General features: G+C 36.3%; 15 protein-coding genes and 1 non-coding gene across 30 annotated transcripts; 10 read left to right on the forward strand and 6 right to left on the reverse strand.

Annotated features, from left to right (window-relative positions):
• Positions 1-839: 839 nt before the first annotated feature.
• Positions 840-15,240, reverse strand: LOC130746816 (phospholipid-transporting ATPase 2). Of its 3 annotated transcripts, none has more exons than XM_057599548.1 (25): positions 15,092-15,240; positions 13,521-13,743; positions 12,792-13,005; positions 11,595-11,711; positions 11,353-11,445; positions 11,071-11,245; positions 10,814-10,980; positions 10,250-10,354; positions 9,849-9,946; positions 9,611-9,753; positions 8,632-8,728; positions 8,377-8,486; positions 8,144-8,308; positions 6,434-6,588; positions 6,276-6,356; positions 5,968-6,088; positions 5,262-5,368; positions 4,654-4,785; positions 4,214-4,367; positions 3,764-3,881; positions 3,291-3,464; positions 3,009-3,060; positions 2,664-2,791; positions 1,772-1,922; positions 840-1,357 (listed from the first exon to the last, which is right to left on the reverse strand). In XM_057599548.1, exons 2-25 carry the CDS (start codon positions 13,643-13,645, stop codon positions 1,016-1,018), a joined length of 3,324 nt encoding a protein of 1,107 aa, XP_057455531.1. In that variant the 5' UTR covers positions 13,646-13,743; positions 15,092-15,240; the 3' UTR covers positions 840-1,015. The 3 variants fall into 3 exon arrangements, with proteins under 3 accessions (XP_057455531.1, XP_057455533.1, XP_057455532.1); XM_057599550.1 differs by lacking the exon at positions 15,092-15,240 and adding an exon at positions 14,979-15,090; XM_057599549.1 differs by lacking the exon at positions 15,092-15,240 and adding an exon at positions 14,883-15,019.
• Positions 15,241-16,696: 1,456 nt separating this feature from the next.
• LOC130746818 (probable aminotransferase TAT2) lies at positions 16,697-20,740 on the forward strand. Its single transcript, XM_057599551.1, has 7 exons — positions 16,697-17,194; positions 17,987-18,326; positions 18,542-18,760; positions 18,922-18,981; positions 19,238-19,393; positions 19,496-19,589; positions 19,671-20,740. The coding sequence occupies exons 1-7, from the start codon at positions 16,920-16,922 to the stop codon at positions 19,787-19,789; spliced, it is 1,263 nt and encodes a 420-aa protein (XP_057455534.1). The 5' UTR covers positions 16,697-16,919; the 3' UTR covers positions 19,790-20,740.
• Positions 20,741-21,942: 1,202 nt separating this feature from the next.
• On the forward strand, positions 21,943-24,963 carry LOC130746819 (probable aminotransferase TAT2). Its single transcript, XM_057599552.1, has 7 exons — positions 21,943-22,309; positions 22,976-23,315; positions 23,529-23,747; positions 23,913-23,972; positions 24,139-24,294; positions 24,397-24,490; positions 24,572-24,963. Exons 1-7 carry the CDS (start codon positions 22,035-22,037, stop codon positions 24,688-24,690), a joined length of 1,263 nt encoding a protein of 420 aa, XP_057455535.1. The 5' UTR covers positions 21,943-22,034; the 3' UTR covers positions 24,691-24,963.
• A 152-nt stretch (positions 24,964-25,115) lies between these two features.
• On the forward strand, positions 25,116-28,887 carry LOC130746820 (probable aminotransferase TAT2). The gene is made up of 7 exons (XM_057599554.1): positions 25,116-26,088; positions 26,774-27,113; positions 27,318-27,536; positions 27,699-27,758; positions 28,069-28,224; positions 28,340-28,433; positions 28,540-28,887. Exons 1-7 carry the CDS (start codon positions 25,814-25,816, stop codon positions 28,656-28,658), a joined length of 1,263 nt encoding a protein of 420 aa, XP_057455537.1. The 5' UTR covers positions 25,116-25,813; the 3' UTR covers positions 28,659-28,887.
• A 1,819-nt stretch (positions 28,888-30,706) lies between these two features.
• LOC130746823 (NAC domain-containing protein 83-like) lies at positions 30,707-32,708 on the forward strand. The gene is made up of 4 exons (XM_057599558.1): positions 30,707-31,225; positions 31,394-31,555; positions 31,784-31,873; positions 32,198-32,708. The coding sequence occupies exons 1-4, from the start codon at positions 30,782-30,784 to the stop codon at positions 32,462-32,464; spliced, it is 963 nt and encodes a 320-aa protein (XP_057455541.1). The 5' UTR covers positions 30,707-30,781; the 3' UTR covers positions 32,465-32,708.
• Positions 32,709-32,789: 81 nt separating this feature from the next.
• LOC130746821 (probable aminotransferase TAT2) lies at positions 32,790-36,781 on the forward strand. Of its 3 annotated transcripts, none has more exons than XR_009022227.1 (7): positions 32,790-33,409; positions 34,703-35,042; positions 35,307-35,525; positions 35,686-35,745; positions 35,942-36,097; positions 36,179-36,289; positions 36,371-36,388. XR_009022227.1 is itself a non-coding variant. In XM_057599555.1 (7 exons), the coding sequence occupies exons 1-7, from the start codon at positions 33,138-33,140 to the stop codon at positions 36,487-36,489; spliced, it is 1,260 nt and encodes a 419-aa protein (XP_057455538.1). In that variant the 5' UTR covers positions 32,799-33,137; the 3' UTR covers positions 36,490-36,780. The 3 variants fall into 3 exon arrangements, 2 of the variants coding, with proteins under 2 accessions (XP_057455538.1, XP_057455539.1); XM_057599555.1 differs by having other exon boundaries at positions 32,799-33,409; positions 36,196-36,289; positions 36,371-36,780; XM_057599556.1 differs by having other exon boundaries at positions 33,185-33,409; positions 34,729-35,042; positions 36,196-36,289; positions 36,371-36,781.
• A 501-nt stretch (positions 36,782-37,282) lies between these two features.
• LOC130746822 (reticulon-like protein B18) lies at positions 37,283-41,643 on the forward strand. Its single transcript, XM_057599557.1, has 8 exons — positions 37,283-39,433; positions 39,530-39,683; positions 39,775-39,849; positions 39,973-40,114; positions 40,211-40,280; positions 40,465-40,530; positions 40,613-40,735; positions 41,259-41,643. Exons 1-8 carry the CDS (start codon positions 39,028-39,030, stop codon positions 41,414-41,416), a joined length of 1,194 nt encoding a protein of 397 aa, XP_057455540.1. The 5' UTR covers positions 37,283-39,027; the 3' UTR covers positions 41,417-41,643.
• Positions 41,644-55,226: 13,583 nt separating this feature from the next.
• Positions 55,227-56,928, forward strand: LOC130746824 (uncharacterized protein At4g28440-like). The gene is made up of 2 exons (XM_057599559.1): positions 55,227-55,561; positions 56,582-56,928. The coding sequence occupies exons 1-2, from the start codon at positions 55,330-55,332 to the stop codon at positions 56,770-56,772; spliced, it is 423 nt and encodes a 140-aa protein (XP_057455542.1). The 5' UTR covers positions 55,227-55,329; the 3' UTR covers positions 56,773-56,928.
• A 2,169-nt stretch (positions 56,929-59,097) lies between these two features.
• On the reverse strand, positions 59,098-61,786 carry LOC130746825 (protein NUCLEAR FUSION DEFECTIVE 6, mitochondrial-like). Of its 7 annotated transcripts, none has more exons than XM_057599565.1 (4): positions 61,573-61,785; positions 61,270-61,391; positions 60,826-60,863; positions 59,098-59,409 (listed from the first exon to the last, which is right to left on the reverse strand). In XM_057599565.1, the coding sequence occupies exons 1-3, from the start codon at positions 61,710-61,712 to the stop codon at positions 60,856-60,858; spliced, it is 270 nt and encodes an 89-aa protein (XP_057455548.1). In that variant the 5' UTR covers positions 61,713-61,785; the 3' UTR covers positions 59,098-59,409; positions 60,826-60,855. The 7 variants fall into 7 exon arrangements, with proteins under 7 accessions (XP_057455548.1, XP_057455545.1, XP_057455549.1 ...); XM_057599566.1 differs by lacking the exon at positions 59,098-59,409 and adding an exon at positions 59,595-59,988; XM_057599564.1 differs by lacking the exon at positions 59,098-59,409 and adding an exon at positions 60,284-60,559.
• Positions 61,787-62,826: 1,040 nt separating this feature from the next.
• On the forward strand, positions 62,827-66,574 carry LOC130746827 (nuclear cap-binding protein subunit 2). Its single transcript, XM_057599567.1, has 8 exons — positions 62,827-62,986; positions 63,089-63,312; positions 63,459-63,597; positions 63,960-63,993; positions 64,875-64,985; positions 65,731-65,784; positions 65,918-66,024; positions 66,285-66,574. The coding sequence occupies exons 1-8, from the start codon at positions 62,969-62,971 to the stop codon at positions 66,357-66,359; spliced, it is 762 nt and encodes a 253-aa protein (XP_057455550.1). The 5' UTR covers positions 62,827-62,968; the 3' UTR covers positions 66,360-66,574.
• A 1,407-nt stretch (positions 66,575-67,981) lies between these two features.
• On the reverse strand, positions 67,982-74,367 carry LOC130746828 (uncharacterized). Of its 2 annotated transcripts, none has more exons than XM_057599568.1 (18): positions 74,209-74,367; positions 74,020-74,088; positions 73,812-73,901; positions 73,586-73,697; positions 72,018-72,045; positions 71,361-71,459; positions 71,191-71,260; positions 71,059-71,093; positions 70,890-70,964; positions 70,697-70,792; positions 70,415-70,484; positions 70,104-70,157; positions 69,853-69,938; positions 69,706-69,766; positions 69,553-69,617; positions 69,258-69,363; positions 68,598-68,686; positions 67,982-68,493 (listed from the first exon to the last, which is right to left on the reverse strand). In XM_057599568.1, the coding sequence occupies exons 2-18, from the start codon at positions 74,083-74,085 to the stop codon at positions 68,331-68,333; spliced, it is 1,365 nt and encodes a 454-aa protein (XP_057455551.1). In that variant the 5' UTR covers positions 74,086-74,088; positions 74,209-74,367; the 3' UTR covers positions 67,982-68,330. The 2 variants fall into 2 exon arrangements, with proteins under 2 accessions (XP_057455551.1, XP_057455552.1); XM_057599569.1 differs by having other exon boundaries at positions 74,180-74,351.
• Positions 74,368-75,769: 1,402 nt separating this feature from the next.
• Positions 75,770-76,846, reverse strand: LOC130746830 (protein E6-like). The gene has a single exon (XM_057599570.1). The coding sequence runs from the start codon at positions 76,798-76,800 to the stop codon at positions 76,015-76,017; it is 786 nt and encodes a 261-aa protein (XP_057455553.1). The 5' UTR covers positions 76,801-76,846; the 3' UTR covers positions 75,770-76,014.
• Positions 76,847-81,021: 4,175 nt separating this feature from the next.
• Positions 81,022-85,646, reverse strand: LOC130746831 (transcription activator GLK1). Of its 3 annotated transcripts, none has more exons than XM_057599572.1 (6): positions 84,603-85,630; positions 83,998-84,138; positions 82,908-83,198; positions 82,645-82,701; positions 82,345-82,455; positions 81,022-81,531 (listed from the first exon to the last, which is right to left on the reverse strand). In XM_057599572.1, exons 1-6 carry the CDS (start codon positions 85,071-85,073, stop codon positions 81,382-81,384), a joined length of 1,221 nt encoding a protein of 406 aa, XP_057455555.1. In that variant the 5' UTR covers positions 85,074-85,630; the 3' UTR covers positions 81,022-81,381. The 3 variants fall into 3 exon arrangements, with proteins under 3 accessions (XP_057455555.1, XP_057455554.1, XP_057455556.1); XM_057599571.1 differs by having other exon boundaries at positions 84,597-85,628; XM_057599573.1 differs by lacking the exon at positions 81,022-81,531 and having other exon boundaries at positions 82,611-82,701; positions 84,597-85,646.
• Positions 85,647-90,905: 5,259 nt separating this feature from the next.
• On the reverse strand, positions 90,906-100,918 carry LOC130746832 (uncharacterized). 2 transcript variants are annotated; one of them, XR_009022229.1, is made up of 6 exons: positions 100,389-100,912; positions 96,629-96,722; positions 94,275-96,332; positions 93,979-94,103; positions 93,712-93,870; positions 90,906-91,512 (listed from the first exon to the last, which is right to left on the reverse strand). XR_009022229.1 is itself a non-coding variant. In XM_057599574.1 (2 exons), the coding sequence occupies exon 2, from the start codon at positions 99,915-99,917 to the stop codon at positions 98,595-98,597; it is 1,323 nt and encodes a 440-aa protein (XP_057455557.1). In that variant the 5' UTR covers positions 99,918-99,920; positions 100,389-100,918; the 3' UTR covers positions 98,417-98,594. The 2 variants fall into 2 exon arrangements, 1 of the variants encoding a protein (XP_057455557.1); XM_057599574.1 differs by lacking the exons at positions 90,906-91,512; positions 93,712-93,870; positions 93,979-94,103; positions 94,275-96,332; positions 96,629-96,722 and adding an exon at positions 98,417-99,920 and having other exon boundaries at positions 100,389-100,918.
• Positions 100,919-112,542: 11,624 nt separating this feature from the next.
• On the forward strand, positions 112,543-112,649 carry LOC130709626 (small nucleolar RNA R71). The gene has a single exon (XR_009010105.1). It is a non-coding gene; the product is annotated as a small nucleolar RNA R71 (small nucleolar RNA).
• A 25,320-nt stretch (positions 112,650-137,969) lies between these two features.
• LOC130742904 (signaling peptide TAXIMIN 2-like) lies at positions 137,970-138,606 on the forward strand. The gene is made up of 2 exons (XM_057595006.1): positions 137,970-138,189; positions 138,307-138,606. Exons 1-2 carry the CDS (start codon positions 138,080-138,082, stop codon positions 138,428-138,430), a joined length of 234 nt encoding a protein of 77 aa, XP_057450989.1. The 5' UTR covers positions 137,970-138,079; the 3' UTR covers positions 138,431-138,606.
• Positions 138,607-140,401: the final 1,795 nt, after the last annotated feature.

The raw sequence follows: 140,401 nt of genomic DNA on the forward strand, positions 1-140,401 counted from the left end.
AATCAGCAATTTCATCAATATTTTTCCTGAGATAGAAGATGAAATATTGGTCACTCATTGCTTATACTTGATTGCTTGGGGAAAATCTATTGAAATGCAAACCGCTAGTAAAAGTGTGGTATGAAAAAAATGCAAAATGCACATCGCAATTTAAAGTGCGCTATGCATTTTTTTCATACCGCAATTTTAAAAGCGGTATGTTGATGAAATGAATAGGTGTGGGCATGACATCAATAGATTTTCCCATTGCTTGGTTGCAGATTATAACAGCCATCTCAAACTCCATTGTTTGTTTATACTCATTGTTCAATTTTCTCCTTTAGGACAGTGGCTGTGCTGCCCATGCAGCAGCAAGGTGTCCCTTAGTGTGTTTGGGTTTCCATTGAATTCAACGTGACAAAATTATGCCTTTTCAATAAATCCAACGTGACAAATTCTAATTTCTCTATTGATGCATTGAGATACGTGAAATCACATTTGCATTTGCATCAACGTCAAAACAAACATACATAATAATAGGTTCAATCGATGCTACCTTGCGATGCAATTTGCAGTTTAGTTTTAAAGATGGTTGGTGGAGAGCTGTATATATGTGACGGAGCTGAAGATTTGTTCCAAAGGCCCTAAGTTCTAATACTCTTCCATAAAAGTAACGTAACCCCTGTAGGAGATTATAAGCTAATAATTACTTGTATTGCAGAAAAGAAATCAAATTTTCCAGACATAAGGAGGAAGAATTTCACCTATTCATTAGGAGGCCTAGAACAATTAATGTCTCCCGTTGGAAATTGGAAAGCAAAAACAAATAATATCAAGCCAATCAGATAATAATCTAAAGATTTCGGAGAACTCATTTCCTTTTAACCTATAATGGCTCTTTCGAGGTGTCAATTTTACAAAATAATTAGTATACAAGGAACCATTTCAGTGTTTGAATATCCGTTAGCAATGATCAAAAACATCTTTTACAAAATTCATATCTCGCATCTAGAGCTCTTCCAACTGCTTATTGATTTCAGTTGTCCTTGCAATTTCTTGTGTAGCTACTAGAAAGTGATAATCTTGACTGAGACTGAAAAAAATCAAATGGTGTCGCTGCTCCAAAAGATCTTCTGGTGGAATTTGGAGAATCTGATAAAAGAGGTTCATAAACAGGATTTCTGATTTTGGGTTGTGTTATTGACAAGGTAGAAACATCTTTCTCTATAGATCTGGGCTGAGGCTCAATGGTGCCAAGAGACAAAATTGGTCCCCCTTGGCGTTCAGCCTGCTGAAGTGCATTGATTTTGCTTGACCTATATGTATATCGAAAGTACTTGATGGCTAGAATTGGACCCATTCCGGCTGCAGTCATGAGCTGTATGAAAATATAGTTCCAATCAGAGAATAATCAATGCAATTCAATAGATACAATGTTTAACCCAAAAATAAAGTGTGTATGAATTTGGCTCCTCGCTAGATCCTTACGATCAATGTTAATTTATTCAGGCAAAGAAATAAATATTTGAATTCTACCAGGGAAAGAGGAATGTGGGATTAAGTACAAAGCTTTAGGGCAACATTTGAATGTGATTCTCATGAACTAAAACAGTAAAGGCAAACGCGGAAAGTTTCGGTTGTTCTTTTTCCTGTTTTCAAGATTTCATAAAAGAAAATAGTAAATAAACAAAATCTTGTATACATCCCTCGCTTGGGAGGAAGGGGCGGGACAGTAATAGATGAAAAGTGAAAAATTTCCCATCAAGTAAAAAAGATGTACAAAGATACTTACAAAAATTGTTATCCAATATGATGGTTGTCGACACAACCGAAACATGATTGTATACATCCCTGATGAAGGAAGAGCACTGAACATCCAGTTGATGACATAAAACCCAACCAAGTTACCCCATATAGCAGCATGTTGCAATATTGTAAAGGAACTGCAGGCACCAAACGTAAGTCAGACAATCTAACCAGAATTTTTTTTGGAGCAGTTTGAAGCAAGTACTTTCAAACAAATGATTCTTTTCCCAATTTCCTCACCAATTAAATTAGTCAACTAAAAAAGAAAATAGTTAAGTGTACTACCCTCTCTTAAGAAGTTTAAACTACACTGCCTCTCCCCTCTAAGAGTAAATGTATAACACAAATCATTTTAATATAAATGAACCTCTTAGCAGATGTAAGTGATAGTGGACTCTCTCAGAAATATTTTATTCTCTCTGCAACTTCTAGTGTTCGTACTAGCTAGTTTTGAACATCTTATTGGTTTTAGAACTTTAGAAGATGACATGAAGTTCTAAACACCCCTAATAGCAGCATTCAAATTTCACCCAAAATCCTTATTTTATCTGTCTCAAAGATGATAGTGGGAGTTTCGAACTAATTGCCTGTGATGTTGAGAATCATATGAGAAAAATATTCCTAAGAAACTTGTAACATAGACTGAAGTATACGTATTCATCTTTCAAGGAACGAGAGTGTGATCAAAATAAGAGGAGAGCTCAGGGAGGGGATTGTAATTTACCTAAAAAACACCAAAATAATCTTTTTCATTAACAATGGAAATTGGAAACTATACACACTAGTTAGTTCTTTTAATTCATTACTAACAGCTAAGCACCCAAAGTTGAAGAATCAAAGATCTTGTGTTATGATAAGCAATTGCATTAATAGCTTACTTGGTCTCCATTGTTACCACAAAAGCTTGCAACCATATACAACCGGAAAGTGCCACCATTGAAATCTCCTCCATTTCACTTTTATCATAAGCATAGGCATGTATGCTTATTACAAACACAACTATTGCCTGCAAATGACGATCAATACCAATGAGAAACTAACAGGCATAAAGTGTTCATAAAACTAAATAATTGTTTTAGAAAACAATTTAAGATGCACTTTTTTATGGAAGAAAACATCGGAGCTCAAGATTATAAGCTTCCTATGAACTCATCATCTAGTAATTTATAAATAATTGGTTATGCTCAATGTAAATATCAAAACAGCTAACAAACAACACTTACATGGAAGAGAGATCGGCCAAACCATCCAGCAAATGTACTAGGATTTAGAAGCCTGTCCAATATTTATAGTCAATTTATGATTACAATACAAATGAAGTGACTATTCAGAGCAAATTAAAAAGTTTTTCCACTTCTGTTTTTCAGTTGCTGCTATAAAAAAGTGGCAATATGAGAAGGGGGAAATTGTGTTCGTTTACACCAAACGGGAAATTCAAAAAAAAAAAAAAGAGAAGACTTGGTTGTGTGTAAAACAGAAAGGAAAATTGCAGCATAATGGCAAACCTTCCCGCTTGGCAATAAAATAAAATTTGAGGATGCTGCAACACAGTTTCCTCACTGAGATCTTTGTCAAGTACACTGACAAGAACAGGAATACTAGTGTAGAAAACATTATAAGCCATCAAGCTAACAGAATTGAAGAGGCTAGTTCCAGAGACACCTGAAATAAATGAAAAACTGAAGTGCGATTGTTAGTACATTAAGATTTCAGAATAGAATGAAATTAGAACGCCCCTTAATGCATGGCAAGTTGGCAACATTTGAATTCATTAACAATGACCACAAAAGGATAAAGAGAAATGAAAAACAATGCATAATTTTTCCCTTTTTTTTTCTGGGCCACTTGTGGGTGTTTCTGGTGTACTTCATTGTATTTAGCTACCTCAGTCTTTCATGTTAGGACACCTATTTTAAAAAATAATTGACTGCTTCATGAAGAAAAGAAAATAGGAAGGCCATTGTTGGAAGAAACTCACAAGATTTGGATGAAGCATATTAGTAGGGACTTGTAGAATGAATATTGAGAAAGAAATGCTGTACGGTTGTAAGAATACCGGCCATGGACCAGAATTAATCTCTTCAGGAATCTAAACTCTGCAAATTAACAGAAGAATCATAACATCAGGAATGGAATCTGGTAGTCATGGAAATAATAGTAGAATGAGAAGCAGCAATCTGCCACACAATTTCCAATAACTGAAAACCATAAACATTGAAAAGTGTTGGATCAAATTAAGGTTGCAATAAAATGAAAAAGTTATTGATAGAAGTTCTGAGACAGAACAGCAACAGAAGTTGAACCATTGGTGCGAAATATCTGACTGAATTGTAAATGGGAAAAAGAAAAAGATACTGGGCAAACTGTATTGAAAGTTGAAACTAGTATACATCATGACTGCACATGTGAAAAACAAAACAAGACTTACTTCCAATACTGTAATCAGCCGCTCTTGCTGCCTGCAATCCTTCTCTGCCACTGATGCCCACACCAATATCAGCTTGTTGAATCATCCTTACATCATTCCCACCATCGCCAATTGCCAAGGTTCTATAATCACATGATTTTAAGATCTGAACAAGCTGCAACAAGTAGTGGTATACAGGAACCAGTGCCATTACTTTCTGATAAATTAAGCAGAAACAACACTAACAACAGTATTATGATTCTCTTGAAGGAAAGCATAAGAAATTGGTCTCATTGTCCCCTTCTTCTGATAAGTTCACTCAAAAGAACAAAGATAGCACAAGTCTAGTATATAACAAGGAGAAAGGAGCAAAAAAAAAAAAGAAACGTAAAGCACAGTATCTTAAACAACACAAGGCAACATATTCTTATATGCAGAAAAAATTGTCAATAAAAAAATACCTGTGCTTTTTGTGATGGGGTCACACGACAACATATAGCTGTCCTTGACAATACAGCCAGCTCAGTGAAAGCTTTACGGTAGTGGTTAAGTGCAATCTCAAGTGCCCAGCCATCAATAACAAAAGCCACATCCTGTTTAAGGGAGCAGAACAATAAACGGATAAATTTTTAAAACCTTTTAAATTATCTTGATCTGCATATGTATATGTTAGCTCAAAGGAAGCCCATCGGCAGATTTGTTTATCTAGATAGGAAAAGAAATCAGTAGTGCGATATGGCACGACATTAGTCACGCAGAAGGGGATAATTTTTTTTATCACTTGGATTGTTTGACAGAATTCAAATGGGAAGTGGTCACTATTTGGGGACGTTTACTGTTAGCCAATTACAATTTACCAACTATACTGTATGGCTCTCGTTTTGTGCCAGATAGCATTTTCCAAGAGAAATTTATTAGGTAAGAGAAAGAAAAAAGTACAAGAGCATATAAAAAGATATCCTCCAAAGGAAACCACATAAATACAAAAATCAGAATGAACAAGAAACAATATCATATAAGCAAAGCTTCCCAATGACTAGAAGTTGATACAGACAAGTATAACCAGTACCTTGGGTTCAGAGGTAGTTATCCGCATTGTACGAAGCACTCTCTCTAAGCTTCTGCAAACTTCATCCTCTGTTTTCCCATCAATTAATAGAAGCTGTCCCTTCGGTTCTGTTTTTTGTGTGTGGGGAGATTTGAGAGAATGAAAGCTTTTCAGTATTCAGTATGACCACCATAAATTAAAAACCTTCCACAGAAGGGTGCATAAAACTAATCAAACATTCAAACATCAAACTTTAAGCAAATTGTGAATATATACACGTAGCCAAGCTCTTAAAAATATGGACTACAAGCACAATAACAACAACCAAGCCTTTCCCCACAAGGCAGAGTCAGCTACAGTAAATGCTATTTCATTTAATCCCTTTATCAATGGTATTTTTCCTATTTGGCTATCCAATTTAAACAATTTAGTTCTGCTCTTAATATCCGTACAGTTGAGCCTTGCGAACAGCCATCTGAATTATCCTTCAGACTTCAGAGCAATTGGTACAGTTCTCACCATTTATTCACTTACTCCCCAAATAAATGAGGCATACAGAAGAGAAACGGGGGATAAACACTACATAAACAGAGAAAATGGGAAAATAACCATGGATCATATTGAGACTCTAATTGATTCTTTGGACAGACTCAAACACAATAAGTTTACAATTTACAAGACGGATAAGACAACTCTAATACTCTATATTATCTCAAATCTGAACTACCTGGAGAGATAAAATTACATGACAGGGCAATTTGTATTGCAGTATTCTGCTTGTCTCCTGTTAGCATCCAAAAATTTATTCCAGCTTTTCTTAGTGTTTCTATTGTTTCAGGAACTCCATCCTGAAAGATATCAAATAAAAAAGATATGATGAGACTCTTCATATAGAAACACAAGTAAACTTTCTGCTTCAATTTTCCCCCCTTTATCTCTTTAATCATCTAAGTAGACAGAAATTCAGAATTTTTTTAAGGTTTTATAAATAATATCTAAGAATTAGATCCTTTTCTGCAAATACAGCATATTCACCTGTAAACGATCCTCTATTGCTGTTACACCAAGAATTTCAAAGTCATGTTCTAATCGTTGGCATGCCTCAGCTACTCTCCACTGTGAAAGAAATTAAACTGAGAAAGCAAGTTCTTATAGTTACAGTATATAAAATCAGTAACAAGTGTTCTCTTTACCTCCCTATCAACTAAAGTGCTACTAGCCTCTTTAAACATCAAAGACCATTCTCGATACTCGTCTTTACTTAACTCACGCCAAGCAATACATAGCGTCCGTAGACCCAAGTGAGAATATTGCTCCACAGCTTCAATAAAATGCCGGGTTTGCTGCCCTGCAGTAAGCAATTGTGTAAATTGTAAAAATAAACTGTCCAACAAATGTAGGCATCAAAACAATGTTTTATGACAAAACCCAATAATATAAGCCAACCTTAATAATAATTGGTTTGAATTGGATTTATAGCTTGCTTTTTTTCCTGTAATGGACTTGTAGATTGCTTTTTGAAACTTCTTTGGTGATACTTTTTTACATTACATATTATCTAACATATCAACTAAAATATTCATAGATTTAAATCCTTAATCACAGCTATTTTGGGGATTCATTTAATGCTAGACATTTTGTTAGCCTTTTAGGGTGGGGCCATGCGAAAAATCATAAATTTGTGGCTGAACCCAAGCCGTATGACCAGTAGTTTTGAAACAATCCAAGTCATCTAAATCATATGATCAATTTTGGTTGGAATTGGATAGACTGTATTGGTTTGTTCAGCCATGTAAAATAAGTCAGTAAATGAACAGGATCCAAAAAAAAAGGAGAGGACAATTAAGATACATCACTATAGCATAAAGGCTGAGCCACCACGTAATATAGGTCAAAAGGAAACGATTAAAAGAATTTAGGAAACAATTCAGCATCTACATTTGGCAAGTATATCATGAAGTTGTTCCAACAACAACACATGAACATTAAAACTTGATACCTCACTCTTAGTAACAGACCCCCAACTTGGAAGGTGTATAAAAGAAGAAATGATGGGCCCTATGGTCCAGCTGGTTATATATAGTGACGAGGCCAGAACATTTTTATTAAATATATTATATAGTAATTGGGAGAGAATGTATTTTATATTTCTGTAACTAAGAAAAAATATTTTATTAAGTCAGATAGAATATTTGTATTAAATATAGTAATTAAGAAAGTATAACTTAGGGGAGAATATATTTGGAGATTAGGGAAGAATATGGGGGCAGGGAAACAGTAGTGTAAGGGTTAGGACTTAGGAGACAACAGTATTTTCGAATTCCTGGGCTCTGATACCAAATGATAAAAACCTCAGGAAGAACCACACCACAAAAAGCTAGTTGTAGTTGGAGAGTCTAATAAACTCCACACCAGAATCTCACTTCCAATGTGGGACTTAATGTCTCATACCTTGCAATTGGATCCTATCACTCACTCCCTACTCATCTGAAATCACATTACCCTCTGATTCAAGGCTAGCAGCAGACCATATTCATATGTAAAGAACAACTAGTTTTTGGAGGAAAATAATAAGCAATCTGAAACAAAAGACATAAATTGAAAGAAATACATAAATAATATTTAATTATCCTAAGTTACTGTTGAGATATTACAGAGATATCGTTGAGATATATTGAAATATTGTTAAGATATTGCATATTTATTCTGATATTATTAGGGATGTGATTGTGTATGATTTGTATCAATATTTCCTTTTTTAGAATAGATAGCTTCTTCCTTATTTGGATTTATTGTTATCCCTAAACCTGTGGGATTACTTTTGTATATATTGTCCTGATTATTATGGAATAAGATAACCAGAATATTTTACTCAAGTCTTACAGATAAACAACAAGTCTTACCAGAACGAGCATATGGAAGCAAAGCCTCATCTGCTCCTTTTGATAGGAGAAGGATCTTCCCATTTTGGCAATCTTGCAATACTACTGACATTCTTTTCCTATCAGAGGTAAACTCCAAGGTTTCCAGGACTTCATACTGAAGTACAGAAGAGTTGAAGTTGACTTCTGTAATATTAAAGTAAATGATTACGAACCTAATCAGTCGAGCTTCCAAAAGGAAAAGTAACATGTACCGAGAATGTTTCCACTCTTGTTGAAGAAAACCATATGCAGCTGAGCAGCAGCATGAACCAGAGCCTCTTCATCCTGAGACTGTGCCTTATACAAGATGTCTCCAGTTTTGCTATATTGACAGTATTAGAAACAAGTAGGGAATTAAAAACTTTTACTCTTTAGGCCTACCAAAAAGATCTTAACTAAGAAAATGCCACTCTTAACAGTTTTCATATCTGTCAATCTGTGCCTGTCAAGGATGAGGGTAGAATCACCTTCGCACAGGTATGACAGTATTACATATTGCCATAACTGTAAGAAATCGTGCAACATCAGAAGAACCGCTGGAAACAGCATTAAGAAGCTCTGCATCTGCACAAGACACTATGTAATTAATCAGGAGGGAAAACTTGCAATCTAAAACAAATACAAAAGAAAATATACCTTCACATAACCTTCAGTGATTAAACAAAAAAAGTCAATGAATGTACACATAACCAGTAAAAGGTGAAAATAAGGAACAAACGTGAACTCCAATGTTCAAATAGATATGAATCATTTCAACATCCTGATGAAATAATTCAGACAATCTTTAAATTTTAGACTTTCCTGTATGAATTATGTATCATAGACGTATTACTTACAGTAGAAAGAAATGTCCCATCTTTGATCAATGTAAAATAATACATGCTTACTAGTTGAGAAATTCAATCTTGTATTTCAATTAAATTATCAGACACCTTGAAAAAGAAAACTAAGACTTGGACCTTTTAATGCTAGAGTCCTCCTGAATACCTCGAGTATGTGAACAGATCAGGCTGCATTAAGGTTTTTAGATAAGCCATTGAACACAATTATGTTATGCCCGTGCAGTTGCTTAATTATATATATAAATACATAATAGTAGAGCGTAAGCTCAAGCATTTCTTTTCCATTTCAATTTATTTAGAATGTAACTCCACACTTTAGTTTAGTTGTTGAAGGAAACAAAATATATAACCTTTCTTTTAGATGGGAACATCACAATTCTGTTTAGATTTCTGAGATCATAAAGGTCACTAGACCAAAGTGCCTAAGATATGATACAACATACTCTAAACCAACTCATTCATTCAGGAAATGATCAACATATCAAGCCAGAAAATTGATATCCAGATGTGATGTCTATTCGAGCACACTTTCCAGTTAAGAAAATTTTTAATACAGCTATTACATGACAACAATAAAAGAAAGAGTTACGCCAACCAACCAGACCTTTCAATGCATCTCCATTATCATTTCCATAGAAAATGCCATTAATACAACATCTTCTAAATATCATCTTATTCTCAGTCAGGGTGCCTGTTTTGTCAGTTAAAATGTACTCGACTTGTCCCAGGTCTTCACTTATCGCTGTACTGCCACATATGACAAACATAATTTATGAAAAAAAATGTCTTAGTCCTAATAATCCCTTAAAGTAGTTAGTAAACAGGATCCTTCAATCACTAACTTTGTTGCATGGGATGGAATACTGGTCTCTACGTCAATCATTTGATGGTCCCAGTCAATAAACTTTGCATATAAGCTCTTCACCAAATCCAGAGATACCTGCCAGAGATGGAACAGTTGGCTGCATCAACTTTAGAAGTGGTTTCTCTCAAAATATTCACACAAACTTGAAATAATCCGAAATTAAATAATAATTGGCATTATACTTATAGGCATTAATCCAAGATCATAACTTTGTAAGAACTTCAGTTTGAATAATAACATTTCACTGAGTTCGATGTTCTTCCCTCACAAGAGTACCACTCTATTTCTTATAATATGGCTCTTTTTAAAATGACAATAGAAATGACAAACACGTTGAAACATATAATGTAATATACAAAACCAATACCAACAGCTCACCTTAATTGAAATGGGTATCATAATAGAACAAAGAAGCTCGAAACGCAAAGGGATTACCAACAGTTCATACCAAGGGCCTTCGTGAGGGTATAGAACATACCATTGCTAAGTAAAAAAAACAGAGAGAGAGAGTCAACCTATATGCATCTTAAGCATAACATTATAAAACATGGAAACTTCAAGAGACTGATTACAGATAAGGCGAAACAGAAGATTAAAAATAAAAAAGAAATCCTTGAAGGATAGAATAGCAATGACACAAAGGACTACAAGAACTATATCCTAAAATTAACCGAAGACCTTCTTCATTGAGGGTACAATTTTCACTTTGCGCAAATAGCCTACATGAAATACAAAGGAAGCAAGAAACCAAGAAGACTTACTCATATTAGAAACAAAATCAAAATTGCAAAGATGCAAGCTCCCAATATGAAAACACTAATGCATGAAAGGACAAAAATGGCAATAAACAGATAAAAAATACGGGTTAACATTGCCCAACAGGTATACCATTTGAGACATTTATATTTGCATATGAAACAAAGTTCAGAAATTGTGACATACTTTCATTGCTTCTGTATTCTTCCAAACGTTACCAGCTATGCCAAGAACCATAACAACAACAATTTGGAATACAAATATAGCACCGGTCAACTTGTCGATCATGGCATCCATAGCAGTGAGTTTTGGTTCTGGGATACCTCTACTCATGCCCAGTTTGGTTTCGTTGCCTAAAGAAACATAATGTGCAGGATACAAAATTCAAACTTCTGAAAAAGATATGGTTCCAAGATTTGAATACGAGTTATATATGAACTTGCCTGTATAAACAGCCACTCCACATGCCCACTCAGTATTTCTCAAGTAACATGACTGAAGAATTGTGTTTTTAATCGTTAAAGGGCATATATCATTGTCAATAAACGGGGGGTACAACCGCATGTTTGCATCAAATCTTCTGATGTCTTTATCTGGATTGGGACACTCAATAACACCCTAGACACACATAAAGAATGAGAGTAATTAAGGTGTCTGATATAATTACTTTACACAGAAACTTATAATAATTCTACCAATTATAGCTATTCTAGATCAAATCTTGCCTTAATTTTGTGCAATAGTTCAACATCAATTCCCATGCAAGCAGAAGGTATGAGCCGTGTCTTCAGATCAGTTTCACCATCCATAGCAGAAGTCTGTATAAAACCCCATGTAATGTATAAGATTAATTATGTTGTTCTTTCCCCAAAAAGAGCAAATATTAAAAAGGAGAATAGTGAAATCATGTTCCTTGCAATGACTCCAGAGAAAGGATCAACTTTAGCATGTTTCATGACATAATTACCTCTACATAGCAAACTCCTTGAGGATCAGAGGTTCCGATCAAAACAAGGTCACAGGGCACTTCATCATTTTCGCGTAGCCATACAATATTACCTACATGAATATCCTGGGCTTGTATCTGCAACACCATCAATGCAAACAGCGCACTAAATAAAAAAGTTAACTTACAGATAAAAAGGTGCATACTGGATAAATGTAAATGATAAAGGTTATGTAACTTTTACGATATACAGCATGGAACGCAGACCAAATTGCATGTGAGCTAGGAAGTAAAAACTTGAAGTCTAACCAGTTTATTGAAGCTTTAGAAGAAGTCCTTTTATGACATAGCTTTATTTTTTCAGATACTCTTTCCAGAGGTTATTTCTTTCAGCTTCTAAGAAAAACACTAAACAGCTATTTTAATATTTTTTATTTTATCTGAAAAAAATATCTATTTATTAGATTTTTTTAGATTTTTTTTTACTAAATAAGCATTCTTCTCTAAAATGCCTAGACAAATGGAACCTAAATTATTTGACTGGTACAAGCAGGTATTTAGTCATATACTACTTAGAATCACAATATCATACAAATCAATGCTTCAAGCATGAGAATGTGCTCATGTACTCCGTTAGGTTTAGCTTGTGGATTAATGGATAAGGCATGTTGCCTATAAATAGGACGCGAGGATGAGTTGGGAGAGCAATCTATTGATCAATTAGTCACTAAAGAAAGGACCTGAATGTTCTGGGAAACTTGTAATATGGCAGAGTTCTTTGTTTTCTTCAATAAAATTAGTGATTCTTGAACCAATTATATCAACTGGTATCAAAACTCCAAATTCCAGGGAGCTACACAAATTTCAATCAAGAAAGAAGCTGTGGATGGGCAGCTAATGCTATGGGCATCACATATGGTTTGAGGAGTATACTCCATACAGGTATACATAAAACTGCTAACTCACAGGCATATTTATAAGCGAAAAAATTAGAAACAATTTCCCAATATTTCAAATTTTCAAAAACCCTAACAGTTACCTTGTGTCTGGGATTTTGATTAAAGTGAAACTCATCTACTCAAATGAAAGAGTAACAGTATCTTTGAAAAAACAGTAAGCTAAGTCCCATCTTACTTTTTCTTACTGATTGTTGTTCTGTTCTCAACTCCTAACACAGTATAAAAATATATTTAAGAAAATCAAATATGAAGTTCGTACAAGTTTCTTGATGCTCTTCTTGACAACCCATACTTCCTTCTCATTTGCCTTTTTGTCTGAAAGATTTCTATTGTAATCATCCCATGCCTCTTTTGATGCAGAGACTGCAAAAATAAAGATAAGTGGACCCCACGTACTGGCAGGATTTACTGGAGTAATGAGAGGCCATAGCTGCAGGCAAGCTATCAGCAAAAAGTACTGATTCATGAACCGGCTGAAAAAAGAGGGAAACCAGTTAGAGTAAAGGTATTTATATTTCATTAGCAATTTAATACAAAAAATTTCCACCAAAGAAAAAATCATTTTGGTTTGCAAAGCATATGTGCCTTAGTCATTCATAACAAGCTTGAACAATATACAAAAAAGAACAAGGTTGAATCTGTAGAATCTTGGATGAGTTAAGTGAATGTCAAATTAAAACTATTTACATCCTCCACATCAATATTTGGTTGCTAATTTTTTTGCTTGACATTCATTTCCTATACTCTTCAGGCTCTCCCCCCCCCTCCCCTAATGGAAATTATATGATTCATGTCCACAAAGAGGATTTGATGAAATGAATTTTCCCTCCTTACAATCAGACCTTTATTATTCAGTATCAAAGATAAGGAAGGAGTTCATACTGGATAACCTTTAAGGTGCGCAAAAATGCATGTGTCTGCATCAATGTAATCATACATTCACACTTGCAATGTAATGAGTGATAAGAAGCATCAGTTGAAAGATTACCTGAACTGTTCCCATAAATTTTTTGGAAGAAAGTTCAATAGAGTATATTTTTTGTTTGATATGCGATTATCACAGTGAACATTATGAGGTGATTCATCATCATTGATGTAAACATAACGCTTCATTGTTGAATTCTGGGCATCAGATTGCGTATTGATATCCACTAGACCTTCATTGCAATGCTCAGAGAGAACAGTTCTGAAAAATCTCAAATAGCCATATTCTACAAGCAATAAGGAGAGGGAAAAAAAAATCAGATTCGTACATAAATCTTGTTATCATGAAAAAATAGAAGAAGGGAAGGATATAACCAAACAGAAGATTCCAAGACTAAAGGATTTAACTCAATAGCAAAAACACTTTTCTATAACCCTCAAAAATACACTGAGCATCTCAATAAGCAGGCCATGTTACCATATTAAGCATCATTCTATTCTTGACATATTTAAATGCAAAATGTTATACGGGTATTCAGCAAGCAATTTATGATGTGCTGTGTATAACACCTATACCTTATGCTAATTAGACCCATCCCTGGTGAGTGATGAGATTCATTGAAAGTCACAAGGCAACTATTTAACATACAAAAAGTACTGAATAATCTTATAACTAGCTAAATATCAGGAAAATATTTCACAGTGAATAACCAAAGACAAACTTAGTCTAATGCATGTATGCATCAATGCACGCACAAAAGCATGGCAGAGGAAAAGGAAAACCACATTAATTTCACCTATAAATCCATCATATGACTTATAACAGAAAGTATATGATATCTTTTTTCAGAAGAAACAAAACCAAACAAATCACTTATAGAAGAACCACCCTATTTTACATGCCAACATTTGGTGCTGCGACATCTAGTTGCCATGTAAGCACACTCTATTTTACAACTTGACAATAAAAAAATAGAAAATCTTTTCAAAAAAAAATTCATCATGTCAATGCTAGTGCACATAAGGAGTAAACTTTCACATGGCCGAAAATTTGTATACTCGTGGAACTCAAACTATAAAAGTCACCACTCAAATTCGAAGATCAAACGCACCCTAGGAATCAGCTAAACTAGGATAACATTTGGTAGACAGATTAGAACAGGATAAGTTATGTTACATCATACATGGTTGATACATGATGAAGGTAAAAATTAAATATAGGTAAAAAAAAAGTTATACATTATGGTAGTGGACAAAACAGAATACATGAGTTTCATTAAATGTCTGATGCATATTAAAAGTAGAACAGAACATGACAATAGACAGAACAAAAAAAAGACAACAGAATCTGTTGTCTCCGATACCGTTTTGTTAGTTCCAAGAGCTGTGTCTACAATTACAGCAGTAACATGACATAAACTGTTACCTTGTTCACCTAAAGACCTGAACTAAATCCTAAATGGAAGGAAATGAAATGAAATGAACAACATGTGTGAATGAATGAAATTCGAAGGAAGCACACCAATTAGCTGAGAATCAATGACAATCGAGTGCGATTGAAGTTGGATTTCAACACTGTAGCATCAAATTTATGCGTTCGATTTGGATGCAGAGAATAGATATAGAAGAATATACCTGTGAAATGTTCTTTCTTCCCTTCCGCACCGAAATACGAAATACGCGTGTTTCTTACTACATGAAGAAAAAGTATTTGACAATACGATCTGATACAATAAGGCAAATGGCTTTCAGATTTTTTTTTTTCTGACGTCGTAAAGATTCATATTTTGTTCATGGGCTGTTTTTTTTTCTGTTAGATCGGAGCATTCATCTTTCTGGACTTTCCCTTTGGGCTTCACATTTATATTTTTTCGATTAAAAGGGTGCAATTTATGTTTCCGATGTGCCAAAATATATTAATTTAATTGATAGAAAATTATTTTAATAATAACTTAAAAAACATATCACTATTTTTGTTATTGATTGAAGGAATTTTAAGTGTTGATTAAAGAAATTAAAAATCTCCGTTTGTTAAATAATTATATTATATTCAAGAAGCAATTAATATTTATTTATGAATGAAATTGAATACTAATTTTTAATATATAGAGTTAGATGGAAGAGTGCATCTTTAATTTTTTTTTAAATGAATTGCATTATTAAGAATAATAAAGCATAGAAGTAAACACATCAAAAGTAATAAACAAAACAAGTTTCAAGGGAACTTCCTCCATCTAAATACAGTTAGGATAAGAGAAAGTTTCCTTAATTAGCCAAAAAATCTGCAACACTATAACCACCCCTACAAACAAAAGTAAACTCAGAATGAGGACATAAGATTTTATCTTCTCTGATGATGTGTAGGGCAGTTTGTGCAAAAACAGTGGTTTCTGGGAGCTCTACCATTTTATAATTGATTTTAAAACCAAAATTAATTACCTAAAAAAGCTTATGTGAGTAGAATTTTAAGGCCAAAATTGATTATGAGGAAATAGAAGTTTATGCAAATATGTTATTAAGGTACCAAAACTTCCATGTACATTACCTATTGAAAAATTCTTTGAATAACTCAAGTATTAGTCGAGTGGAGTATCATAGAGTCTCGTATTTAATAGGTTGAAAGGTTTAAACTTCAACTCACCTCAGTAGAGTGAAGTAAATATAAGTCTACTGTAAATGTTTTTGAGTTCGACAATTTTTCGCTACTTTGGAATAGAGCACCATCTTCTCTCTCCATATTTTTTTTTGGAAAATAAATAACGAAAATAGTATTGCAATGAATAATCATATATATATAGACTGATGTCAATGGACAATACTATGACGAATGGTTGAATGTATAAGTCCTTTTATCTTATCCAATTCTTTTGTTTTTTTTTAAATGTGTTCTTTATTGGAATGTAGGTTAATATGGGTTTCTTTTTTAACTTTACGTGTGCTAACATGAGTTTTAAAGTATATCAAAACACATTACATCTCTAACATTTTTTATGTGCACCACCAACAAGTTTAAAAGTATATAGATAACCAAATTGAGTTTTGTCTACCAACAAGTTTATTTTCCATACACATAACTGACATTTGAATCTTTTGACAATATGATTAAGAAAGTCAGCTATGAGAACAATTGCACTCGGTATTGCGTGTCTAACTAAATCACAGACTGTCAGACTGATGTAATGCCATATAACTAAATATAACTAATGCATATTAAAACAACAGAAATGGAATCCACAACGTGCTGGGGACATTTTCTGATTACATTTAAGGACAAATAAGTTTATGTTCAGACATTAATCCCACCCACTCTCAAAGATAAATGGATTCAAACCCTTCCAGACATTGATATAACACAAGTAGGATTTATTTTCCACGATCGGCATTTTCTTATTTGGATCATAGCTCCTCTCCTTCAGTTCATATTACTTGTATTGGTTGACCAATCTCAGATAGAACTAAGCAAATGGAGAGCGGAAGTGAGAAGTGGAATTTCAAAGGGAACAAAGGGCTCAATGCTTCAGCCATCTCTGTGAGAAGGGTGTATAACATGATCAGGAATAGCATCAACAACAATGAAAACAACAACTACAAACATGTGGTTGGTCTCTGTCGTGTAGATCCCACTGATAATCCATTGTTTCGGACTGCCCCTGTTGCTCCTGATGCTGTTGCAACTGCTGCTCACTCCTTCAACTTCAACGGTTACCCTCCCACTGCTGGCTTACCTGATGCAAAGAGGTTTGTTTCCCTCTCAAGTCTCAACTAGATAAAAATGCTATTCATTTATCAAGTTGTAATACTAATTGGTAATAAAATGATGGTAATTAGTAAGAGCAGATGCGACGAGAGAATTAGTTACGGCTGTCTGTCATGGATACACTGGTTAAAAAAATGTAGTCATAGTCATAGGTGGAAAGAGGAAGGTGATTTTAATAATCCATTATTGACATTGGTAATTTGGTAATCTTAAACACATGGGTTCTTTCTGAAATGAGATTGCTCGGATTGGACATCTATAATTTGGTACTCTTATAACACATTTGGGTTCTTCCTGAAATGAAATTGCTTGGATCTTCGTACTTCTGGTGGTGGTGCACGACCTTGACTGACTTAGCTTGCACGCAAGAGTGTACTTGTAGAAGACACTCTGTCACGCAAGTTAGTGAGAGAGTAAAGAGAGAATCTTAGAGTCTAAGAAAAACTCAGAGTTTTGCATAAGACTGTCGTAACTATCTCTCCAAGTCATTAGGAAACCTTATGGAGGGATTCCCAAGGTCATAGCCGCCTCTAGACAACTTTGTGTGATTGTCGGTAAATATGTCGCCACGAGGCCGATCGACATAAGTTGGGACATGACATTTCTTCACTGAGTCATCTCATCCGCCCTTATAGTACTCACTTAGTTGCTAGACTTTATGGGCTTGGTCGGAACAACGTAAATATGCATGCATTTGTAATTTCTGGAGCTAAAAATCAATTTAACATGTTTATACATGATGATTTGGTAATGTGTTACTATTTCCTAAACAGGGCTATTGCAAATTATCTCTCATCTGATCTTCCATACCAGTTATCACCAGACAATGTTTCTCTCACCCTTGGTGGCACACAAGCTATAGATATAATCTTACCTGCCCTTGCACGTCCTGGTGCCAACATTCTCCTTCCAAGACCAGGGTACCCTCAATATGATGCTTGTGCCGCTTGTTGTCTCCTTGAGGTTCGGTACTTTGATCTCTTGCCTGAGAGAGGATGGGAGGTAGACCTTAATTCCCTTGAAGCTCTAGCAGATGAGAATACTGTGGCCATGGTCATCATCAATCCTAGCAATCCATGTGGGAATGTGTACACGTCCCAACATTTAAATAAGGTACATATCACATGTTTGGATGAGCTTAAATTTCCTAGTAACCGATTATGATATTCAGAAACTACTTACTTTAGAAGCTTCCTCAGTTCCTCCTATAATTCTTTCTGATTTTAAAATTAATTTAAGAACCATTTCCGAACTTGCTAATAATAGTCTTAAACTTCATTGTTTCAGAGTAAGAAACAAAATGTGACAATTTTTTAGGACTCTTGTAGGTTGCTGAGACTGCAAGGAAACTTGGAATCTGTGTGATTTCTGATGAAGTTTATGGCTATGTAGCTTATGGAAACAATCCATTTGTTCCAATGGGAGTGTTTGCTCCAACAGTACCAGTTATCACAATTGGGTCCTTATCAAAAAGATGGTTGGTTCCTGGTTGGAGAATTGGTTGGATAGCCACAATGGACCCCCACGGAATTCTTCAAAAAACTGGGGTTAATGTTTTTTACCTTTTGTTTTTTCAACCTTTTGTACTTGATAGTTATATCAGTCTAAGAGATTTCTCTTTTATCAAGATCAATTGGAATACAGATTTTTGTTAGCATAGATATCTTTATATTTGAATGATTATGCAATTGTTTTCTTTCTTTATCAGATCAAGACAAATATTATCAGCTATTTGGAGATCACTTCTCACCCTCCAACCATCATGCAGGTAACAAATGGAATCTATGCATAAACAAAACACAAGTATTATATTGTTAAACTATTTTGTTTTCTTCAGCTGAACAGATCAATAAGCATACATTCAGAACTTAATAGTAATACATGTTTTATAGGAAAATTTGAATAGAGATATAGTTTCTCTTATACCCAGACTCTCCTATATGTTGGTTTGTAGATGCCCGTATCTTTTTTTATCATGTTGTTTTCTATTATAAAACAAAAATTACAGCAAGTTAGGCTTGCAGGCAGCAATACCTCAAATCCTTGAGAGAACAGATGGTGATTTTCATTTAAAAAATCTTAATATAATGAGAGAGGCTGCAAACAAATTCTATGATGTATGCAAGGGGATCCCTTGCTTGACATGCCCTCACAAACCTGAAGGAGCCATGGCTGCGATGGTAAGTTGGACAAAAAGTTATGAGGTTTTCATCATGTTATAAATTTAGCATGGAGTCATCTTATTACACATAAAACAATTAACAGTATATTGAATGAATCAGGTGAAGATTAACTTCTCACAAGTTAAGGACATTGTTGATGATATGGATTTCTGTGTCAAGCTGGCCAAAGAGGAATCTGTACTTCTTCTTCCTGGTAAGAATTCAATTGGTAAATAGAATAAAGTCATGTATGATGAGAGTTTCTCTTTATTGATCTTATTATACTTGCTTGCAGGTGTTACTGTTGGACTCAAGAATTGGGTTCGTATTAGTCTTGCTGTTGACCCTTCTGAACTTGAAGAGGGTCTTAGCAGGATAAAAGCATTCAGCCTTCGGTATGCCAAGATGTCATAAATAGTGTAACATGGGAGGCTGTGTTGAATACTAGGTCTCTATATCCAATTTAGTTAAGGACTTATGGCAATAAGTTCTTATCACAAAAGGATCTGTTAATAAGCAAATTTGAGAAACACAACTTAATTAAGCACTTATGGTCATAAGCGCTTATAATAATACGCGCTTATTCATAAGCTATTTTAAAATATTTATTGAAATAAATAAAAAATAAGCTATATATAAGCATAAGCTCTTTTCCATGAGCTATCCTGAGGCCCAGTTTGGAAGAGCTTATTTGAGCTTATCTGATAGCATAAGCTCTTATGCCAGTGTTTGGAAGGGCTTATGCAAACAGCTTATGGCCTGCCATAAGCTCTTTTCAGCTTATTTTCATAAGCTACTCAGGATAGCTTATGAAAAACAGCTTATGCTTATATACAGCTTATTTTTAATTTAATTTAATAAATTTTTAAAAATAGCTTATGAATAAGCGCTTATGTCATAAGCGCTTATGACCATAAGCGCTTAATTAAGCTGTTTTTCCAAACGGGGCCTGAATAACTTATGAAAATAAGCTCAAAGTAGCTTATGGTAGGCCATAAGCTGTTTGCATAAGCTCTCTCAAACACTGGCATAAGAGCTTATGCTATCAAATAAGCTCAAATATGTTCTTCCAAACGGGACCTATGGGTAAACATAAACTCTTATTAATAAGCTAATTCGAATAATTTATGAAAAATAAGTTCAAACATGTATGTGAATGAAATTCGAAGGAAGCACACCAATTAGCTGAGGATCATCGACAATCGAGTGCGATTGAAGTTGGATTTCAACACTGCAGCATGAAATGTATGCGTTCGATTTGAATGCAGAGAATACGAAATGGCTTCTTTTATTTTTTTTGGTCAAACGAAAATGGCTTCATATTCATATTTTGTTAATGGCTATGTTACACTGGAGCATTCATCATTCTTGACTTTCCTTTTGGGCTTCTGATTCATTTTTTCCATGATAAAAAAAGGATAAATATGTTTTTTATCCTCCTAAAAATAGTGAATTATTAATTTTAGTCTCCTTTTAATTTTTTTCATTAATATTGATTCCCTAAAATAGTAAATTATTGAATTTGGTCCCTCCGTTCATCTCGATGGCATTCTGTGGCGGTTTAAACCACCACTAACACATTTTATAGCGGTTTAAAAAACTGTCACTAATACACTAAAACTACCACAAAATGTGTTAATGACAGTTTAAACGACTACAAAATTGAATGGAGGGACTAAATTCAATAATTTGCTAATTTTTTTATGGAAATAATTTGCTACTTTACGAGGACTAAATAAAAAATTAAAAGTGACTACAACCAATAATTCGCTATTTTAGGAGGGCCAAAAATATATTTAACCCTAAAAAAATTAAACGGGGGTTGGTTTTGGCAACCAAGCACCTCAAATCCCACCTTATTTTCTAAAATGACCTTTGTTTTATTGTTTATTGGGTTTCCAGTATTGTATTATAAAATTTTAACATACTGAAATCTAAAATCCGATAGTGTTTTTAAAAAACATTTTATCTTTCCGATGTAAAAAAAATTACTTAAAAATTTGGTAGTGCATTTTTAAGAAATGTGTTTTTTAGCCACCGTTTTTTTCTTAATTGCTTTTACTGAGATAAAGTCGTCCTAATGAGTTTGCAACCGTGGCTCAACGCCCTCAACCCGTCAAACTAGGATCTTAAATCCATCAAGAAAACGAGTGAGTGGAGGGCCCTGTGGAAAAAATTTCATGGAAATAATACTACAATTATAAGGGATTAGATTTTCCACCCTACTACTAGATTTCACACCCCCATTATGTGATTTTTAAATTCCGAATTATTTCATAATTTTATATTCCAAAATTAATTCGGGATTTACATTACCGGCTGTGTAAAATAGTAACACTCCACTTTTACGTGAGAAAATACTTCAGATTTTTAAGTTTTAAATTAAGTTCTCAAAAATGTTTTAAGTGGGGTGACATTTCTAATGAGTGGAGTTTCAAATTCAATCCACCAATTATAATCATATGACATCATTAGAATTGTAAAAAGCATATAAAAACAAGAGAATGGAACCAACCACACAGTGATTATACACAAGTGGGGTTTGTCTTTCACGATTGCCATTTCTTTCTTTTTCTTTGGTACATATATAGGATATAGCTCCTCTCCTTCAGTTCATAACACTTATATTGGTTGACCAATCTCAGATAGAATAGAGCAAATGGAGAACGGAAGTGAGAAATGGAATTTCCAAGGGAACAAAGGGCTCAATGCTTCAGCCATTTCAGTGAGAGGGGTCTATAACATGCTCATGGATAGCATCAGTAACAATGAAAACAACAACAACAAACCTCTGGTTCGTCTCTGTCGTGTTGATCCAACTGATAATCCACTGTTTCGGACTGCCCCTGTTGCTCCTGATGCTATTGCAACTGCTGCTCACTCCTTCAACTTCAACTGTTATCCTCCCACCGTTGGCTTACCTGATGCAAAAAGGTATGTTTCCCTCATCAACTAGATAAAAAGGCTATTAATTTATCATGATGTTAAAAAGAAAGTAATAGAAATAGGTAGAAAGGGAAATATGATTTCTATAATCCATTGTTGACATTGGTATTTGGTAATCTTATAACCATTAAACCATGTGTTCTTCGTGAATGAAATTGCTCGAATGTCCATGCTTTTAGTGGTGGTGCACGACCTTGACTGACTTAGTTTGCACGGCAAGAGTGTACGTGTAAAAGATACTCCGATGCTCAAGTCAGTGAGAGAGCAAAGAGAAAATCTCGGAGCCTAAGAAGAACTCAAAGTTTTGCATAAAGTTCAACGTGTCTTGTAAATGAATGATTATACCGAGATTTATAGACTCGGAGTCCGTCGTAACTGTCTCTGCAAGTTGTCAGGTAGTCTTAAGGAAGGATTCCCGAAATTTTGCTGCCCCTGGTCAGCCTTATGTAATCGTTAGTAAATATGTCGCCGTGAGGCCGACCCACCCTTATGCTGCTCTCTTAGTTGCGAGATTTTTTGGCCGAATGTGATGCTATTGAGCTTTTCGGTCTGGCCAGAACAATATGAATATGCATTTGTAATTTCTGGAGCCAAAAATCAATTTAACATGTTTATACATGATGATTTGGTAACATATTGCTATTTCCTAAACAGGGCTGTTGCAAATTATCTCTCTTCTGATATTCCATACCAGTTATCACCAGACAATGTTTTTCTCACCGTTGGGGGCACACAAGCTATAGATATAATCTTACCTGCCCTTGCACGTTCTGGTACCAACATTCTCCTTCCAAGACCAGGGTACCCTCAGTATGATGCTCGCGCCGCTTGTTGTCTCCTTGAGGTTCGGTACTTTGATCTCTTGCCTGAGAGAGGATGGGAGGTTGATCTTGATTCCCTTGAAGCTCTAGCAGATGAGAACACTGTGGCCATGGTCATCATCAATCCTAGCAATCCATGTGGGAATGTGTTCACATCCCAGCATTTAAAAAAGGTACATATAACATGTTTGGATGAACTTCTATTTCCTCATAACCGATTCTGATATTCAGAAACTACTTAAGTACTTATAGAAAACTTTGTCTGATAATTCATTCTCATTTTAGAATCAATTAAAGAAAGATTTCCAAACATGCTAATTATAGTCTTAAACTTCATTGTTTCGGAGTAGGAAACAATATGTGACCATTTTTCAGGACTCTTGTAGGTTGCTGAGACTGCAAGGAAACTTGGAATCTGTGTAATTTCTGATGAAGTTTATGGCCACGTAGCTTTTGGAAACAATCCATTTGTGCCAATGGGAGTGTTTGCACAAATAGTGCCAGTTATCACAATTGGGTCCTTATCAAAAAGATGGTTAGTTCCTGGTTGGAGAATTGGTTGGATAGCCACATGTGACCCCCAAGGAATTTTTGAAAAAACCGGGGTTAGTGCTTTTTTACCTGTTGTTTTCCATCTTTTTGTCCTTATAGTTATTACTAGTATATAAGGATTTTATATTTTCAAGATCAATTGCAGTAAAGATTTTTCTTAATTAACTTAGAAAACCTGATATTTAAATGACTGTGCGATTGTTTGCTTTCTTTATCAGATCAAGACAAATATCATCAGCTATTTGGAGATTACTTCTGACCCTCCAACCTTCATGCAGGTAACCAATGAAAGCTATATAGCATAAGCAAAACAAAAGAGTAACAGAAAAAAAATTGTACATACATTCAGAATTTAATACATGTAGGTTTATATATGCTTGTTTCCTTGCTTTATCATTTTGTTTTCCCTTCTAAAACAAAAATTACAGCAAGTTAGGCTTGCAGGCAGCAATACCTCAAATCCTTGAGAGAACAGATGATGATTTCCATTTAAAAAATCTTAATATAATGAGAGAGGCTGCAAACAAATTCTATGATGTATGCAAGGAGATCCCTTGCTTGACATGCCCTCACAAACCAGAAGGAGCCATGGCTGCGATGGTAAGTTGGATAAAGAGTTTTGAGGTTTTCATCATGTTATAAATTTAACATGGAGTCATCTTATTACGCATGAATCAATTAACAGTAAATTGAATGAATCAGGTGAAGATTAACTTCTCACAAGTTAAGGACATTGTTGATGATGTGGATTTCTGTGTCAAGCTGGCCAAAGAGGAATCTGTACTTCTTCTTCCTGGTAAGAATTCAATTGATAAATAGAATAAAGTCTTGTATGATGAGAGTTTCTCTTTATTGATTTTATTATACTTGCTTGCAGGTGTTACTGTTGGACTAAAGAATTGGCTTCGGATTAGTCTTGCTGTTGACCCTTCTGAACTTGAAGAGGGTCTTAGCAGGATAAAAGCATTCAGCCTTCGGTATGCCAAGATGTCATAAATCGTGTCACATGGGAGGCTTTGTTGAATACTAGGTTTATATATCCCATTGAGACCATCTTTATGGCAAAGTATATGTCTGAAAATAATTCTATTTTAGGTGCTTAAACAGTTTAGTTAAGGACTTGTGGCAATAAGCTCTTGTCACAAAAGAGTCTATTCATAAGCTAATTTGAGAAGCTTATTCAAATAAGTTAAAAATAAGATATGAATAAACATAAACTAATTCGAATAGTTTATGAAAAATAAGTTCAAAATAGCACCGTGGACGAAATACTGTCTTGAAAGCAAAATTTCGGCAGACTCTGGTGCAATCTAGTGTCAGGTTTGCTCCCCAAGGTTAACACATTCGCATGCAAGGTACTGTGCACTCAGAAATTACACATGTTAGAGTCTCTACAACAATGCTCAAAATTTGGATAGAGAGAAAGAGGGAGGAAGCTAGAAAAACCCATATATCCATTTCATAAAAAAATAGTGTTTTACATCCTTTTATCTCACAAATGTTGTGCCTGCCCTGTTCTCTTTTTCTAGACCTCACGGCACCATCCTTGTTTAATACACATGTAAATTTTTTTTTATCAGCAAATCATTAACATAAGTAAATGACTTTGAATGGATATTAAGTTATTAACTCAAGTAAATGAGGAAATCATTGACCAAAAACAAAAAAGTAAATGAGCAAATCAGTTTTTTTTGTTTGTCCTTTGGCCACGGTCTCCACGGGGAAAGGGACGCCACGTGACCAATCTGGCTCGGGATACGGTAGTGATGTCCCTGTCCACAACGGTATTATTTTTTACCTCAGAGGGGATCGAACCCGGGCCAGAAGCCTAGGCGAAATCCCTTAAAGAAATGCACATTCCCCGCTTATGTCACCCCTTGTGGTTAGCAAATCAGTTTTCAATACTCAAAACGGTATGATTTTTAAAACAAATAACTGTTTTATTTTGGTTGAGTAACTAACAGACAGAGAATTGAAGGCTGAAATAAAAACGCTTGAATGTCATTAATCTTCATATTTTCCACGATTGTCATTTTATTGTTTGGAACATAGCTCCTCTGCTTCAGTTCATAACACTTGTATTGGTTGACTAATCTCAGACTCAGATAGACCAGAGCAAATGGAGAACGGTAGTGAGAAGTGGAATTTCCAAGGGAACAAAGGGCTCAATGCTTCAGCCATCTCTGTGAGAGGGGTGTATAACATGCTCATGGATAGCATCAGCAACAATGAAAACAACAACAACAAACCTCTGGTTCGTCTCTGTCGTGTAGATCCCACCGATAATCCATTGTTTCGGACAGCCCCTGTTGCTACTGATGCTGTTGCAACTGCTGCTAACTCCTTCAACTTCTACGGTTACCCTCCCACCGCTGGCTTACCTGATGCAAAGAGGTTTGTTTCTCTAGATAAAAATGCTATTAATTTATCAAGTTGTAATAGTAGTTGGTAATAAAATGATAGTGATTAGTAAGAGCATATACGACGAGAGAATTAGTTACGACTGACTATAGTGGATACACTTGTTTAAAAAATATAGAAATAGTAATAGGTGGAAAGGGGCATGTGATTTCTATAATCATTACTGACATTGGTAATTTGGTAATCTTATAACACATGGGTTATTTATGAAATGAGATTGCTCGAATAGCTCCGGGTGGTGGTGCACGATCTTGACTAACTTAGCTTGCATGCGGGGTGTACCTGTAGAAGACATTCTGTCGCTCAAGTTAGTCAGAGAGCAAAGAGAGAATCTTAGAGTCTAAGAAAAACTCAAAGCCTTGCATAAGACTGTCGTAACGGTCTTTCCAAGTCATTAGGAAACCTTATGGAAATATTCCCAAGGCCATAGCCACCTCTTGACAGTTGTGTGATTGTCAGTAAATATGTCACCAGGAGGCCGATTGACCTTAGTTGGGACGGGACATTCATTCACCGAGTCATCTTACTCACTTAGTTGCAAGAACTTTTGGGCTTGGCCGGAACAACATGAATATGCATTTGTAATTTCTGGAGCTAAAAATCAATTGAACATGTTTATACATGATGATCTGGTAATATATCACCATTTCCTGAACAGGGCTATTGCAAATTATCTCTCATCTGATCTTCCATACCAGTTATCACCAGACAATGTTTCTCTCACCCTTGGTGGCACACAAGCTATAGATATAATCTTACCTGCCCTCGCACGTCCTGGTGCCAACATTCTCCTTTCAAGACCAGGGTACCCTCAATATGATGCTCGCGCCGCTTGTTGTCTCCTTGAGGTTCGGTACTTTGATCTCTTGCCTGAGAGAGGATGGGAGGTTGACCTTGATTCCCTTGAAGCTGTAGCAGATGAGAACACTGTGGCCATGGTCATCATCAATCCTAGCAATCCATGTGGGAATGTGTTCACGTCCCAGCATTTAAAAAAGGTACATATAACATGTTTGGATGATCTTAAATTTCCTCATAATCTATTATGATATTCAGAAACTACTTATAGAAGCTGCCTCCTAAAATTCATTCTGATTTTAAAATCAATTAAAGAAGGATTTCCGAACTTGCTAATAATAGTCTTAAACTTCATTGTTTCAGAGTAGGAAACAAAATGTGACCATTTTTCAAGACTCTTGTAGGTTGCTGAGACTGCAAGAAAACTTGGAATCTGTGTGATTTCTGATGAAGTTTATGGCCATGTAGCTTATGGAAACAATCCATTTGTGCCCATGGGAGTGTTTGCTCCAATAGTGCCAGTTATTACAATTGGGTCCTTATCAAAAAGATGGTTAGTTCCTGGTTGGAGAGTTGGTTGGATAGCCACAATGGACCCCAATGGAATTTTTCAAAAAACTGGGGTTAGTGTTTTCTACCTTTTGTTTTTTCAATCTTTTTATACTTGATAGTTATATCAGTCTAAGAGATTTCTCTTTTATCAAGATCAATTGCAATACAGATTTTTCTTAGCATAGATATCTTGATATTTGAATGATTTTGCAATTGTTTTCTTTCTTTATCAGATCAAGACAAATATCATCAGCTATTTGGAGATCACTTCTGACCCTCCAACCTTCATGCAGGTAACAAATAGAATCTACAGCATAAACAAAACACAAGAGTAACAGAAAAGTATTATTGTAAAAATAATTTGTTTTCTTCAGCTGAACAGATCAATAAGCATACATTCAGAACTTAATACATGTTTTATAGGAAAATTTGGATATACGAGAAACTATATCTTTACTAAGATTAGGAAATATATCTGAGTAGAGATATAGTTTCTCTTATACCCAGACTCTCGTATATGTTGGTTTGTATATATGCCCATATCCTTTTTTATCATGTTGTTTTCTCTTATAAAACAAAAATGACAGCAAGTTAGGCTTGCAGGCAGCAATACCTCAAATCCTTGAGAGAACAGATGATGATTTTCATTTAAAAAATCTTAATATAATGAGAGAGGCTGCAAACAAATTCTATGATGTATGCAAGGAGATCCCTTGCTTGACATGCCCTCACAAACCTGAAGGAGCCATGGCTGCATTTGTAAGTTGGATAAAGAGTTATGACTTATGAGGTTTTCAATTTCATCATGTTATAAATTTCACATGGAGTTATCTTAATACACATGAATCAATTAACAGTAAATTGAATGAATCAGGTGAAGATTAACTTCTCACAAGTTAAGGACATTGTTGATGATGTGGATTTCTGTGTCAAACTGGCCAAAGAGGAATCTGTACTTCTTCTTCCTGGTAACAATTTTTATAGTAATATTTGTCACTTGATAACTTGATAAATAGAATAAAGTCATGTATGATGAGAGTTTCTCTTTATTGATCTTATTACACTTGCTTGCAGGTGTTACTGTTGGACTCAAGAATTGGCTTCGGATTAGTCTTGCTGTTGACCTTTCTGAACTTGAAGAGGGTCTTAGCAGGATAAAAGCATTCAGTCTTCGGTATGCCAAGATGTCATAAATCGTGTCACATGGGAGGCTGTGTTGAATACCAGGTCTATATACCCCATTGAGACCATCTTTATGGCAAAGTATATGTATGGTAATTCCATTTAGTTGTGTTTGGGTAAACATTTTAATTAAGTCCTTATGGCAATAAGCTCTTAGCACAAAATGGTATGCTCATGAGCTAATTTGGGAAACTTATTCGAATAAGTTGAAAATAAGTCGTGTTATAGACTAAAGATAAACTATTTAGATAAGCTCTCTCACCATTTGCTTACACGATTATGCTACAAGATAAGTTTAAATAGGCTATTTCAAGCCTTATACAGTATTAAAGTACCTCACTACTACTAACCGTTTTATTTCTTATCAATTTCCAAACTTACCCTTTCACCTCTCGGAAAATAACTTCTTCTTTGCTTTTTTTTTTTAGTCTGCACAGCAATTTCAATGTTTTTTTTATTTAAAAATTGTGTTTTTTCACTGTACTACTTATGATTTTTTCAATATTTTAATTGTTTATCTCAACTTTCATTTTTTTTATCCAAAAAAAAATATTTTTTTAATTTATTCACCTCACTTTTCTTTTCTTGTGTCTCATTTTATCTCTCTTCTGTTTTCCATCAACTACACATCACATCTCTCAAATTTAAATTTCTCAATTTTCTTACTATCTCTTAGGTGTAGGTATTTTTAATATGTGAATAAATACTCTTTATTATCAATTTTACCCATAAAAGATTTCATCTAGTCCCCTAACCGTAGATGTCTTTTCAGAAAATGATACACTATTCCAATTGTTCTACAATAATTTCTTTAAATAATTATATTATTAGTGAAGGTACTTCTTGGTGGGGTGGGTAACTCACATGGTTAAGCTAAGGGTAATTGCAGGTAAAGGGTCAGGGTTCGAACTATGAGGGAGGATAATTTGTACTAATTTTTTTTTGGTACATCGGAAATATATAAATTGCTCCCACTAGGGATTGATCCATGCACCTCCCCATCCCAACCCATATGTCCCCTAGCTCTTACCACTTGAGTTATCATTCGGGGACAATTTTTACTAATTTACTAATAACTAACATTTACCTATAAAAAAAACTGAAGACGCTTCTAATTATTATTTTTATTATTTATATTGAAAATTTTTAAATCTAGAATCCTTATATAATTTTTTAAATAGTATAAATTCATTTGAGAAGTAGCAACAATCAATTAATCACTTTCAAAAAAAATAATCAATTAATCATTATTTAAAATTAGAAAATAAAAAATCTATAACCCAACTATTTATAAATAATATATCAATTTATTTGAAAAGTACAGTAATAGTTTTAATTACTTATTTAAACAAAAATTTAAGTAAATCTTTAATCAGCAAGTGATCTACATTTGTTATTTTATCATGAAACTGAAACCAATCTTTGTTGTTGGAACTATTGTGAGGTTCAAGGGTAAGTTTGGAAAAAACAAGAAATTGTCAAACAGTTGAAATTAGTTTTTTTTTTTTACATATGTCTTCCTTCGGAGGCAATCTTATTCGAGTCGGAAACATTTACATCATGGTGGAGTTAACTCTCTGAGCGGAGATTTTTTTTTCATATACAAGAGTCGAAGACCTTACTTAAAGGAAATCAAGCATGTACCATCAATAATATTAGTAAATAACACTGCCACATGTAAAAAAAAAAAAGGCTTTGAGTGTATAGAATCTGTTTTCGGAGTAATGTTAAGAATTTTTTTATAGCAAATCTCAGATAAAAATATTGGATTTATCATATTCCTTCAAAAAGATCTCCCGAATTCCCTTTGATTTTTTTTTTTTGAAAGTCCCTTTGAAATATGATACGGTAATTTTTATACAAGCTTTTTATTTTCCAGAGCTCAAGCTAGAATTGACCGTTGAATTTAATTTATCACAATTTGATTACAAAAAATAAAGAAAAAGATAGGATATATATCATATTTTTTTAAGGGAAGATAGGATATATCTATATATAATCGATATCAAAGATTTTCAAAGATTGTGAAAATATTTAGAAGATTTAAAAAAAAAATAGAACACCAGTGTTCCCATTATAAATTTTACCTTGTTCATGATTATGTCTCAAAATTTCACAAGAAAATTTTTACTCAATGGCTCCAGCTAGTGTACTTTCAAGAAATGAGTTTAAGCCCACGGATGATGTACTCCTCCAGTTGTTCCTCTACAACAAGGTCCATGGTAAACCCTTGCCTGAAAACGTCACCATTCTTGAATATGACTTGTATGGTGAGCAAAACCCATGGGAGATTTGGGAACAGTTTGGAGACTCCAATTCATATGGTGGAAAGGACCTTTACTTCTTCACCACGCTAAAGAGGAAGTCTGGTCCTTGCGCACGCTCAGTTCGCACCATTGGGTTGGGTTCATGGGAAGGTGAAGATGTTGGCAAGATCATAGTGGCTACTAATGATCCCCACAACAAACCCCTCGGCATCAGGAAACGTTATCGGTTTGAGAAGAGTGGCACTGGACAAGATGGGAGATGGATCATGCATGAGTACATTCTTGACTCGTCTTTAGTCCCTGATTCTTCAGTAAGTACCGTGCACTATGAACCATTATAATGTGTTCTTGTATGATTTGTAAAATTGTTCATGTGTCTGGTACTAGTTTAATTTAGGCTTTTGAATGTTTTAAATTTTAACACTTGTTTGGTACCAATTAACTTATTGTATCCATGCTGATTGCTTAGTTAATTACAGGCCAATAATCAGGTTCTATGTAGATTTAGAAAGAATTTGGCACATAATATTAAGCCTAAGAAGAGTCGGAAGAAAAGTACAAGTCAAGAAGAGAGGAAGACAAGGGTCAATACCAAGAAAAGGAAGATTACTGTTCTTGGACTTCCAGCTACCACAGAATCTGTAAGTACCTTTGTTAATTTTTATTTTTTATTTACAAATTATGAAGCTTTTTTAATTATAACTGGGTAATAGTATGGGGTTTGTGTTTAGTTGTTTTAATAGAGGGCCACTGGGGGTAATGCTGTTAAAAGGACTGTCTTTGTAGTGTGTTTTAGATTTTAATGATTCTAGATACAAAATATATATATTGATTATACTAAACAGGGTTCTCTACATTATATTTTGCAGCACACTATTGATAACAATAATGAAGTTTCACTTGGGAATGATAGTTGCCAAGAACTAAAAGGCCATCCAGAGAGTGGAGACAATACAATGGTATATTATTTATGATATTGATTCTTTTGTTTATTTTTAAAATCTTACTTTTGAATTGATGCAATTTTGTCTCTGATTTTTTTAAGTCAATTTTGTCTCTGATAAAAGGTCGAGTTTTGGAAGTTTATCTTTGATTAAATTTAAGTAATTAATTATAATTTGTCTTGAATTCTAATTCATTTAGAACTATCATAAATTCCTTTTAGATATGTTATGAAATTAGATATTTATAATTAAATAAAAAATGCTTTTTGTCTTCAGAGTGTTTAAAGCAATCTATGTATATTTGATCATTAATTCATTCTCTTACCTTATCTTTTGTAGGACATTATTAATGGTGATAATAATGTTTCGTTGGGGAAAGATATTTGCCAAGAAACAACAAGTCATCAAGAGAAAGAGAATGGAGGCAAGAATGAGGTGGTTGAAAATACCAAAGGAAATGAGTCTGCATTTGAAGATCATGTAGATGAAGATGGAGATCTCACAATGTCTTGGCCAGAGTTGTTTGCACTGCAGTTGAGAACGGGATCCTGGTTCCCATCACAGGAACAAATCCAGACGCTTTCCAATACAATCTACAAGGATTAATGATTATTTTGAAAACTATGATGTTAAGTACATACTCCTAGATACTAAACTGTTAATATGTAGCGGGTCTAGGACAACATAGTCTCTGTCTTTGATTATACTTTAGTATAGTTGATTCAATTTAAAGAAGCTTCTCATTCATGACCAAATCCTCTGAATTTTGATTATGGTTCTATTTGATTGTTGTTCACATCTAAATATCTAATGACAACAAATGCATAAACTTGAGATCTGAATGGCTTGTCACAAAAACTGTTTACATGTCCACTATGTAAAACTTGAAAAATGAAATTAATTACTATGAAAATTTCTAATATGAACTGAAAATTTTCCAACATCATCATCTACCAACACATATATATCCTTCAAGAGCTGGCCTAACTCCCATGCCTCCACCACCGCCGGTCATCCCCACCGTGCCGCAAAGGCGCAAACCTCCTAGCATCTGCTGCTGAACCATCACTGTCCAATTCAAACCCCACTCACTTCACTAGGCATTAGAATGTAAAAAGCATATAAAAACAAGAGAATGGAACCCACCACAGACACTGATAATACACAAGTGGGGTTTGTTTGTCGTTCACGATTGGCATTTCCTTCCTTTGGTTCATCGCTCTTCTGCTTCAGTTCTCATCACTTGTATTGGTTCACCAATCTCAGATAGACAGAGTGAATGGATAACGGAAGCGAGAGGTGGAATTTCCAAGGTAACAAAGGGCTCAATGCTTCAACCGTCTCTGTGAGTGGGGTCTATAGCATGCTCATGGATAGCATCAGCAACAATGTAGACAACAAAAAACCTCTGGTTCGCCTCTGTCGTGTTGATCCTACTGATAATCCATTGTTAAGGACTACCCATGTTGCTCCTGATGCTGTTGCAACTGCTGCTCACTCCATTAACTTCAATTGTTACCCTCCCACTGTTGGCTTACCTGATGCAAAGAGGTGTGTTTCCCCTCATCAATTATAGATAAAAATGCTATTAGTTTATCATGAAGTCATAGTAATGTCTTTAGTAATTGACTAATTGGTAAGAAACTAAAAGGTTTTGTGGTTCAATAGAGATTTATACACACCCAAATTGCATGTCCACATCCAAGCTTGGAGGATATAGGAATAGAAAAGAGAGAAGTAATATGATAGGTAAAGAAGAGAGATATGAAGAAAAAGTATGTGGAAATATGATGGAAGAGAAAACGAGTGTGAATGTATAAAAACTGTGTGGTTATATATTTTTGATGTGGACAAACTTTGGTAAGTCTATGTTGGATTGATGAATGAGTCTCACATAGAATAAAAATGAATATGTTGAACAACGTACAAGTAGAGGACCATTTACTTAAAACTTTAAGGTTTTGAGTGAAGTGTATAGTATGCGAGGTGAAGGAAGAAGAGCTATGTACTGAACAAGAAAATTGAAAGAGAAGCTTTTCACTGCTATTGTGCTGCGCCCCTCTTCTCTTTATAGTCCTTTATGGGAAAGGAAGGGGTTGAATCAATTGAATAGATATCCTGATTTGGGTGTGTTTTGTGAGTTGAGTTTTTGAGGCGAGAGAAGTGAGGAAGAGGCTTCCATTGTTTGAGTTTTTAAGAGGGGGGAAGGGTTTGGAGAATTTTTTAAAACCCTCCTAGACCCCCAAGACCCACCATTAGTTGTTTTTTGGAGTTCCCCCAAATTGGAGGGTTTAGAGGAATTTGGAACTTGCAGACAAGGGAAGGGCTTACCCCTCTTCCCCCCCACTTCCCCTTCCCTTCAAAGCCTTCCCTTCTCCTCCACTAAAAACTCGCAAACAAGCCTTAAGCAAGTTCTCAGGTTCTCCATAGGGAAATCTAGCCTCACTTTGAAGAATGTTCCCGACTCAAACATATGATTGTCTCGAATTGAGGATAAATGTGATGGTCCAATTTTTTTTTCAGTGTACTCTCTGTTGGGTTAGTCACAGATGAAAATCAGTTTTCAACCTTTTCTGTCTCTTTTTGTGTCCTAATAAAAACATAATAGTTCCCTGAAATAATTTGACAACTTGAAGATAAAGGAAATAATTTTTTGTTAAGGTTTTCTATTTTCATTAGAAGGAGTTGGAAAGGAGCAGGTGATTTCTGTAATCCATTATTGACATTGGTATTTCATATTTGCTAATCTTATCTAACACGTGAATATGGAATTTCTGGAGCCAAAAATCTATTAAACATGTTTAAATATGATAATTTGGTGAAATATTGCCATTTCCTAAACAGGGCTATTGCAAATTATCTCTCTTCAGATCTTCCATACCAGTTATCACCAGACAATGTTTTTCTCACCGTTGGGGGCACACAAGCTATAGATATAATATTACATGTCCTTGCACGTCCTGGTGCCAACATTCTCCTTCCAAGACCAGGGTACCCACTATATGATGCTCATGCTGCTTGTTGTCTCCTTGAAGTTCGGTACTTTGATCTCTCGCCTGAGAGAGGATGGGAGGTTGACCTTCATTCCCTTGAGGCTCTAGCAGATGAGAACACTGTGGCCATGGTTATAATCAATCCAAGCAATCCATGTGGGAATGTGTGCACGTTGCAGCATTTAAAAAAGGTACATAATAGTCTTAAACTTCATTGTTTCAGAGTAGAGGAAACAAAATACTAAAGGGTGGCTGTTTAGGTTGTACTTTGATTCCTCGTAAATGTAAGGTCTCGGGCTCGAGTTATGAAGTAAACCTCTGTTGGGAGATCTAGCTAGCCTCACCTAGATGCGGATGTTCTGACTCGAACATGATTGACTCCCATGAATGATACTTGTATTAGACTAAGAAAAGAGTAGGAAACAAAATGTGACAATTTTTCAGGACTCTTGTAGGTTGCTGAGACTGCGAGGAAACTTGGAATCTGTGTAATTTCTGACGAAGTTTATGCCCATGTAGCTTTTGGAAGCAATCCATTTGTGCCAATGGGAGTGTTTGCATCAATAGTGCCAGTTATCACAATTGGGTCCTTATCAAAAAGATGGTTAGTTCCTGGTTGGAGAATTGGCTGGATAGCCACAATGGACCCCCACGAAATTTTTCAAAAAACTGGGGTTAGTGTTTTTTTTACCTTTTGTTTTCAATCTTTTTATCCTTAAAATTTATCAGTCTAAGAGATTTCTCTTTTATCAAGATCAATTGGAGTAAAGATTTTTCACAGCTTAGAAAACCTGATATTTGAATGATTATGCAATTGTTTTCTTTCTTTATCAGATCAAGACAAATATCATCAGCTATTTGGAGATCACTTCTGACCCTCCAACCTTCATGCAGGTAACAAATGGAAACTATAGCATAAGCAAAACGCAAAAGTAACAGAAAAAAACCAACTAGTATTCTTCGGCCGATCGAATAGATCAACAAAAGCATATATTCAGAATTTAATACGTGTTTGTTTGCTTATGCTTGTATCCTTTTTTGTTCATTTTGTTTTCCCTAAAACAAAAATGACAGAAAGTTAGGCTTGCAGGCTGCAATACCTCAAATCCTTGAGAGAACAAATGATGATTTCCATTTTAAGAATCTGAATATGATGAGAGAGGCTGCAAACATATTCTATGATGTATGTAAGGAGATCCCTTGCTTGACATGCCCTCACAAACCCGAAGGAGCCATGGCTGCAATGGTAAGTGGCATAAAGAATTCTTAGGCTTTCATCATGCTATAAATTTAACATGGGGTCATCTTACTCATGATCAATTGACAGTAAATTGAATGAATCAGGTGAAGATTAACTTTTCAAAAGTTAAGGACATTGTTGATGATTTGGATTTCTGTGTCAAGCTGGCCAAAGAGGAATCTGTAATTCTTCTTCCTGGTAAGAATTCAATTGGTAAATTGAATAAAGTCATATATGACGAGAGTTTCTCTTTATTGGTGTTATTATACTTGCTTGCAGGTGTTACTGTTGGACTAAAGAATTGGCTTCGGATTAGTCTTGCTGTTGACCCTTCTGATCTTGAAGAGGGCCTAAGCAGGATGAAAGCATTCAGCCTTCGGTATGCCAAGATGTCATAAATCATGTCACACGGGAGGGTGTGTTGAATCTTAGGTCTGAGATATCTCCTAATGAGCCATCTTTAAGGCAAGATATATGTATCAAGAAACTGCATTTTATATTATGTTTCATGATGCTCTAGGTTCAAACTTGAATTATGGCTTTTCTATTTGTCTGATCTGATGGAAATATCAGAACAAATTTCCTTATCAAAATGGAATAAAAAAACAAATAGACTCAGTGAGATCTGGAGGAGAAACTCATCTTGAACCAGTGAAACTCGACACACTGATCCAACTTCATATAAATGTGAAATCTGTATAGAAAATGACCTCCTTTTCCTTTCTCTAACCATTCCTGACCTGACCACTCGTTGGGAATATGTTAGAGCAGTTAGACTGTTGCTTGTAGGGGTGTATGCTCTAACCTACATCAGTAATCTGACCAGACTAGTAACTTGGCAATTAAAGGCCAGGTCATACATCTCAGCACTCACCATCTATGATGACTAGAGTTACGAGACTCCTGAATAATTTAGCAACTCCCTTCCGTCAATCACCTACGCTTCTCTAGTCAGGACGAGCCGAGCCAATCATGGATTACCCCCGACCATGTTGTCCTGAAACTTGTTGAATCTCTTGGACTTGCTATTCTTTGGGGTAACCAACCAACACATCCCTCTCTATTGTCAACGAGAGGCTATTGTCATTGCACACAATTTGCACTTCATATATTTAGCACTGTTTCTAAAATTCCATGAATGACTAATTATAGAACTGAAAAAAAAATTAACTACATAAACGCATGCATCCACACACAACAAAATCAACTTGCTTGATTTCCGCTTATCAAAAAAAAAAGTTGCTTGATCACGAACTTCATCACATTGAATAAAAACAAATCAACAACAATGACAAAGGCAATGTTGGTTGTCTTCCTCAGTGCTCTTTTGGTTTGCATGCTTTTCACCCAGGATGCTAATGCTAAAGCAATCAGCAATCCAGTGATGAGGAAGGACACTATCCCTTGCAGCAAAAGGAGCCCTAAGGATCCCTGCCCATTGCCCATAGCTAACCCATACAATAGAGGTTGTCACCCAGAGCAACGTTGTCGCAGCACTACTACTCCTTCCAAACCATAGGAGAAAGATGAAGTTGATCTTCCATAAAAGATGTGGTTTGCCTTTCCATGTCTGTTGTTTCTTCATGAAGATTTGGATGCAAAAACAAGGTTTTTTTTTTCTAGGGTGGTTGACATGCAAAGGTTGAATATAAAATTCTTGCATAGCTAATCTAATTTTAACTATAATATTTTTTTTCAGCGGAAAATGTCGCTCGTATATGTTATTGCAGTCCCCTCTAGAATAGCCTTTAAACTAATTTTATGTTTTGTGGTTGGTATCCTTTGTATTACTTCATCTCATTAATACATAAGGATTGATTCTCTAATATGTTATGGGACTCTCTCTCTCTATTGAGATTGGTTGTGATACATTACCTCGAAATTTTCTAAAATTTTGTCGCGAACACATTTTCCCTCTGCATCCTAAATATTATGTCCTACGAAAAGATAATATATATCTCGGCATTCATCATCTATGATGGATAGAGTTAGGAGACTCTTGATCCTGATAATTTAGCAACTCTCTTTCGTTAATCACCTACGCTTCTTTAGTCAGGATGAGCCGAGTCAATCATGGATTACCCCTGACCATGTTGTCACGCTTTGTACTCTTCTCCGAAGCCTCTTATAGAGGATCTTATAGGGGAATTAAGTCAAGTGGATCTTAGCAGTGGCCATTATGAATGTTCTTAGGCCCCTTCAAGTGTTTGGCTCATAGGCTATATATTATGTTAGTCAATTTGGATGTTAGTTCTAACTTGAAGATTAGCTTCCTAGTGTATTCTTGAAAAGTCTACAAGTGACCGTAAGGTGATAGTAGGAATATGAATTAAGTTCATTACTATTAAAAGCAAGTTATGACCTTCGTTATTTGTAACATAGTTTGAAGCTCATAAACATGGAATAATATAATAAGCTCACTATGAAAAGCAAGTTATGACCTTGGTTATTTGTAACATCTTCTTAGGTGATATAGTTTGAAATTTATGGACCTATTTTCTCTTAAGAAATTCTCGGTGGTAAGCTCTTTTCCACTTGACCTAATTCCTCTATAAGATCCTCGATAGTTAGGGATGGTAGGCTCCTTTCAACATGGATTTTTTTATAGGGACATGATCTGCATCGAAAACGTCGTCACTAATTTAAATCTCTTTATTTTACCAATAATTTTTTTCCATATCCAAAACTTCGTTAATAATACATGCAAACTTTACTAGTATCTTAAACGATCAACGGATTTTAGATATAGAAACATAATATGTCATTAAAATAGACGAATTTAAATTAGCGACAGCGTAGCGTAAAAATTGCAATTAAGCCCTTCTCCCAACGGCTACTACCCAAAACATTTGCATTCAAATTCAAGCACCCCTGTGAGCTCTTCACACTCCAGTCCACACTCACTGTTGCAATCAACCCGCCACCACCACAACGCCATGGATTCTTCTCCACACAAACCGATCCCAGATCCTCTTCCTGCACCTCTCGGAACCCCAACCAAGCCCCAATCGCCTTCCACCATCATCCTCCTCTCGCCTTCCCCCCTCAGAAAATCCAAATCCCGCCTCGAAATGACTGCCGCGGAGTCTCCGGAGTCCGCCGGGGTGCGACGGCGCGGCAAAAACAGAGGACCTCAAAATGGCGCGCCGGCGTCAGCTTCCCCAAGGAACAGTCGGAAATCAAGGAGACGCTCCGAGGTCGAGACTACTCGAGAAGAGAAAGACCTAGGGTTAGTGGAAGAGGTTGGAATGGGAAAACCCAAGAAGAGAAAGCATAGCGGGCGATCCAAGAAGGAAAAATTGAACCCGGTTCCGCCTCTTCAACCTTCAAATTCTCCTCCAAGTATGCCTATTTGATGATTCTACTTCTACCTATGTTCAATTGTTACTGTTTTCTGTGTTTGTTTGTTCATTCATTTTTGTGTGATTTTGTGTTCAGAGGTTGAAGAAGAGAATGGTGGTGATTTAGAACGTTTTGGGCAGGTAGTGAATGATTTGATTATGTGGAAAGATGTGTCTAGATCAACCTTTTGGTTTGGATTTGGTTCTCTTGGCTTATTATCTTCCTGCTTTACTAGAGGACTCAACTTTAGGTTTGCAACTTTTCTTTTATCCATCTTTTTGTTTTTGGTGTTTACCTTTTGATCTGAGACTGTTCATGTTTTATTGAATTTATTCTTTCAGCATTTTCTCAGCCGCGTCGCAATTAGCTGTTCTCGTTTTGGGGGTTTCGTTTTTGTCGAATTCAATTTCTCATAGGTACAATTTTGCTTCTCATCATGGATGGTGGTAGATACTATATTACTATACTCCAAAGTAAACCCTAAACCCTTAATACTATTGAGTGTGTAATGTGTGCTATGACTTGCCTATTTGTTTCAGAAATCAGGTTGAAGAAAAGCGCGAAATCAAGCTGAAAGAAGGTGACATTTTGCGTCTCGCGAAATGGATTCTTCCTGCATTGAATCTTGCGATTTCAAAGATGAGAGAGCTATTCTCAGGAGAACCATCCATGACCCTGAAAGTAATCCACAAACTGAGTTTTTTTTCTTTCCGGTCCATAATTTAATTGCTGATGGTTGCTCGATTTATCAGCATGTGTGTTCTTTTCTGATTGCAGGTAGCTCCTTTCCTTCTACTAGGAGCGGAGTATGGCCACTTCATTACAATCTGGAGGCTGTGTGTCATTGGTGAGGACATCACTCTATAACCTTTATCCAATAATTGTTTAGAGCTCGTTTGGATACCGAATAGAAAGTAGTAAATGAGAAAATAACGTCCTGACTCGTTTACATATTATCCAAGGGTTATCCAAACAGGCTCTTAGTTCTTCTCATACACTTATCTTACTAAATTGAACTTATATATGGACAGGATTTTTTGTTAGCTTCACTGTCCCAAAGCTTTATTCTTGCTACAAGGCTCAGATAGATCAGAGAGGTATGAGTCCTCCAACATACTGGAACTTTTGTAGGTCTGTCTACTTTTTTATGATTAATTGTAGAAAGTTTATTTCATGCAGCTGAGTGCTTAAAATTACGGTTGTTGGACACATGGTGTACTTGCGCTCACAAGAAGAAAGTTGCAGCATCGGCATTGATGACCTTCTGGAATGTATCTTCAATAAAAACCCGAATCTCCACAGGTATTAAAAGAGTTGAGAGCAGTTTATATTATATTATGAATTATAAGATCAGACACCAGAAGAGTAAGCTTAGACACCACAAGATCAGATAATGAAATGGGTCACTGAAAGACCCGAAAATTTGACATTACTTTCTGAATGATGGTGATTATTATAATCAACCTTGAATAACGTTTTTACCTTCAAATCAGTCTCTCGATATGTATTTTATACAGAACTAGATTGATATCCTCATCTTTTAGGAAATTTTTGTTGAATTTTGTTTTATCTTTTAGATGAAAGTGATTGAACCACTATCTTTTCAGGATGAAATTAACGGTTAACTCTTTCGTAGTCTTTGGATTAGAAGAAAGTTAGCATAGAAAATCAAAGTTTGCCTCAGGAGAGTCATTTTGTTTATATGCATTTCCTTGGTGTACAATGAACCTTAAAATATAATTGAGTAGTGAATTTGGGACAGTTTTGCATATGGATGTGGCAACTTTGTGAAAATTGATTCTTACGATATAACTTTTCCTTGCAGCTTTCATATTGCTTGTACTATTCAGATGTCTAAAGCAACAATTACAAGATGAAGAAGCACAAGTCGGTGAGAAGGAACAGCAGCAACCAATGATGGTGGATGAAACAGAAGAAAATGAAATTCAGCAGGCATTAGTGGTTAGGGAAAAACAGTGCTAAATCTAGCACTGTATTTTGATCAGGCCATTTACATCTAGCGGTCAAATATGATGGTTCAATGGTCAGAGATCATTTTCAAATTGATCCACCATGTATCGATCCTTATATTGTATTTGTACCTGTAGATGGGGTGTTTCTTTATAGTTTGGAAACATAAAATTTTGCTTTCTTGTGTTAGCTCATCATATATACAATCAAGAGACAACCTGTTTTGGTCAAGTCACAAATCTTGATCCCTCTCTGGCTTCCAATTTCAACATGTAAGATTGACTATGATGTCGCTTGGATACAAATTTATTGGAGCTTATCTACTAGAAAGACACTAAATAAGCATCCAAACAGGTTCTATCGATATTCAATAATGAGAAACTTATTGTTTCTTTACAAGCACTGGATTCTTTACTTTAGAGAATGGAACAGTTACACTAATCTTGATCAGTAACTAATCATGGTAGAGTGTAAATTTTGAATCACTTCTTTTTCCGAATTTCTTCTAATGTGCATCCATATTATTCCGCATAATACATGTGTTATTGTGTTTAGGAAATAATTTTATTAGTACATCCAAATCTTCAGCAATAGATAATTGTCCTCGTTTAGAGCTTCATTGGTTTGAGAATTTTCTATTATTACTTTTATCTGGTACAACTGGGAACAAATATAACACATCGTCAGGAATGAGCAAATGACAAAGGTAAATACTTCTAACTATAAAACTCGCACATTATTTTGTATCTATATCATATTTTTAAATATTCATACAATAAATAATAAAACAAACAAGCTAATTTTCCAAATCAAAATCCTATCGTGCCGAAACTTCACATGATATTATTATGTTGAAATTTTGTATCTATTTTCTTCGTATTAAGTGTGATAGAAGAAAAGTTTCAGTTGATAATGTTCGGTGGTGACATGAGGGGAGCATAATCCTTAATTTCCCCATTTTCCGGAGGATTGGCTGTGATAGGCAATCGGCAGCTTGTGGGATTTTTTTTGCTGCATCCAGGGACAGTGTTTCTCCATAATACCTTGTAGGTGATATATTTGGTTCTGGCATCAGCATCCTGGGTAAAAATAGAGCATACTAGAAGAGCACCAAGGAACAAACCCAACATTGCCTTTGGCAATGCCATTTTCGTTTTCTTTGATGAAGAAATGTGATGAAGCTTAACCAACTTGAATTGCTTTGCAGTGATGGATATGGGTTTATATAATATTTTTCCCCATCTATAGTTAGCAATGTTAAAAATAGAGTGCAGACATGTAGCATAATACATATGCTTACAACAACTTTGTGATGCCAAAATATGTATTAAGTGATTAACTCATAACGAGAATTACTGAAAATTGCATGTGCAAAAGAATGTAAGCCGTGAATAAAAATATAGAAAAAACAGTTTTACACAAGTTAGCTAGTAATCGTTTTGAAATTTAATTGAATAGTTTTATGTACGCATAAATGGAAATCTATTAGAACTGAAGTTTGTTATCACAGTTAGACTTCTGGTTTTCAATTAGTTTGTTCCAGTAAGATGGTAACCGTTTGGAAATTTAACTGAATAGTTTATATATATTTAAGGGAAATCCACGATCCAATTTGAAAAAATAAAATGTAAGAGAAATATATATTTGAATGTCAGAGTCTTATTTTCCAATGTCAGAAAAAAGTCACATATTTCAAATATAAGACTTGGGCCGGCGGGTTGAACCCCAAGCATGCACAATTGACATTCAAGCGAACACATGTGTGCATGTTTGATCTTCATGGTCTTATGTTTTTGTACATAACTAATAGCACTCCCTGAGATTTAGTCTCACATGTTGTAAGTGTCGTTATATTTAAGTATTTTTTTTTCCTATGATAATAAAATCTCACTAAACCCTATGGTCCCGCTGAAGGGATTAGATCCCTACAGTGAGGTACGAAGTGAATTATATAGATCACATTTAACATATGAGACCATGAGACCATCAATCCTCCTGTATTGTTTTCTGAAACATCCTTCTATATTGCTGACATGAAGTAATACACAAAAGGTACATGTAATAGCCACATAATATGTATGTTTGAATGATATTGTTTTAAATGTGATTCCAGATCGAGTGGTCTAACAATAACATATATATGAGTGGATTACTATATATTGTAGCTAAATAATACAAAAATTGTTAAAAGAATATCAATTAAAGAATTGTATACTCCACCCATATATATGCTATAGCTCCATATGCATGTCGTCCGCCCTGGAAAAAACCTCATTTACTTAGCATCCAAATCTTCATGAAGAAACAAACAACAAGGCAAGACAAAGTGCATCACTTAATTATTTTTTTCGCCGGAGGGAATGGAAAGGGAAGGGAAGGGAAGGGAAGGGCATACGATCATGAACATCACCGACTTCATTAACCTCCTCTTGGCCGCCGCGACAACAATTTATTGGCGAGCAGCCTCTACGCCATGGGTTAGCTTTGGGCAATTGATGACATGGTTTTGTACTTTTTTTGCTGCAAGGGACGGTGTCGCCTTTCATCACCCCACCTTTTATAACCTTTTTTTAGCCTCAGCATCCTGAATAAAAAGTGCGCAAATTAAAAGAGCACTGAGGAAGAGAGCCAACGTTGTCTTTGCCATTGTTGTTGGTTTTCTTCGATGTGACGAAGTTATTGATTGATCAAGCAACTTGATTTTGTTTCGTGGGGATGTATAGTTTATATAGTGATTTTCCCCCTTCTGTAATTAGTCGTTCATGAGAAATTATATATATATATATATATATATATATAAAAGGTAGGGAAAAACCCGATGCCTTCCTCTCAAACTTAGCTGCCTATTTATACAAGTGGTAACCGTGATTACTTTCGAAAAGTAACTCTGGTTTACATAAAGGCAACTATAGTTAATGAAAAGTAACTATGGTTTACTTAAAGTAACTCTAGTTACAATAATGGAAACTTTAATAATGAAAAGCAGATTCCTTGTCGGCCATGATGCAGAATTTTGCTGATGGCTCTTTTGTCTTTAGGTATATGGATGATAATTGATGCCTAAACAGTCATCTTCATTGTCTTGGAGGTAGTTCTGACTGTTGACTGATGAGGTGTCTGAGCCTGACTTTTGACTCATCATATCAATCCTTTTTTGAAATTCTTCCGGGGAACTGGCTGAGGCCAGCTCTGCCATAATTTTTTATTTCTCTTGTAAAAATGAGGCTTCTTGAGTGATACGAGGAGTAGGTGTGGATGATAGCTATTTCTTGCTCTGTTGGGTAAGATGGTAAGATTTTACCCATGCTTCAATCTTTGTTTGTTGGATTAAGGAAATGTTGAATTTTGCCCACCACTTTATTCTAAAGATGCGGTAAAGCTGGTAGAGCTCAGTATCTTCAAAAATTTCGACAGTTCTCCAATCCCAGGTTACAATCCAGGAAATAGCTTGAGAAGCTGTAAACATAAGGAGTTTATCTTCCATAATGAAACTAGTCCTTTGAACAAAGTATTTGAACAATGGTTTGACTTCTTCAGGAAGGATAGATTCATCTAGTCCTACGTGATAGAACCAAACTTTGAACCACTTAGGAAACTTCAAAGAAATCCCTTTATGAAACCATATAAACCAAGAATGTTAAAAAGGTCTTAGATACAAGGCATAGTACCAAGCATCTGTATAATCAAAGTAATTATAGCTAGGCGGGTCAAACTGCCTAGAAAATTGTTTGAAATAATGAAGGGGAGCATTCCAGTCTTGAGCTGTAAGGACTTTGAGGATTCTGATTTTTGAGAAGGATATTTCTCCTTGTTTATCTTGAGTATGGGTGACTTCTATGGAGTCGGAGTCAACCAAAATGAATTCATAAAATAGTCTAGTCTTTTTGGGATGTCCTGGGACATAATGAAAGTTAGGAGGAAATATTTGAGTGGCTATGTCTCTTGGATTTAAATGGAAATGTTCCTTTTCTATAATGAGGGATGGCAGACCTTCTGGTTTTTCCAGATATTCTGTTTGCTCTGGTTTGCCAGGGGATTTTGAAGGATTTTGGGTTAATACTGTGTATTTATTAGTCAGTGGGACTAATGAGTTTTTTTGGGAAGGTGTTTTGACAATTTGAGCAGTAGTGAGTTTTTGAGAAGATTTTGAAGGGGTGCTTGGTGCTGAAGATCCAGCAATCTTGAGAGGTGTTACTACTATTGCCTTGGAACTTGACGATGTTGATGACGAACCCAGTGGGGGTCCATATTGATCTTTTGATTTCGGTTTCTCACTCATTTTTTCCCTGTAAAAATTCTCTCGTCAGAAAATCTGGAAGGGAATTATTATCTCCTTTGATATGAACTATTTCAAAATCAAAGCAGGAAAGTAGTGATTGCCATCTTGCAAAGATATGTTTTGAAACTAGGTTTTGAACATCTTTTTGTAAAATTGAAGGCGCTGCTTTGCAATCAGTTTTTATCAAGAATCTTTTATTAAAAACATCATCTTGAAATTTTTGAACACATAAAACTATTGAAAGAATCACTTTTTTGACTGTAGAATACTTTTGTTGTGCTGGGTGCCAAATACCTGAATGGTATCTAACAATTTGTTCTTTTGAAGTCTGGGGTTTTACTTGTTTAAATATTCCACCATACCCTAGCTCTGAGGCATCAGTTTCTATGATTAATGAAGCCTCTGGGTCTAGTATTCCTAAACAGGGTAGACTTTGGACTAATTTTTTAACTTCCCTGACACTATGGCTCATTTCTTCAGACCATGGTGGTGAGTTTTTCCTAAGTCGTTTGAATAAGGGGGCACAAATTATCCTTATATTGGGGATAAAATCTGCTACGTAATTAACACATCCTAAAAATCTCTGTAATTGAGTTTTTTCTTTTAATTCGTCTGGAAAGTTTTTTGCAAACTCTAATGACCTTTGTATTGGGGTAATTTGTCCTTGATGAATTTCGTAACCTAAAAATCTGGTCTTGGTTTCAAAGATTTTCATCTTTTTTGCAGAAACTACTAAGCCATTTTTTCTAATGATTTCTATAAATTTTTCTAAGTGTTGAATATGCTGGTCTATATTTTTTGAGAATACTAGAACATCATCTAGGTATACAATGGTGAAATCCATATGTGGATAAAATATATCATTCATAATGTTTTGATATTCACTAGGCGCATTTTTCAGGCCTTGTGGCATTACATTCCACTCAAAATGACCGAAAGGGACGACAAAGGCGGTTTTATATCTGTCCTCCTCCCTCACCGAAATTTGATAATATCCGGATTTCATGTCAAATTTTGAGAATATTGTTGCTTTATGTAATCTTTTAATAAGATCTGTTTTATTAGGTAATGGATATCTTATCCATTTTAATACTTTATTTAGGGGTTTATAATTGATGACCAATCTAGGAGCCCCTCTTTCTAATTCAGAGGCATTCATGACATAAAATCCCGTACAACTCCAAGGGGACTTAGAAGGGCGAATTAGTCCTTTATTGAGATATTCTCCTATTTCTTTTCTACAATATTTTAAATATTGTTCGTTCATTTGAATAGGTCGGGCTTTTGTAGGTATATCTTTTTCTTTAAACCCGTCTATATAAGGTAATCCTATCGTATGTATTTTCCTGTGATGAAAAGCCATTGGATTTAGGTCACATAAATCCTTTTCTATTATGTTTTGAAAGTTCTTAATAATTTTTTGAATATTAGATCTTTTGAGTTGTTCTTCTATTTTATAATATCTAATTTCTTTCTGCAAAGAATTTATATGTTTCTTCTTTCTAGTAATTGTATTTATTCTAGAAGTAGAGATTTCTTGTAATAAATGTAGTTCTTTCACCTGTGGTGGTTTTATAAAGGGAAAAGTAACAGTCTTTCCTAAGACTTGAGTAACTATCCCTTTTTCATCTATATTATTTATAGGATATAAAAGGCAAATGAATGGGGTTCCTAAAATGATTTGTTTTGTCATATTTTTGACTAATACAAAAGAAGTTCTAAAACAGATTTGGTTTTTACAAATCTTAGCATTTGATAGCTTATATTGGATATTCATTTTAGTCCCATTTGCACTATTGACTCCTTCCTTAGTTTTTTCGTAAAACTGAGTAGGAATTAATCCTTCTTGAATACAATTAATATCTGCGCCACTGTCTATCAAGGCTACTATATTGATCCGATAGTCATTAATGACTAAGGTTATCTCAGAATGCCATTTATGGGTTATAACTATACTAAGAAGATTAAGGTAATTTTCGTCTGGTTCTGGTTCTTCTTTATTATGAATTTGTTTGGTTCCTGAGGTACTAGCTAGATTTTCTTGAGTTTTAATAATTTCTATTCCAGCTAATTCCATTAACCGGAATTCTAAACTAAGATCATTTTGCTTAAGCTGATTTATTTCTTCCTTTAATATTTTTACTTCTTCTTGAAGATCTGTCAAAGTTATTGCTGGTTTAGGCCTAAACCTATTGAAAATTTCATTCATGCTATTTATTGGAGGACTAATATCTTTTTTCAAGTTTTCTTCTTTTTTAACTAGAAGATTTAATTGTTGTAAAAATTCATCTCTTAAGGGAGAGTCTTCCATTTTGTCTATTATAGAGATTAAACTCATAGTTTGATCTTGTGTTAGTGTATTGACATTTTGTCCTAAGCATCCTGCACAATCACAAAATCCTGAACTATCTTTGATACATTCCTTTCTCTCTTCTTCTTCTGAAGAGGAATGAGAGTCTGATGAATATTCGACCAGATTTATATCTTGGTCTTCATCTCCTTCATATTCTGAATAATACTGAGGATCTTCATTATTAATAAGAACACTAATTAGGCTATCCTTGATTTTTTGATCTAAGTCTAACTCATTTATCTTTTGTTGAGTTTTACATTTGTTTGCATAATGACCTGGCTTACCACATTTCCAGCATACATTCTTTTTCTTTGGGTTAGTTTTCTTGATTGGAAGTTTTTGAGTTGGAGGATTTTGTTCATAGGGTTTCTTTTGAAATGGTTTTCTCCTTTTATAACCTTGAGATTGTTTTGTTTGAGATCTAGAGATTCGTCTAGCTTTTGAACTAGGAGCCTGTAATGGCTCTACTCCGTATTGTTCACAGAAACTTCCTACTTCTTTTCTTGAAATTTGCATATCCTTTTGCATTTTATTTTGAAGTTTAAAGTCAGTACATACTTGTATTCCTGTATAAACTACAGTATTATGAAGTTGTCCAAATGATAATGAATTGAAATTTACTGGATTTCCTTGATTAAAAAGAGATAGATTACTTAATACTTTTGATTGCATTAATCTGGGTAATCCAGCGATAAAGCGCTCTTTCCAAAAGGCGCTATTGCCATATTCTCTTAAGGTTACTTTTGAAAAGAAGGTATCCTTATACCATCTATAATCTGACATGGTAGGACAATAGAGATTAGAGAGCTGGCTTGAAGCTCTTTCTCTAAAGATGCTAGGATCTCCTATGAGATGAAGTATAATGGTATATATTAATGTTGCTACAACATCTTCTTCTCCATTTTCTTTCTTCTTATTTAAGATGGTTGATTTATCTTCAGGAGTCATGATATTATCCCACCAGCCACGTAGCTGACCAGTGAAGCCATGAGTAATCATTAATGCTGCATTTCTGTCTGTATTGTTATGAACCCTATAGGCCGTGGCGGCCATAATCATTTGATGAGTAATATCTAATATATTTTGTTCACTAAAGCCATCGATATTCCCTTCATCGAGGCTGGTTCCATTAAAAGTATTTTGAATAAATTCTCTTCTTTCTTCAAATCTCATGTCAGGATAGGTGGGTCTTGGATAGTATGCTCTTGTGTTACTATCTGGCCTAAATTTTCTAATTTTATTAATGTTTAGATCTTTTTCTAAATTATTTAAGGAAAGTTTGTTTAATTTTTCTTTTAATTTCTCTATACTTCCTGAGAGGTTGAAAGAATCAAATTCTTCCTTAGTGTATTTAGGAATTTTGAAGATAGGGGTCTGTAAAGGGTTTCCTAAAGTTAATGTTGAAGAAGGGTCCTTAATTGTAACAGAGGGTTCAGTTTTTTGAGCTTCTATTCTTCCTAGTTGTTTTGACACAACTGTTAACATAGTATTGGTGAAATTTAATTGTTGATGAATTTTATTAGCTTCTGCTTTATAAGGAGAAGCTTCAATTTCTTGACCATCCTTTATTGCTAGTTTTACTCCAGTGTGTGGAGGATATTCTGAAGTAATAGTATTATTATCAGGAGTTTTCCAAACAGTATCTATTTTTGTAACCGGGTTTATTTCTTTTTTAAAAGGATAGTTAATGGTATTGGCTGTGCAGTAATTTTTGAACCAGTCAAAGAAATAGATATTTATTTCAGAAACTTCTATCTCCTTATAGTATAAGGTTCTGAAAATTTCAGTTTCTTGTTTACTAAAATTCTTGAAGTACCATAATCTTTTATCTTTATTATAATCAGCCATAAAATCTTTTCTAATGAAATCCTTGTCTATTTCAAAACTAGACTTTACTCTACTCATCATGTTAATCTGAGATGGGGTTGAAGAATAGTTATTTGAACTAGATTCTTCATCTTGATATATAGGTGTTGCTATGCTAGGGCTAGAAGTTGTATCTATTCCCTTAAGTTTTGATGATACCGAAGATCTTGGAAGGTCTACTCGGTATAATTGTTGAGGTGTTCTAATGCTAAATGAATTTGATCTATTCATTCTTAAAGTAAGATTTGCTCCTTCTTGAAATAATTCTCTAACCTGAGTATTATGAACCTTTGGTTGGGGTAATGAATTCTTAAATACCCATTCCTCAGGAATTTTACTCATAACCTCGTCATGCGTAAGTTTCTTAGGAACCTGTACTGAAGATCTTTTCAAGTTTGCTTCTAACATGATTGTTTCTTGTTTTGGTGATGACCTTAAGGCTTTAAAATTGTAATTGATTTTTGAAACTTTGTAGTATACTCTATATATTATTGAGAAAGGATCGCTTTCTTCTTCAAATATATCATTATTTGCTAATAAATCTAATTGTATAGCATTTCTGGTCCAACTATTTTGAAGATTCATGGCATAATTTGGATAGCAGTTAAAGAAGACAGGGCCATCATGCAGATTTGACTCTAACACTGCGATTAATGAATCTTGAGGTTTTAATAACCTCATATCTCGTAACATTACAATTATTGGAGAATTAATTCCTAAACGAAAATTAGGTTTTGCAGCTACTTGTATTAAGCCTATATGAATAAAATTAAAACCATCTTTGATGTGTTGATCTAGAATTTCTTCATTTAATAACTTTATAGTACTTGTGTGATCAGAACTACGTTGACAACATTCTATGGTAAAAATAGAATCATCTGATCTATTGAATAAAGTGTGTTGCTTATATATTTCTTTTTTCTTGACTATAGGGATTGACCAATTTTGAAGTGCTCTCTCTATTGAGGCTATTTCTAACTCTTGTTGAACTACCCTAGAGAGTTCTTGATCTTGGTTACTTGGACTAGCTGTGGATGTTGATGGAATTATGATCTTGTTGCTTTTTCCTAAGCTTAATTCACTTAAAGTTTTGATTAATCTAGCCATATTATTATCTTAAAATTTTAAGAGGGCTAATGCTTCTTCCCAATCTAGCTAAACCAACTGTCTCACTACCTATCAGGCTTTACTGCCGGGACCACTAGACTCCAGGGATACCTCACACTAAGTTCTTAAGTTTAAAGATAAAATAAGGGGTGATTAATAAAAACGATAAGAAAAATTCAGCTTAAAAAGAAACAATAGATCAAAATTCCGAAACAACCAGCCTGATCCAGAACCCTTCCCTCACGGGAAAAGGCTCTGATACCAGATTTTGCGGAAGATTAAAGGCATATGAATAAAAGGCATATGAATGCAGTATGTATGAAATATCAAAGTACTTACTGAAAACTGAAACACACTTATGTGAGAAAATGAGAATAAATCATGACTGTTAGATCATGTCATGAACGGTCCAGATTAAAACAATTTAATGCTCACATGATCACTTAAAAAAGTCATGTGACTTTCTTAAAAACTCACATGACTTAATGTTTTAATCTGGACCGTTCATGATTAGATCTAACGGTCATGATTTATTCTCATGTTCTCACATAAGAACACATTTCTCACATGATACATCATCTATATATATATATATATATATATATATATATAAACGACGCTAAATATATGAAGTACAAATGTGCAATGAAAAATAGCCTCTTGTTTCAGGTGTCGGGTTGGTCACCCCAAAGAATAGGTCTAAATTAGAAAACTATTTCTCCCACATGCATCACTAAACTCTTGTTGGTACTCTCAGTGCTAATTTTATTAATATCTTGAATTATATATATATATATACTTATTTTTATTTATATAGATTAAAAAATGATGGCTTATATATACACATATTCAAGCATATATAAATCTATCTTAAGTCGATCAAAGAACAAGGCCAAGAATTCCCCACAAATAGGGGTATGACCTGAAATGCCCAACTCCACTATAGGTGATGGTCCTAGCTTTAGAAAGTACATAATACGAGTTTAAATTTGTTTTAATTACTTCATTTGTGCCATCATTATTTCATTAATTATTATATTCAGATTTAATGAAAGAGTGTTGCTATTAGACACGATACCATTATCACACAACTTGCACTGCTCACGTAAACAAAAAAGATAAAAGCAAAACCTGGGATAAAAGAAAGGAGAGAAGGGAACGCAAAATAAAAAATTACAAGGGGTCGTCCGTGTGGTGCGAAAATTTTATCGTGCAAAATAGCATTTTTGTTAATGAAATAAGATGCGAAAAGAGATTCACAAGTGGAGAGATTTGGAAACCAAGATGAGATGAAAGTAATATTTTTAATGAACTTGTAGAGATGGAAGATGAGATGATAATTAAGTAATAGTAATTTTTAACTTGAGACATTATATTCAAGATTGAATGTTTGTCTAAAAAAATTGTGAAAACTCAATGTATACTATATATCATCTTCTCATAACGACATAATTAATATTTAGGATGCAAAGGGAAAATGTGTTAACAACAAAATTTTAGAAAATGTCGAGGTAATGTATATCATAACCAATCTCAATAGAGAGAGAGACCCATAACATATTAGACAATTAATACTTATGTATTAATGAGATGAAGTAATACAATAGATACCAACCACAAAACATAAAATTGGTTTAAAGGTGATTCTAGAGGGGACTACAATAACATATATGAGCGGAATATTCCGCTGAAAAAAATATTGTAGCAAAAATTAGATTAGCTATGAAAGAATTTTATATTCCACCCATGCATGTCGACCACCCTAGAAGAAAAAAAGCCTTGTTTTTGCATCCAAATCTTCATGAAGAAACAACAGACATGGAAAGGCAAACCACATCTTTTATGGATGATTAACTTCATCTTTCTCCTATGCTTTGTGAGGAGGAGTAGGAGAGCCGCGACAACGTTGCCCTGGCTGACAACCTCTATTGTATGGGTTAGCTATGGGCAATTGTTGGCAGGGATTCTTACCATTCTTTTTCTTGCAAGGGATAGTGTCCTTCCTCATCGCCGGAGTGCCTATTGCTTTAGCATCAGCATCTTGGGTGAAAAGTGCGCAAACCAAAAGAGCACTAACGAAGAGAACCAACATTGCCTTTGCCATTGTTGTTAATTTGTTTTTATTCAATGTGATGAAGTTGGCGATCAAACAACTTGATTTTGTTGTGTGGGGATGCATGCGTTTATATAGTGTTTTTTTTGTCAGTTCTGTAATTAGACATTCATGGAATTATACTCCCTCCGGTCCTATTTATAAGCATGAAAGAGAAGAAAAATCTTGGTCATTTTTATAAGAACCAAATGAAAGTTTGAGCTATATTAATTAATTTTTTCCAATGATACCCTTATTAATTCTAACTTGTAAAATGTGTCTCATTAATTATTCTCTCTCTTTTCCACTTTCCAACACTAATAACAAAGGGTAATTTTGGAAGTTCATTTTAATTTAAGACAAATTTAATGCATTTTATCTAGTTTAACTACATTTCTTAAACTGTGTGAATTTTTTTTTTTGTTGCTTATAAATAGGACCGGAGGGAGTAGTAAATAGTGCTAAATATATGAAGTGTAAATTGTGTGCAATGACACTAGCCTCTCGTTGACAATAGAGAGAGATGTGTTTGGTTGGTTATCCCAAAGAATAGCTGTTGGAACAATAACAATCAAGAATTTAATTCATATTTATTCTATTTACTCTATCAGATTTTAAATAGCTTGATTCAATTTTATCCGTTACAGTTTTGTGTTTTATTGGTCTTAAAATCCCTTTTTAATGGTTTTTATAGATATAGAAAATACAAAATGTGTTTCTTTTTACTTTTGTGTATTTGTTATAGAGACTTTGGTATGTTTAGATTTTAAGTGCATATTATCTCGAATGAGAATATGTCTCGGGGAGCAAACCCAACAATGGATTGCACTAAAAATCAACTAAATTTTTTTCTTTCAAAGCAGTGATTCATCCACAGCGCAGACGCAGACGCAACTATCTTCCAAATATGTTCAACAATAGCAAGTCCAAAAGATTCAACGAGTTTCGGACCATGCGAAAATTACTTGAAGGAAAAAGTTTTAAATGAGAGAAATGTATAAACAAAAAAGAAGAGAGATTGAATAAAATGTGATAAGTGATATGCAACGTGCCTACCCATTTCAGGGCCGACCTAAGGGTAAAACCACTTAAGTAAGGGCTTTAGGCCCCTAATTTTTTTTCCAAGTAAAAAAGGCCTCCAAAATTAAAATTAATAAAATCTTATCTTAGATCAATCATGTCTTTACAAAGATTAAATGGATTAAAAAATATTTTTGTAGATAAAAAAGTTTCACATTAAAATTCACTTTAGGCCTCATTTGGTGTTGGGTCGGCATGCGTTTCCCAGGTCGATTTTGAACTCCACTGATACTAGCATTATGATATATTATTTATATAAAATATTTTATTTTGAATTTCTTAGTTTTGCAACCCTCTCATTCAAGGTTTTATGTCATTCATTAATTATTACTTTTATTTTTCATAAAATATTTTATTTCTTTTTGTTTATACTGCTTTTTTACGATTTCTTTTATGATATAAAGTCAGCAAAAATATGAATTTCTTGGGTGGGGGCTTGTTGTATGCTCCTCCATAAATACACCCTGAACTTTAATGATTTATCAATGTAAATTTTTTAATTAATATTTATATTTAGAGTAAACATGTCATTTAAAAAAATAACTTTATTTAATCATTTTTTCACTTGTCTTTCTTTTCTCTTCTACTATAGTGATTATACCAATTAACCTACAAAACTTACTCTCTTTCTTACTTTTTTTTTCAGAAATACTTTTTCTTTATATATTGGTACCTGAACATGCTCTCCAAAATTTGGAGATATATTTAATTTGACGAGGATGAAGCTTGGGGGAAACTAAGTGAAGCTCCAAACTAACTGATATTGAAGAATCAACAGATAAGTTGTGGTTGAGAGTGAAATGTCACTCGAACCCAGAGCTAGCTGGTTCTACCCGAAATACATTGTATAGACTATAGAGAGAAAACATATTATTTTTTTAACACATTAGGAAAATATATGGTGATCTAATGCACACGCTTCTCTTTTGGATTGAAGTAGTTCATTGGGCCTATCTAGCCTGCAAAACGGCCCATAAATGCAGGCTTCAGAAAACAAGATTCGAGCCCAATAAATAAATCTAGATGTTTATTAAATCCCCAAATCCAATAGAAACTAGGGTTAGGGTTTAACTTGGACAGTGCGATCGTTTTCGATTCGATCGTTTTCTCTCACATAGGAACCAGAAACCCCAACAATCTCTGAATCTATGGCGACACAGATAGAAAAGAGAAAGCCAGTGTTTGTGAAGGTTGATCAACTCAAACCGGGAACCAACGGTCACACACTCACGGTGAAGGTGGTGAGCTCGAAACCTGTGAAGGCGGTGGGTAACCGAGTCGGTCGGCCGTCGGTGCTAGCTGCTAAGCCTCCCCGAATCGCCGAGTGCGTTGTCGGCGATGAAACTGGAACCATAGTCTTCACCGCTCGCAATGAACAGGGTATGATGATGTTTGATTTTGTGTGCTCTCTCTGTTTACTGTTGCGTTGAATTTGTGCATGTTTGATTTGCTTGCGTTGACTTTGAGCTATCGTAACTTTCAGTCCTTCCATTTTCAATCAATTTGGAATAACCCTTGTTTAGAGAAACCTATATGAATTCGATTCAAATTGAAAATGTTTATTTTTCACTGATTATTCACTAATTTAAACTTCATTGATTTTGTATAGTTTGTCAGAGATTTTAACTCGTTTATTCTCTCTATGTAGATTGTGCATTACTATAAGATATTGATGTTATTCATGTATTTGAAGTTCATCCTGGAATTGTGTTAGCTTAATCTTGTTTTCCTGATGTTGGAACTTTAAGTGAAGATTGTGTTTGTAAATGGCGTTTGGGGATTGCATTTGGCACATCGTTTTGACTATTTATGCGCCAATTTCTTGGATGATAAATTAGATGAGATTGGGGTGTTTAAATAGCAAAAAATGATATAGGAAAGAAAAATCCACCTTACTTTTCACTAGTAAGCTTGAGCGGAATGGGAGGAGTGTATGTGCATTAGTGAGATTAGCCCTTTGTAGTAACAGTGTTGTCAAATCGTGATCGTTGACCATCGCAGTGAGCCAAAAATCTGACACTTAGGCTGCTATTTGGCGGGAATAACGTGCTATAGTGGGCAATAGCGGCGTCGTGTTTACCCAAAAATCCGCGCTATAGCCGCTATTTGATAACACTGTAGAAACATAAATTTTTTTGGAGTTCACCTATTTAATTCATATAACTTGAGATAGATACAAAATTTCGACTTTGAGATAACCGTGTCTGTTTTAGTGGTTGCACTTGAGAGGATCCTGATCCCTTTACCATATTTTCTCTCCCGAAACAATGTTTTGATTTGTATTTGTAGCTTTCCTGTCTCCTCTAATTGCTGTTGTTTCTTTGCTTACGTAAGGGGAAAAAGGTTGAGTTTGCTTCACTTGTATTGTAGTGTGTGATTAGTTCATTTTCTTTTGTACAGTGGACCTCATGACGCCTGATTCAACTATAATCCTGCGTAACGCCAAGATTGACATGTTCAAGGGATCGATGAGGCTAGCAGTTGATAGATGGGGCCGTATTGAGGTCACGGAACCTGCCAATTTTGAAGTGAAAGAGGAGAACAATCTTTCATTAGTGGAATATGAGTTGGTCAATGTAGCAGATGAGTGATTGTAGCCTTTGAAGTGAATCTTTAGTTTGGAGGGGTTCTAAGTTATATTTTGACCATTGAACAATTGACTGCGGTGCAGTTTTCATATGTGGTACAGTCTTGCATAATTTGTCTTACATTGCTGTCGTTAATGCAAAGAATTATGTTTCAGGTCAGTTCTGATATGTGATGGTACTTGTGCTTAACGTGCAATGGTAAATATTGTGATTAATATGTCCTAAATTTGATAGTATATGCAGTATTATTTCAACAAATCATTTGAACTTATAGAAGTAGGATAGTACAACAGAAAAAGGAGGTGGGAAAGCTCAATTAACGTTTTTGCTTTGAACTGCATTGTTCTTCCTTTTTATATTGGTCAGTGGGGCAGAATTCTAGTGGGAATCCAAACATGTTCTTGAAGCACCAAATGAACTTATGATATTCTACACTTTGTTCTTCTGGTATGAAAAAAATTGAACATCAGGTGATGGCCTCGATGAACCCTAAGCTACCCTGCTAGATACGTTGTAGTTCTAAAGATCAAGTGAACGGAGAAAGCAATTGAGGGCTAGATGTTATGCATACGTGTATGTTTATACTAAGAGAGTTGGTCTACTGTTGGATAAAATTATGTTGGAGTAAAATGAAGTTCGATATAATTATATTTGATAGAATTTTGTTTAAAATAATGAATTTGTGCTTGAGATTGATGTGCAAAGTTTTAAAAAATGAAGAAAAAAATTAATTTTTTTTTTCAAGTAGATAATATTGTAAAAGGATACCTAACACACTTTTTTTAATGGAAAAATTCATAAGACATACCTATTGTAAACACACTTTTTAAAGCTTTAAAATACACCTATTTGATTATACAAATACCCAAACAAAATGGAACTTACTTTGCACACTAACACTTATTTTTTAAGTGTTTTCAATCAAGTCGAGTGATGTCTCAACGCGCAAAATCTTGTGGTTAGAACCAAGGTTGACAAAATCGCAAGTCAACTCGTAGAATCGTACGATTCTACGATGTTACAAGGCCCCTACGTGTTGAATCGATAGCAGAATCGCTATCGAGTAGAATCGGGTGGAATCGTCGTTGTTACAGGTAGAATCGTAGAATCACGGGCCGTCGTTGATTCTACTTTCTGGATTATGGAGAAAGATTTTGATGAAAACAATGAAGACTTGGATGTGGACAACTTGGATTTTGAAACTCTAAATGAAAATGAGAATGAGAGTTTGGATCTAGAGATTCTAGAGCAACAGAACCCTGGTGAATGTGAAGATGAAGATGAAGTTGAATGGAATGATGATTATATGGATGTTAATTTGAATGAATTGCTTGGCCTACATTAGTGCTTTTAAAGAGATTTTTATTTTATGTTAAGGTATTTTGTATGCATATATATGAATTTATATGCATATAATATATTTATATATTTGTGGAATCGTAGCGTCCCTGCTACGTTTATACGAGTTTACAATTTTGCACTCCCTTTCCCGTCCTACGTAGAATCGCGATTCTGTCAACCTTGGTTAGAACGGAATTCAACCTTGGTTAACTATATTCAGCTTGGTTTTCAGTTTTAAAATTGAGCTGACAATTAGACTTTCAATTCGATCAAATTGGATTGAACTGTCTAATTTAACTATTCATTTTTCAAAAACAATTTTAGGCACTACAATTTTAAATATTCAATGAAAGTTTTCATGTGAATTTTTTTTTACATCATCTTATGACCACAACTAGCTCAAATAGTAGAAGCAATTAAGCACTCGAATCACACCCTTCATTCCATGGACGGTGGGACCGGGGTGGCTCACCGGTGCCGCCGCGCCCCTCATTCCTAAGATGCTTTTCGCAAGGAATCTTGCCACAAACCTCCTGACGGAGAACCCACTCATGTACACGTTGTGAGCCTTATGTATCACTTCCACTAAGCCAAACCCTTTTGGTTGACCGCTTTGAGTCTTTGACACTGCATTGACTAGCACTAAGATAAGCACTTTTGTTTCATTAGTTTTTTAAACTACTATCCATGACCCCAAAAAATAACCGGAACCCACCTCACCTCAACAGAAGATGAACACATAACTGTTAGTACATTCTCCTGAATTGTTGATAAGATCCCAATCAAATTCTGAAAAAGAGGGTTCCATCTGAGACAAGGTTGGTGTTCATTTTTACCGCGACAAGATATCAGAATCCTTTGGATCATTACCAAAACCTATTTTTGTATTCTGGAAAAGGTAATGACTTGAACTCGGATGTGACTTTGTGATGGATTAGATTATAAATCATTTGCAAGATTGAGATACCAAGAAAACTCTTCCATGTAAAAGAGAAGAAGACTGACTGCAAACTAACTTCTAATAAAAAAGCTGGACACTAGTGTTGATTTTTTTAAAATAATTAGGTGAGGAGTATATAATCCCCCCTTCTTCTACACGATGTCACAGGTTCAGGTATGCAAAACAGAATCATAACTTGAAAAGAACAGGAAGGAGGATCTACAGAAGTTCAAACATCAGAAGCTCAAATTCTATGAAGTGTACTACAAAAACAACCCAACTTGGATACCCACGACGTAAAATTTGAGAGCATAATCTGTAATGCATTCTGTAGTTATCACATCATGACCCCTCTCCTTCTGAAAGTTAAAGAACAAAGTAGATGAGAAACTAAAAACATTACCGACCGCCTAATTAAACAAATAAACAAAAGATAAACTAGTCCAAAAGTATCTGTGTGACTGGGCACAAGATAAGTGTCAATTCATTGGGTATAAGTAATTGTCTAGTTGACAGGGATAAAGAATGAATTTAGACTAGCCAAGAAGTGAAGGGTGCTTGGTAGACACCATTTGATTGAAAGTTGGGATAAAGAAATTTTCACCACATATTCCAGTTCTACATTCAAGAAACATCCCTAGCTGGTCCCATAAATAACATGAACAAAACAAGACAAATACTACACAAAACGGCTCAATAAAACTTCATCTTATTTCCCTCTAGACACTAAAATCCAGGTTGACAAAATAGTAGTCTTTTATGCATCTGAAATTGAAAGACTGGAGTACAGAAGGTCTAGGATTTAAAAGTTCCTTCCGGCCTTTGGGACTCAATTGTGCCTCCATTGGTTCAGTCAAGACACTGTCCCAGGAAGCAGATTTGAACAATAAAAGATTGCTTCAATCTTCAGAATACTTATTACACATCATCATTGCAATCTGATTAAAGAAAAGAGATCAGTATACACCTTATTATCAATTGTTGTCCCTAAAATCTATGATGCCGAAAACAAATTGTATGAATTATGGTTTAGATGACAGAGTTTCAGCAACACGGTCACATGAGACATGTACAAGCAACAAACAGAATTCTGAAGCAACTCATACAATAATGCAGAGGGGTATTTATTTTAGTCTTTTATTGAAAAAAGTCAATATATTCAATATAAATTCAAGACCCGCCAGAAAATTATGCCAACTTTTCTGTTTTTGTTCCTGACAATTGTACTCATGATGAATAAACTTCGAACAGCATAATATAAAAATATGAGACAAATAATTATTTTCTAAAACACAAAGTATACGAAGAATCTGGTTTAATGACATTCACCATGCCAACTTAAGAAAAGATCCAAGAGCTGACAAATTTGCTCTAAAAGGTGTAAAATAAATGGTGAAAGGCATCTAGTACTTCTTTCTAGAAAGAAATAATTTTTTTAAAGCCCAACATCATAAGAGGTCCATGTCATCCCAACCTTGCTTCTTGATCTTCAGATAGTCTTCTCGTGGCCTACAAACAAAATGTATGGCTCACTTAAAGATTTAGGCGATGAGTGGGGAAAGCAGAAGATTCAGGGAATAACTTAATCCATCAATCTTAGGTACGCACGATTAATAGTTACTAAAAATAGAGATGCAGTTTAGCATAAGGTAGATGAAGCACCATTTACCTATGAAAATGGAGAACTATATTACATATATATTTTGAATGTGATACATATCAAATCTGACAAGACTCTATTAAGTTTGACCCAAGAATTGAAAAGAGACACTCACCCGAAAGAACACAAGGAATCCTACAGACGTTTAGCTACCTAATTCAAAAGTAAAATCCAATCGTCAGTCAATTAACAACGATCAAAGACCACGTGACCCAAAAAGTGGGACCATATAACACAATACGCTTTGTAGTCCTAGTTTCTAGCCAGCATAAGCTGTAAAACATCCTCGATATCCCCTTCTCCTCTAACAACTCTCAGCAAGCCCCAAGTTCCAACCAGCAAACAAAGGTAAAAGAAAAAGGAACACAGGCATATGATAGATGAGCCTAGGATTAATATGAGTTTCAATTTTTCACCACACAAATGCTAAAAATGCTAACACACTTCTCCAGACAAATATAAATCTTAAAAAATGGACGTCCCTTAAGCAAAACCATTTAATATTCAAATAAATAAATAATTCAACGTTGCAGTAGTAGCAGAGAAGCAGAGACTATACCTTCAGGAAGCCAACCGGAGCTGCGACTAGACACGAAGAGCATCGAATTCATCAATGCAGAAGCAGTTGCCGTGTGGAACGGCATCATGGACTCCACACAGAAACTCAACTGAACAGGACTCCTACACACACAGACACACAAAAATCAATCAAATCCATTCAATTCCACAAAACTCAACCAATAGCTAACAAAATGAACAATTCAATTGAAACAACCCTAAATTCAGCATTAATAAGCAAATAAATCGATTGATTCGTGAAATGCAAGCGAAGTAGCGGTTTCCATTTCCGCAGGGAATTTACCTGAGTGAAGATTGTGAGAGAGGCTTGTTGGAAGCAATACGGAAGGGAGAACGAGCGGCTTTAGCTTCCGAGGCGAGGCGGAAGGCGGCGCGGTGAGATGAGCATGACCGGAACATCGATCTCGCGGCGGAGGAGGCCATTTCGTTATCGGAAAATTTTTCAGCGTTCGTGTAGTTTCGGCACTCGCACTGGCTTAGGGTTTTACAGCACTAAGACCCTGCTTCAGTTTTCAATAATGGGCCTTTACTTTGGGCTTTAGCAAGTCCAAGACTATTATTATAAATTTATAACATAAAAGCCCTCATTGTTTATCGGATTTTTAAAAACTCAATGATGTAATTTTTTTTTATTCATCGGAAAATTGAACCAACAACAAAGCTAAGAACAAGCAAACGAATCCCTCAAGATGAACGGTTCAACATCCACCGGAGATCTCTCTGAAAAATAAACTTCTAACTTATTAGTTTCTATACCTAGATGAGCTCAACAATCAGATGTTGTATTGCATTCCCTGGGAACCCATTGAAAAGAGACATGTCAGTGACGATGAAGAAGAGCTGCCACCTCTCCTACCAAAGGACAGAGCGCATGGATAGCTTCATTACTAATAGCTTGCAGCACTTCCCTGCTATCACACTCTGCAATAATATCTCTACACCCTTGCTCCCAGGCCATCCGTAAACCGTCCTTAAGAGCCTCAATTTCTGCCATAAACGCATTGTCGCCTATTCCGAAGGACCAAAACCTGTGAATCCAGGTACCCTTCGAGTCACGAAGGAGCCCTCCTCCTCCCATGATATTACTGTCTTGTTTCCAGCTACCATTAGTGTTGAGTTTTGGCTTCCCCGATGGAGGAAACCGCCACCGTATCAATGATGTATTGTTAACATATCAGGATTTAAAACTGAGTAGTATATTTTTTAACATTAGTAGATCTAAAATTCGGTGGTGTGTTTCTAACACTGCTGGACTCCACCGTTAGAGAGTGACTCAAATAGCAAATGTTTAGGTCGATTTGGTGAGAGAAGACAGAGGATTTGATTTTAGATCCTTGAGAGAATCTCTCTCATTTGCCCTATGGTCTGCCTATAATGGACCCCATAACCTAGGTGGCTTGAGAATGTGAGAATGTGGAAGAGGAAGGAGACTAGTTTGTTTTTGGAATTTTAAAAAGGAGTGAGTGAAAATTGGAGTGTCAGGGGTTGGGAATATCAACTCCCAGTCTCCCACAAAAAAGCCCAGTGAAGCAAACCCTGAAATTTGATGGACCGGACCTACAATATCGGGTCGAACCGATCCAGGTAAATGTTCATCTTGTCGGGTTTCCATGCCCTAAACGTGTTTCTCTCTGAATTCCAGAAATTCTCATTTCGCAGTGCTTGGAGCTCAGCCACACATGGCGTCGCTGTTCAAGGTACACCACTCCACACAACACTGACAATGGCCATTCCGATTCAACAACAACCATGTGTGTTTTTCTTTATGGTCTCATTTGAGTTTTTTGAGCGTGTTGTAGGATCTCACGAAGCTCTCGGCGTATCGAGATAGAAGATTCCCTGGAACGCAAGATGAGTTTGAGCAAGCTCTTCTGGCTTCCACCACCGTTTACGTCGGGAACATGTCGTTCTACACCACGGAGGAGCAAGTTTACGAGCTCTTCTCTCGAGCTGGAGAAATCAAGAAGATCATCATGGGCTTGGACAAGAATACCAAAACCCCCTGCGGTTTTTGTTTCGTTCTGTAAGTCCATTTCACCATTCTAGTGTAATCTAGTCATTAGTTTCTAGGAACTACAAATTTTAGATAACTCTAGGTTTCTGAATAGTAGTCATTGTTCAGTGATAATTGCAGTATTGATTGATGATTCTGTGTGTGTGTATTGCTAGATATTACTCTCGTGAAGATACTGAGGATGCTTGCAAGTACGTAAGTGGGACGATACTGGATGATCGTCCTATTCGTGTTGATTTTGACTGGGGATTTCAGGAAGGAAGACAATGGGGTCGTGGTCGTAGTGGTGGCCAGGTGAAGCTAGCTTCCTAATAGTAGCCATGTCACACACTTCAGCTCTTTTTCATTGATATTTTTTGAACCTTAGTATCATTGAAGATGAGAATATGGCCATAATTTTGTATACTTTATAGCATTTTACTATGGTTATAATCACCTCTGTTATCAATTATCTCTTTCGATTTCCAAATTGTGCTTTATACTGATTTTTACATGTTGCGTTATAACTGTGTTGAATTTACTTTGTCCCTCTGTCCATGTCATATTGTATTCGTTTCCAGTCTTGTGTTTGTTATTTTCTTTCTTCCTTGCTTACATTTCCTATGGCTGTTTTTGTTCTTGGGTAATATTAACTGCCGCTCTGATACTTTGTGCAGGTCCGTGATGAATATCGCACTGATTATGATCCTGATATCCTTTTTTAAGATAATTTTTTCTGTAATTTACATCCTTTTATAGATTATATGCTTGGTTTTCTCCTAGTACTGTCAAGATCGTGAGGTTGCACAATCTTGTATCCTAACGCCTATCTCCGATCAAGATCGCGATCTGAGTCAGGGGGATCGTGAGATCGCAGATGCGATCCGATCTTCAGTTTGCTGGGCTTCTGGGTCCAAATTCGGGTAACCTGTTTGCAGCCCTGATTGCACGAGCTTAGGTCTCCTCTTCCATTGAAAACGGAAAAATCTTCCATTGCTAACATTTGCTCGACCTTGTCCCTCTTGCTGCATTTGAATTACCCCTTTTGTGCAACTCTATGTTGGAGTTCCTGATCTGAGATTCTGGTTCTTCCTCTCATTTTATGTGGCCTGCCTTTCCGTTTCTTGTTCTTCCTTGGTGAACTGTGTTTCTGTGTTCTCATTCTTCCTCTGATTCGGGTTTCTTGTTCTGTAGTGCAATTTTGTATAACTAGTATGGTTAGTTGATAATTAATCTGAGCAATGAACACATATAGTCAAGTTTTGCTTTAGCGAGCAGTTATGGCTTTCTATTGTTATGCTTACTGAACTTAATTCGTAATAATATAGAATTGACATTGCATTTGATTAAGTATATTCCGATATACTCTAAATAAAGAAAATATTACTTGCTACAGTTTTGATAATTGATACATTCAAATTGATATTGATTGTGAATACTCTCATGCCTTCCTTTGATATTTGGCTGCAAAGTTACTTCAGAAAATACTCTCATCTACTCATTTTTATCTGCACTCTTTTATTCACTTCATTGCTCAGATCAGTCTTAAGTTATTATACTAGTCTCCTTTTAGTTTCCTTAATTCCAAATACGTAGAGGTGGTTATGGAAAGTTGGTCCAGAAAGAGTTAGAAGCACAAAGGCAGCTTGTGGATTATGGTTCTGGGTCTTTGGGATCTTTCCCTCCAATGGTTTCAACTTCCTGTAAGTGACTCCATATTATTTGTAGATCTTTAGCTGCTAGGAGTAACTTTGGCTTGACATTTCACATGATTTTACATTAAAGTTTTAATACATGGTTCTTTCTTTTGTACTTTTTTGCTTGTCATATTTCTAAATTTTGTGGCAAATTATCCACCTGCTTGATTTTTGAGAAATATTAAGTTACACTGATTGGAATGTGCATCTAATTATGGACTGATGTCACTTACTCATCAAGCCATGCCTATGCCTAACATTGTGGATGTGGTTATATGTGCAAATTCTCCAACTATGTGCGTTCATTCGATTAGCCTGTCCGCTCCTGCATTCTATTTAATGTGCAGTGTATAGACCGGGCACTAATAGATTAGGTCTGTTAGAAAGTTTTAGGCTAATATAAATGTCATTGTCGATAAACTAAGTTGGATCTGGAAAAACTCTCTCTCTCTCTGAAGGAAGCAACACATTGACATGCCTGTTAAATCTAATAATGCATTAAAAGTTGCAAATTGAAAAATCTTTATGGTCTTGATCTTTTGTAATTTTCTGTTCAACATTCAATTGAATATTCTCTTTGGTTTATTATAGACCACATATTCCCTAATACTGTATGCCAGGCCAAAGTACATAGGGAACCATCTCCACTTTTTTTGGTTGCTTTGTTTCGGCCATTCAATTTTATTTTACGTACTTGAATTAAGTGTGAGTTCCTTGGAAATTAAACTGTTCAGTTATTTTACTCTTGCAGATGGTAGACACGGCAGAAACCATGGTCACGGTGGTTCCCATCGGCCTGGTAGAGGTAGTTTAATATCTAGAAAATATCTTTTGTCCATTAATTTTGATTTGATTTTTCAGCTCTTAAAAAGGTTACTGGTACTGATTTGCCTTTGAATTTACCGTTATTAATTTAATATGTCTCTTTGACACGATAGATTACCATAGGAAGAGACACAGGGATGATGACCATCACACAAACGAGTCCTCAAAAAGAACATCAGATCATGAATCCCGGAGGAACTCTGACCATGAATCTCGACCGGTAAACTCAATAAATCTGAATGATTCTTCAGACTAGTTGATAATTTTACATTGTTTTCTTCATTTGTCATTCCTATTGTACCACATGGGCTATGGGATTTATTTCTTCATTTGAAGGCATGATACTTGTATTTGTGTTCCTCTTATGATTGCAATAGTCATAACTGCTGGTGTTAGTTGATATGCTAGTTCAAAAAAAAAATGTTTCCCCCTAATTTTCGCCTATTGATGTCTTAATTAATTACTTGATTTGATCTGCAGGAAAAAAATCCACGATTTCGTGAGAGTGGAGATTCTGATGATGAGGAGGAAGATGATAGAAAAAGACGGTCTTAACCATAATTTCATACTAAACCAAGTTATTTTGCAATGGGAAATTTCTAGTGACATGATTGAAAGTGGAAGATTGTTTATTGTACATCATTGCAAATATCTCACTACTAGTTTAACCTTGTGAAATTCTTGGCTGTATCTGCTGCAAATGACACTTTGTTGCTGTGTATGTCTTGTCACAATTTTTTCTTATCTTGGCCATAATCAGATTTACTTAACTTTTCGGATCTAATGCTCACCGGATCAGCATACTATGCAAACGTTGTGGCATTGAGCCTGTTTGCTTGTGTGTGTATGAACTATTTGCATGCCATCACAATGTGTATTTCTTTTTTCATGGTATAAATATTATTTCATCATGCAAGAGGATAAATCTCATATGAACATTACAAAAGAGTAAATTGTAATACTACATAATAAGATGCTACAAAACATAACATGCTTGTTAACGGAATCATAACAAACAAAATATTATAACAGAAACAACTAAATAAGTCTTTCTCATTCAGACCTGTCCTATGCTTTTTTGTTCACCCCCCCTATTATCATGGCTCTATTGACTGCCATAGCTGCTCCGAGTGAGGTCAATCACAGAAAAGCAGCTCAATTGCACCAAACCAGAACTTAATAGATATAAAGTGAGGTCAGTGTCTGATGGAGAGGTTAAGAGATCAGAAAAGAGGTCTTGGAGGAAGGAGAGATGGAAGTGGTACTAGAGGAGCAAGGATGAAAACAGGGAGAATAGGAGATTGAAAAAAAAAACTCATGAAAGACAATAAAGAAAATCATAAACATGTTCCTCACATGGAAAAGGAGAAAAATTGTCCTAATGAGGCTAGAGAAACCCCCAAGGGGAGGAGGGAGACGCTATTTTATGTAGGGTTATCTCAGGGAAAGGAGTCTCACTTTAAATGCACATTTATTCACAATTCAATATACATTTTTGTCAAAAAAAAATATCCTCATTAACTAAAAGACCCAAAAACTGTTAAGATGGACATGGACATAAAGAACAAATGCGACCATTTACCTCGTTAACGAGAATGGTGACACTATTAATTATGATAGGAACAATCAAAAAATTGCTTTGTGTGAAAAAGGGTGTAGACAATGGATATATATAAAGTAATGGATATAATAATATGAAGTAATATAAAAAAAGTGAGATAGAAAGAAATAACGCGTAAATTTGTTTGAGGTCCTTGACTTTGTAAGAGAAATCAAATTGGGTCCTGCCTTTTAAATCCTTTAGATGTTGTCCTTGAAATATTTTTTTTAATCAAATTAAGGACAATAAATGACATATTATCAATTTTGACCAATAAGCTCCTCAATGCTAAATAATCCCATGTGTAATTTTTTAAAATCCAAAATTTTTTTTTTATTTTCCACTCATCTCTTCCTCCTTAAAGAAAAGTTAGGTGTTCATAGTGTTGGTGGTCTATGAATCATAAACAGAACTGAAATCTCCATTCGCTTAGCCTGTGGTGAAGTCCTATGAAGTTAAGAGGTATACAGAAGCCTGGTGTGTTACCAGCCATCAACAGAATAAACACAAACGAAGAACCCGAGATGAGATGTGTAGGTAGTATATCCTAAATTATTGTGCAAGGAAACAAAAACTATGAATTAGAAAGTCCCTTCTAATAAAACCTCAATATATGTAACATTAAGTCATAATCGCTAAATCGAACTACAAATGTCAATATGACGTATAAAGGGTTTTATGATAACATCAATTTATAGAGCAAATTTTTTTGCATTGGCACTGAATCAAGAAGTAAACATCACAAAACTATATAAACCTATGGATTTCATCAATCTGCTACGTACATGGCACCATACTTCGTCATTCAGCTAACGAGGCATAAATTTGTGGCCATATATCCATTTGCCAAAGAAATCAGCTGAACTCCCCACCATACGCATGCTGCTGAAATCAGCCATAAAAACTCTAGCCAGCTCATGAAAACATTACTCAACTTCAGAGATAATTCTTTTTTTCCGTAATGGCTGTGTTGTAACACTTCCTGGGGCACTGTGAGCTTTCCTCCTTTGTTCTTTTCTTCTCTTAGAATCCGCCCTAATACGTGCCTCAGCAGCAGCTTTGTATACTGGTTTTGGCAAGTGCCTATGCCTGTTGTGGAAAACACAAAAAATAAATAAGCATAGCCATGCCAATAATGACAAACATAAAACTTATGATGGTTGTTCCCATAAATGACTGTTTTATCAAATCACCTATCAATTCTTTTAATATCAGGGAGGTGCTTGTAGCGTTTCTTTATGGCCTCGTAATAATCATGTTTCTTCTGTTCCCTTGGGAGAATCTGTAGCATGATCACAGAAGTAATCGTCAGGGAATGAAGGGACTCTCATAGTACATATATTTAGGATAATCAATTGGCAATAAATTAGGAAACAACCAAAACATCTCAATTATGATAATCGAAGTCTTATCTAATGATACATGATAATTGAAGTTTTATCTTTGATGATCCACTATTAATGGATGGCAATCAATTTTCCGGATATTAAATAATATATATAGATAATGAATCAACAATGAAAAACAAATACACTAAATAGTCTTTGGATCCTTCATTTCAGCTCCTAGCATGACTTTTGCCATTTTGATCTTAAGCAGGAATGTGGTTCCTTTTGCCAGAAATATAGGAAGCCCTAGACTAGTCAGTTTCTATGTCTACCAAAATGCAGTCATGTTCCGAGCTAAAATGAGTATATCCAAAGCCAAATAAAAATAGGGGGGGGGGGATAGCATGATTGAGATTCACCAGCCAATGACATAAAACATTGTCCACATGAGGCTTTGGGTATGACTTAACACATCTAGTATTTGACTCAAATATCAGAAAATGTGAGGTAAGGAAGACATCTTACCACTCCAAGTTGTTCTGATGCTTTTGCCTTCCAAAGCCTGAGGTTAGTGTCATCACTGCCAGAAATCACGTAACTTCCATCACCGCTGAACTTGACACAGAATACCCTGCATAGAAAAGTTAAAGATCAGCCTCAGCCTACATCGTAAAGCTCATGGAAATCATTCAATAAACTCTCAGCAGTCAGCACAAACAGCAAAATAATTCTATTACACAACCAAGGTGTACACTGTCAAGTCATGCAGTTATCCAAACACAACAGAATGCTCAGTGGACAATATCTAAATTGAGTGAACCTTTGCATTCTCTTAGTATGATAAATCTCCTTGCTATGACCACCATTATACGGGAACAGTCTCAACTACAAAATGAGAAGTTGTAAATAGATGAGACTCTAATTCAGTACGAACAAATGTTGAAAGATAAAAAACAAATTTAAGGGAACTAACTGTTCTATCATAAGATCCAGTGACAAACTCTCGGCCAGTTGGTGAGTAGTCAATGTCCAACCTATAGAACAAAATATGAAATGTTGGTACAAACATTCAAGAATTACCAAAAATAGCAGGATATAATTTAAAGAAAACTCATTATACACTGGAAAAACGTGATCTTTGTGAACACATTTGGCTTCATCCAACTTCCTAGCATCATAGCTATAGCAGTTTCCATCTTCATTTGCCTGCATGGGAATGACACTTGTGAATAAGTAAACAAATATAACTAAAATATTGATTCCAAGATAAAACTACAAAAGACATCTCAACAATCTCACTGTTACACATAACCAAAACTTTAAACAATAATAGCTTCAAAACCACTAGTAAACTTCATCAGAAAAACTTACAGCCGTAAAATTTAAGGGTTCCATTGGGTTCCAAGATATAGAATTGGTTTTTGTCTGGAACAATAAGGTAACGGTCAGTATAGCCATAAATATATTTGGAATAAGACAAGAGGATAGAGAATAAGTTATTAACTAAATACTATAAATATAGTTGAAAAATGAAACGAGGATATAATGGTGTATGCAATTAAGAGGAAACACTAGCGACCTCAAGTCCTCAACTAACAGTCCAATGACAAAATTGATAACTAGAAACATCAAAATCAACTATTCATATGTTGAGATTTAAGCAAATGATAAGAAATATTTACCTCCATCATCATTTTCCTCACTGGAGAAGCCATACGTATATCATACAGAATTATGCTCCTGCTCCCGCCACTAGAATAAATAAATAAATAAATAAATAAAATGTTAAACAAGAAGGTAACTTCACACATGAGAGACAAGTTTAAGCCAGCCAAAATTCTTCTCAATTTAGTATGTAAGCAGGTTTAAACATGATTTAAACATCTTAACAAGTAACCAGGAAAGAAATATCAAAATACTTGTGGGGAAGAAAAGTTTGTATCATTGATATAAACATCTTATACCTAGTTGAGGCTGCCAAGAGATTTGGTTCTCCCGGATTAAACCGAACAGAAATTGTAGTATCTGATCCCCATGTAAAACTATTTATTGGCTGAGACCTGCAGAAGGGATGTAACACCAGCATGAAACAAATTTGGAAAAGTAGTCTGTGATTCTAGTAAAATAATTAAACAAATCAGAAATTGATATCAAAACCTGTTGTGATTCCATATATCTATTTGAGCACCAGCTGTGGCAAAAAGCTCACCCTCCCACTGGTGATCAGCAGCCCTAAAAAATAACGTAAGTCAGTGATCTGAGAACATAAAAATATAGAAAGATATTAAGTGACAATATTTCCTGGATTATTCACTCCAAAACTTACCAAAAGGCATTCTTCAAAACATAAACACTTGCCGGCTGCAATGTAAAAAAATGTTTATAAAATTAAGAGTTTGTATGAACACTGAAAATTTTAACCCCCCCCCCAAAAAAAAACTTCTAAGCCAATATTCACCTCAACAGTATTCTTAGTTGAGTCATCTGAGTCCATAAGAGTATCAACAGGAACATTCCATAGTCTGACACTGAACATTAACATTCCAGTTTAGATCAAAAAAGAAATAGTCATTGAAGGCTAGACATAATAATTTGATAGAATGAAAAACTGCAAAACTTGATAGTTACGTGCAATCAGTTCCACATGACACGAGAATACGTCCATCTGTAGATACAGTCAGGCCTCGCACAGCACCTTGGTGACCGGGAAATTGATAAACAGTCCGTCTTTTTCCCCAAATAGAACAAGCAATAACATTAGATACATAATAGTATAGTTCCCGAAAATTGTAATCATGATAAACCTCCCATCCTTGCCCAAAGTTAAATTAAAAAAGCTGATGCACATGCCATAACTTATATTTTTCTTATCCATAATCCCATATACACATTTCATGTATTATTATATAACTTTATCATACAATATCTAAAAACTATGCTTTTTACCATTTCAGAATGTCAACATATCCTTAACACACAAAATGATAGAAAACCTTCAGTCATATAATCCAGCAAACTAATGTTCATTCATATCCGAGAATAGAAGAATGTTAACTTCTTCTCAGCTTTTACATATTATGATAGTCCACAAATCCAAACAAAAAAGGACAGAAAAAAGAGATAGCTCCAGAAACCAAATTGTTAAAAACAACACAAATGTATGTATGTTTATATTACATGGACATATTCTTCATTTCAAAGAGAATATCATACACCGTATACTTAATTCCAAGTCCCTGATTGTAACAAAATTTAAAATATCAAATAGAGAATCAAATTTATTACCTTGAAGCTATATCCCAGAGTCGAATATCTGTAAATGCAATGAAGATAAATGTTACAGGTTTTCAATGCATAAAAAACTCACTTGTCCAGCACAGCATGAAGAGATTATGTACAATGAATTGAGCATAATGTGAGGCGAAGGAACATTGTCTACTAAATAGAAGAAGGAAAATCAGGGAAAATGCGATAACATTATAAGTTTAGATAGGTACAGAAGAATATCCATGATTTTAACCTGAGAATATTTTATGATTGTCTAGTTACTATGCATAATTAATTTTGCAAAAGTAAACCATTCTAGTTTAAACAACTATGCATTAAGAAAATCAGCAACGGTTATGCTGCGAGCATGACAACATTTGCTCAGGCTTCAAAAATTGAGACAATTAAGAGTAATGTTCCAGAGTTACACAACAACAACAAAAACAGCCAGAGTTGGGCGAGATAAAGGGCGGTTTTTATTGGATAAGTCAAAAGGTAACAGTGACTATGCATCTATCCAAGAGTTAATAATAATGGCAAGAGTGTATAGAATTTTCCCAATAAAAATAGATATATCCCAATTATCCTCATTTGGACTATTAGCAAGTCAAAAACATAGATACCCATGGCAATTACAATCTTTTTGGCTAAGGTTTAAAATCTTGTAGTTAAGGTTTGACCCTTACTGTCACAGGTTTCCTGAAACTCTCAATCTCGATCAAATTGCAATTAAATATGGTGTCGGTTGATGCATTTTGTAACATAGCACGTTTCTGGTAAATTCTACATATAGTTGTATCCTATAAGCTAAAAGACAATGAACCCCGTTTAATGGTGGGTTGTGTGTAAGAAAACGCTCCCAGTAGTTTGGAGTAACTTTGGCCATTGGTGTTTAAGAATTGAGATGCATCATTAGTTCTATTTGTTTGAATAAAACTTGACTTATTTTTTCAAACCTTTGGGACCCTATTTTACAGAGTTTGGGTATCAATACAGAATGTATAATTTCTTATTTTTTCGGTGTCATAGGACAATGTGGTAAACTTCTTGGCCCCTCTAACTAATGCACTTCCACACTCTCCTTGCTTGATCATGATTTATTTTCCTTCTTTGCCGAACTATTTTAGCTTCTTGTGCACAAAAAAATATGATATTGAAGGAAATAGCTTTTGTAATTTGTACTTCTTCCGCACTTTCTTTTTCTTTATTGTCATTAGTTTGAGTGGATTCATTTTCTCTTGTAAATTGTCACCAAATATCTTTCTTATTATATTTAAAGGTTGTTAGAGCAAGGAAGGACACAAACTGTGTGTGCGATGAAAATCAGAGTCCTTCTCACATTAGGGATCATCATCAACTGAGGGGACTGGTGACTGATCACATAACCAGGCTACCTTCTATTGATTTGTTATATTCACGCACAGCCCTACAACTCACCCATATTCTGAAAATCTACCACATAGGAAAAACAAATCCCCACTCTTCCCACCTAACGAAGAGGACTAGATAAAATTTCAGTGATTACTCCTAGGTGTTATACTACATAAAATTGAAGGAACAGGACTAGATAAGGAAATTGTAAGTACCTCCATCCATTGAACCTGAGAATATATGTTTCAACTGACTAGGGTCCTTCGCCATACATGAAACCGCGTCTATATGCCCATCCATTGCCCCTATAAACGGTCTTGCGAAAATCTAAATCCTCAAAAATTGAAAAAGAAAATCAGGCAAAATAAATAATAAACCCATTGAATCAATCATATTCACTGCAAAAAAAAAAAAAAAATCAAAAGCAAATGGCAACCTAACCTTGTCCAATTTGACTGCATTTAAAGCACGTACATACTCCACCGCCTTCTCTTGAGGACGAAGGATGGGATCAAAATTGTGGAATACCCTCTTTACGAAATCAAAAGGGTAGCATTAGTTTAAGCAAAAGATTATAAATTTATATGAGTTCAGAAGATTGAAGAGTGTTAATCGTAAAGGGTCGTTTTGCATTGAATGAATGAATCACCTGAAGGTCTTGGCTTCGTTCTCGGGTGAACTCATCTACAGAGCGTGATATGACTTTGACCTTCATTGTCTATAAAAGCACAGAGAGAGAGAGAGAGAGAGAGAGAGAGCAAGTGAGTTTGAGTTCGAGCTAAAATCAAAGCAAGAAAATAAGGCACGACCTTACAGCACAGGCGAGAAGGAAACTCACTTCAGTTATCAGAGAGAAGAAGCGAGGGTGTGGCGGTGGGCGGCAGCAACGGCGGCGGCAGGCGGAGATTGGGAAGGGGTGAATGGTGTTTGAGTTCGAACTTCGAACTGTGTCAATCAGCGGCTTTACCTGTGGTTCGTGGTTGTATATTAGGGTTCAATCAATTCACACCGTTCAAGGAGTTTACGTGTTAATTTAAAATTTTAATTTGCGTAAAATAATAATAATTAATTATCTTGAAAATAATAAACTTTCCAAGTGTAAGGAAAAACATTAAAATAATAAAAATAACTGGTAATTTTTTTTTGGTTACAAGAGGAAGATTAACAAAAGAAAGCGACTAACTAACTGCATCTAGAAACAACGATGCATAAACAAAGGAAGGTGGTCGACTCCAAACTTGCAAAGGAGAAATTATTATGATATTCACACGTTACATTGTGTCAAAAAATTCTCAAATGATAACTTAAGTGATAAGAGCATGTGGACATTTGGATTGAGAGGGGAAGGTTCAGGATAAATTCTTAGAGGGTGTAATTTATATATCGGACATTGTGTTAAAAGTGTAACATTAATTAGATTATACATCATTTATTTTGAAATTATAATATATAGTTAGGTCAAGTGATAAGATCCGAGTCACATATGAGTTGGGAAGGAGAAGGTTTAGGGATTAGTCTTTGGCGGATGTTAATTTATCTTTATAATGTACTAAAAAGGTAGAAAATGTCTCATACAAACTCACGGTCATGAGGTAGACACTCCGGTAAGGAAAAATAGAAATGAGAGAAGTAGAGAAATGTGAATCAAAACTCATATCCCAAACAAACGTTAGGCCAACAAATACAAGTTAGGAACGGATTGTGTGGCATATGTTTTTTACGAACATCTTTTGGACATACAACTTAGTAGCGGTTTTTAAACGCCGCTAATGTTTGCAGTGGCTAAAAAACTCCAAAAATATGTATGTCTATAAAATGTATGATAAAAATTGTATGTTCACCGATCATTTTGCTTATTTGTATAGAAGTATCAAGCAGCTATAGAAAAACAATCTTGGTCTAAAACCCTGCAAAATACTTTGGTCTAATTTATACGTGACCTGTTAAACTTCCCAGAGTACATTTCATTGTCATTGCTTGAAACCACAAATTAAAAAGACAATTTTGTAGATGATCAAATTCTCAAATCAACTCAATCCACACGAATTATAAATGTTTCACCCCCAGACTTCGTTGGCACCTATTATTCTTCGTGGTTTCTATGTTTTGTAAATCATTCAAGTTGAAGTCAATGTGCTTCTTGTAATCGCTAACCAATTAAGAAAGTAGAAAAGTTTGAGAAATGCTTAAGCTTTCATGGTATGATAGATCTAACAATGGTATTGATCACAATAAAGATATAGACTGCAATTCCATATCGCTATGCCTTTGTGCAAATGTAACTTATAAGTATTCATGATTATTACAAATAATTCCACACATAATGTCTAACAAGAAAAGATCAAAAGCAGAAATTTGATGTCATAATATAATAAGGCTTGTGCCTTCTAATAGCAACATGATCACAAAATGTTATATAGTTTCCAATTGTAAAAATACCAATGGCAGGATAGGACCTCACTTCACACTGCACAAATGATAAAACTACATATACTTTCCGAAACTGTGCAAGATCTCAGATAAAACTATAGAATAAAAGCATCACAATTATCTCATAACTTAGTATTTTCCTTTCACTGTGTGTGCATTGTTTCACTCAAACTCTCACTCTAATGGTTTAAAACAAAAAAGAAAAGAAAAACACTCATGGTGTGTACCCTTGAGCTTCTTGCTGCTTCTCATACTCCTCCATGGTGTCAAACTCATTAGGATTCTGCATTTTTTCATCATAACCTTCATTTTCAGTCCTTCCTCTCCCTGATTCGTCATATCCATTAAGGTTATAGCTCTCATTTTCAGTATCTACATTGTAATGGTACTTGCCATTCTCCATGAACCTTGTGTCACTCATTCCTTCCCTCTTCCTCTCATAGCCATTATTATTGCCATAATTGTTGTTATTGTTGTTGTAGTAAAGTTCCTTGCCATTGTTGTCATTGCTCCTGTACCCTTCAGTGTTGTAGTTTTTTGTGTACACTTCATTGTTGTAGTTGCTGCGGAAATTGGTCTGGGGATATCCTGTTTTGTAGCTCTGGTCTTTGAAGTCCTCATTGAGAAGCTCATTTTCAAAGTTTGTAGTGGTGGAAGTTTCCTTGGTGGGAGAATATTGAGCAGAACTAGAAGAATCTGTGCCATATAGGCCATAACCCTCTCCCATGTCAAGAAATTCAGGTTCCGGGGCCGGCCCAGATGGTATTGTTGATCCAATTGCTTGTGCTGATGGTGCCGGTGCTGGTGCTAATGCTGATGCTGGTCCTGGTGCTTGTGCTGGAGATTCAGCTTTGGCTAGCAAAAGTTGAGCATCTTTGACATTGTTGGTTCTGAAATGGGTGAAGAAGCTGAAGAATTTGCCCTCTCTGGCTTGAATTTGGGGGGAGAGAAAAAGCACCAAGAGCAAGAAGAAAGAGAGGTGGTTTCCAAAAGATGCCATAGTGTGTGGTGTGGACAGACAATGAGAGATGACTGTGAGAAGAATCATATTGTTAGGTTCATTTTATAGGGAGACACTAACCCTGTTTTGTATTATATCAAAGGCCGGCTAATTATGCGGGGATTGTGGAAGGATGAATGAGAGTGGGGTAGGATTATGACCAACCTTCAGCAAATGCTACATGTGCAAGCTTTGACATATGGATTTGATACATTCACTCTCACTTTTTCTTTCATATTTTCACTTATTTTCTCTTCTTGTCACTCTCTTCTTTTTCTACCACACCACACATCATATCATTCACTTCTCTTCTTAGTTCTTACATCTTTACGTGTTTATTTGGATACATGGTGAAAAATTACAATGAGTCTAAAATCATTTTGATCCGTTGCAAAAGCTTATGTGTACCGTGATTTTAACTTTACCGTATACCCAAATATTGACTATATGTATGAGCGGAATTGGGATCTCAAGCTTGGGAGGCACAAAGATAGGTAGTGTAGAGAAAGCACAATATAGTCAAAAAGAGGGACATTTTTTTTTCCTTTTCTTTTTTAAGTGCTTAGGTGAGGGCTCCTTTGGTATCTGAATTCCCAAATTAATTGGCGGGCCTACCCTCAATCCTTTGTTTTCATAGTTGGTTAGACAACAATGATGAAAATGTGCAAATATAGACAATTGTAAGTGGGAGTGTGAAAACTGGAAGCTTCAGAACCAATATTGTAGGTCTCTGCACATTTCTGACTCTTATTTTCCTGAAGTTTGAATTAGTTTTACAAGTTAACAGTAGTTGTTTAGACATGTCTAATTATTATGATGGTCTCGCTAGATACATCATGCAAAGCACTAAGGCCCTGTTTACTTTTGTGATCCAGAGTTTGGTTACCTAGTTCAACTATAAAACAATGTGATTTCACTGTAAATAGTAAATACATTTGTGTGGGAACCCAATTTAGGCATCTCAAATTTGGGTTTTGGGAGCTGCAAACCATAATCAAAATATAGTCCAAGTACAAATACAGAAATCAGAAGCAAAATGTGCCACAAGCAACCCAATCAAGTAAACTTAGTTACACTTACACCAACTTAGTGCATGTTTCACCATGACATAAATAAAATTCACCATAAGTCAAAATTACGATAAATATAAATAGTTTTTTTTTAATTTTTATGTTGTCTACCGTAATTTTAACTTCACTATAGTTATCAACCTTGTATCCAAATATTCAATAAGTCAATGCTGAAAAACATCTACATGCTGTCATGTAGAAAATCTGAAAATGCACTGTGGGCTAAGACATTTTTCCGTAAAAAATAATCAATTTCATTGCCCATGATGCTCCTAGCTCATCAATTAAAAAAGTAACAGTACAGAGAGAGTTGTCTATGCCTTTAAAAGAACAAGAAATTAAGTTAGCTGAATGAGTGGCATGATTAGTTAAAGGCAGGTTTGCACTTTTGATATTCAATTAGTTTTGGAGTGATGTTGAAGGAACAACAGTTTTTCACTTTAGACATTGTGGCGTGATAAGCGGGAAAACAATTGAAAAACAAAGGCAGTAGGAGAGTGTTTAGATTTTACAACTACTGAAGGAACATGCCTTTTGCCTTTTGGGATGGGTGGGTCAAGACTTTGACTTCAAATTTGACATATGATCCAAAACATTAGGAGAACTTATAAAAAAAATGTTTCTTAGACATTCAATTAGGGTGTTTCAGCTCCAAAAAAAAAATAGAAGAGAAATAAATAATACATTTTTTTTGAAATACGAAATAAATAATACATGTAACTATGGTGCGATGTGTCTCGTAAGATAACTCAAGGGGTAGGAGCTGGGGGACATATGAATTGGGTAGGGGGAGGTCCATGGATCGATTATTGGTGGGTGCAATTTATCTTTCCAATGTATCAAAACTGGTGTACACAAATATATTTGGGTTCATTTTTGTGATGTTTAAAACTTGAGATTATTTATAAAAAAACCACCATTTTTTTTAATTTTGTGATTGTAGCATTGTAGGTAGAGATGGCAAGGAAACCCAAACCCGCGAGTCCCGATATGAACCCGATCCGAAATTTCGGGCGAAACCCGATTTCTTTGTGTTTGGGTTTCACCCAAATTTTAAAACATGTTTGGGTTTGGGTGTGAGATTGATTAAACCCGAACTCAAACCCGAAGCCTTATGTATGTAATTACCAGCCCTTATATATATTATTAAAGTTACTAAGTAGGGTTTTCTTTAGAGTTACTAAGTAGGCTTATGTTCATGAACTATATTTTTTTCGTTTGTATTGGAATGATGATGATGTTTAATCAACTTATGTTCATGTTGTTCTCTTATGTACATGTTGCTTCCGGATCGATTTTTTGGGTTTTTTACCGGTTCGGTGCTCACATTGGGTTTTGGGTTTGGGTTCAGGTAACCCGAAACCCAGGGGTTTGGGTTTAACTTTTGCACCCATATTAAATTTGGGTTTGGGAGTGGAAATGGTCAAACTCGCATCCACGGGTCCCATTGTCAAACCTAATCGCATGTTGCAGCACAATTTTTTTTCCTACAAATATTTATTTTTGGACAGCGATAGTACGGCACTGAAGGCCCAAGTTTCCTGGGTAGGTTCCATGACAAAATTTATTGGGCCAACGGCTTAAGGTTCACAAATATGGGTTTTTTATTCGTTCCTGAAATTCACAACTATTTGAACAAAAAACCTTCTCATGATGGGAGCATGATTTTTTTTTGTTACAAGGAGTGCTAAGCCCAAGGAGCATGATATATTAATAATGGTAAATGTTGACAAAAACTAATTCAGAAGAAAATCAAACATAGAAAAATCATTTAACAACATTAAAATATCCTGCTCCCATCACGAAAAATATATTGGTAAGTGATTTTTTCTACATTTGATTTTTCTTCTAAATTATTTTCGGTCAACATTTAATATTAAAATGTCATGTGATTTTTCTAAAAAGGTCACATGATTTCATGGAGAAAAGAGTGAGGTGGTGCGGTCCACTAGTAATTTCATGTGTACTGCCGCATGTAATAACAAAAATTGAAAAAAGCAACGTAACCTATTGACTTTGACTTCCGTTCACAATGGGTGGAAAAGTTAACGTTAATGACGAAAAACAAAACGTCTGAAATTCAAGGGATGAGAAACCAACAAAAGAAATTATAAGGATCAAAATTGAGAACACAATATTTGCAGGGATGAAAAAGTCATTTAAGCCTTTTTTATTTCTTGTGTTAATTAGTTTTAATTTCCTAAGTCTAATGACATAGATCATATGTAACCCTAATTTTTCATTCCCCTTCTTTTTCACCGTGAAACTCGCGATGCCTGCTGCTTTCTCCTAACCAACACAACTTCCCATTTTGCCACTGCAACCATCCCTTCATTCTGCTATCAATCGCCGCTATGCCTACATCGATCCATCACGTAGCAAAGTTACAATATTGTGGATTTTTGGGTTGGTATAAGAAAGGGAGAGAGATGGTGGTACGGATGAAGCCAGAGATTTAAGCCTTTTTTATTTCTTGTGTTAATTAGTTTTAATTTCCTAAGTCTAATGACATAGATCATATGTAACCCTAATTTTTCATTCCCCTTCTTTTTCACCGTGAAACTCGCGATGCCTGCTGCTTTCTCCTAACCAACACAACTTCCCATTTTGCCACTGCAACCATCCCTTCATTCTGCTATCAATCGCCGCTATGCCTACATCGATCCATCACGTAGCAAAGTTACAATATTGTGGATTTTTGGGTTGGTATAAGAAAGGGAGAGAGATGGTGGTACGGATGAAGCCAGAGAAGAAAATGGATTGAATCTGGATGACTCCAACACTTGAAGGCTCAAATCGCATTATTACTGGTGTGATTTTAATTTGTTTCCGAATAAAAAATGTTTTGATTTTTTGTGTTGGGTGGTCTCATGGGTTCCACGTTTTTTTCGTTGGGAAGAAAAGGGTTTTGATTGGGAGCATGGATGCGAGTTTGGGATTGGGATTAATTGGATACTTTTGTATACATTCATAAGCATTCAACATCAAAACATGAGAATATTCCTATAATTTATATATAGTGCTTCGAGCCTAAACTTATAATGTTTGTGTCGAGGCTAATGCTAATTTTTTACGCTAGTCAACCATTTCCTGTAGTGACATAATATGATGACTAAATACCCACACATACACTAAACAAATCCAAAAGAAATGTTTGATCACTAAAGCACTTTATTGAGATTCCTCACCTTATTAGTCTAATATGATCATCATGCGTCCAATACAAAACTCACAGCCTCATAATTGTACACATTACACCAAATGGCTACAACAAAGACTTCAGTTGAAGCTATTCGTGCTTGATATAGCAACTAAAAAGGTTTTTACAGGTTATTTCTTCCACTCTTTCTGCTAAAACAAGCAAAATGAAGAAAGATGAGAAACAAGCACACGCATTTAACATGCAAGTGCAATAGAAGAGCTAGAGTTGAAAATTCGTCGAATTAGGGTTTTGTGTCCTTCCCACCGCGCATTGAGAAAAAAATCTCCCCGTATGGGATTGGCTTTAATTTCAAGCACAAGAGGGTGGAAGTCTGGGAACTCCTTGTCTCTGCAATTCACCAATGACACCATCAAGTGCTGGAGCTTTAAGGCCAAGAGGCAGTGGCAACCATGGTTTAGATAAAACATCACCAAGGGCTGCATCAATGCTTTCCTTTGACTGTCAAACACAAAACAATTATTATATTAACCATGAAATAATATTGATAATGCTCAAGCATTTATTTTAGAGAAAACAAATAACTAGTATATTTTGCATTTTCTTTTGTTTTTGCTAACGATACAAATGATGAAATTAGACTGCCCGTGAGAGCAATGTGAATCCAACAAACGAAACTTTGTTTTTATAGACGTGGACGAACAATGATGCGTTGTGAAGATAAGTAAGAAAATGATGGGAAAGGAGTTAAAGAAAGAGGGAAGGAAATTAACAAAACCATAAATTTATGGTGATTTATCGACCCGTTTAAAATGGAGGATTAATTCTGTACATTTATCTTGATTTTTTTTATAATTTACAATCTAATTAAAATATTTTAAATAATAGATTAAATGATACTGAAGCCTCTTTTTAATTTCATCAAGGCACCAGAACATTGCCCTAATTTTATTTGCATACATGGAAACATTTTTGCTTGTGTCTCCAAGTAAATGATTTGACTTGCCAAAGAGGCAAAGTGCGTTAACTATCAATATCAAGGTTACGTAGTTCACAATAAATCTTAGGTTTAGTTATGAGTTACAAGTCTTGTTTATTTGTATATATTTACTTTAGGAAAAAATATTTTTTACACCTTTTTTTTAAAAACACCCACTTTTATAGATAAAAGAAGGGTAAAAGATCCACAAAAATTATATGATTTTTTCTCGTAAATAAAAATGAAATACTAAAAAAAGTATGAAAATGAGAAAGGACTAAAATTTGTGATGAGAATTTAAAATAATTAAGGATCTAATATGAAGAAAAAATTACCGGATGAAAGTCGAAGAGGGGTGGTGGAGGAGGTGTTTGCCCGGCGAGGACGCCAATGGCGCGAGGTGGTGGTGGTGGTGGAATGCCCGGAACAGTTGGAGCTCCAAATCTCTGCATGTTTATTTGAATTATTTCCTCTATATAGTGAGCAGTGAAATACCAAAACTATATATGAATTTTGTGAGTAAATATGAAATAATTCTATACGGTAATTAAATTAATTAAATTGTTCAGAAAAGGATCTAAGTTTGGAAGGAGAAGACAACATGAATGATTCCAAAAAGTGGGGCGAATAGTCACCGTTGTTGTCAGAGGTTGTGGAAAACACGGAGTTCCTGGTGTTGGTGCGTTTGGAGCCTGTATCAATCAACAATAATAACTCTATTTAGACAAACAAATTACAAAGCATAAACTATATGGTATTGGTTGTTTTGAGAAAGTTTTTAAGTCCTGAGAATTAGCTATTGCATTTGGTGTCCAAATACAATGAATCAAGGGTTTGCAAGCAATTGAGCTAGATAGCGCTCAAATTATGTATGTGCTTGAAAGAGAAGAGAACTAACCCTTTGGTGCCATGCTGGTGGTGGTGGTGCATATGGTGGCGGTGGATGTTTAGGCCACATGTGCATGAAGGAGTGGTGGTCCATATGATGGCCCCAAACATGTAAAGGTCTAAAATGGTGCATTGGTGGTGGTGTCATGTGATTGGGAGGGAAACCCATGGTGGGTGCAACCCAAGGGTTTATATCTCTCTTCCCTGCTCCTCCTCCACCACCAAACACTTGCCTCCGTTGACTCCATCTTGCTGCTTCAGCGTCACGCGCTAGTAAATGCTTCCTATGCGATCGATATTTCTGCATCCACATGCAACTATATAGTTTAAAACTGGAAAAAAAAACATGTTAAGAACCTAAATCAATCCACACATAGTCAGAGATAGTGATATAAAAGAGAGAAATAAGTAATACGATGAGTGATATAGTTGAAAAAGAAAAAAGAGATAGTATGAGTGTCTCTTCACTCTTTATCTCACTCAACTCTTATGTTCACGCTACACATAATCGTAAAAGAAAATGAGATATGTTAATGCATCAAAACATTTTACTCTTTTTAAGACTTAGATTAAGTGAGTGTTTGAAAACTTTGATGGTTTTTTAATTTGAGGAAAATGATTTTCGCGGAAATTGCTAAATTATAGCATGTTTGAAAATCTTCTACAATTGACTTTGAAAATGAAATCAATTCTAGAAATAGACTTCTATAAATAACTTCTGCATTTTAGAATTGATTTTTATGAAAGAGAATTAATTCTGTTACAGGAGCAACTTCTGTATATGAAGGAAAAAATAATTATGATAAGATTATGAGTGAATCAAAACAAACATGTTGTAAGTATATATTGCAAATTTGAGTTGAGGCTACTCTTAGTCCTAAACACGTCCAAGCATTATTTAGAGTTCATATTTTTTTGGCGTTACATGCAAATTTCTATCTTAAAGCAAATTAAGCAACAAGCTATTCAATAGCTAAAGCAATTCTAGCTACAAAAATAAAAAGGAAAGTACTCATTTTGAGTCTTGTTGCTTGAAATTGGTAGAAGAGAATTGAAAATCAATATAGAAGGGGAGGAAGAAGAAGTTGAAGGATATATACTTGAAGGTGGCTAGCAATGTTATGGCGAGTGAGGCAGTCAATTCCCATAATCTCCAAAATCCTTGAAGGCACAGCCTTATCTACTCCAAGCTGTTCCACTGCTTGCACGAATCGCCTGTGCAATTCTGGTGTCCAATCCACCTTCACACAACCCAAGAAAACACAAAGCTGTTAGTTACTACAAATCAAAATCCGGCAAAATAATGAATCAGGTGTCAATTCTCACACACTTTTTTGCCTGGTGCATCTCTCTCTTTCAAAAACTTACAATACCCCGTGAGTTCTTTTCACATGCACTTTCAATCTGGCAACACTCATAATAGAGATAGAGACAGAACCTTACAGAAATACATAAACTTGTCTAAAACCTAATTAAGAATGCAGCGACAGCTACTAAACTCGCTGAATATATGTTTGGAATTTCTTCTCCAGTGGATTCCAGAGTCATAATAAATTCTAAGTAAAGCCTTTTATCAGTAGATAGCAACTTCTGAATTTCAGAATTGATTATAAGGAAAAGAAAAAGATCTAAACATATGCGCGAGCAAAATAAGAAGGCTAGCTAGCAAATACCAATAGTAATAATTATAGCTACTTACTTTCACCTTTCTCTTCCCTTGAGGATTCTTTGATTGAGCTGATGATGATGATTTTCTTCCTTTGTCACCTTCCTTAGGAGATGGATTCGCCTCGGCTGATTGGTCTCTTTTGCTCACTATCTCCTCAGACCCTGAATTGCTACCAGAAGAATCTGAAGAAGCCCCTTTATATTCTTCATCTTGTTTTTCCTTCTCAGTAACTAAACAATCATTCCTATCACAATCAGATTTGCTATTTGCACCCGAAACCGATAACTCAATATCGCTGCCACTGCTGACTGAGAACTCAGCAAGCATTTCCATGTTCACCTCCAGATCCGGTAAGACATCGATGCCGGCGAAGAGGTCGTCGAAGTCAATGCATTCCAACAAGTTCCCATCTGAAAGGTCAGCAAAGTCAACATGATGATGACCTTCTCCGATTGAAAAATTCTCCATGATCTCCATTGTGCTCTTCAAAGGCGACACAGTGAGCATGAATTCTAGTTCTTAAATTCCTCACTCTATTTAAAGCAACCTGAATTTGCCTATGAAATCACTAAATTTTGTAGGAATATTAGGTTGAGATGACAAAGTCTTTACAACATGTCTCTTAAGATGAGACAATTACAATAACATGTGAGGAAACTAGTTGGATTTTCACGTTGAAGGCAAAATCAATTCTGAGTAAAGTGGTGAGTCTGTGTGACAGAATTGATTCTGAAGAGTTCAACACAAATCCCAACACGCAAGCTATTGACCTAACAGTGCATGAAAGTGTAGTAAAAAAGGTGGGGAATGCTAAAAGAAGATGGGGAATTTCAACTATATGCAACAAATTCGGTTTACTTTTTTTGGAAGATGAATATGCTTGTGCAGGGAATGAGAGAGAACTGCAATTAATGGAATATGAAAATGGCTTTTTTTGGAAGGAGAGAGTATGTGTGATGAAGAGGTAGCTTGGATTTCTCACAACCACAACTTAGGTCTAGTATCAAAAGAGAAATTGTTTTATATGTTTTTTTGTTTGCGCCTATGCTACTTGCAGTGTTGGTCTGCATCTATTATATATTATACATTTTGGTTTTGTGGATGGCCTTTTTTTGGATCTAGAATGGTTTTTGAAAATTCAGGTGTGTGTGTTCGTGAATTTTTTGTGATTTAAATAATGAAATTTTTCGAAGGTGAAATGGATATGTATGAAGAGAGAGAGAGAGAGATTATTTGTCACTCTGCTGGAAGTTGCAAAAAAACAGTGGAAAATGAAAGGGATGTGTTGTGTTATTAGCCATGTTGATTGATGTGTTGGTGGACAAATTGACCGATGTATTAATTTGCGTTCCTGCTGCTTAATGGATAATGTATATCTTGTTTCCATGATAATCAAAAAATTGGAAACCAAGTTTATTAATTACATGGTTTCTCAATACTTGTTAGCTAGCACATTGTACTTCTACTGTTACTTTGACGGATCATTGATGAATATTCCTCAAATAAATGTCTTGAAGGAAAACTCTTCGTCAACACTCAAAAGAGCATAAATACTAATGATAATTTCTTTTACACTTTTGTTAGCGTCAAGAAAAAAATATTGGACTATGTCTAGCTAATTGGGTCATGGCTAGCCAAAATACTTGGGTTTGGTTAATTGATCCAGCTAATTGACTGTTGTTCTATGTGGTGTTTGGTTCTATGATGAAAAGGCTCAATCATTTATGAGAAAATATTATAATGTGTAATTTCTAAAATTCCTGTACTTTTTTTTTTTCTCCAAACAAACAGAATTTCAATTTAAACAAGAGACGTGAATTTCAAAAAAAAAAAAAAACAAGAGACGTGAAGTCTCAATTACAGCAGAATTAATCTTACAGGGTTAGGGCATCCGCAAATACATTAGAGCAAAAGGCCACCTACCGGAGCTTTTCATTCTCCTAACATATTAGGACCATGATAATTTGGTAGTCTCAATTAAAATTTGGAAGACATAACTCAACTTAAAAACTAGTTTAAAAGTTGATGATTATCTTCCGTATAAAATGACTATCTTAGTCAACGTGAGACTTCTCAATGCACCTCTCGCGTCCAGGGTATGACATATGGAGTAGGAGATATGCAAGAATGAACATCATATCTACGAGTGCCTTATGCACATGTGGTTTCCACTTAACGGATCTTAGAATATGCTTTGGTACCATATAAGAATTTGGGAGACTAACTTAATTCAAAAGCTAGCTTAAGAGTTGAGAATTGTCTTTTCATATATAAGACCATTTACAATGGTTTGTTTAAATTACACACTCTCAACACCACTTTTTTTCTTGCCAACACTCCACATCATCTTCTCTATCCAATTCAACACTCTCTCAACAATTACCCACTCCAATGATTTTCATTCAACACCCTACCCCACCACTCACCCTACCCCACAACTTTTTTATTTCATATTTTTATTTAATTTTATATTTTTGTTTTTATTATTTACATAAAATTACAATTATTGTTTTAAATTAAATTAAACAATAAACACTTAACAATTTAATTTTTTTTTTAAATATAGACAATAATTTATTTTATTTCCTTAACTTATAAATGGAAGACAACAAACTAAGCACACAATAATTTATTTTATTTTCTTAACTTAAAATGCAAGACAACAAACTAAGCACACAACACACAAATAACGTAATTAGTACGATACAAATCATCTTCAATCACGAAACATTTGCAAACTTTGTCCATATGTGCTTCACTAGATCTGCTTGCAGTTCGTGATAAACATTCGAATCACGCAACTCGGATCTAGCACGCACATGATTTGCAAAAGCGGGTAACACCTCGGTCGAGTATGGTTGCGGTGTACTAGATCCACCTTCCCCAGATTGTTCAAAATCGGTCCAACGTTGAGCATATGAATCTCGTTAATCCTCAACAATCATATTATGTAATATGATGCATGACCTCATAATGATACCCAAATCAGCTATGTCCCACAAACGAGCTGGTTCACGGATGATTTTAAAACGAGCTTGAAGCACTCCAAATGCATGTTCGATGTCCTTCCGACATCCCTCTTGAACTTGTGCAAACAACTTATCGGGTTCACTTTGAGGAAGTCTAATCGATTTGACGAAAGTTGGATAAGAAGGGTAGATACCATCAGCTAGATAGTATGCCATATTATAGGGACGTTGATTCACAAAGAAATTCACAGTTGGAGCCTTTCCCTGTTCCACGTCATCAAACACTGGTGACCGATCTAGAACGTTTATGTCGTTCAACGTTCCCGGACTTCCAAAAAAGGCATGCCAGATTCATAGATCATGAGATGCAACTGCTTCAAGAATAACTGTTGTGGTTCCTTTATCCCCTCTACTAAATTGACCTTCCCATGCTTTAGGACAATTTTCCACTCCCAGTGCATGCAGTCAATACTCCCGATCATGCTTGGGAACCCCCGCATTTCACTAACATGTAGTATTTTTTGCAGGTCATCTTCGGCTGGTGCTCTAAGATACTCTTGCTCATACAATCGTATGATTCCTTTACAGAATCTACGTAAACACTCCAGTGTTGTAGTACCTCCTATTTTGATGTACTCATCGACTGCATCTGCTGCCACACCATATGCTAACATTTGCATTGTTGTGGTACATTTTGCTAAGGGTGATATACCTTCTTTATTGACTGCATCAACTCGCTGGGTGAAGTAGTTATCACTACTTGAAAGGTCCGCAACGATTCGAAGGAAAACATGTTTTTGCATCCGGTACCGACGACGAAACATTGCATCGTCATATGTAGGCTCATTGGCAAAGTAGCCGTCAATTAGCCTTTGGTTTGCCGCTGCATGATCTCTACTGACATATTTTCTACTACGAGGTGCACTATCTTCCAATATTTTGTTTCGACGCTCTCTAAATCGGTTGAGTATATAAGCTTCTTCAAGTTCAGAATTTTGAAGGTATGTTGCCATATCAAAAGGATTTTCACAAGGATTTTCAAAAGGATCCATTTGTTGTGAAATTCGAAGTAGATTGGAAGAGATTTGGGATATTGGTACATCAATAGATCTATGAATCCATATATATAAGTACATTGAATGGTGGACACTGGCGAATTCGAAATAAGTTATCAACTAGAGTTAATAATCGGAAAAGGACTAGATTCGAATTGAGTGGAACATATTCAAACACAATAACCCATACATTAAAGCCAAACACTACAGACTTGACACCACTGACAAATTATTAAAGCAAACACTACAGACTTGACACCACTGACAAATTATTAAAGCAAACACTACAGACTTGACACCACTAGCGGATTCAAAATAAGTTATCAACTAGAGTTAATAATCGGAAAAGGACTAGATTCGAATTGAGTGGAACATATTCAAACACAATAACCCATACATTAAAGCCAAACACTACAGACTTGACACCACTGACAAATTATTAATGCAAACACTACAGACTTGACACCACTGGCGGATTCGAAATAAGTTATCAACTAGAGTTAATAATCGGAAAATGACTAGATTCGAATTGAGTGGAACATATTCAAACACAATAACCCATACATTAAAGACAAACACTACAGACTTGACACCACTGACAAATTATTAAAGCAAACACTACAGACTTGACACCACTGACAAATTATTAAAGAAAACACAACAGACTTGACACCACTGACAAGTTTGACCGAATACAAACAAATACTCGATTGAAATTAATTCTCAAATAGCTCTTGGGACAACTGCTTCAACAACTCTTTCTTACGGTCATCGAGATGCTCTTCGGAAGTTAGCCTTAGATACAAATTGGTTTTCATCAATTGGTTAGTCTCTTCTTGCACCGATGCTATCTTCTCCAATCGTACAAGCTCTTTCTCCTTCATATGTCTGTATTCAGCTCAACCTTTGTCCACCTCCTCCAAGGGAGCTTCTCTACTTTTCTTTTTATTCTTTTTTTTAGTTGCATCCCTACCCATTGGACGAGGAATTGATCCTATAGAGGTTGAGCCACATGCATCACTGTCGTGAGATCTCTTAGATCCACTACTTGCTGAGCCACCATTTCCTCCTACTTGACTACAAAAACGTGGTAGATCACGGAGAGCGTTCCATTCTTCCATCAAAGTAAATTGAACATTCTTCCCACATGCGAATAATTCCTGCGCTTTTGCCAAAACATCATTATCCGACCAACCGCTTCCTTGCTGACGCTTAGCGGCATCATAAGCGCCAATCCATTTACCCAGTATTTTGTTCATATAATTCCAACGGTTTCGGCATGCAATTCCATCACGCGGAGGATCGAATGAGCAATGCTCATTACAATACTCAGCAAAATCTCTCCAAAATGTTTCTCCTTTCTGGTTTTCCCCCACAACACTGCTTGTTCCACAGTTAATCCACCCACTAATTAGCACCAAATTTTGTGCAGTGTTCCATGCTGGTGACGGGGTTCTCTTGCTCTTAGGAGTTGAATCCTCTTGATTTGGAGTGAATTGATTAGCAGCTGTCATGCCACCAAGAGTCATTTGTGTTGAAAATTCGGGAAATTCAAGTGCATCAACACTCGGAAAATTTTCATTCACCATTGGCATATAACCACTAGACGAGGGTGTTTGAGATGGATATCTCATAGATCCATAAGATGGATGAAATGATGACTGGTTGGAATTTGGTGCAAAATCTAAATTATGTATGTTTTGAGGACGTTGGGTGGAAAATTGATTTGGATCTTGATAATTGTTGGGATTTTGAGGACGTTGGTAGGAAAATTGATTTGGATCTTGATAATTGTTGGGATGTTGAGGACGTTGGTTGAAAAATTGATTTGCATCTTGATAATTGTTGGGATTTTGATGACGTTGGTTGGGAAATTGATTTGGATCTTGATAATTGTTGGGATTTTCGTAGTTATATGGGTAGTTAGAAGAATTCTGGGTGTTGAAATGGTGATTGTTGGGATCCATTTCAAAACAAAGGCTAATAGAAAGATAATAAGATGATGAGAGAGATAATAAGATGGTGGTTTTTTTTTCTGTGTCCAAATCAAACGAACCAAGTCTTTATTTATAGAGGAAAAAAGTTATGAATTTTGGTTAAAAAAAAAATTTATCAACAAGATAATTCAGTTTAAAATTTTTAAAAACAAAAAATCCGGCGGACCAATCAGGTCACACCACGCGTCCCACCATAATCCCCAACCATTTCTCTCTCTCCGTCCACTGCTACTCACGCTCCCTGTCTGCGCGTGTGGTGCACGCGCCTAGGCGTGCCCACTCGCGCGCTGACACGTGGCACCAACCTGCACTCTCAACAATATTTACATCTCTCAACATCTCACTCCTCCACCTCATCCTCAACAAACTCTCAACAACTCTCAACATCACTCTAAACTAACCATTGCAAATGGTCTAAGAGTAATAATTGGTCATATCTCTAGTTAATGTGAGACTCATCAACAACTTTACCATATGATAAGATTACTTATTATTTGTGCGAGCAAGTGGACACTCCTTCCAAGGAAAGCAGCCAAGGTAATCTAATTTGTATCTTGTCATTTACTTTGCTTTACTTGTGGATCATCATAAATTCAAGAAAAAAAAACCTAAGGTTAGAGCTATTAATTGGGGTTCCAACTCGCGAGTCAACCCAACTCGTAACCTAATTTTTGAAAACCTCACAAACAAGCTTCTATGCACCAACACTACAAGCCAAGGTTAGGCCATGAATAACAGCTAATAGCTCAGCTAAATAACCATTCCCTTTGCCTTTAAAGCTAGAAAACTCAATAACCCAAGCTCCAGCCTGATCTCGCAATAGTCCCCCACTGCCTATAGCCGAAACTCTTCTACTATAGCTACCATTAATGTTCAAATTTAACCAGCCAGAATCAGGCGCTGTCTACCCTCCACTACTCTGCACCTGCGCAAAATAAAATAAAAAAAGAGAGATTTGATTTTGAAGAAAAGGCAATTCTATGGTGTAGGGAATCTCATGTGGGTAAAAAGTCTCACATTTAAAAAAAGTGTTGAGTATCTTATAAGTGAGATGACTCATACACTTAATATCTTAAAGTTTTTGGTGAAAGATGTGATGTTTAATTTGTTTGTATAGTTTGCTTAGCCCAATGTGAAAATCTATGGAGTTTTATACATCTCGCAACCCAACATAAGATGAAACTCATCCTGGAATTCAAGTTGGTGTAAAATGAAATTTCTTTATATAGATCCAATGGTTTCTCGCAGAAATAGAAAGGAATTCAAGTTGGTGCAAAATGAAATTTCTTTATATAGATCCAATGGTTTCTCGCAGAAATAGAAATATAAAAGAGAAAAGCAAGAGATATGATCACTAATTATATAGGAAAACAAGAGACAAATGTGAAAAAAGGGTGAAAATTAAATAAGAAGGAAGAGTATGCCGTTGTGGTGAATGTATCAAGGCCCTGTTTGGAAAAATAGCTTAATTAAGCGCTTATGACCCATAAGCGCTTATTCATAACTATTTTAAAAAGTTTATTGAAATAAATTAAAAATAAGCAATATATAAGTATAAGCTATTTTTCATAAACTATTCTGAATAGCTTATGAAAATAAGCTCAAAACAGCTTATGGGAGGTCATAAGCTGTTTGCATAAGTTCTCCCAAACACTGACATAAGCGCTTATGCTATCAGATAAGCTCAAATAAACTCTTCTAAACGGGGCCTAATTCAAATCCTTATATCCAAACATTACGCCACATATATACCCATTATTATGCCTGATATATCTAATTCCAATGGGTCTTTCAATTCAAAGTTCAACTCAAACCATGTGGAGATGATGAAGGGACCATATAGGGAGGGAGGGGAACCATTTAATTTTCATTCAGTTAATTGACAGACTTTGGTTGTACTATTAAAAAAGACAACCTTCTTAACTGAGGGTCCTCATCATGAACGTGGAATAGCAACAATTATTGTTGCTGGCTGGTCATTACATGTTATATATAAGGAATCTGGCTTTCCTAATCAATAGTTGTCATTCTCAAAGAGGTCCCCATAGTTTTCTATCTCACCAAGACAATCCAAATCCATGGCACTGGCATAGACCCCCACTCCCAATAATTCAACTCCAAGGCTATTGTATCCTCATATGTCCTCGCTCAAAGAATTTAATTACTATATAGGGCATTTTTTTAAGCCTCAACTTTCCCTTTTCAGCTTTGAATTAATGATGCAATGATTTTTATGTAACGAACACACATTGCTAAAATATCCACTCTTGAATTGAAATCCTAGTATAACACATTTCAAAAATAAATCAGATATATGCATGGCGGAGACTTGGACGTGATTAGCTTGCATTTATTACATATTCAAAAACTGAATTACATAGTCAAATCGACTCAGAGTTTCACATTTATCATGGATTTATATATATATATATATATATATATATATATATATTTTGGAAAATAATTAATTTGTTAACACTTCAACTCCACCACACTTAGAAGGCGTTTGGGGCCACCACCGCCAAGAGTTTTAATTTCTTTATGAATATATTATTTCCATATAGATTTTTATTTTTTAGTCCCGCCTCCTCAAAGCTCTAAGACTTGTAGTTTTTTTATAAATTTTATTTCGACCCTCCAACGAAAGTTTTGGATACCCCCTGCGCACACTCATATATAAAATAGAATTATATGATGAACGATGTGATAGACACTACTAAAGAAAGCAAATCAAAGAGAGGAGAAATCTCTCGCTAAACACCAAACAATAGCTTGCTATGTAATCAGCGGTGGAAATCATCCGCGGCAGAAAGTAGCGCAGCTAAACTCTTAGCAATTAGCAAGGGATTTCATAAAATAGCGACGGAATAGTTTCCCTCTCAAATTTAGAAAGGGATTTGTTTATAAAATTCCCACTGTCTAGAGAGGGATGGCTTTCCGTCGCTAAATCTGCCTGGGAAATTTTCTGAAAATTCGTTTGTCTCCTTTGTTCTGTCACAATCCTAGTAGTGTCTAATCTAATCAGACAAAATTATTAAACACTGTAAAATCTTCAGGCAATCAAGGTTAAATAAGCCTCCAATAACGTAATGAACGCTATAAAGTATAAACCTCTGACAAGTACCTGCTGAAGTGCTTGTTGCAGGTCCAGCAGATGAACCTGTTGAAAATTCCTCAATATTCCATGGATTCCTGGTTCTGCCAGACTGCCACCAAACCACATATCATCATCATATGCCAAAGATCCAGAAACAAGCTTTGCAACAAGAACGTCCCCTGCAGACTTGATTAACATGTGTATCATAAGACCATAAAATCAACTATACACAAAATGTTTGCCACTAATACAATTTTTGTTGTAGATTATCACATTAACATATCAAGATATTACCTCTTATAGACCCAAGCTTCCATCTCAAAAACTTGATTTTTTGAATGATGTTGAACCCCAGGTTTTCTTGTATCCGGGCATTGATATTATGTCCTTCAATCCATAAGGAATCCCATAAAGAGGCCCTTCAATGAAAACCAAGATTTAATTTCAAAACAAAAAATCTTCTTATTTCTCAGAGCTTATACACTTCATCCAGAAAGGAAGTAGAAGGTGGCAACTTCCTAATCTTAAAAACTTTATATTCAGCAACAGCTCTGAAACAAAATGAATTCACAAGGCTTGAATAGACATACATAAATTCTTATTCTTCAGACAAGTTCCTTATCAGCTTCTTTTGCTTAGTGCGCGGAGCGCCAATTCTTCAGTATAAGAGATTACGACTTCAAGAATAGGATTGTACCTGGTGTTCATTCCACGTGACATAGTTAATCAGGAAGATATTAGATTCAAATACTGGAATTCTCCTTCCCAAAAACACCTGTACAAAATACTTATTTTAACTATTGCTAGCACATTAGCATTCTAACACTACTTTTTCAATCTCTGCAAGAATATATGTGCAAGCTCCTGAGGAGTAATTTGTTTTGTTTTGATGAGTTCGCCTACTCAAGAACCTGGGTTGAAACACACATGGCAGAGAAAACAGTCATTCATGAAATAATAACACGTAACGTGACATAAGTCATGATAAAATACTGATATTGAAATAGTAACACTACTTTTATAATTGGAATGTTCAACTCAATGGCTCAATCAAAATTAGTTACTCCCTTAATGGCTCAATCTAATTAAGAGAAACAAAATTAGTCACCACCAAGCACCACAGGAAAAACATCACAAGTCAACCAAACTACCTGACTATCCTTGAAGAAGTTAGCATCAAGTAGACCTAAGGGACATCTTAGGCAGGACATATTACATTTGTTCTCTGAAAAACGATATTTATTCATACCTTCCTGATTGATGACTAAAAGAATAAAAGGATATCATGAAAATAAAGATTCATAAAGGAATGTGTTGGGTAGATAGGAAAACCTGCATCAATAGGCTAATACCTAAAAATACTAAGAGATCAGACACCACATTTTCATCCAAATTTTTAAGCACCAGGTACGTGGTTTTCATCTCTACTATTATCTTCATCTATCTATCTCATTCTAAATCAATGAAGAAGTTTATGAATCACAGTTGCATTCTCGAGGGAATGCTTACAACACTGAAATTAGGGACCAAACCACATAAATTGACCCTTTGTCATTTAATTAGTTACAAATGTTGTTGGTCAACATCTATAGCAAAATGTACCATGGTTTGGGTGCTTGGGACGCAAACTCGGTGCCATAGAAATGAAATGGACAAACAGTAACAACTCATGTTCTTAAGCAGTGACAAACTCACCTGCACTTTCTCAGACAATATTTTCCACATTCTTCCTATGGTTCTCACCTGTTTTACATAAGTCAGAGATCTTTTCCTACAATATATGGAAGGGGTAGAGAATCATAAAAACTATCTATACTTTCTTTTCAATCACGTGTTGAACTAGTTTTTTTTATAAGCCAAAAGTGAATTCAAAAATAAGCACATCGGGAGCTTAAACCCATGAAAATAGTCATAAGAGCTGAGACTAACATCAGATACTCAGCAAACAATTGGAATACCCAATCTTCTAACCTTCTAGCCCCTCTAAGCTGCTGCATAGGATCCTCACTAAAGAGCCAAAAATGCAGCCCAATTATACAAGGACCAATTTTGCTGCCAAGCATTTGAGTCTAAAGTCTAAACATACTCAGGCATTTAGACTACCAAATTACTATAATCACTAGTGTAGTTAACCCATCAATGGATGTCTTCCAATGACCATACTGTGCCCCATGCTTTAAATTCGATAGGACAGAAGCATACCACCCCCACAAGCCCGTCCCATAATTTCTCTGTTGACTAGCCACCTACAAGATGCTTAGGCAGTAAAATGATTTCAATTTCCAGTCATAACACTGAACCCTCCCTCTTAGTTCTAAGCCAATACCAAAACTTTGTTCAGATCCTGAGACCTTCCTCTGTGAAACTAAAATTGAGGATTTTCACATATAAATCCAATCCTTCAAGCCATTGACAGACCATCCTAGCTTCAGTATAGCAGCAACTACAATTTTGCTCATGAAACATTCCATACCAGAAACAAACTGAGCTTGAAGACCACTCCAAAACCTGCTCCCAGCCTCAATCTAAATCCCATCAGGCGACATATCAATAAGAATAAACACTGTCTTGCACGATTAATAAGAAGTGTACAGATTCTATAGAAACAGTTCTGCAGGACCCAAACTTAGACGTAACCTGACTCCTTCCTGTTTACATAAAACAAATCAGTTGTAAGAAGTTAAAAGTGTGACTTTCAATAAGGGCACATCAAGATTTCCAACATGTAACATATAAAGTTTTCATTATATCAGTAACTAATTTGGATCCAGAAAAAGTTTGGTGTTAATATCCATTGATAGAAAACTAAATGAAACTGTACACTCAAACTCATTATTTAAAACTAAAGTTATTAAAATATATGAGTATATGACCTCAATTTCAAATCAAAGATTATAACCAAAGGTAAGTTCTTCAACAAGAGGAGATAAATCCTTCAACTAACCTAATATCATAAAGTCGCAATCCAGTTTACTAGACTCAGAAAGGCGCAGTAAGCAGAAGCCTGCAGTATGTACAATTCAGCACAGGTGTTGCCACTGACCAAAAAGAATGAAGTATTAAATGCTCAATCATATGGATGTGGTGTATGGAGAATAAAATAGTCAAACAAAGCATGCAAAAACAGCGATAAAAAGAATAGATCTATGAGTACTGGTGAGTTTCCAACAAGGGTTTGACAAAATGCCCCCCTACTGTGTCCCCATATCAGTTATTAGCACATGATAATATGATATACAAATTTAAAAAACAAAATGGAAACATAACACAAATCACAGCTTATGATGGTCAAATTCAATAACGCTAACACAAACCCCAAATCCAATAGAACATTGCCGACCTCACAGATCAAATCAAAAGTCAACACCCACAAAAAGAAAAAAAGAAAAAAATTATGCATCTCTCTAACTCAATGGATGTGTGTACAATTTCAATGAAAATACAAACCAACTCAAAGGGTGACTAAAGGAAGCATGCGGGGAAATTGAAAATTTGGAATGCTTCAAAAATATGAAAGCCATAACAAAAACAGTACCCTTGTTAGCAGTTAGCACTCATACCCATTCTCTCCCTGGTTTTTGCGCTACTCTTCTCATTAACTCTCAACCACAACCATCACACCTCCATAACCAAAAGCACATCCAACTCCAAGTAGCACATTCTACAGGCGAAGGAACACTCTACCCCTGTTGGGTTTCTTACTCAGGAATCACACAGAAGCAATTGATAATCACAATCAATGCTAGGGTTAGAGTCAGGGACGGATCCAGGAATTTTAAGTCGTGGGGGCAACATACATAAATAAATTTGCAGCTCTAAAACCATAATATATTACTATTAAAAGTTTGAATACATCATAATTGTTCTCTACGAGATTTCATGTTTTGGAAACATTGAACAATTTTTTCATTCTAAACACCATTAAATACTTCCCTTTCTATATAAGTAACTAGACAATCATTCAACCATTCATCTCCTATACGATTTCGCATCCGATTCTTGATAGTCTTCATACAAGAAAAAGCTCTTTCAACCGATGCAGTTGCCACTGGTAGTATCAAAGCTAGCTCTAAAAGCAAATATACCAATGGATATACAATATGCTTCCTAGTCTCCACAAGCTTTATTGCAAGATCACCAATTCCCCGCAATTCTGAAAATGCACTATCAGAGCATACATCTATGAAATAATTTTGAAGTTGGCTATCTAGCACCAAAAGTTCAACGGGGGAAAAATCTGAAGGATGGAATTGAGCCAAACAAATCAATTTTTCCTTATCAAATGCAACAAATGAATCTCTTGGACTTAGGCAAGCTACACAAAGAAGCAACTCAGTATTCGCTTCTGTAAAACGATTATTCAACTCTTGAAGTTGTCGATCAATCACTTGATAAAATAACTCAACTTGAAAATGATGCAAGTTTGAAACTTTCTCCATTTTGCGCCTTGATCTTCCTTGTGCTTGAAAGGCATCACTCATATCAAGAATGACAATTTTGTACTTTTCACAAAATAATGAAACCTTATTGAGCAAAGAATGCCAACCATCATCTCTCATAATTTGCAACCTCTTCTTTGCCACTTCAACCAATTTCATAGCATTTACAATATCTTGATTTTTTCTTTGTAATGTTTGAGATAACTCATGAGTAATCCCCAAAATCTCTTTCATCAAGTGCAAGATAAAAATGAATTCAAAAGATTGCATAGAATTCAACAAAGCACATGCTTCAGTTCTTTGGTCCAAACTTATGCCATCTTCTTCAACAATTTCAAGCACATCAATCATTGAAGAGAACAAATGAACTATACTATTTAATGTACCATAATGTGAGCTCCATCTTGTATCCCCTGCCTTCTTGATCATCATTTCTTGATTCAAGCCACGTCCACTAGTGATTTCTCCCTTTTACAATGCTTCTTGCACATTATTAGTTTGACTTGCACGAAGAATATCTCGACGCTTGCATGAAGCTCCAACAACATTAGATAAATTAGCAGTTGTATTAAAAAACAATGCAATTCCAACATGCTTTTTTGCTACAGTAACAAGAGCTAATTGGAGTTGATGAGCAAAGCAATGAATATAAAATGCACAACTATTCTCTTTCAATATCAAGCTCTTGAGACCATTAAATTCACCTTGCATATTACTTGCTCCACCATATCCTTGTCCACGTAATCTTGACAAGCTTAACCCATGTTTTGCAAACAATGACTCCAAAGCCTCTTTTAAAGATGAAGCATGAGTACTTGAAACATGAACAAGACCAAGAAGCCGCTCTATTACTTGTCCTTTCTTATTCACATAACGTAAAGCAACAACCATTTGCTCCTTAATTGAGATATCTCGAGATTCATCAATTAAAATAGCAAATAAATTTTCACCCAAATCATCAAGTATAACTCTAGTAGTCTCACTAGCAGCAGCTCTAACAATATCTTTTTGTATTTCAGGAGCTATTAATTTAAGATTCCCACGAGCATTCTTCAAAACTTGAAGAATAGTGTCATTATGGTTGGAAACAAAATCCAGCAGCTCAAGAAAATTCCCCTTATTGCTTGAAGATATTGACTCATCATTACCACGAAAAGCTAACCCTTGACACAATAAAAACCGAATGCAATCAATTATAGCAGTTAAATGAATTCGGTAGTCTTCCTTAATTTGATGAGTTTGTCTACACAAAGCAACTTCAATATGTTGTGATTGTTTCATTAGAGCTTCACAATTTCCCCAAGCTTGATTATGAGGACTACTTGAACTTCCAACATGATTTTGAAACCTTTCACTTTTTTTCCAATTTGCATAACCTTCTGTGATAAATACTTCTCCACTGCCTTTATGCTCTCCAGTATCCGATCTCATAAGGTAACAACATAAACAAAATGCTGCATCCTCCTTTTGACTATATTCCAACCAATTTCCATATTTTGAATACCAACTAGGATTGAACCGACGAAAGCTATTACCAAATTGGCTTTGTGGAAAACTAATCTCTTTTGGTTGACAAGGACCCTTTTGGAGATAATACCTTCTGATTTTATCTCTATCATTAGGGTGATAATGTGAAATACTTGGTCTTAAACCTGGATCACTAGGAAGCTTTTCCAAATCAAATTCCAAAAATCTCTTTTTCATAGATGGGCCCAAAGTTTTATCAAGTGCTTGAGGCTGAAGAGAAGATGATTGCCCCAATGTTGATTTTCTTTTAATTAGAAATTTTTCCATTGCCTAAATCATAGAATCAATGCAACCATAAATTAATACAAATATATTTATATATAAAATATAAGGGAGTGGGACAGTGGGTGAAAAATAAATGTTAAATAAAGCTAACATTTAATACATACTCTGTTAAAGCTACACAATGGGGCATAAAATGGTATCATATATTCCTATTCTTCCTCTCTGTAAGCATTTCAATCTCCTGCTTTTATATTTCTTTTTTATGTTTTTCTTTTCTTTTTCATTTTATCTTTTCAATGACCATAAATGCTAACATGAATACATGATCAGATTTTAGAATGACAAAATCACAAGGTTGATGAAGCAAATGAGGAACGCACAACAACACACATGGACAAGCAAACACATATGACAATGCTAAGAGAGTGAAAACTAAGTGAATAAGAGCATAAGCAACACGTAACACATCTACACAGATAAGGAGTAAGTTAAAATTGAAGAGTGAAGACTAACCAAATTAGATATATAGCTTTTTGAAAATGATCCTCTGCTCTAACTCACAGATCCAGGAAAAAAAAAACGCACAGGGCACAGCAAAAGAGCTTCTTGAAGCTTCTGATTTTCTAAAAGTGTGTGTAACACACAATCTCAACAAAAATACATCTGAATATCTGATGAAGTTTAGCTTTTAGTGGCATTGATGGTAAATTTTGACAGTTATGGGGGCACATATCTTTTCGTGGGGGCAAATAAATATATTATATTTAATGTTAGTACTATTATATGTGAGAAATGTCAAATTGTGGTGGGGTCAAGTGCCCCACCCATCCCTAAGGTACCTCCGTCCCTGGTTAGAGTACAATCAATACTAGAAGAAGAAAGAGAATCAAGAATCACTCTTAATGCTAATCATCAGCTAAACACGGTGTCAATGAAGAGAGAGAGAAAATGATTGGAGGGAAAACTTTTATTGAATTGCACTAAATCACATAGTGTTGACTCTGAGTATTTATTACTCAGCTGAGGACCTAAGTCCACTAACATCAGACCCTAGGGACCAAACTATAAAAGCAACATATAATTCTGAATTACAATTAACTCCAATACTCCCTCCTAATTTAGAATACTATCAAGTGACATGATGTTGAGCACTTGAGCTTCTTGCACAGCAAAGAAAACCTCTCAGCCTTCAAAGGCTTAGTGAACAAATCTGCAAGTTGATCTTCAGTTGGACAATGCACAAGCATCAGCTTTTCCTTAGACACTTGGTCTCTCAGAAAATGAAACCTAGTTTCAATATGTTTGCTACGTCCATGTGCCACTGGATGCTTGGCCAAGTCAATCGCTGACTTATTATCAATCAGAAGCTTCATTGTGCTAGATGTCTTCAGTCCAATCTCTTCTAACAACATGCTAAGCCACACAGCCTGACAAGCACCATAAGAAGCTGCAACATACTCAGCTTCACACGATGATAGAGCAACAATAGATTGCTTCTTTGAGCACCAAGAGATTGGTGCATCACCACAGAGAAACACAAACCCTGTTGTGCTCTTCTTATCATCCTTGTCACCACACCAGTCAGCATCAACATATCCAATGATCTCAGTTCTTCTGTTGTGAGCCTTGTCAAGAAATATAATACCATGATCTAATGTACCTTTCACATATTTGAGAATCCTCTTAGCTGCTAGAAAATGAGACTCCTTAGGCTGTTCCATAAACCTGCTCACCAGTCCCACACCATAGCTAAGCTCAAGCCTACTGCAACACAAATATCTCAGTGAACCTACAATCTGCTTAAACAAAGTAGAATTCACTGCTTTTCCAGTATCAGCCTTAGTGAGAATCAGTCCACAATCCACTGGTGTAGCTGCTGGGTTACAATCAGCAAGATTGAATCTCTTTAACACTTCAGTAGCATATTTCTTCTGACTCATAAACACACCTTTCTCAGTCTTCAGAAACTCAATTCCCAGAAAATAGGATAACTCTCTCATGTCACTCATCTCAAACTCCTTTTGCATCTTATCTTTAAACTTGTGTACCTCAGCTTCATTGCTCCCAGTCACAAGCAAATCATCAACATACAAACATACAATAAGAATACCTGAACTCTTAGACTTGATCACTGTTGAAAGAATTTTTACTTAACCACTTTCGAATCCTTCAAGATTCAATCGTAGTATAGCAAAGGGTTTTTATCGTCCTCAGGGAATTGGAAATACAACGCCGTTCTTTAGTAAAACCACTTAAGCAATGAATTTAACAAAGTTTTTGATTGATTGTTTCGAAATACGTCGTAAATATAAAGAAAAGCGATAATAACAACGGGTTTAAACAGGTTGAGAAAACTGTTAGGATTGGGTTTCGCACCTTAACTGTTATGAATCCGTAAATTCAACACATATGAATCATTATATTCTTGATTCCATCACACCAGTTCTTATCTAACTCATTAATTCCTTACATGAGAAGATTAACGGTTCGCTCTCCTAATTACCGATGTCTCGCATAACTAACAAAGCGAAGCGTGATTGATTCGGGTGTTTAACGACTAACAAACCTAACTCTATGTCTAGCAATTAGGATTATTAGATGATATAACCTAAATCCAATTCAAATATGTAGTTTTCACTCACACATCAAATCTCTAATCAAGTTCTAATTGATCAAGTTAAAACAAGCTTTAAGAACAAGATTATACCATTGAAATCAAGAGATAGATAGATTCATATGCATAAGAACTAAATTAGATACATAGAGTCAAGGTACTACACCAAATCCTAACAAAGAAAAGCTTAGCTATCCATAGACATGGAAGCTAGACAAGCTTACAAGAGAAATAGGATGGAAGTGATGATCCGTGCCGACTTCGGCGTAGCTCCAGCTCGATGGAAGCTTACCCAAGCTCTAAGTTCCTTCCCTTTTTGTTCTCTCTCGAATTCTCTATCCAAAAACCCCGTTTTGTTCTGAAAATGAAGAAAATCCTTTTATAATGAACTTTTACATCTGTGCAGAGTGCTGGGCGGCCCTTTATGGGCGCTGGGCGCCCAATTACTTCAAGGTTGGGTTTCTGTAACCGCCCCAAGCGCTGGGCGGCTACTGACAAGCGCTGGGCACCCTGCTGATCCAGAAATTCTCTAAGTCTCATAAAAATATGTCTTTTTCCTTGAGAATTTAGACCCTACATCAAAATTTGAGAATATAATCAGTCATAAAACACATTTGAGCTTAACTCTCAATCAAATAACAAATTCCAATCAAGATGAGAGAAACTAATAGGGATTTCTCATAAACCACTTGAGATAAGTGCCTAAAATGTGTATGAAAACTAGGAAAATATGGCACTTATCAACTCCCCCTAACTTGGAACCTTGTTTGCCCTCAAACAAAAGGTATTGGTAAACAAAACACATATATACAATTTGTTCTTAAACAAGCATGACTCATGAACAACCATCTTAAAAAAAACTTTACACATTGCATGATTTTAAGCACATGTGAAGCCCACAACAATTAACCAAAAACCATGATAAGAAAGCATACCCAATCATGAGATTCTAAGCACAATTTGAATTTCCTACTTTTAATCAAGGATTCACTCAAAACTTTCCAAATGCACAACTCAAGAGTTCAAGGGTAAGTGTTTCACTCAAATCTATCAATGAATCACACAAATCAAACTTGCTACCCGTCTCAGTAATCATCAAACTGCATGGTCAATCAAGAATCACATAGGTCTTTCTAGGGTTGTAATGGGGCCTGGTTTCAAAAGAACATTGGTTTTTCTAGATATTCAAATACTTTCTAGTTAAGAGAGCATAAAACGACATGTATCACAATTTATATTTAGCTACCTTTTACTCTCTTCTCAACTATTCTCTCTATTGTCACCATTTTCTTAACATTTGTATGACTCATCAACCCTTTCATTCCCTTTCAACTTCTCAATCCTTATTTTTTCTCTTTTTTTTTTATTTTTTTTTTATACTCGCATTTCTTTCTTCATTTTTTTTTAACAAAGATTGAGAAGTTTGACATTAATCACTACACAAAACATAATATATGTTCAATGGTTTCCATTCCCCCTAACTTACACATTTATACAATCCCATCATTCATGCTCTCTTAACTAAGAAAGTGAGGGAGAGACATTGTTTTTCTTTTTAGGCTTTGGGATCATATACAAAACAAAGAAATTTTCAATTTTTTTTTTCTTTTTTTTTTTTTTTGGCTCAAGTGGGGTAACAAAGTGATTTCCTAAGTAAAGGTAGGCTATATGGCTAAGTAGTTATTTACTCTAATGAACAAAATGCCTTGATCATTTTCTTTCATTTCCATGCAATTTCAAACAATTAGAGACTCAAGCAAGTTCAACTATGTAAAACAATGATGATTCTCACTTTCTCTCTTCTCACTAGTGTTTGGTCACACTCCCTCACCGGCTTAGGTATGTATCCTTGATTTCAAGCATTTTCAAACAAATTGAGCCTAAGACCTCATGTGAATAATGCATTAATATCATGTCATGGCATCAAGTGAGTGCAAAACACAATGATCATGAATTTAAAAACACAAAATCATGCACTCAGTTGGCATTTCATAGTTCATGCTTGCTCTCAAACCAACCAATTCCAAAGTCATCCAAAATTTGAGCAAAACTGAGCTCCCATCCCAAAATAAACCTAAGCATACCAACATCAAACAAAGTGCTAAAACCAAAGCACATAATTAAAGTATCAACATACTAAAGTATTTAAAATACTAAAACTGAAATAAAATGCAGAAAACTAAAAAAGTCACTGAATAATGGTGAGTCCTCAATCCTCTGCATCATCATCATCCTCCTCATACTCCTCATCAGATCCATCAGTGTTGCTCTCCTCCTCTCTGCCAATTGGCCTGTCCTCAGGTCACTGATTAGCTGCCATATAATCTGCAAATGGGAGGCCCACATAGTCTTTGTGTGAGCCATAGATACTCTGAAAGCTCTCATAGAGTCCAGTAATGGCCCTGTAGCATGCTTGTTGCTTCTGACTTTGAAGGTTCTGCTGAGTAAGTACTTGTTGCAGCATGTCCCTCTGTGATGGTGGTTGCACAGTTGGTGGCTCCTTAGGTGGAGGCTTCAACATCTCTTTCTTGATGAGTTTTTCTATCACAACATTTAACCTCATAGGTTGACACTTATTATTGACATATTGTGCAGTGATTTCACTTGTGAGAGCAACCTGACCTTCCACTGGTACATGTACTTTATGGGACCTGCAAAGAGAAGTGATCAAAGAAGGTAAAACAATGGAACTGGGTTTTCTGTCAATATTATTGATGCTGTCGGCAATAGCATTGGAAAGAACAGCAGCTATGTTCACAGGTTGCTTCTGAATAATGCTCCACATCAAGCATGCTTTGGCAAGTGGCAAAGTTGACACATGAGATGATGGATGGACATTAGCTAAGATGAAAGTATTCTAAACAATGGCCAGCTGGTTCATACATATCCTGAGAATCGACCCGGATAGCTCATCTGTAGGAAGATTATCAATGCATAATTCTCTTCTCACTTCATCTTCCTGATGTCCATTTGGTTTGTTTAAGCCCGCATTTGTCATCTGCTGGTACGTGCACAACTTCTTGGGTGTCTTCCATAGATTCCCTAAAAATTTATTGATTGCTTGCATGTCATAGGGTACTCGTATATTGTTCACCCAAGAGTATCTCTGCTCTCTAGCCTCCTTAGAATAAAAAGCATTCGCATAAAACTGCTTCACCACTTCAGGATGGTAAGTGGAGTTTGGTTTAGCTACCTTCTCCCACTTTCTATTGATAATCTCGTCCATGAAGTCTGGATAATCAGTAGGCTTGAGTGTTACTATCCTTTCAGACACGATTGGTTTTTTTCTGATTGAATCATATTTTGCTTGAGTGGCTGCTGACTTGAACTTGGTCTCATCATAGCTTGTGTTTTCTTCAAAATCATTGAAGTTTGGTCCACTAGAACTTGAAGATGAAGGTGCAAGTCGTGCCTTCTTTTGAACTGTAAGCTTGTTTTTAGACCTGCAAAATAACCAGAAAATCCAATGCCCAAAGCCTGAGATATTAGTAAAAGAGATTCACATAACATTGCAATCATCCAAGTTCATCACAAGACAAACATCCCATTGAAATTCTTCAATCAAAAGCCTATTCACTTAAGTTCATCTCATTCTAATGACCAAACAATCATATTCACATACAAAGCATCACCTTACATTTAACATGAATTCTTCACATTAGCAACACTTAGCATGAAAGATTCATGTCTCATGTGGAACAAAAATTCTCAAATTGGAAACACATACTGTCAACATGTTTTAGCATCTTGAATTCCAAGAACTAGTTCCAAAAAGAACCAATAAATTTCAAAAACCCCCAATTTCTAATTCTAGGGTTCATAGCAACATCACTTCAATCCTAAATTAGGAACCCTAACCAAGAGGTAGAAATTGGTCATATACATGCAAAACCCATTCCTTATCTAACCCAAAAACAAGCTTCTTGACAAACAATTTTGAAAACCCTCAATTCCTAAGCTTAGGTTCGAATTCCATGTATAAGAGAGGAAAGAGGAGAAGAAAAAGAACTTACATGAGAAGAAAGGAATGGAACGAAAGTAGATTGATGGAGGAAGAAGATTGCAATCACTTGCTTGAAAAGTGGAAGGAGAAGAAATTTGAAAAGGGGGAGGAGAAGAAGTTTCGTGGGTGTGCTGTGTGTGTTGTGTAAGTGTGTGCGTGTTTTAAGTGAGAAAGAAAAAGAAATTTTTCTGTTTTTTTTTTTTTGTTTTTTTTGTTTTTTTTTTGTTTTTTTTTTAAGAATTGGATCAGGGTGCTAGGCGGCCTCTGAGGAGCGCTGGGCACTCGTGCCAGTGTTGCCCAGGCCGCTGAGCACCCTCTGAGACGCGCTGGGCGCTCGTGCCAGTGTTGCCCATGCTGCTGAGCACCCTCTGAGACGCGCTGGGCGCTCGTGCCAGTGTTGCCCAGGCTGCTGAGCATCCTCTAAGACACGCTGGGCGCCTCATAGCAGCAAAATTTCTCCTTTAAACATCATTCTAACCATTTAAGACTACTTACTTAACACAGATCACACACCCCCTCTTCATAAAAGACCTTGTAAGATATCTTTGTGCCCAAGATCATCATCATTCAACACAACCTCCATTCCATATTTCACAAATCAATCATACTTTGACAGTTTTTTACTCAACTTTAAAGTTCACAAGTGAGGTGGTCAAATTTTGAGTTTTCCACTTCTGAGGCATGTCTATGGATTTATTTAGTTCAAAACATTATATAAAACATGTCCATGCTTTAAAACTCAACATTTGACCATCATTCATTGACAGTTCACAAGTCATGCTTACAAAAGACAAGTTTCAAACAGTAAACATAACTCATCATACCAAATCTTGATATTCTCATTCTCTTCTCAAGTTAAGCTTCCATAACATCTATATACAACATTTAAAACTTGTTGGAAGCCTGAAAACATACATTCACACATAATCTCCCCAAATCACTTCTCAAGTTCCAAAAAGTACTGAATTAAGAACTGAAATATCAAATGACTTCAAGACACACCACATGAACATAAAACTATACTAAACATGCTCAAAATGGTAATCAAAAGCTGTGAAGCACATAAAAACACAGATTTAGCTAAAACTTCACAAAATCACCATGTCACTTACTAAGAATAACTAAAAACTGTAAAATCTAACCGAACACTGGGTTGCCTCCCAGGAAGCGCTTCTTTAACGTCACTAGCTTGACGCCTGTATTGTTTTCACTGATCATCCAAATAGGTCACCGCTGCAGTGAACCTATGCACATCCTCACCTAGGTAAGGCTTCAATCTCTGACCATTTACCACCCAAGTCTTTTTAGTTTCAGGGTCCTCTAACTCAACAGCTCCATAAGACTTGACATCTTTAACCATAAACGGACCTGACCATTTGGTTTTGAGCTTTCCAGGAAATAACCTCAACCTAGAATTGAATAAGAGTACATGTTGACCTGGCCTGAAGGTCTTCTTGATGATCTTGCTGTCATGGTACTTTTTCACCTTTTCCTTGTACAGTTTGGAAGATTCATAGGCTTGAAGCCTCATTTCTTCTAACTGATGCAATTGATTCTTCCTATGCTCACCTGCAAGATTCAAATCAAAGTTTAGAAATTTAAGAGCCCAATAGGCTTTGTGCTCCAATTCAACTGGTAAATGACAAGCCTTGCCATAAACCAATTGAAAAGGGGTTAAGCCTATCGGGGACTTGTATGCAGTCCTATATGCCCATAGAGCATCATCAAGCTTCTGAGACCAATCCTTCCTGGAACTTGACACAGTTTTCTCCAGAATCTTCTTGATTTCTCTATTAGATACCTCAGCTTGCCCATTGGTTTGTGGATGATAAGGTGATGCTACCTTGTGCCTAACACCATAATGCTCCAATGCCTTAGCTAGCTGAGAATTCACAAAATGAGAACCTCCATCACTGATAATGACCCTTGGTGCTCCAAAACGGCTGAAAATGTTCTTCTTCAAGAATTTGATAACAGTTTTGCCATCAGCCTTGGGAGTCGCCACTGCTTCCACCCATCTAGACACATACTCAACAGCTACCAAGATATATTCATTAGAGAATGAAGATGGGAAGGGTCCCATGAAGTCCATACCCCAGCAATCAAAAACCTCAACTTCTAAGATATTTTGCAAGGGCATTTCATTTCTTTTACTTATTCCTCCTGACCTCTGGCATTCATCACATCTCTGAACATGAAAATGAGCATCTTTAAAGAGGGTAGGCCAATAAAAACCAGATTGAAGGACCTTTACCGCAGTCCTTTCTCCATTGTAATGACCTCCGTAAGCAGAGTTATGACAGTGTCTGAGAATATCCTTGGCTTCATTTGAAGCTACACACCTTCTCAACAAACCATCAGCTCCCATCTTAAAGAGATAAGGATCATCCCACACAAATTGAGTTGCATCTCTGAGAAACTTCTTTTTCTGGTGAAAATTGAACTCTGGAATCACACCTGTAGCTTTGAAATTGGCCATATCAGCAAACCATGGCCTTTCTTGAACTAGAAACAACTTCTCATCAGGAAATGCATCTGCTATCTCTTTTTCTTTTGTGGTCACCTCATCATTCACCAGCCTTGATAAGTGATCAGCTACCTGATTCTCTTTGCCACTCTTGTCCTCTATTACTAGATCAAATTCCTGCAATAAGAGAATCCATCGAAGCAATCTAGGTTTGGAATCAGGTTTTGTCAGAAGATACTTGATAGCTGCGTGGTCAGTGAAAATGATAACTTTTGAACCTATCAAGTAACTTCTAAATTTCTCAAGTGCATACACTATAGCTAGCAATTCTTTCTCAGTAGTAGCATAGTTTATCTGAGCCTCATTTAAAACCTTGCTAGCATAGTGAATTGCATGAAAAACCTTATCCTTTCTCTGACCTAAAACTGCTCCAACTGCATAATCACTAGCATCACACATTAATTCAAAATCAAGATTCCAATTAGGTGCAATAATAATAGGAGCAGATATCAAACTTTGTTTCAATTTTTCAAAAGCTTCTAAACAAGAATTATCAAAGAGAAAAGAAGTATCCTTATTCAAGAGATTACTCAATGGCTTGGCAATTTTGGAGAAGTCTTTGATGAAACGTCTATAAAACCCAGCATGACCAAGAAAACTTCTGATGCCCTTGACATTTGTTGGTGCTGGTAGCTTCTCAATAACCTCCACTTTTGCTTTGTCCACTTCAATTCCTCTTGATGAGATTTTGTGCCCAAGGACAATTCCTTCCGTCACCATGAAGTGACATTTCTCCCAATTAAGAACCAGATTGGTTTCCACACACCGCTTCAACACGGTGTCCAAGTTTTGCAAACATAAATCAAAGGAAGCACCAAATACTGAGAAATCATCCATGAAAACCTCAATGATCTTCTCCACCAAATCTGAAAATATTGCAAGCATGCATCTCTGAAAGGTTGCTGGAGCATTACACAACCCAAATGGCATTTTCCTATAAGCAAAAACACCAAAGGGACATGTGAAAGCTGTTTTCTCCTGGTCTTCTGGGTTGACTGTAATTTGATTGTAGCCCGAGTATCCATCAAGAAAGCAATAGAAGGCCTGCCCAGATAATCTCTCCAACATCTGATCCATGAATGGTAATGGGAAATGGTCCTTTCTGGTGGGCTTGTTCAGCTTCCTGTAATCTATACACATTCTCCAACCTGTGACTGTTCTTGTCGGAATCAGCTCATTCTTGTCATTAGTAATCACAGTCATGCCTCCTTTCTTTGGAACTACCTGCACTGGACTCACCCAAGAACTATCAGAAATAGGATAAATCATACCTGCTTCTAGTAGTTTCACCACTTCCTTTCTGACTACTTCTTTCATGGTTGGATTCAATCTTCTTTGTGGTTGTGCTACAGGCTTGAAATCATCCTCCATCATGATCTTGTGCATGTAGTAAGAAGGACTAATGCCTTTAAGATCAGATAAGGTCCAACCTATAGCTTCTTGATTTGCTTTGATAACTTCAATCAGCTTCTCCTCCTCCTCTGGTGATAGAGAACTGCTAATGATCACTGGCTTACCTGTTTCACCCTGCAAAAACACATATTTTAAATGAGCAGGTAAGAGTTTCAGCTCCATCTTCTGATCATCTTTCCTTGTATCAGCTTCCACTGGTTCCTCTTTCATGATATTCTCCACTACCACTTTCTCAGAGGGTATTTCCTTGAGAAGATTAAGTTCTTGCACACACTTCTCGATTTCTTTTTCCTCCAGTTCATTGAATTGTGAGCAACAACACATGTTGATGAGAACTACCTCCAAAGGATCAAACACACAAGGCTTCTTATCAGCTTCTCTGCAAACTTCATCAATTGCATCAATTTTGAAACATTGTCCTTTGTCTTTTGGATGTTGTATGGCCTCATAGAGATCAAATTGAACTTCATCATCTTGGACTCTCACTTTCAACTTACCAATGTCCATGTCTATTGCCATTCTTGCTGTCCTCATGAAGGGTCTCCCCAGGATGATTGGAACTTCTTCATCCTCTGGAATATCAATAATAGCAAAGTCAGCGGGAATTAAAAATTTATCAACTCTTACCAGTACATCCTCTGCTATGCCAACTGGATATTTGATTGATCTGTCTGCAAGCTGTAAAGACATCCTGGTTGGTCTAAGCTCCATACCACCTGCTTTCTTCATTATGGAAAGTGGCATAAGACTTATACTGGCTCCCAAATCAATCAGAGCTTTTCCCACTGCTAAAGTACCAATTGTCACTGGAATTGTTACATTTCCAGGATCATCCATCTTCTCAGGTATGAAATGCTGAATAAAGGAACTGCAATGAGCTCCCAAGTGAACAACTTCTTCATCCTGAAACTTTCTCTTCTTTGTCAGCAACTCTTTCATGAATTTTGCATATGTTGGCATTTGCTCCAAAGCCTCTGCAAATGGAATGTTGATTTGAAGCCTTTTGAAGATATCCATGAACCTAGTGAATTGCCTTTCCTTGTCCGCCTTGGTAGGAGCATGTGGATAAGGAAGTCTCTTCTCAAGTGGGGGTTTTTGGATAACTTTCTCTTTGTCTTTAAATGCATTCTCTTTTCCTCCCACCTTTCTTTTCTCTCCACTATCACCTACCTTTTCCTCACATTTTTCTTTTGTTTTCTCTTCATCACTCTTTTCTTGCTTATTTACACTATCACTCTTATTTTTCAACACCTCCCTCTCAATCTCCTCATTATCACTCATTTTCTCTTTCTCTTCACCTCTATCATTTTTTTCACTCACTACCTCATCAATATCTCTACCAACTGCCTTTCCGCTCCTGGTGAAGATCGCATTGCACTTCTGATTTGGATTAGGTTCAGTGTTTGCTGTGAATGCTCCTTTATGACTCTCAGCCACCTGCTTTGCTAACTGGCCCATTTGGATCTCTAAATTCTTAATAGAAGCTTCTGTGTTCTTCTGATTGGTCATAGTCATCTGCATGAACTGATTCATTGTATCTTCTAATGTTGGATTCTTGCTCTGTGGCGGCTGTTGGTATGACTGATTCTGGTAAGGTGGTGGTGCCCTACTGGTGGAAGGCCCTGCATCTTGCCTCCAAGGTTGGTTGTATTGTTGATTACCTCCCCTGGGATAGTTGTTCTGGTACCTTTGCCTCTGCTGGTTTCCTAGGTAGTGAACCTTCTCTTCCTGTAATTGACAGTATTCTGTTGGATGATCCTTAGTACACACATCACACCTGTTCACCTGCTTTCTGGAAGAAGAATCTTGCATCTCCCGAAGTTGTTTGGGAAGATCACTCAGAGTCTTTTTCACTTCATCTAGTTGTTGCTGCAGTTGCTTGTTTTGGGCCAAGATAGCATCACTTGATCCCAATTCCAGAACGCCTCCTCTCCTTGGTGGTCCTCTATTATGTTGATCTTGGTGGTCATTTAGAGCCATAGCCTCAATGATCTGAATGGCCTCAGTTGGAGACTTTGTCATCAAAGAACCTCCTGAAGTTGCATCCACCATTATCCTACTTTGTTGTTGAAGACCTTTTCTGAAAAGATGGATTTGCGTCTTGGCATCAAAGTCATGATTCGGGCACCTTCTCAGCATGGATTTGTATCTTTCCCAAGCTTCACGTAAACTTTCACCTGTACTTTGGGAAAAAGTAGAAATAGCAGTTCTACAATCCATATATTTTGATTCAGAAAAGTACCTGGTCATGAATTTCTTTTCCAATTCATTCCAATCAGCTAAAGTTGTCTGTGGTTGATCCAAGAACCAATCCTTTGCTTGCCCAATCAAAGTTAAAGGGAAGAGCCTCAGAAATACAGCTTCTTCCTCAGCTTGGCTAATTCCAGCAGTACAACAAAGTTCATAAAACTTTGTCAGATGAGTGTAAGGATTCTCATGATCCAAGCCAGCGAAAGGATTAGCATACATCAACTGCACCAATCCAGTCTTCACTTCAGGTGTCCTAGCAGCACCTGCAGGCCTACCAATCCTGGTTATGTTCCTTGGAGTGAAGTTCACAAATCCTACATTTGTATCCTCATTTCCACCACCAGCTGGTTCTGCATCCATGGTCTCTGTCTGTTGTCTTACTGAAGAGATTGAGGAAGACGTTGCTTCTTGCTCCCTCCTTTGCTCAGCTAATTGTTTTCTCCTCCTTGTCTTGCTATTGTTTCTCCTAGATGTAGCTTCGATCTCTGGATCGAACAATAGTTGATCAGCTGGAGTTTTACCTCGCATAAACAAAGTGAAAATACAACCTAGCCAAGAAAGTCAGTCAACAAGATAATAAAAAGATAAATAAAACTATATACTATATTCACAATTGCTCAAGATGAGAAACTAAAGCAATGCTTTTGTATTGACGCAATTCCCCGGCAACGGCGCCATTTTGTTGAAAGAATTTTTACTTAACCACTTTCGAATCCTTCAAGATTCAATCGTAGTATAGCAAAGGGTTTTTATCGTCCTCAGGGAATTGGAAATACAACGCCGTTCTTTAGTAAAACCACTTAAGCAATGAATTTAACAAAGTTTTTGATTGATTGTTTCGAAATACGTCGTAAATATAAAGAAAAGCGATAATAACAACGGGTTTAAACAGGTTGAGAAAACTGTTAGGATTGGGTTTCGCACCTTAACTGTTATGAATCCGTAAATTCAACACATATGAATCATTATATTCTTGATTCCATCACACCAGTTCTTATCTAACTCATTAATTCCTTACATGAGAAGATTAACGGTTCGCTCTCCTAATTACCGATGTCTCGCATAACTAACAAAGCGAAGCGTGATTGATTCGGGTGTTTAACGACTAACAAACCTAACTCTATGTCTAGCAATTAGGATTATTAGATGATATAACCTAAATCCAATTCAAATATGTAGTTTTCACTCACACATCAAATCTCTAATCAAGTTCTAATTGATCAAGTTAAAACAAGCTTTAAGAACAAGATTATACCATTGAAATCAAGAGATAGATAGATTCATATGCATAAGAACTAAATTAGATACATAGAGTCAAGGTACTACACCAAATCCTAACAAAGAAAAGCTTAGCTATCCATAGACATGGAAGCTAGACAAGCTTACAAGAGAAATAGGATGGAAGTGATGATCCGTGCCGACTTCGGCGTAGCTCCAGCTCGATGGAAGCTTACCCAAGCTCTAAGTTCCTTCCCTTTTTGTTCTCTCTCGAATTCTCTATCCAAAAACCCCGTTTTGTTCTGAAAATGAAGAAAATCCTTTTATAATGAACTTTTACATCTGTGCAGAGTGCTGGGCGGCCCTTTATGGGCGCTGGGCGCCCAATTACTTCAAGGTTGGGTTTCTGTAACCGCCCCAAGCGCTGGGCGGCTACTGACAAGCGCTGGGCACCCTGCTGATCCAGAAATTCTCTAAGTCTCATAAAAATATGTCTTTTTCCTTGAGAATTTAGACCCTACATCAAAATTTGAGAATATAATCAGTCATAAAACACATTTGAGCTTAACTCTCAATCAAATAACAAATTTCAATCAAGATGAGAGAAACTAATAGGGATTTCTCATAAACCACTTGAGATAAGTGCCTAAAATGTGTATGAAAACTAGGAAAATATGGCACTTATCAATCACATACACACCATGCTCAGTTGTGCATTTTAAAAACCCCATCTGATTCAAGAATGAATCAATCCTCTTGTTCCAAGCTCGAGGAGCTTGCTTGAGGCCATACAAAGCCTTATGCAACTTGTACACCATATGCTCACTGCCCTGAACCTCAAAGCCAGGTGGTTGATGTATGTAGACCTCCTCATCCAGAGGACCATTCAAGAAAGCTGACTTTACATCCAGCTGATGTAACTTCCAACCCTTTAAGCTAGCAGCACCAACCACCAACCTAACAGTTTCCATTCTTGCAACAGGAGCAAAAACCTCACTATAGTCCAAACCCTCTTTCTGTTGGAAACCTCTAGCTACAAGCCTGGCCTTGTACCTTGACACTGAACCATCAGGCTTTAGCTTGGTTTTGTAAACCCATTTCACAGGAATTGGCCTCTTCTTCTCAGGCAGTTCCACCAAACTCCAAGTTTTATTTTTATCAATGGAATTCAGCTCCTCTCTCATAGTAGTAACCCAGTTCTCATGCTTGAATGCTTCTTCAACACTCACTGGCTCAGTCTCAGCATAAAGTGCCAAATGAACCAAGTCACCATCTCCAGTAACTTCATTGTCTGGGAAAAGAACATAGTCATTAAGCCTAGCAGGAGGCTGTCTCACTCTTGAAGACCTCTGAATTCCTTGTTGAGTAGGTATTGCCATTCCTTGATCTCCATTAGAGACTATCTCAATCTCAAGCAAGGGATTCAACTCAGGAAAATTAAAACTTGTTCTAGTATTAGGCAAGCTAGTGCCCACTGACTGACCCTGTTGCCAATCCCAACTAGATTCCTCATCTATGACAACATCTCTACTAACAATTATGGCATTGGTAGTAGGATTAAGAAGCCTATAAGCACCTGTAGAATGAAAGCCAACTAACAAGAGCTTCTCACTCTTATCATCCAGTTTCTTCCTTCTCTGATCAGGTATATGTCTAAAACATAATGAACCAAAAACCCTTAAATGCCTCACACTAGGTTTAAGTCTTGTCCAGGCTTCTTCAGGAGTAAGAGACTTCAGCTTCTTAGTAGGGCATCTATTTATGATGTATGTGGTTGTAGACACAGCTTCTCCCCACAAATGAGTTGGCAAATTCTTACTCTTAAGCATGCTTCTCACCATGTTTGCAATAGTCCTATTTCTCCTCTCAGCCACACCATTGTGCTGAGGAGTATATGGTGCTATTACTTCATGAAAAATGCCCTCTTCTTCACAATAACTCTTCATTTCATTTGAGACATACTCTCCACCTCCATCAGTTCTTAGAGTCTTCACTTTTCTTCCAATTTGTTTTTCAACCAGAGCCTTGAACTTCTTAAAAGTTCCAAACACCTCTGATTTCTTACTAAGAAGATATGTCCACATTCTTCTAGTATGATCATCAATGAATGACACAAAATACCTATTGCCTCCTGTAGAAACAACCTCAAAGGGACCACAAACATCTGAGAAGACCACATCAAGAGCTCCCTTTGACACCACTGACATTGTATCACCAAATGAGTTCCTAGGTTGCTTACTGAGCAAACAACCTTCACAGAGCTGTCCTTGAGACTTGATCATTGGTAGACCTTCAACCATTCCATCATGATGAAGTTGATGCAATCCTTTGAAGTGTACATGACCATATCTCAAATGCCATAACCAGTTCTCATCTTGAAGACTAGCTGACAAACACTTCAATTCATCAGTTTGCAAATCTACACGAAATGTCCTATTCTTAGACAATACTGACTTCAAAATAAACTTCTTCTTTGGATCAAACAGCTCCAATCTCCTATCTTCAATCTTAACATAATATCCCTTTTCTACCAACTGCCCCAAACTGATCAGGTTATGTGTCACATTTGGAACATACAAAACATCAGGAATGAAGGCCTGCTTTCCATTCTTCTTTTTCACCAAAACCTTGCCAACACCAGAAGCCTTGATAGTGCTATTATCTGCAAATTTGACACTACTAACCTTCTCATCTAACTCTACAAACCACTCTTTGTGGCCTGTCATATGTGAAGAACATGCTGAGTCTAGGTACCAAGTATTCTCAATATTTGAATGAGAACCCATTGCAGAATAGCTAACCTCATGACCAGATAGTCTAGTGATCTTAGCAGGAATTTCAGGTATAACAGGACTATCACTAGATGAATTTGATGAAACAACAAGAAGTACCTGCTCATCCTCTGAATAATCTTCTTCTTGAGCAGAACAAGCATTGTTCCCACTACTGCTAGGCTTGTTTCCCTTCTTCTTGTTCTTACATTCGAATGCAAAATGTCCATACTTCTTACAAGCATAACACTGTACATCTTGCTTCTTCCCTTTTCCTTTCTTCCATCTATCTTTGTCCTGACCTTTCTCTTTATCCCCTTTCCTTTTAGAATCACCATCCTCTTCATTGCCAGAGGTTTTTACCAGAATCCTTATTCTTCCAATTTTTCTCCTTGGAAGTCTTTGAGTAGTTACTCCACTTCTTCTTGCTGGTACCACCATGAGCATACAAGGCTTGCTCAGTTTCTCTCTCAGACTCTCAGATTCAATCTCATTTCATGAGCCTCCAATGAACCTTGAAGCTCCTCAACCTTCATAGTATCCAGATCTTTAGACTCCTCTATAGTAGTAACTATATGATCAAATCTTGTATTTTCTACAAGCATTTGATCATTCAGGGTCTCTCCATTCGTCTTCATTTGGTTTGTCAAGGTCTGAAGTCGAGTGAAAAACTTAGAAATCGTCTCTGATTTCTCCATCTTCAGAGCTTCATACTGTCTTCTGAGAGTCTGCAACTTAACCTTTTTCAATTTTGCCACACCTTCGTAACTCTTGTTCAGAATATCCCACGCCTCCTTCGACGTTTTCGCCGCTGCAATTTTCTCAAAATTAGCAGGGTTAACACACTGATGGATAATGAATAGAGCCCGCATACCTTTCTTCTTTAACTCCCTATGAGCAGCGCTTTGCTCCGCCGTGTGTTCCGCCGGTAGAGCATCATACCCAGAAGTCACCATCTCCAGAACATCTTGGAACCCGAAGATCACGAGCATCTGGGTATTCCAACGTTCCCAATCACTCTTGCCGTTAAGAACCGGCAACGAAGCTGGGAAATTGCCGTTCGTTCCAGCCATCACCTTGAAAGAAGCGTCCACTTCCACCGGAGCTTCCAACGGAGCAAGCACCTCCGTTGTGACTGATTCACACTCCGTCGTAGATCGTCGTGCACTGGTGGTGGCTCACGTCGCCAGTCTCTGGATCGTCAAGTAGGGTTGTCCACCGGTCGGGTTCGGTCAGTTTCGGGCCCAAAAAGGTCCACCGACCGAACCCGCATGACATAAAATTGGGGGCCCGTAACCGACCATGAGATGTGTCGGTTTGGATCGGTTTCGGTTTGTTCGGGTAACGGGAGGATCGGGTCGGTTCCACCGGATTTTGCAGAGAACACTCAGAACAGAAAGATGAAGAACCATGACCAAACAAATTAACCAAGAACAACATAGTCAAGAACAAGTTTTCAATTGCTTTTCTCATGCGAAATAGCATGTTCATTTCATCTTGCGATATCAGAATCGATTGAGGCAAAATGAAGATGAACAAGCTATTACGGACTAGAGAAGCATGGAGAAAGAAGGCAAGAAGCCATGCAGATGCAGTGGTGGAGTCAGTGGCTAGGGTGGTGGCGGCACAGAGTATGGCGACGCAGGGAGGGGTGGTGGCGGCTAGGGTTTGGAGTTTGGAGAGAAGAAGAAGAGGAGGAGAAGGGTGGTGGCGGCGGATCTGAAAAGGAACGGTGGTGGCGGCTAGGGTTTGGAGAGAAGAAGAAGAGGAGGAGAAGGGTGGTGGCGGCGGATCTGAAAAGGAACGGTGGTGGCGGCTAGGGTTTGGAGAGAAGAAGAAGAGGAGGAGAAGGGTGGTGGCGGCGGATCTGAAGAGAGAAGGGTGGTGGAGGCTAGGGTTTGGAGAGAAGAACAAGAGGAGGAGAAGGGTGGTGGTGGTGGTGGTGGTGGCGGCGGCGGGTCTGAGAGAGAGAGCAGAGGTTGAGAGAAGAAGAGAATGAGAGTTGAGAGGTTGAGAGAGAGAGAGAGAGGTTGGGATTAGGACGGCTAGGTTTGGGAGGGTGAGGGAGGGCTAAAAATTTTAGTGGGTGGGGTAATGGGCTAGGGTTTCTGAAGCCTTTTTTTTTTCCTCCCCTCACTCACACACAATGGGCTGGGCCGCTGGAGGAACTATTTTTTTTATCCCTAATTAGTCAGGCCGGTCGGTTCAGAACCCAGACCGACCCCGACCGACCCCGACCGGTTAAAACCGGTTTTTTTAATTGTAAGACCCGATAACCGACCCGGCCTGCCCGAAAAGCCTTTTTTTGGCCACGGGCCGGTCGGGTTCGGTCAGGCCAAAAAATGTTGGACAGGCCTATCGTCAAGCTCTAGATATCACTGTTGGGTTTCTTACTCAGGAATCACACAGAAGCAATTGATAATCACAATCAATGCTAGGGTTAGAGTACAATCAATACTAGAAGAAGAAAGAGAATCAAGAATCACTCTTAATGCTAATCATCAGCTAAACACGTTGTCAATGGAGAGAGAGAGAAAATGATTGGAGGGAAAACTTTTATTGAATTGCACTAAATCACATAGTGTTGACTCTGAGTATTTATTACTCAGCTGAGGACCTAAGTCCACTAACATCAGACCCTAGGGACCAAACTATAAAAGAAACATATAATTCTGAATTACAATTAACTCCAATAACCCCGACCTATGTGTCTCGACTCGGACCTCATTCCCAGATCTCACCCCAAAATTTGTCCCACATATGATATCCTCCATCATCAACCACACCACCATATACAATTTCAACAGAAAAACAATACTTAACAACCAAGAACAACAAAATTAAACGAAAATAAAACTCAAACAAAGGGATAAAAAATTTACAAAATCAAAGCATAAAGATTAATACAAATACAGATTACGATCATAATCACTTTTCAGATTACATATTTCAGCGCAATCACAAACGACTAAATTAGCATATTGAACAACCATATGTACTTGCAGGTTACAAAGCTGGAAACCTAATGAGAGGCTTTCTCCTTTATCAAAAAAGAAAGGGACGAGTAAAACTCACAGACAAAGAGAGGACTACTCGCCGGAGAAAGGAAATCGTGGCGCGGGGAAGAGGAAGCCGTCGCGAGGAACGCAGAGAGGTTGGAGCTGCCGCGGGAACGACTACGAAGTTTGGGAGAGTGCCAAAAACAAATGTGGTTTGGATTGAGCGGAAAAAGTAGTAGAACTAGAACTAACTAAAATAAATGTGATATATATTTACTGTTTTACTCTTAAATATATAAATTCTTGCAAATAATTTATTAAATATATATTAAATTTTAAAGTGATTTTTTTTAACTTATAATAATTATACTTTTTAAATATACATTGAGTGTGATGAATGATGATTATATGTAATACTCCTCACAAAGGTAATGTAAATGAGTCGCATTGTCGCATATTCATATTGGTCTTAAATGGTATTCCCTTCTGATTCATACATTAAATTTGATGGAATTAGAGTTATAACCCAAATCTTGGCTCCATGGATGTTGGTCGCACTATCAGGGATGAGCATGGTCAACGCGTAAAGAGATTTTATGGGAACCTAGCAGACGATGACTCTTTAATTGCAAAATTCATGACAATTAAAAAAAAAAGGCTTGAAGCTCTTCTAGAGTATGTAGTTGTAGGTTAATTTAGTAATTTGTGAAATCGACAGTGAGAATGTTGTGTCTTTACTAAACGACCAACAATGCACAAGGTTTTATCTTTTTAAGAGTCTCATTCAAGAGATTTACGTATTATTTATCCAGATTGGGTGGTTCCATTTGGGTGTCTTTACTAAACGACCCACAATGCACAAGGTTTTCTTTCTTTTTTAACTCTTTGTTATTTTGTAATGGTTGGGGCACCCCTTGTGTTTCCCATTTATTCATTGTGCTTATAAAAAAAATCATCAATCAAGGTAAACTTCCAGTTTCGTATAGGCAATACATCCAAACTCCTTTGTGCGGGTTAATTTCCCAAGTTTATCTTCATCACTTTCTTCCACTATTTCTTATATAGAAGACAACATCATGTCACCTCAATCCAAGTTTTATCCAACTATTGAGAGGTTGAAAGTGAAAGTGATTTTATAAGGTTGATTTGCGAAAAGTTGACTTAACAAAATGAATTGCTTAGACAAAACTAAATGCATGATCATTAATTTATAAAATACTAACATTTAGCTAGCTTCAAGCAAATGACTGAAGCCTAAATTCATTTAGAATAGAATTAAGGCGTTTACTGTGGTACAAGCAATTTTTTTATGGGCATGTTACAGGAATGAGTTGTACCACTAATTATTTAACACCTGTACTTTAAAAAAAAATGCAACATACGTAACAATTATGTATATACGACAAAATACTTTTCTATTTACGTATCAGCCCCAAAAGATAACAACATTTACAAAATGATCAAAATCTGGGAAAGAAAGAGGAGAATTGAAGTATCATAGTTTCCAGGAACAAAGGGAAATCCAATATTAGCCCCACCCTCCTTTGCAACAATTATCCAAATCTGTAATCTACCTCAAGAAACCAACAAATTGCCCCAAAATTGGAAAACCCACAAATTGAATGAAACCCAGAAAAGTTGAAGATTTGTTCTTAAGAGGTTTTGTTCCAAATTGAAACATACAAGATCGAAACTTTATCATTGTTTTGTTCAAAACTTTATCTCTCAGTTCTGAGTTTGGTTCTGGGTTTGTGCTGGTTGGGGAGGCTGATTCGAAGCTTGGTGAACCACAGTTCAGATCTGGAGTCTGGACGATGTTGGAAGATTTGCGACCCAATCAAGAAGAAGAAGGGTGGTGGTGTGGTGGTTGGAAACGGGGGTGATAACCTAATTTGGGCATGCTCTGTTTATTCTAGGATGAAGAAGGAGATAAGAAGAGAGTGAAGTGCTTGATTAAAAACTAAATAAAAAATATGAGGGTTGTATATACAAAACTAAAAAATACGAGGGTCAATAAATGATTGTTTAAAATTAATATTCAATCACCACTTACTTATCCATGTCAACACAGATGTATTAATATTATTGGCCCACATCACTAGTGTATGGTACACTCGTCTGAATGTTGGGGCACCGGAGCAAACACCTAGAATTAATAACCAACATAAAAACTTGACACAATTACGCTTCACATGGTACCTAAATTTTACAGTTAGATTTTAGTACTCCAAGTGTCATGAAAAGTGAAGTCCTAGTATATTTTCAACATAAATGCTAATAGTGTCCAACATAATATTAATCAATAATTTGAAAAAAAAAAATATCCCAGTCATACATATATACACAGTAGATTAGCTAATCCTAAATGTTCTGGAATAAAACCTAGGGCAGAGCAAAGAAACTCAAGAGTATTATTCTGGTAATAGAGTGAACCTGAATTATACATCACTGGCTCCCTATTATATAGTTGGTGAACCCAAACCCTAGTCAAAGATACATTACTATGTTGACTAGGCTACATTAATAGGAGAGGAAATCAAGGGAATAATAATTAACTCCATTGATTAGTCTTTGTGATAAATGGAGGATGAATCTAGACTACACCACATACTTGGTTGTCTTCCTTTTGGGCCTCCTTACTTCATTCTTGGCCGTTCTTCCTACTTGGAGGCACGCTCGGCCCAATCCAAATCCATGACGGTACACTAAATAAGGTGATATATATATATATATATATATATATATATATATATATATTTTTCATATATATATATATATATATGTGTGTGTGTGTGTCAATAATAAGATTCAAATGCATAACCAAATGCAAGAGAAATGACAAATGTAAGGAATTTGGTTTGCTCGAGTGAATAAGAGGGTGCGTCGTTGATCACATTGCAGTGGAGCCGAAGCTCTCCATCACTGCCAGTCAGCACACCAAGTTGGCTCATCTAAATCAAGGGTGCAACAAATTGGTCGAAGAAAAGACATTGATCGCTCCTGAAGCTGGAGACAATGTCGGTGGTGTCCTTGTCAATAGAGGAGAACAACTTATGATCACTCTGCAATAAATCCTCATGTGCCTAGAGGTTCAAGTAGAATTGGTTATCAGACACATTTGGAGAGGTGGGGTCCAAATTGGATAGGTTATTGCCCAAACAATGCACGATGCACGCATGTTACATTATTGGCACTTGACACGTTATTGATTTTTAAATAACCGCTCAACCACCAAGTCGCATAATCAGATACTAAAGTCATCATTTATTTAAAATAACTAAAGTCACAAAATCCTAAATTAAAACAACTAAAGTTTTAAATTTATAGCTAGCAATTGTATGAAAACCCCTTTGTCATAACAAAAGTAACCGTCACATATTGACAAAAATGTCATGAATGAAGTATTTTAACATACATAATTTAGGAAAGGTGGGGACTGGGGTTCCAAACTGGCTAGGTTATTACCTCCAAATCCACTTGGGGATATAGCCCGCATAATCCTCCTAAGAAAGTGTTGTCCAAACTGAGATCAGGATTCCCAATCCCAAAGAAGTTGTACAGAGACCGTGAAAAATCTACAATTACAATAAGTTCTTCCAAGCGTATGACCCCCTAATTAAAACACACAAATGAAATTATGTCATCTACACAAAACTCAAAACCCACTAGGTTGTTGGCCCTCTAAAAAATAAAAAAATAGTCAAAACCCACAATGTTGTTTTGGTGGGTTACTGACCCAACGTGCAACAACAATAGTGGTTTCCCTTTTTAAGTGAAATATTTGTTACTCCTTTTTGTTGTTTGACCGGGTACTCTCAAAATGTACTTACACTAGGATAGTAGCCCGTCTCCGTGCGATGCACGGACGAGCAATTCTACGATTAATCATATTTATTTACTGAGTTTATTAAACTGAATAAATTAACTCCAAACTTGGATAATCACGTAACAAATGTGTTTTACATTTTTTTCCCAATATATAGGTGATAAAAAACCGATTATGACCTTTAATATGTATAATAAATGTGTTTTACATATTTTTCCAATATAACATCAATACACTGACAATGTTATAGTTTTTTTTAAAAAAAAACTTGAAGTTTTTGTTAGAAATGTACAAATGTTGAAATTATAAGTCTAATTAAACACAAATATAACTAAATTATTTTTAATAAGCAAGAAAAATAACTTGATAATTTTTTTATTATTTCTCGTACATATTGGCATTATGTACACCAATATCATACTTCAATAGCAACTAAGAATATAATATAAATTTCATATCTATTTATCAAAGGATGAAACAATTATAGACAAAATAGTAAACAAAATAATCTCACTTAATTCCAATATCTACGAACAAACATAGAGATGTTATGTTGTTGAAAAGATTATTCAAACTTCTAGGCCATTAATTGACATGGAAGTAGTTTGAAAAATGAAAATTAACTATGGCATAAGTACTAAATTGACAACTATATCCACCCACTATATTCCAAACATGCCATCTTAGCATGTGTATATAACAACACAAGATGAGTGTAGGGCATAGAAACTTACGGAATGAATGCAAGTAACTTAAGATCACCCTCATTGCTTTCCAAGTGATCTTGTTTTTTTTTTTAGTAAATCACAAATACATTTCACTAAATAACCAACGGTCAAACATATTGCTAGCATCCCTCAATATCATAGCTTACATAAGATATAAATTCAATTGACATTCTGTACATAAGTGATCAAATCTTTTGCAAAATAAAGACCCTATCAACAGAGGGAAAAAATATCTGCTACAGAATGCGTTTTAGCTAACAAAAGGCTACAACTTACACGCAGCAATTGACTCCAGAATCCATGCGTGACCAATGACTTGGGAACCAGTATTGGCAGCTAGATCTTCTGCCGCATTTAGTCTCTGCCAAAGAGTTGAAACTTCATCCCCCACAATTTTTTTCCTTGTGGCGGATCAAGATTGTAAACAATCAACAAATTTGAAGCCACTTCAAATTCATGTCTTTTAGCTTCCAATTTATCCTTGCTTCTCAAAACTACACCTCTTCCCACGTCAACTAAATCTTCAAGATCTTCCTTATAACTCGTCACATAATCACTCGAAAAGTAAAACTTTAAGCCACTGAATAGCTTTGGCTTATTGGCCAGAGCGCTAAGTCTGCCAGTGTTTGGGCCACCGTTACACCCTTGGTTTCCAAGTGATCCTGTTAAAGCCAATGTGACCAAAGAGGATAAATTACTACAGGTTAAAGACCAAAACTGCAGAAACAATGAATCTTAAATATTGATATCTAGCAACTGAAGCTGAATGCATTACCCCAGAAGAATTCAAACGGTCGTCCCAAGCTTTGAAAACTGACTTAACACTTCCTGGTGTTGCCTCATTCAAGGCAGATGCCTGAAAGAGAGTACAAAATCATGTCTTTGATGAGCTAGCATTCTTAGAGGCCAAAAAAATTTAACTGTTCTTAATTGATACTTGACAAAATATAATAATCTATAATATTTTTGCATAAATAACGAATTGATCTGGAAGTTAAAGGAAAAAACATGCTATAAGACCAAATAGAAGAGAAACATACACAGAGCCAAGGCTGGGAGATATTCACGAATAGATTAGAGTGAGAGGAACTTTGGTTCAAACCAATCTTGTTTCACCTAGATATAGTGCGTTTATATATAGAAATCTTCATCTAACATGTAAGTTAATGTATGTTTAGAGAAAAAAAGCAACAGATTTCTCGATAGGAAATCTTGACAATAGGAGTTGTCATCATGAAATGAAGAAAATTGACCACAGAACTAAGTACAAATTTTTGGACAATGTAGGTAAAGTCATCTAAAATGATTCATTAATTCAGTAACAATATTTGGGTCTCTTTCAAAGCACAAAGATAGTACTAATAGTGGGTAGGCTCATTAAATGCAAAGCAATGAATTTAGTAAAAGAATTTTTGATAAGTTAAAGATTGCATTAAAATGGAGTATAAGGGGTACTCCAACTCCAACCCTTAATACAAAAAGAGAGAAAAAAGAAACCAGAAAAATGAAGCCAAACCAGAAAAACCAGGACAACAGTACAGAGACCAGAGAATTACAGATACTTGCAACTGCAAATACAAACAATGTCCAACACCATTAAATGCCATCCAAAGTGCCTATACCCCAATCTGAATTTCACAAGCCTACCACGAGCCATTCCAAATCACCAAACAGTAGGAACAGCAAGAAAGCACTATACTAATAGAAAATTAGGCCAATTAGAAATTAAGCAAAATTTCATTTTCGGTCAATTGAATAAGTATTGGCTACCAAATCCTTGCATAGGTTAATATCAATATCAACTTGATTTACATAAATTCTGCCTTTGTTTGCAAGAAACACTACTCAGATATAGACTCATCACTTGAATGCTAACACAATACATTATAACTAACTTACATATGGGTCTGATTTTTGCAACAGTAGCATTCTTTGAAAATGTTCCACAAGGATAGAAGAATGTCTTCATACCTGCACATCAAATATATATTTGGAATGAGAAGTATAGAGGAACTGGAAACTCTATTTACCTGCACATCACCCAATAGGTGGAATTAGCTACATGGATTAAACAACACCGTAATATCTTATCATGAATAATGTCTAAAGATAGACAATTTAAATCCAAATCTATACATGGTTTGGCGTATAATTTTTCTTGGTGTCCCTCTATCTCTAACTACTGGTCTACCTTATCTGGTATTCCCTCCTTACCGATGCGTCTATACAAGTCTTCTCCACATATCCCTAAATCACCCAAAAAGAGACCCTCCCATCTTTTCTACAATGAGTGCTAACTGCTACCTTGAATTTCTCTATAATGCTTGGATTCCTAATTTAATACAATTATAATATCAAAACAAATTAAACTGCAACAAAAAGGCATTCCAATTACAACACAATGTAATACACCACAGATAAGTATAAAAAACATAAAACTTAAACTCATAATCATCATCATCATACCAAAAAAAAAATCCTTCATTGAAATGGAAGGAGTTAACTTACCTATGAGAAAATCTGATAAGAGTAGCTTCAATGTCAGCAGAGTTTTTCAAGGATAACCCAATCGTTGGAATAACATCTGAAGATTCAGGCACAACCCGTGTCCTCAAATTGAAGAAAATCTTGAACTCATGATCTGATGCACGAAATGCGCCGGAGTTTTCAGAAACACCAAAATAAGTTACACCACACCACCCTCTGAGAATTCACTCCTGAACTTACTGAGATAGTTCTTCTTAATACAAGCCTCAATTTTGACACCCTATACAACAAAATAAAAGAACAAATTATAGGATATGCTTAAATTCCACATAGAAATAGAACTACAAAAATACAAAATAAAATAAATAACCTGTGAATCGATCAAGACAAGATTAATAGCATATGCTTTGCCAGGTTCATCAACAGGAAACATTTCCCACAATCAAAGAACGCGAACCTTAACTTTCCATGTATCTTGCCCTTTGCATAAGCTACGAAGGGGATGGAAAGGGCCAGCAGTAAAAGCCATAATTAACAACAACCAACAATTGTCTAAACGAAAGAGGAGATAAGTAAAGAAAAATTGCTCTGACCAAGAACACAAAAATGAACACAAGATGCCAATATTTATAGACAAGTGAAAGTGAGAAGCATTTCAAAAATACAATTAAATTCAATTACGTTTCAGAAGCAAGCCTGCTTGACAACTATGCATACCAAACCTCTGTTACTAACCTGACATGGCTTCTGATACAAATCTATTCTCCTCCTTCAGACAACACATTCTGAACAAATCCAAAACCTTCCTCAACAGTTCTATTTTCCTCCTTCGATTCATCACCTACCTCACAATGGCTTAAAGAAACTTAGGTCAGAATGACGAATTTTACCCCAAATCCTGGTCGAACAGGAAAACCTAAAATTTTGAATTCCTCCTTAAACACGCAACAGGGACAGGACCTGCAGGCATGATGATAACTCACGAACGCTTAGCAGGGAAACAATTATGACCTTCATCCCATACTCCATCAACGCGCTATGTGACGCCAACCATACAGAGAACCCCGAGTAGAATAGAGGCAAAAAAAGTCTCACAAGTGAGTGGCCAAGATTAAAGAGTGAAAATGGAGAGAGAGTGGAATAGACGACCCAGATTTGAAGTTCTTTTAGGAATAGTGATTTCTTGAGTCTCTTTTAAAGTGTAGTAGATTATATTATGTCTTGATTCATAGGCCGTAATTCACTATAACAAGGAAACTAAGTCCAACTACATAATGAGCCTCAAGGCCCAAACATGGATACTCACTAACTGGCCTAACAAGGAAAGCAAAACAGAACAATGCAAGTAGTAATCCAAGAAGCTAACATTTTAGAAATTGACAAAAATAATAATTCATTTGCTAAAGAGTTTTGATATATGTACACAAATATATTGAAGATTCTCGAGTTGGTCTGAAGCCTCAATTTTTACTAATGAGGGTATATTAAATTTTGGTTATTTTGCTCTAAGCAAATAAATCTTGAGGAGAATGTGATTTCACATGTCTCAGACATATACATGCTTAGGTAGTTAGTTCGTTAGATTGTACTATTTATATGGAAAAAAAGTTGTTGCAAAAAGATGATGGATTACCTGAGAGTGCAACTAGATCCGCAGTGGTGAGACCCTGAATCGCAAAAACAACTTTGAGCTAGTGCAGTGTGAATGATGGTCCTGGAAGATTTTGATTGGCGAGTAACTTATTAGCCTTCAAGTTGTCCCTTCTTCCCAATAGAACCTGCCACAAGGGACCTTCTCCATGTAAATATATACACACACATAATTAGATAAAGGTCACCATTTATTCTAAACAATCAAATAAAGTCTCCAAAACTGGAACAAAAATGAGATAGAAAAAAAAAACTATCAATTGTGTGAAACAATTTGGAGCTACCCCTTACAAAAACATAAGCGACTTGCGCAGATATCGCAAGAATGTCAGCACACGAAACTGTGGCGTCACCAAAATTGGAACAAAAATGAGATAGAAAAAAAAAGCTATCAATTGTGTGAAACAATCTGTAGCTACCCTTTACCAAAACATAAGCGACTTGCGCAGATATCGCAAAAATGTCAGCACACGAAACTGTGGCTGGACAGCTTGCTTCCACTGCAGTCTTTATATGGTTGACCACATCTAAGCCCCTTAGAGTGTTGATGTTGGGAAATGCCTCGTGCTCGCTTTGTATAGTGGCAATGTTGTTCAACAACACTGATCCATCACAACTTTGCCAATCTCAAATATAAAACAACTTTAATAGTTAAATCTTTTTTTATCTTAGAATTTTCCTTCCCATATATCCAATACTATTACCAAATAGTTTCTACTAGATATAATACTCGTGCGTTATCCGTGCGTTGCACAATTTTATTTATAATTTTTTTAATATTATATAAAATTATAGTTTAAATAAATAAATAATTAAACTTCAACTTTTACAATTATAATAAGTTATAACTGTAATAGCTTAAATATAATTTGGCAAATTTATATTTATTCAACTTTGATCATAATTATTTTTCTTTGTTATGCTTTCTGAAGGCATTTTGACTAATATATATAGTAGATCAAAAGATATAACTTAACGAATCTTTTTCAAATAATACACAATGAGTTATAGTTAATAGAAATTACCTTATGATTTTGCACAACATTTTGATGACCTCAAAATCAAACCACCTTCTGCCCCGAAAGTGCGTTCCAATGTGTGGAGTGCCCCAGATTAGGGGCTGCTCAAAATCAATACTGATGGCTCCTCGAAGTAGGCCTGTCCAAAATTTTTTTGGCCGACCGAACCCGACCGGCCCGTGGCAAAAAAAAGGCTTTTCGGGCGGGCCGGGTCGGTTATCGGGTCTGGCAATTTAAAAAAACCGGTTTTAACCGGTCTGGTTCGGTCGGGGTCGGTCTGGGTTCTAAACCGACCGGCCCGACCGATTAGGGATAAAAAAAAAAAGGAGGTTCCAGCGGCCCAGCCCATTGTGTGTGGTGAGGGGAGGGAAAAAAAAAGGCTTCAGCAAACCCTAGCCCATTACCCCACCCACATAAATACTCTAAACCTAGTTCCCTCACCCTCCCAAACCCGCCGTCCCAACCTCTCTCTCTCTCTCAACCTCTAAACTCTCATTCTCTTCTTCTCTCAACTTCTGCTCTCTCTCTCTCAGACCAGCCGCCGCCACCACCACCCTTCTCCTCATCCTCTGCGCCGCCATCCACTGCGCCGCCACCACGCTTCTCCTTATCCTCCCGCCACCACCCTTCTCCTCCTCCTCCACTCTGCCGCCACTTCGACATCTCCATCACACATCTCAGAATCTCCTCACACATCTCAAACCCTAGCCACTCCACCACCACAGTGCACCTGCATGCTTCATCCTCCATGCTTCTCTAATCCGAAATAGTCTGTTCATCTTCGTTACCATCGATTCTGATGTGAAATCGCAAGGACGAAGTGAACAATCTATTTCGCATGAGGAAAGCAATGGAATCGTTCTCTCCGGATCTGATCTGACATCGATTTTGTTCTTGGTTTGGTTTATGTTCATCTTACTGAAAAATTAGGGTTCTATGTTCATCTTACTGAAAAATTAGGGTTCTGACTATGTTCATCTTACTGAAAGTAGGGTTCTATGTTCATGAAATTAGGGTCTCTGCAAAACCTGTGTAACCGACCCGACCCGCCCGTTACCCGACCAACCCGAAACCGATCCAAACCGACACATCTCATGGTCGGTTACGGGCCCAGTTTTATGCCATGTGGGTTCGGTCGGTGGAGCTTTTTGGGCCCGAAACCGACCGAACCCGACCGGTGGACACCCCTACCTCGAAGGGCAATCCTGGACCCAGTGGCGTAGGCGGCGTGATCAGAAATCATGCGAAGGAGTTTGTGGGATGATTTTCTGAGGTCGTGGGAACTAGATGGGCCTACGAAGTAGAGGTAATTGTTATTCTGAAAGCCCTTCAATTTTGCAAACAACATGCTCTTCGTCACCTTATGCTAGAAAGTGATTCTACTCTAGCAGTGGGTTGGGTTAACAATAAACAGAACATGCCTTGAAAATTAAGCAATGACCTAAACTTGATTGATTTACTGAAAGGTGAATTGGATATGGTGGAGATCACTCACATAATCAGAGAAGCCAATATACTAGCGGACCACCTTGCAAAATCTGGTGTGGAGAGAGCTTCCCCTTTAAGCGTTTTCTTTCGCTTGGGCTCGGCATAAAATGTCATGACTATGTTTCTGGAATTCACCTCCATGTGCTGTTTTGCTTGCCTTTTATCTTTGATGTTTCCTTTCTATCTTGCTTTTTGTAATGCTGTTACTCTTTTCGTGTTTTCTTGTTTTAGCCTACTTGAGAGGGCTGGTCTCAAGTTATCCTTGTATCAATATATCAGTTTTGTTCTTTCAAAAAAAAATAGAACCTTTTTTCTATGTTCTAACTCTCATTCCCGTTTTAAATACATATTTAAAAACATAAAACAACCCTTTTCAACACTTTACCCCCGACTATGTTTAACATGAACAACAAAAATATATAACTAATCTCTTGTCATGAATTATATATTTTATGACTCATGTTAATGTTTATAAATGAGAGCTAGCAAATGATGTAGTGAGAGTTTAAAAAAATTATACATGAACGAAGCAATTATGGAAGTGAAGTCTCAAGAGGCTAGCACGGATGTGTGGTTCAATGAACACGATATCGTAGAGGCGGGGACAAGTTTCACTATGGAAGTTGGGACTCAGCAGCTCAGCATCATCACTATTTGGGATTGCTGCATGCATCGGCGAAGCATACAACATCACCACAATAGCCCGCCACATTAGGGTTATCAAGGGGAGCCTATAAACAACAATGAAAAGAGAATTGTAATTAGTTCCACATTTTCTAAAGGGAAGAAAATGTGACACTACTAAATATTTTTAAAATACAATGATAAGTCTTTTGAACTTAACTTTTAAAATATTTTTTGTAAATAAAAGTTATTATATTTAAAATACAATATAAATAGGAGAAGACGGAAATATGGAAAACAAACTTGCCTAAAACAATCTATCATGCATGGAACCTGAATTTATTTCTCTTGAGTTAGCTAGCTAAGAAGCAAAATTGCTAAGAAGTTTGTTATACCTTCGTGTGAAATACTTACACCAACAACCTTTCTTCAATGTGATTCACAAGAAACAATCAAAGTGGCTAAAAACAATGCTTACAATGAATATAAAATACATATACGTGTAGGTCATAATGTTTGTTAGGCAATCTACTAAAAAGAGTTTGATATTTTTTTTTTTTGAAGGTTAACTTCTGTTTCTCATTCAAGAAAGAGCAATTTGAGCTGCTGGAAATACATTATTTTGGATCAAAAGTGAGGTCCCCGGGGGGTCTTCCTCAATCCAACAAGTGTCAACAGACCTACAAGCTAGGTTTGCAAGAAAATCTGCTACTTTGTTGCCCGATCTCTTGACGTGAGAAACAGAAAAACAACAAAAACCTTGAGAAAGGTGTTTACATGATCTAATGACATCGTGCAAGTAGGAGTCTCCTAAATTCCTTCTCCATTGTTGCACCAAAATTAGTGAATCGGTTTCCAAGGAAATTTGTGTAAAACCCAGTTGTCTTGTCCAATCCAGAGCCCATTTAATTCCTAGGGCTTCTGCCATTGTAGAGTCCTCTTGTGTAATGGCTTTCCTAGTTGCTGCTGCCATTGTTCGCCCTTCGTGGTTTCTAATGATTGCTCCAAAGCCCATTCCATCTGATTTAATTGCTGCATTCACGTTCAGTTTATACATTCCCAACGCTGGTGGGGACCAAGTTGAAGGTGACATCTCCTGGAAAGGATTCTCCTGTTTCTGTTCCCTTCCAATGCGGGTTTGTGCTGCTTTGTTTATCGTCTTCTCAACGTCCCACAACTGACCTTCGAAAACCCGAGTGTTTCTTCGCTTCCACAGCGTCCAGGCCAGGTTAAACACCTCCGCCATGGTCTCAAAGCTAGGGTGTTCAAGTATTCGCTCCAGCCATTCTTTGAAGTTATCGTTCAGATTATTTGGTATTTGGATGTTAAGTTGGGAGCCAAACCAGATTCTGCAAGTTCTGCTACAGGATAAGAGTGCATGAGTTGTTGTTTCCTCTCCTTCTCCACAGAGTGTGCAAGTTGGATCAAGATTGATACCCCTTCTTTTTAGGTTTGAGAACACTGGTAGGACATTCTTACAAGCTCTCCACATGAATTCTTTACAGCTAGGCAACACTTCCACTGCCCATATCTTCTTCCACAACAACAATCCGCTTAAGTTTGAAGGTCCAACCTCACCTTGTCGAGAGCCTACTCCTTTGAGAACTTTGTAGCCTCCTTTTACTGTGTAAATGCCATTAATGCTGTCTTTCCAAATGAGCTTATCCCTGGTTTCCACCTCGGGAATTTGAATTTGGAGGATCCTAGCCACGTCAATGGGTAGGAAAGAAGCCCTGATGAGGGTTTCATTCCATGTCCTGCTATCAGCATTTATCAACCTATTAACGGTTGTAATATTTCCTGCTTCTCTTCTCAAAGTAGCCACTTTCCCACTGTTCGAACCTGGCAGCCAGGAATCAGACCAAACATCTATACTTTCTCCATTTCCCACTTTCCACATACTGCCTGTGTTGATCATATCCTTTGCAGCAAAATACTTTTCCACAAGAAGCTAGAGTTTGTTCCCCTCCTTGCTTCCCCTAGCTCACTTTTTGGGTAATACCTGGCTTTAATGACTTTTGTCATAAGAGAGTTCCCTCTATTTTGTAGCCTCCACCACTGTTTTCCAAGCATGGCAACATTAAAATTGTGAAAAGACTTGAAACCGAGCCCTCCAAAGCTTTTTGGGGTGGCTAAAGAGTCCCACTTAATCCAATTCATCTTCTTTGCTTCTGCATTTCCTCCCCAATAAAAGCTATTGATCATTTTTTCAATCTCGGAGCAAAGGGTCGAAGGGAGGAGGAACAAACCCATCACAAACGAGGGAATAGCTTGGGCCACCGACTTGATTAGTACTCCTCTTCCGGCCCTTGAGAGTGCTTTTTCCTTCCATCCTTTGAGCTTTTTCCAGATTCGATCTCGCACAAAGTTGAAAACTTGGATTTTTGATCTCCCCACGATAGTTGGAAGACCCAAGTATTTCTCATGTCTTTCCACCGCCTTTACACCAAGAAGCTGTTCAAGCTCATTAATTCGGGTACTAGGCACATTTCGGCTTAGGGAAAGCTCCGATTTGTCGAAATTAATCCTTTGTCCGGAGAAGGTCTCATAGTCTTGGAGGATGCCTTTGAGGATTGTTGCTTCAGCCACCGTTGCTCTTGCAAGGAGGATACTATCGTCGGCGAACAATAGGTGTGAGATTGAAGGGGCGGTTGGTGTCACTTTGATGCCATGAAGGCTTCCATCCTCTACTTTTGATCTTATCATAGCTGAAAAAACTTCAGAACACAAGATAAACAAGTAAGGGGATAAGGGGTCTCCTTGTCTAAGACCCCTCTCCGGTGTAAAACTTTTACAAGGTTGGCCATTTAACATTACCTGGAAAGAAACTGTGGAGACGCACCCCATGATCAAGTTGGTCCACTTAGTTGAGAAACCCATATGTTCAAGGGTGCTCTTCAAGAAGGGTCATTCGACTCGGTCGTAAGCCTTTGACATGTCGGTTTTGAGCGCCATCACTCCTTTCACACCCCTTGTTTTCCTCTTCATGTAGTGGAAACATTCATGGGCCACAATGGCATTGTCAGTTATGAGTCTCCCGGGGACAAAAGCACTTTGGGTGTCTTCCACAATGTCATCAAGGATCCCTTTCAATCGGTTGGCAATTGTTTTGGTGACCAATTTGAACACCACGTTACATAGACTTATTGGTCTGAAATCCTTTGCATGCTCCGGCTTCTTCACTTTTGGTATCAAGGTGATGAGGGTTTGATTAATTTGACTCGGGTCCATCCCATCATTTAAGATTTTGAGCACATAATTACATACCTCATGCTGGATTGTTGGCCAGAACTTTTGGTAGAATAATGTAGGGGTGCCATCCAAACCGGGTGCTTTAGTTGGGTGCATTTGTTTAAGTGCAACTCTAATCTCCTCTTCGATGAAAGGTGTGTCTAGCCAGGCCCTATGCTCCGTTGTGACCCTGTTGCTCACCAGGAAGGTAAGAGACTCACAATTCCTAGGATTTGTCGAGGTGAACAGCTCCTTGAAGTAGTTTGTTAGCACATCTTCTATGTCCTCTTCCTCCCTCCAAACCACTCCTTGGTCATCTTTTATTCTCACAATTTCATTCCTTGATTGTCTTTGTGAAGCTTTTCTGTGGAAATACTTGGTATTACGGTCTCCATGAGCTAGCCAAGTGGCTCGGGATCTTTGGCTCCACATCACCTCTTCCATCTTTAGCAGTTCTTCGAGCTCATTCTCTTTCTCAAGGGTCTTCTTTCTTACTTTCTCATCCTGGGTTTCAGCTTGCAGTTTTTCCAATTCCTTTAGCAGAGCTTTGATTCGTTTTGGTATGCTCCCAATCTCTACCTCAGCCCATTCTTTTAGATTTGCTGCTACGAGCCCCAGCTTTGAGTTTATGTTGCCATAGCCTCCTGGCCAAGAATGTTTTACAATTTGCTCACAATCTTCACTTCTCAGCCACATCTCTTCGAACCTATAGAGCCTCTCTTTGTTTCTTTTCCTTCTTTTTCGGTTTGAGGTGATAACCGCTATCGGATTGTGGTCTGATCTGTAGCGTGGGAGGTGGTTGACCTCTGAAAATGGCCAAAGTTGTCTCCATTTGTCATTTGCCATTGCTCTATCAAGCTTTTCTTCTATGGTCTCAGGGGCCTTCCTTCTGTTTGACCACGTGTATTTATACCCAAAGAAACCCAAGTCAAAGAGGCCACAATCATCTACTGCTTCTTGGAACGCTTTTGCTTCCTCAAAATTAAAAGGGTTGCCCCTTTTCTTCTCCCCTTTACATAGTATTTCGTTGAAATCCCCCAAGCAAAGCCATGGCTTGTTGGCTTGAGGGGTTGTAGCCCGTAACAAATCCCATGTTTTCCACTTGTTCTCAGATTCTGGATGTCCGTAGATTCCCGTCACCCACATACTCTCATCTTCAAACTCATGTTTTATTTCCATCATCATGTGGTTCAGGGACATGGAGGTTAGGTTGACTTCTATGGCTGATCCCCAAAGACAGGCAATTCCACCACCTCTTGCTCTCCCCTCCCCAGCACAATCAACAGCCACCACATGTTCCATGCCTCCTATGTTTCGAAGCCTTTGCATTTCACCAGCTTTTTTCCTTGTCTCGGTTAAGAACACAAGGTCGGGGCGTTCAAGTTTTATGAGCTTTCGCAAAGCTCTAACTGCCCGTGGCGCCCCAAGGCCACGGCAGTTCCAACTAATGAGTTTCATGTCTCTCGACGGGACTGTTCCACAGTCCTCGCCGCTTCCATCTTCTGTTTTTGGTACACTGGGCATAGATCAGTCTCCATATCGGTGGCAAAATCCATCTCCAAATCCTTTCTCTTTGCAGCCTCATACGTGTGGGTTTGTTCACTAGTTTGGGGTCTGCTTCGAGTTATTCTCTTCCATTTTCCGGCTTCATTTCCTTGTGGCTCGACTTTACCTTCACCACTCTCCTCATTTTCAGTTTGTTGCATTGTCTTTAGTGTTGCCTCCTTTTGGTGGACCACATGTGCTTGTCCGTTCTTGTCTCCTATCTCCACTACTGGGATAATTAAGGCCTCCACTACCTCCTTCTCCGTAATTATTGCGGTCAAACCTTTGTCTCCTTGGAGAGAGCAGTTCACGAGAGATTCCACAATTAAGTCCTCTGTTGTCTCCCGTTCCACACCCACTTTTTGAGGTTCATTTACTTTGGTGGGATCTTGCTCTGTATCCCCTGTTCCCCTGTCTGAGTACACATTTAGCTTGTTTTTTCCTTTGTTTTCTACCCCTTTGTCTCTTTCGCTTCCCACCTCTTTCTCTATCGGTTGCTTGAAGAGTTGTCAGATTAGGGGTTTTGGCCTTGCTTCCTGTCTCATCACTGTCATACCGGCTGGCTTCAGGGGGGACGCTCTCACCCATGGGCCATAGGGCAGATTTTGTAGATCATCTTCTTGCCACCCATCATCCTTTAGCTCGCAGTCCTTCAGAATGTGGTCCAGACCCCCACAACCAAAGCAGAAGTCAGCGAGTCTTTCATACTTGAAAAGGAGCTTGATTGCTGGTTTCTTCTCTCTGGGTATGATGGTTCTCAGGAGTCTTTCATACACGAGTTTGATATTTTTGAGTATGTAAGAATGAAAGAAATCTTGTGAATTTTTTACATTTATTAAAAAAGTTGTTTTGAGTACGTCGAGAAAGATAAGTCTTAAGCATTGGTAAAAAGAAAAGTATGGTAGATATTCATTTATTAGTCCAACTAAGTCATAGAATTACTTTTATACACTACACTTTCATCCTTATGTGTTACTATTGACTGAATTAATTCCAATTCACTAATATTCTATTTTTCTTTTATATTGGCGTTAGAAAGTGAAAAGCTTACACAACTTTGAAAAGGATAAAAACAAATTTGGAATATTGGGGAGAACAGAGACAACAACGATTGTCTTGAATCCTTTTGCACTCAATATAGTTTATGGAAGAGTGATAAGATTATACAAACGTCTCTAACATGAAAGAAATAGTGGTCTTCTTAGAGATACAATATAAAGTATTTTCTTCATTTCTTTTAATTTTTCGGGTACGGTTGTAGAGATTTCAACATATATAGATTATGAGTGCACATTATATACATAAAATTGCGCTAACTTTTGGGAAGTAAATCTAACACTGAATTGCATCAGAGACCTGCTAGAAATTTTGAGCAATTTCCACAACTAACATTTTCAGCAAGAGCAACACTTTCAAAACTGAATATGAAACGGTCAACAATTAGAACCCAATAAAAAGTCAATGTCAATGTGGGAGATTAAAATCTTAAAAACAATAAGATATGACGGCCAACTAACCTACGAGAGATCCACCGATACATGAACATGGAAAGAAACTTCCAGAAAATGAAGTACCAATACTAACCCTATTTCTGACACATAAACCACCAGAACGGCAAGGGTATTTTAGTATACTCAGGAATGTTCTCAACTGGCGTCCGCGGCTATAAAAAATAATTTGAAAAAATCAACTCACACAAACACGCTTACTCGCTTATTATAAAACCCTAATTTTCACTCCTTGTTCTTCTTCTTCACATTCCCAAAATCAAAACCTGATTACAGAGTAAAAGATTCAGATAGAGAGAAAATATGGCAGATGATGATTGTCAATGCAGGCCTCTGGGTTTCTTGATTGGATTACCCTTCGCTCTCTTGGCCTTGGTTTTATCCCTTGTTGGTGCAGTTATCTGGATTCTTGGGTACGCAACAATTTCTTTCAAATTTGATAGATCTAGTAAAATCCAATTGATATCAAACAATGTGTTAGTCTTTTTTGAGTTTTTGATTCTGAATGTGAATTGTGAATTTTGTTGCAGGTCTGTGTTGAGTTGCTTGTGTCCGTGTTGCATTTGTTGTGCTGGATTGGCGAATTTGGCTGTGGGACTTGTAAAGCTTCCAATTCGGATTGTTAGATGGTTCACTCACCAGATTCCTTGTTAGATGATCATGTGATTAGCACATTCGTTTGTAGCGGTTCTTGTTGGACCTTTCTTTTTCTTGGGATTTGCCTTAATAATTTGGTTTTATTATGATCTTCAATCGTTTCTGTTTGATTCTTTCTTGTAAAAAAGTGATTGTGCCAACATTCAATGAACTTGTGATATTGGATAGTTGAATAGTGGTGATTCATTGACTTGCTACGTTCTTGGTTACACAACTGAATTGGGCACGATTACTTAATAATACAAGCTATATACCCTAGATTTTGCTTTTTGATAAATGCAACTTGAATCACGTGTCTGCCATGTAATTAAGTATGCACTAAAGTTATTTAAAGTTTAGATTTAGGAAATGATTTTTAGATTGGTCTTCTACTAATCTCCTCAACATGGTATTAATGCTCTGTTTTGTAGGATTAAATGTGTCATCTTCTTAATTTTCTTATCAAAAAAGATACTACATGTGTAGTTGCTTCAAGAACATATTTGATATAGCGGTGGAATTTTTTAGCCTACACCCAACACCCAATATGGACCTTAGGCTTAACACTCATTTGGAATCAAGAAGCAATTTTTAATTTTTTTGAGCTTATTTAGTTCGTTCTCTAGTAAATAAGTTTCAGCAAGCTATCCAAATAGACTTTTAGTCCATTAATGAGAGTTGGGATTTGAGATGATAAGATAGAGTGGATGCTATAGTCGCTGAGGCTTCTGCTAGGAGATTGGGAGGGAATTTTGGGTTTCCTATTCGTAAGGCTTTGCGTTTTCTAGAGTTTTAAGTATGAAAAAAAATAGGCTTAATTGCACTTTTCGTCCCTGATATATACACCTTGTGCAATTTTGGTCCCCTTTATTTAAAACGAGCAATTTTAGTACACTAAAGATCTAGACGTGACAATTGGGTCCTTCCGTTAGTTGTTGTTAAATTCCAAACGGAATATTCTTTTCTGGATTCCTTTTTACTAATTACACCACTAGGAATGCCACATTATTAATTAAATAAATAAAAACAAAATAAATAAAACAAATTAATTAAAAAAATAAAATTAATCATATTGAACCCTAATCCCAAATTTATAACATCTCAGTTCAGAACCTCCAGCCCACAACCACAGTTGCTCCCAACTCTCCTGAATTCTTCTCAATCCAACAACCAACGCATCAAGCCGATCTGGACATGGCCTCTTTTCCTCCGCCTTTAAGCATGTTCATCTTCCATTCTTCCTCGTCTTCATCTTCACACACGAAGAGAGAGAAAGCCAGATCAAGAGTGGATGAAGGTGAGTCTCCAGATTGAGGTTGTCTTTGGAGCGGTGGTGCGCCTCCAGAACGAGAGAAAGCCAAATCCATGTTGTCTCTGGAACGGTGGTGCGTCTCCAGATCCAAGAGGGAGAGAAATGGTCGTGGAAGGGGAAGAGGCTTCGCCGGAGCCACCGCATGTCTTCCTCCACCGTCTCCATATCTCTTCTTCTTTTTCCCTCTCTCGTTGTCTTGATCTTGTTTCACCTAGCTTCGTCGATTGGGCATGGGGAGAAACTTGAGAAGGGAATAAATTGATTTTTGATTATGGAATTTCCATAGCTTCTTATTGATTCTGAATTTGTTGTTGCTTCTCAATTTTTTTCCAGATTTTTGTTGTTGTTGCTTGCAATTACTGCACTGTCCACACTTGAATTACAGTGTTTGTGAGAGGGGTTATCACTTATTGGAGGAAGCTCTTGCTGATTATCAGAGCATATCAGATTTTGTTGTTGTTGATTCATTGGAGATGAAGGTGGAGGGTGATTAGGGATTAATGATTTAATTAGAATTAAAGTTAAATAAATTGTATATTTTTAGAATTTTTATTAATTTAATTTTATTACGTGGAATCTAATGGTAAAATGTGTCAGCGCCACATCATTAATGAACGCCACGTATGTAAATTATGTTTGGAATTGAACAGCAACTAACGGAAAACTAACGGAAGGAC

The sequence above is a fragment of the Lotus japonicus genome, chromosome 3 (genome assembly GCF_012489685.1).
Source record: "Lotus japonicus ecotype B-129 chromosome 3, LjGifu_v1.2".
Lineage (NCBI taxonomy): Eukaryota > Viridiplantae > Streptophyta > Magnoliopsida > Fabales > Fabaceae > Lotus > Lotus japonicus.

What these genes read in the sequence shown, in the direction of transcription:
- LOC130746816 (XM_057599548.1), bottom strand. Translation starts at nt 13,645, where the DNA reads ATGAAGCGTTATGTTTACATCAATGATGATGAATCACCTCATAATGTT. An exon ending in ACTGTCATACCTGTGCGAAG is followed by an intron (nt 8,487 to 8,631) that starts GTGATTCTACCC and finishes CTGTCAATATAG; the next exon opens with CAAAACTGGAGACATCTTGT. An exon ending in GCACTTTAGTTGATAGGGAG is followed by an intron (nt 6,357 to 6,433) that starts GTAAAGAGAACA and finishes TTTCTTTCACAG; the next exon opens with TGGAGAGTAGCTGAGGCATG.
- LOC130746818 (XM_057599551.1), top strand. Translation starts at nt 16,920, where the DNA reads ATGGAGAGCGGAAGTGAGAAGTGGAATTTCAAAGGGAACAAAGGGCTC. An exon ending in GAATTCTTCAAAAAACTGGG is followed by an intron (nt 18,761 to 18,921) that starts GTTAATGTTTTT and finishes TTTCTTTATCAG; the next exon opens with ATCAAGACAAATATTATCAG. An exon ending in ACCCTCCAACCATCATGCAG is followed by an intron (nt 18,982 to 19,237) that starts GTAACAAATGGA and finishes TTAGGCTTGCAG; the next exon opens with GCAGCAATACCTCAAATCCT.
- LOC130746819 (XM_057599552.1), top strand. Translation starts at nt 22,035, where the DNA reads ATGGAGAACGGAAGTGAGAAATGGAATTTCCAAGGGAACAAAGGGCTC. An exon ending in CATCCCAGCATTTAAAAAAG is followed by an intron (nt 23,316 to 23,528) that starts GTACATATAACA and finishes GGACTCTTGTAG; the next exon opens with GTTGCTGAGACTGCAAGGAA. An exon ending in AAGGAGCCATGGCTGCGATG is followed by an intron (nt 24,295 to 24,396) that starts GTAAGTTGGATA and finishes TGAATGAATCAG; the next exon opens with GTGAAGATTAACTTCTCACA.
- LOC130746820 (XM_057599554.1), top strand. Translation starts at nt 25,814, where the DNA reads ATGGAGAACGGTAGTGAGAAGTGGAATTTCCAAGGGAACAAAGGGCTC. An exon ending in ACCCTCCAACCTTCATGCAG is followed by an intron (nt 27,759 to 28,068) that starts GTAACAAATAGA and finishes TTAGGCTTGCAG; the next exon opens with GCAGCAATACCTCAAATCCT. An exon ending in AAGGAGCCATGGCTGCATTT is followed by an intron (nt 28,225 to 28,339) that starts GTAAGTTGGATA and finishes TGAATGAATCAG; the next exon opens with GTGAAGATTAACTTCTCACA.
- LOC130746823 (XM_057599558.1), top strand. Translation starts at nt 30,782, where the DNA reads ATGGCTCCAGCTAGTGTACTTTCAAGAAATGAGTTTAAGCCCACGGAT. An exon ending in CTTTAGTCCCTGATTCTTCA is followed by an intron (nt 31,226 to 31,393) that starts GTAAGTACCGTG and finishes AGTTAATTACAG; the next exon opens with GCCAATAATCAGGTTCTATG. An exon ending in TTCCAGCTACCACAGAATCT is followed by an intron (nt 31,556 to 31,783) that starts GTAAGTACCTTT and finishes TATATTTTGCAG; the next exon opens with CACACTATTGATAACAATAA.
- LOC130746821 (XM_057599555.1), top strand. Translation starts at nt 33,138, where the DNA reads ATGGATAACGGAAGCGAGAGGTGGAATTTCCAAGGTAACAAAGGGCTC. An exon ending in GGCTTACCTGATGCAAAGAG is followed by an intron (nt 33,410 to 34,702) that starts GTGTGTTTCCCC and finishes TTTCCTAAACAG; the next exon opens with GGCTATTGCAAATTATCTCT. An exon ending in CGTTGCAGCATTTAAAAAAG is followed by an intron (nt 35,043 to 35,306) that starts GTACATAATAGT and finishes GGACTCTTGTAG; the next exon opens with GTTGCTGAGACTGCGAGGAA.
- LOC130746822 (XM_057599557.1), top strand. Translation starts at nt 39,028, where the DNA reads ATGGATTCTTCTCCACACAAACCGATCCCAGATCCTCTTCCTGCACCT. An exon ending in TCGAATTCAATTTCTCATAG is followed by an intron (nt 39,850 to 39,972) that starts GTACAATTTTGC and finishes TATTTGTTTCAG; the next exon opens with AAATCAGGTTGAAGAAAAGC. An exon ending in AACCATCCATGACCCTGAAA is followed by an intron (nt 40,115 to 40,210) that starts GTAATCCACAAA and finishes TTCTGATTGCAG; the next exon opens with GTAGCTCCTTTCCTTCTACT.
- LOC130746824 (XM_057599559.1), top strand. Translation starts at nt 55,330, where the DNA reads ATGGCGACACAGATAGAAAAGAGAAAGCCAGTGTTTGTGAAGGTTGAT. An exon ending in CACCGCTCGCAATGAACAGG is followed by an intron (nt 55,562 to 56,581) that starts GTATGATGATGT and finishes TCTTTTGTACAG; the next exon opens with TGGACCTCATGACGCCTGAT.
- LOC130746825 (XM_057599561.1), bottom strand. Translation starts at nt 61,712, where the DNA reads ATGGCCTCCTCCGCCGCGAGATCGATGTTCCGGTCATGCTCATCTCAC. An exon ending in CTCTCACAATCTTCACTCAG is followed by an intron (nt 61,392 to 61,572) that starts GTAAATTCCCTG and finishes CTGTGTGTGTAG; the next exon opens with GAGTCCTGTTCAGTTGAGTT. An exon ending in CTCCGGTTGGCTTCCTGAAG is followed by an intron (nt 59,989 to 61,269) that starts GTATAGTCTCTG and finishes TTCTTTAATCAG; the next exon opens with ATTGCAATGATGATGTGTAA.
- LOC130746827 (XM_057599567.1), top strand. An exon ending in GTGGTCGTAGTGGTGGCCAG is followed by an intron (nt 63,598 to 63,959) that starts GTGAAGCTAGCT and finishes TACTTTGTGCAG; the next exon opens with GTCCGTGATGAATATCGCAC. An exon ending in TTCCCATCGGCCTGGTAGAG is followed by an intron (nt 65,785 to 65,917) that starts GTAGTTTAATAT and finishes TTGACACGATAG; the next exon opens with ATTACCATAGGAAGAGACAC.
- LOC130746828 (XM_057599568.1), bottom strand. Translation starts at nt 74,085, where the DNA reads ATGAAGGTCAAAGTCATATCACGCTCTGTAGATGAGTTCACCCGAGAA. An exon ending in ATGCAGTCAAATTGGACAAG is followed by an intron (nt 73,698 to 73,811) that starts GTTAGGTTGCCA and finishes TTGAGGATTTAG; the next exon opens with ATTTTCGCAAGACCGTTTAT. An exon ending in CTCTGGGATATAGCTTCAAG is followed by an intron (nt 71,460 to 72,017) that starts GTAATAAATTTG and finishes TTGGGGAAAAAG; the next exon opens with ACGGACTGTTTATCAATTTC.
- LOC130746830 (XM_057599570.1), bottom strand. Translation starts at nt 76,800, where the DNA reads ATGGCATCTTTTGGAAACCACCTCTCTTTCTTCTTGCTCTTGGTGCTT.
- LOC130746831 (XM_057599571.1), bottom strand. Translation starts at nt 85,073, where the DNA reads ATGCTCACTGTGTCGCCTTTGAAGAGCACAATGGAGATCATGGAGAAT. An exon ending in ACATTGCTAGCCACCTTCAA is followed by an intron (nt 83,199 to 83,997) that starts GTATATATCCTT and finishes ATGTGGATGCAG; the next exon opens with AAATATCGATCGCATAGGAA. An exon ending in CACAACCTCTGACAACAACG is followed by an intron (nt 82,456 to 82,644) that starts GTGACTATTCGC and finishes ATAAACATGCAG; the next exon opens with AGATTTGGAGCTCCAACTGT.
- LOC130746832 (XM_057599574.1), bottom strand. Translation starts at nt 99,917, where the DNA reads ATGGAAAAATTTCTAATTAAAAGAAAATCAACATTGGGGCAATCATCT.
- LOC130742904 (XM_057595006.1), top strand. Translation starts at nt 138,080, where the DNA reads ATGGCAGATGATGATTGTCAATGCAGGCCTCTGGGTTTCTTGATTGGA. An exon ending in GCAGTTATCTGGATTCTTGG is followed by an intron (nt 138,190 to 138,306) that starts GTACGCAACAAT and finishes ATTTTGTTGCAG; the next exon opens with GTCTGTGTTGAGTTGCTTGT.